Source organism: Ursus americanus, chromosome 11 (genome assembly GCF_024610735.1).
Source record: "Ursus americanus isolate L20-20 chromosome 11, mUrsAme1.1.p, whole genome shotgun sequence".
Classification (NCBI taxonomy): Eukaryota; Metazoa; Chordata; class Mammalia; order Carnivora; family Ursidae; genus Ursus; species Ursus americanus.
In genome coordinates, this window is record NC_142137.1 from 45678323 (window position 1) to 45815604 (window position 137282).

Consider the following 137282-nt stretch of genomic DNA (forward strand, 5'->3'; position numbering starts at 1 on the left):
CTCAATTTATCCAATTTGAAGGACTAACATTTATTCTTAATCCTTCCACTATTTATTTATTTATTTATTTATTTTTAAAGATTTTATTTATTTATTTATTTGACAGAGAGAGACAGCCAGTGAGAGAGGGAGCACAAGCAGGGGGAGTGGGAGAGGAAGAAGCAGGCTCCCAGCAGAGGAGCCTGATGTGGGGCCCAATCCCAGAATGCCCGGGATCATGCCCTGAGCCAAAGGCAGACGCTTAACGACTGCGCCACCCAGGCACCCCCCTTCCACTTTTTAAAGTGAAATGTTGGTGATAGATTTCAGGTGTCTCAGCCATGAGCTTCTTCACAAGACTAATTCTCCGTCATGGCAGAGATAATAGCAGTTTTTGCTCACAATTCTAAGGCCAACACTCCAGTGCACAGACTGGCTCCAAGGAGGATTCCAGTAAAATTTGTGAAATAAATAGTAGTTATCTTGGGGACCTGAATCACCTTAAGAAGGAAAGTAACTTACTAAATGAATCATATGCATTGAACTATTATGTAAGCATGAAATAAACCTTTTTTGTGTTAAACCACTCGTATTTTGGTATTTGTTGCAGAAGCTAGTGCAGGCTCACATCAGTGTATGGATTCACACAAATGTCCTTTCAGAGGCATATCCTAGAAGCAGATGTACCAAAAGGTTTAAAAGTGGTCTTCTCTAGGTAATAGGATTAATGGATTTTGTTATTTATTTTTTCAAAGTTATCATATTTTCTAGATTCCCTTCAGTGAATAGGCGTTACTACACATTAGGTTTATATAGGTATCTAATCAAGGGAAAAACACAAATGAAATATATGTATATGTATATATATATATATATATATATATATATATATATATACACACATTCAAATATATATACACATTCAAATATATATACACATTCAAATATATATATACATTCAAATATATATATATACATTCAAATATATATATACATTCAAATATATATATATTTAAATGATTTCAAACTCCAAGACCTCTTCTTATTTTGTTTTTGGGATCCTTCTCCTCTCCCTGGATTCTTGAAGCCCCTTGCTTGCTCTGGACCTCCAAACTGGGCATATGCCCATCTTTAGTCAGAACTGACAAACTGAAAAATAATCTTCCAGAGGCATATGAGGAATCATCACAAGCCAGCTTCCCTTTTTGCCTCTCCAAAACGGCGGGCTACTGCCTAGGGGAGAAAGACCACTTGGATTATCGTACTCTGAGTGGATCTTCATTATTTCATTCACATTTGTAGCTTTTTATTCTGAAATAATTTCAAACTTAAAAAGAATAGATTTTTAAAAACCTTTCACCCAGAGTCCTCTAGTGTTATCATTTTGCCATATCCATATTTAAATTATCATTCTTTCTCTGTAGGTGGATGATGGATGATAGATAGAGGATAGATAGATAGATAGATAGATAGATACAGTTAGATGGATAGAGAGATAGGTTGATAGAATTCTGAACCATCTGAAAATAATTTAAACAAAAAGTTGAAGACATCTGGCAATATTCATCAAAATTCAATTTATAATTATCAATTCAAAATTCTTGAAAAATATAATTATTAAGACTTTAATTTCACTTATAGTAATTTATTGTAAGGTAATATTTATAATCACAACAATGTTTATCGTACTGGAAATGGCTTATGTATCCAACAATAAGTTCAGGTGAGCAAATTGTGCAGTTACGTACGGCGCAGTTACGTACGGCGCAGTTACGTCCGGCGCAGTTACGTCCGGCGCAGTTACGTCCGGTGCAGTTACAGTGCTTCCCTACGTCCATCTGTTTGCCACACATCATTGGCCGCCACAGCCATTAAGATGAAGTTCAAAGCTCTGAATAGGTTTGCCTCTGTGGACTGCACCTCTCTTCTCATTACTAGGACTCTCTTGATCCTTCCTGAGACTCCTTCGGAGAAAGCGATCATCTTCAAGATACCCTCAACCTCACCCGGCTTTGATGAATATTGGCTTCATCACATGTTTTCCCCACCTTTCCTGAATTAAGGATCAAAGCAGGGACCATTAGACACGCAGACTGTGTCCTCCCTTGTCTCAGACAATCCTGCTAGCCTAGGAAACAGGTCATGCAACGTGACCAAGGGCAGGGTAAAAAGCCTGGACTATTCAGGAAGGTCTGCTCACTGTAAGAGCAAACTAACTTAGAATATAATCAGAATCCTACCAAATTTTCAACAGATAACCTATCCTAATTTCAAATAAAGAGTCAATGCCTCAAAATTATACATTCATGAGAATTCCTAAGAGAAGAATGTCAGCTTTATTCTTAGTAACATCCACTGGAAAAGTAGATTCCCTGAATCTACCATTGCAAACTTCCAAAAGCCATGTATCCCTTTCTAGCCTGTATATTCACCTTCCTCACTAAGAACAATGAAAACAAATATACTATTACATAATTTCCAAAGGAAATCACTTTACTTTGACATCTCAAATTCAGACATCCTGAAGTAAAAATAAACATGAAATTTCAAATAGGGAGTGTTTGGGATTATCGTGTTTCTTATACAAATATTTGGATGGAAAATCATAGAATTCGATATAGCACTTATGAAATAAAAACAAGTAAAGTTAACTATGAAATATGCCCCATAAATATTACAAACATTTCATTAAGTGGATAAATTCTGAAAACCAAGAAGGAAACACTCCAAAATACAATATTTATTTAAAAGACAATATAGTTTGTGTTGAAGACATTGCAGGAGAGAAAGGGCTTACAAATGGAATACAAAAATGCAACATTCTCAATCCGTTTGACGGGACACATCAATACCGAATCTCTTGCGTCCCTCAAGGAGTGTACAAGATACCACACAAACATTTAATTTTATTTAGTTTATTATTATAACCCAACAGACTTAGCTTAAGAAATGAGGAAAGGACACACAGCGAGAGTTGGCTAAACTACACAAAGGGAACCTAAAAAGTGACAAGATTTTCCATTGGTGATGATTTTACTAAGGGAAGTTAGTTCATTAACTAATATAAAAATAAATCTACCATAGCAACTGTGACTCAAATTGAGCCAGGATGCCACACACGTGACACCCAACTCAGTCAGTGAGGTGCAGCAAGGACCTCACACCTTCCTAGGCTGGCTCGTACCACCTGGCCTTTGACCCTGAACCTCATGAAGAACCCCTCACAGTGCAGGGTTTGCAGCCAGCTACATATTCTCCTCAGCCTACAATCCATTATGCACCATTTCTGTGTTTCCCTTAGCTTTTTTCTTTTTAGAAAGTGACAGAGCTCAGGGAAAACACTCACTTGGCCAGCACTGAGTAGGGAAGGAAAAAGAGAATACTTCACGATGGGCTTGGGGTAGTTTGGGAGTACCAGTAGACTCAGAGAAACAGGGAAGCTAGAATGGGCATCGCTGAAAAGCACTGAGGTAAGGGGCCCATCAGTTTTTCACAGAAAAGGGCAGAACTTGAATGAACACTACAGGACAGAAAGGACCATTGTCACACTGGGGAAGTCACACTCAAAGAACAATAAAGAGGAAGAAACGTGGAACAGAGAGTACTTTCTTTTACATTTTTAAGATGAAAGCATTTTAAGAAAGGAATCTGGAAGCCAAATCACCAATTAAAAAGTGAAATAACAATAATGAGTCTTTCAATAAAATGAAACATGGAAGGAAATAAAGAGCTCTTTTACTTCCACTTGACTTTGTCCAAATTGTTAAAAGAGGTTGTGTTAAGTCAGTCCAGTTCTGTGTATCGGCGATGGATACATGTTATCAGACGTATCAGAGCAAAAGAAGAGAACCCAGTGGACATTCTCAGGCAGACAGGGAAGGATGCACGTGGGGTGGAAGGGAGTGTGTGAGCCGACGATCTCCACAGCCTCACGCGCACTCTTCCTGCCCACAGCATCTTCAACCTGACACGTTCGGGTCACAGGAAGCATCGTTCCCAGGCACCGAATGACAACCACGGGCGTGTGCTGGGCAGCATGCCGCCGAGAACCAGGCAGCCCACGAGCAGCTCAAGGGAGCGACTTCTGTGCAGAGAAGAGGAAGAAGAGGCTCCACACACCAAAGGCTCTGCTTTGTACGGTCTTTCCACGTGGGGAGGTAACGCTGTCATCCCTTGAATCTGAAAACCAAAGATTGTGATTGAAGAGAAGGTCTTGCTTAGCTCCCCCACTTGGGCTGGGTAAAAAGGGGGTGGGTGGGAGGGGCGTGCCTGCTGAAGGAGTCAACTGTCAGGGGAGTCGGAGCCTTAGGGATTCAGAGGGAGGTGGAGAAGAGAGCCACGGGGGCCTTTGGGAAGAAGAGATAGACATTTGACTCTGTTGCTTTTTGAAGCGCTCATCCCACCTATTCCTGCTTCATTCTGACCTTAGTTGATCAGTCCATCTCCCCCTTCTCGGGGGGCAGACTCAGGAGTTTGCGGTCAACCCGAGCAGTTATTGAACAAATGAGTGATCAGACATCAGCAAAAGACAACTGAAACGTTGGGTTTGTGGCTATTTGTTCCCTAGATTTTGCCTGCTGGGGATTAGGTAGAATGTGACATCGGGTTTGTCCGAAGAGGAAAACAACGTAGGGCTTACCGACCACTCTGCACTGTCTGTCTTGGAGCATCTCACGTTCACGGGCAAGCTAAGGACAAGCTTGTTGAAGGAAAGACCTTCCTTTTTAGCCCATTTAAACTTATTCATTGCGTCCATGAAAGAAAGGTTTTTATACTGCTTGGGGCTTTTGATAATGAAGGGCCAGGTCCTGAGTTTAAAATAATCACAATTAGTCATATTCAGAACAAAAGCATTACATTCGCCATTACTTTCCAACATTCTAAAATAGACCTCATACTTGTCCATTTTTACACACGTAGAAAACCGAATGCAAAGGATTGATTGAGTCACCAGCAATTGCCTGAAGAAATACATATACTGAGTAAGGAGTCTTTTGAAAAAACTCCTTATTTTAGTAGCAGATGGGTACTACTCTCGACAAATAACTTGGACTCAGAAAGCTTCCCCCAGCCTCACAATTCCTCGCTAATTTTTTTGGCTCTCCTTAACGCTATAGCTGGTACGCGTTCAGCTCTGCGGAATTGAACGCTAATGCTGTAATGAAGAAATGTGTTACTGTAAGACATGGAAATTTCAGTTCCATAGAGTTGAAAAGCCTGACCCCTGCTGGCTGGCCTGTTCTGACTTGCCTAAGTGATAATAAATTTAAAAAATCTGAAACTGAACCAGTATTTTTCAATTTTACTGAGAAAAAAAAATCTGTGGAAGATATACTCTTGCTTCCACTTGCTGCTCTAAAGAAACACATTAATGTCCACGAAAGAAAGAAGAAATCACAGAAGAATGACACAATATGCTTGAAAAGATACTCCTCAAGTGATGTTTTTCATTAAATGTAAGTTTTATATTATTGATTCCTGAAAAAAGGAGAAGTGTAAGTAAGTGTTGGCAGACCACAAAGTTTTACATGAACTAAACCGTGGGTCTTCCCGGAGATTATCATGGGTAACCAGCAGGAATTTGTCTCCCATAACATCTCAAGAAGATATTCCAGGGGTTCCAGTAATTACCAACTATTTAACCTCCAATTGAGGAATTTACACTTTTAATATTTGATATTCACAATTTCCCTTTAAAAAACATTTATTCATTTATTTGAGAGAGAGAGAGAGCACTTGAGTAAGCAGGGGTGGGGCGGGGGTGGGAGCGGGGAAGAGGGACAAACAGACTCCTCACTGAATGGGGAGCCAAACGCAGGGCTCAAATCCACAACCCTGAGATCATGACCTAAGCCGAAACCAAGAGTCCACAGCTCAACTGACCGAACCACCCAGAGGCCCCTACACTGTCCTATTAAATACATGGAAAGCTACAACTAGGTTTTATTAAAAATAAAATAGTTTTAAAATCAAACATTAAAAATAAAATTTGCTTTTCAAAGACATAAGGTGTCCATCTTAAAAAAAAGAAAATCAATTTCATAACCAGTGAGAAATGCTGGAAGGAAATCATCAGCCTGTAATCCCATGAAACACCACAAGGTGGCATCAAAATCCGCACTAAAGCGTTCAGTGGGACTAAATTGGCCGCGTTTTCCCCAGCCTTGCACGTGAAAGTGAGTAGCGTATTGCACACAGATGAAATCTTTAAAAAGTTTTGCTGCTAGAATAAATCAGTAAGCTAGTATTTTCTTTTTGAGATTTCACACTATAAAGTAACAGAAGCGGTATAACCACACTTGATAATTTACGATAAGTGCATAGAGAAGGATGTAGAAAAGGTTCACATGTTCTGAGACAGCATGACCGGGGCGGTGACTGGGCACGTGGTCCTGAGCCTCTCTGAGATGGCAGCTTGACTCATATTATTGTCTCCTCTGCATTCCTGCTGACTTTGTTCAGGACTCTAGCTATAATGACGTCACACCAACAAGCCTCCTACCCCTTCCAGCCTATCCTATACCACACTTCCGGATTACCTGTGAGGAAAGGTAAGGAAGAGATAGAAAGAGGAGAAATCCTGAAAAAGTAAATATTTATCCTGAGTATTTTTCCTTAAAAGACTAAGCTTTAAACCAGAAACAGATAACCTTGAAGTAGCAAGTTCTGCTCTCATGGGGGCTCTTGGGAGTTGGTTAGGAATATTGGGAATGGTTTAGAAATTAAAACAATTTCATTTCTCTGTATATCTGAGCAGTGTGTAAATGTCTACCCAGATGCATATATAAACAAGAGGGTATTATTTATGTATCACTGTAGTTGGTAAAAACAAATTACATTAACATTATGATTTAATATTGGTGAGCAATTTTCCTTTGTAAATTTAATCTAACTGACAAGTTGATTACATATATATATATATGTAAATGAAATGAACTTAGACTACCCAAAATAATTTTGGGAAAAGAAACAAATGACAAAGTGTTGGGACTTACACAGTCTTATTTCAAGACTTACTATAAAACTATGATAACAGCGTGTGATATTAGAGTAAGGCTAAACATGAACATCAGTGAAACAGAATTCAGAGTCCAGAAATAGTATATGACCCAGCAATTTTCCACAAACATTCCGGGGTAACTCAATGGGAAAAAGGTTTTTTTTCATCGAATGGTTCTTGAATAACTTGATATCCATATGAAAAACTGTCAACCTCAGTATTTAGCTCACAACACACATAAAAATTTACTCAACATCGATCATCAATCTAACCGTAAAAGCTGAAAACTATAAACTTTTTAGGGGAAAGAAAAAACAAGAAAATATCTTCATAACCTTGGGTAGGCAAAGACTTCCTATACAGGATATCCAAAGCACAAAATAAATTTTAAAAAATAATAAAATGGGCTTAGAAAAAATACCGTTAAAAAACGAAAATGAGAATCTCCACAGACCAGGAGAAATTCATGGTAAAAATATATCTGACAAAAAGCATAAGTATAAAGAACTCTTTAAAAATATAAAGAACTCTTACAACTCAATAATAAGAAAACAAGTAACCCAATGAAACAATGGACAAAAATTGGAACAATTAAAAAGGAACATATATAAATGACCAATAAGCGTGTGAAAAGAGGGTCAACATTGTTAATCATAAGAGAAATGGAAAATAAAATCACAATAAGATACCATGACATCTGCTTAAAATAAATAAAATTTAGGAGTTCTTATACATTACTGGCAAGAATGTAAAAAGAAACATCATTTTGGAGAGTATTTTGAGAGTCTTATGAGGTAAACAAATCAGTGATTCCAGCACTCCGTGCTAGCCCAGAAAATGGAAAACAGGTCTATTCAGAGACGAATACAATACTGTTCATAGCAGCCTTCTTTGTAATAGCCAGAGACTGGACACAATCCAAATGTCCTTCAACTGGTGAATCAACAGCTGGATTTCGGTGTATCCACACGAGGGAATACTACTCAGTAATAAACAGGAGTGGGCTGCTGATACACGCACCAGCATAGACAAATGTCAAAAACATTGAGTCCAAGAAGCCAGGCACAAAAGAGTACATACTATCGGATCCCTAGAAAAGATTAAACTAATGTATGATAGACGCCAGATTTGCAGTTTCCCGAGGCTTCGTGCGGGAGGTGGGACTGTCTCCAGAGAACAGAAGAGAGCTTGGGGGGTGATGAAAACATTCTATATCTTGTCCGTGTTGGGGTTAACGAGGGTATGCACATCTGCGAATGGGTGCATTTTGTCATAGGTAAGTTCTACCTCAAGCAATTTGACTTTAAAATAAAATAGTAAAACAGAAATAAAAACATACCAGCAAGCCGATGAAAAAAAGACGATACCATGTCATGCGCTTGATAATCTAATTGTTAAAGAGGAAAGCCAGGAAATCTGACCTAACAAGTTATAACTCCTAATCCTTTGGACACTCCAAGAGTAGAGGAACGTTGGGAAGCCCACAGTAAAGTTGTCTCCCTGATAGAAGAGAAGCTTCTGGGCCACCACGGACTTGACCGCATGATGTAAGGCCTCGGACATTCCTCTATGGAAAGGGATTCAACCCCGGCCAGTTAGAAAACTTCTTCAGGGGGGCACCTGCCTGGCTCGGTCAGTGGAGCGTGTGACTCTTGATCTCCGGGTTGTGAGTTTGAGCCCCATGTTGGGTGTAGAGATTACTTAAAAACAAAAGCTTTAAAGGGGCACCTGGGTGACGCAGTCAGCTGAGTGTCCGACTCTTGGTTTTAGCTCTAGTCATGATCTCAGGGTCGTGAAATCAAGCCCCACGTCAGGCTCTGCGCTCAGTGCAGAGTCTGCTTAAGACTCTCTCTGTCTCTCTCCCACTGCCGCTACCCCCCCACCCACTCTCTAAGATGAATAAATCCTTTTTAAAAATTAAAAAGAAAGAAAGAAAGAAAACTTCATCAGAAGATTTTCTTAATAACATCTGAGGAAGGAATAACCCATCCACTGTAATCCAGAGTATACAGTCCCACCTCTATACCTCTATCCCCACAGCCCTTTCCCCTCAAAATATGGTAAAGTGTGTACATAAAATATGTCAGCCAAACCTCAAACTGTGGTGTGCAGAGACAGAGGGCTACTGTCAGGTTTGCTTAGAAGGTAGACAAGAATTCACCCACGTTTTATCAGAGCAAAGAGACATTTTAGACAGAATTAGCTCAGCACAAGCAAGAACTGACATAACAAGCCTGCAAACATAGGGAAAGAAGAAATTATTTCATGAAAAAAGGCAGAAAAAGCTGACTCTAGAAGAAAATACAAACCAATTATGTGGGAGAGAATTCCCACAAGTATTTCATGTACTAAGTTTATGTAATAAGAGCATGAATTTAATTAAACAAGAGCTCATGTACAGGAATTTAAAACAGCAGAATGAGATGAAAAGGGAGATAGCAGACCAATGGAAATAAATTTAGGATAAAACAAATTTAGCACCAAGTAAATTAGAAAAAGCAAGAAGCAGAAGAACCCTTCCAAAAAATTTTAAGAGAAAGCACTTGTGAAAAATTCCAAATAGATTAGAAGACACTTTGTAGATATAATATAAGAAAATTTCCTTGAAATGAAAAAAAAAATAAGTGAATATATGTAATGAAAGAGCATGTTGTGTTTCAGGAAAATTTACTACAGATGTTCGACACTGAAATATGGTCAGTTTAACTTACGAATTCTACAGGTAAGACGAAAAATATTACCATTCATCCAAGGAGAGCTCCCAAGGGGAAAAATGGTATGGCCCCAAAATATTACATCCAGCCAAATGCTGTCCAGATATAAATGCAGAAATTCTCAAATATTATAAAAAAAAAACCAACACAAAAACGCAGGGCATAAGCACTTGGAAACCCTTCTTAATGAACCAACTTGGAAATAACATTCTGATGAATCAAATGAAAAAGCTTAGAAATGTAGAAATCCTATAAAATTAGGGATTATCACTGAATCTATTAAACCCTTAAAGTTGCATTAAATATTGTGGGAATTTGATTTGAGAAATAAATGGGAGGAAAATTTAAAGTCTTGAAAATCCAAAAATGATAATCTCAGTAATAAATATTTGGAGGCATGGAAAAGGGCTGTGGGGGAAATGTGAAATTATGAATGTCCTCATCTTTTATGATCTGAAGTCAAAACATGTAGTGAGACATGTATGTGCAACATTTTCAAGTCTTTTACAATCTGTGTTCTCAACATTAGAGACCCTTTTATGAAATACTACCTCTTGCAGCTAAAAACAAGAGCAGCAACCATGTTTATCTGAAGTTCAACGAACGTTCAGGTTGAGCTTCATGTTTTTATATAAATCTTTTAAAGATTTATTTATTTATTTGACAGAGAGAGAGAAAGAGAGAGCACAAGCAGAGGGAGCCGGGGAGGGAGAAGCAGGCTCCCCGCCAAGCTGGGAGCCCGAAGCGGGACTCGATTCCAGGACCCTGGGATCATGACCTGAGCCAAAGGCAGATGCTTAAGCAACTGCGCCACCCAGATGCCCCGTGTTTTTATATAAACTAAACAAAATGAAGATTTAATGTGTTATTTGAAACAGTGCACAAATTATCACCTTTATAACAGCAATCTATTCATCTTTATTGCAACATCCCCACAGAAAGACGTCTGTAATAACATTCAATTAATGTTAGCATTGTTTATTTCCAACAGAATTGGAGGTGATGGCTTGTGCCTTCTTTTTGAAACATTTTTCTCCACATTCCTTAAAGCCTTTGTAACAAGCATGGGGGATTTTTACACATTAGAAACATAAAGGGATTTTTCTTACAAAGGAAAAATACATACACGTCCCTTGATTCTTTTTTAGCGACTGAACAAATTACATCGAACTTTCCATCACATCGGCCTCACTGGAGCTATGTAGACAAGGTCGACGTGTGGTACAGCAGAGAACACAGAATTGATCTAAAAGGGTGATCTCGTCTGTTATCTGACCTTTGTGAGTCTTTCTGTTTTTCCTTAAGCCTTGCCAGATCTGTAGGAGGCAGGGGAAATCACAACCCCTGGAACAGACAGATCCTGAGACAGGATGTAGTTGTCTCTACTTTTCTACCAGCTCTTCGTCCAATCCTAGGATTGTTACAGAATGTTTAAAATAAGACAGTGCACCTAACTAATCATCACATTAAAGGCATGGAGTAGGAGCGTAGGGGTTATATATTATAGGATGGTCCTCTTGAGTAGGGGATCCTGAAACCAAATTCGCAATATTCTCTTCGGTAAAACAGAAAAAAAAAAAAAAATCACCCTAGCCATTTCTCTTTCTGATCTTGTAGCCAGTACCTTCTTGGTCTGGCTTTCAAAAACGTCAGCGTCGGTGCGATGAACTCACTTGAAAGTCTGATTTAAAGAAGCCTGAACATCAATTTTATAACAGAGGCTCCTTTTCACTCGTATTTTTGAAGAATAAATAAATTTAACCATGTAGTTAGTGGTTTTATGTGGGCAATGACATCTCAAAACTGGCCTGGTTCTGGGAAGCAATCCTCCCTTTTTATATATATATATATTATGTTAGTCACCATACAGTACATCCCTGGTTTTTGATATAAAGTTCGATGATTCATTAGTTGCATATAACTCCCTGTCTTTTTAAGTAATGAAAAACCCAACTTCAGTATTTCTGGGGAGAGACCAAAGGTGTGGGCTCTAACAGAGCTCACTGGAACGGGGGAGTGGGGCATTTTCAGGGGATTTACACAGGTTGAACACCAAAGAAGATAATTAGGCCATAGAATACATTTTAAATCATCGCCTTATAAAACAAACAGCTTTGAATGTCCATTTGTTTTTAACATGCTCTCAGATTAACCCTTGAATGGGAGAAGTTTCTAGTCAATCTGTAAAAAAATATTCTAAAGGGGGAAAAAAGGCTACTAAGTCTTAGTTAGGAACAATACTGATGTTTTAAAAACAAAACTATAGGAGCACCTGGTTGACTCAGCTGGTTAAGCGTCTGCCTTCAGCTCAGGTCATGATCCCCGGGTCCCGGGATGGGGCCCCGTGTGGGGCGCCCTGCTCAGGGGGGAGTCTGATTCTCCCTCTCCTTCTGCCCCTGCCCCCTGCTTGTCCTCTCTCTCTAGTAAATAAATGAAATCGTTGGGGAAAAAAACGAAAACAAAACTAAATCCTAGTGTTTTTAGAATGACCTTTTATATACTGTTTTGATTTTCTTTATCACTTTATTTTTTGCATATGTAATTATTTATTTTGAATAAAAAGGCAGGTATCTATCTCCCTGTCTGTATCAGAGACACAGTGAACACCAGCTCCTCCTTTGATGATGAGCCATCTGATGTGGAGTAGTTTCTGAAACCCTCAGTTTCCATTTCCTCTTCTACAAAATTGGGATTATAAGTCCTATTCTACCTACTGGAATTGTGTGAAAACAAATTAATGGCAATTATACATGTGGAAACACTTTATGAACTACACACAAATTTACATAAGCCTTTTGTTGTTTGTATTTTAGTAGATACAGACTTCTGTTCTGGTGGTCATTGGGTTGTCTGGGTAGGAACTCACTAGAACATATTTACAAATAGTATAATTTAAAAAGAAGAGGGCTCTCAGCTCATCATTTACAATCTCTATAATATTTTGGAAAAAAAGTAGATCATAACTACATGCTACTTCAGTGAGTGCATTTGACCACATTCTCATGACATGTTTTTTAATTCTCTCCTTAACCATAGCCCCTCAAAAATCTATGTGTACCTTTCACCCCATTATATCAGTCTCTTTCATTTTGAAAAGTCTTTTTCTTTTTTTAAGATTTTATTTATTTATGTGACAGAGAGACAGCCAGCGAGAGAGGGAACACAAGCAGGGGGAGTGGGAAAGGAAGAAGCAGGCTCATAGCAGAGGAGCCCAATGTGGGGCTCGATCCCAGAACGCCGGGATCATGCCCTGAGCTGAAGGCAGACGCTTAACAACTGCGTTACCCAGGCGCCCCTCATTTTGAAAAGTCTTAATCAGTAGAAAATTCTTCCTTATATTAAAACAAAATCTATGCTCCAAAATTTCTACCAGCCACCCTAATTCTTCTCTGTGGTGTTGCTAAGATTGAATAAAATCCTTTTTTCTACGTTGACCTTAACATATTCAAAGCAGAACTTTCCATTTCTGCTTCAAATGTTTCCCTACAGCACTCACACATCACCATTTTTTCTTTCCTCCTCTTTTTCCCTCGTCACATTCCTGAGATGCCATCAACCAGTGGGTCCAGTGTGTGTTACTGTGAGAAGGCAACCTGCTTGTAATCATTTCTCATCAGCTCAACTGCCACCATCTTGGTCCCGGACGCGTTCACCTCGCAACTGGCCGATCACCAGTCTCCTGGTTGGTATTATTTTTCCAATCTGATCCTCCTAGAGTCCTTTCTCAATTCAGTAGCCAAATCAACTTTGTCTCTATCCTACGATGGTTTCTCTTTGCACTTAAAACCCGAAGTTTTTATGTCGCCTATAAAGTCCTACATGATCTTTATGTCCCCTGTAACATCCCTCTTGCTGTCAGACCTCTTCATTTACCCTCTCCCGTATTTCTCTCTGTTCCAGCCAAACTCGCCTTCTTGCTGTTACTCGAACACGCTACGATCATACCCACTGTAAGGTCATTACATTGGCTCTTCGCTCTGCAAAGAGTACACTTGATATCTTTCCATGGCTGGCTCCTCACCACAGAGGTCTCTGCTCAAACATCACCTCCTGCCATGGATTGAATGTTTGTGTCCTCCTCACCCCCAAATTCATATATTGAAATCCTAACATTCAAAGTGATGGTATTAGGAACTGGGGTCTTATGCCCTCGTGGGATTAGTGCCATCCCAAAAGCAGCTTGAGAAAGCTCCCTACCTCCCTCTGCCACGTGGGGTAACAGTTAGAAGATGGCCATCTATGAGAAAGAAAGTCCTCACCAGACACTGAATCTGCTGGCGCCTTGATCTTGGACTTCCCAGCCTCCTGAACTGTGAGCAATAAATTTCTGTTGTTTATAAGCTACTCTGTCTATGGTGCTACGTTACAGCGCCTGGACAGACTAAGACACCTTCCCAGAGAGGCATTTACCACCGTACTGACAACAGCTACATGCTTTCATTTTCATAACATCTACTGATACCTGAAATTTTATATTTATGTTATCACCCCTCCCCTCACTCTAGAATATAATCCCAAGAGGGCAAAAATAATATATACCTTGTTTATTATTTTATCATAAGTAGTTTCTATGAAGTGCAATTGTGCAGAGCGAGTGAACATAGTAGGCCTGAGAATTCCATCCTTAGAAATGCCTGTTTGGAAGGCTGACCTCTGGCTGGTGTCAGCGAACCTAAGTAGTAAACAATTTCCTATACTGGTATAAAACTGCCTCTAAATGAAGAGTGACTCATTCTGCCTCGACTATTTGTACAAACAATGCAATTTATGTTGACCATCTGCTTTCCTTCTAGGAGTCTAGATTTTAGTATTTACTAGGCAGAGGACACCTATGTAACCAGCCCTTAATAAAAACTCCCAGTACTGAGTCTCTCATGAGTATCTCTCGTTGACAACACGTCACGCATGTTGTCATTTTCCGATGCTAGGAGTGTTAAGTACATTCTGTGTGCGTGCACTTGGGAAGGTGCTTGGGTGCTTGCACTGGGTTTTCTCTGGACTTGGCCCATGTGCCTTTTCCTTTTCTTAATTTTTCTTCGTATTCTTTCCCTGTAATAAATATTAGCCATGAATACAATAATAGGCCGAATCCTTTAGGTCCTCTTAGAAAATCACTGAACCTGATGGGAGTCTTGGGGACCCTGGACATACCAACCAAGAAGCTCACGTTGTCACCCCAGCTAAAAATAAGTAAACAGAACAAGACTTCAGATAATTCCATAATGTGGTGATAAATCCAATACAAAAATGAATCTCATCCTTCTCTGAAGTATACTACCCCACTACGAAATTCATTTATACTTACGTGACTGGCCTATAGATCTCCTTAACGCCAATGAACTGAAGTTGTTCCATGATGTCTGGAATACTTGCACATCGAGTAAGATTAATTCTTGGGTAATAAAGAAGGTATGAGAGACACATTTCATTCCTGGTGCTTAATCCTCCCTGAAAATGAAGATATTTTATTTAGAAAAGTATACGTTCCACCAATTCCGACACTGAGAGCACACAAGCCACCAATGTCATACAGTTCCATCCAATACTGAAATGTAATAAATCTGAAAGCTGAGCAATAACATACCGACGATTTGGTTTTTAAGAAGGTAGAGACACATTGAAAAACCAATAGGATGATTTCCATCTCTTTAAAAGTTGCCTCTCTTAAACAACCTAATAATCTCTTTCAAGTTCTGTTCACATGATGTAAACTACCCTCCACAGTGAACATTTCAGAGGATTACGGGGAAGTTTGGTTAACGTGACACCAAACAGGTTGATGGAATCTTTGCCTGACTGCACTGAATTTTCTATAATCTCGTTGTCATGATATCAACATGATATAAACATCAGAAGACACCACAGAGAAGACAGATGTCACATTTTGAATCTAGGTAGTAAATTAGCTACTAAAAGTAAGAAGATCAAAGCTCCTCAGGAGAACAGAATCTAGAACTGTTACAACATATTATCTATAGTGTCACATTTTCAACCAAAAGTTATTAAACATAAAAAGAAATAGGAAACTATGATCTGCACTCAGAAAATAAAAAAAGTTACCAGGAGAAAGTGATTGTGAGAAGCTACGGATGCTGCATTTACCAAAACTTAAAAACAGTTAAAAATATGTTTAAATCCCTTGGGCTTCTGGGTGGCTCAGTCGTTAAGTGTCTGCCTTCAGCTCAGGGCGTGATCCCAGAGTCCTGGGATCGAGCCCCGCATCGGGCTCTCTGCTCTGCTGGGAGCCTGCTTCTTCCTCTCCCACTCCCCCTGCTTGTGTTCCCTCTCTCGCTGGCTGTCTCTCTCTCTGTCAAATAAATAAATAAAATCTTTTAAAAAAATGTTTAAAAAGTTAAAGAAAGATGCTCACGTAACTAAAGGCAAATATGTCAAAAATGAGTAAACAAATAGAGAATGACACCAGAGAGGAAAACATAAAAAAGAAGAAAATAGAAATTCTAGGGTTAAGCGTTACCATCATTGTATAAAAAATTCTCAGAATGTGTTTAACAGCAGATTTGAGATGGCAGAAGGATCAGTGACCTCAAAGATAGAATAGAAATTTTCCAATCCAAAGAACAGAGAAAGAAAAGGAAAAAGAAAAAAAAAGCCAAAGAAAGTGAAAATATACCAGAAAACAAGTCAAAATACGATATTAAGTGTTCCAACATATATGCAACCAGAGTTCCAGAATGAGAAAGAAGAAAGAAAAAGGTAGAAAAAATATTTGAAAAAATAATGGCCAAAATCTTCCCAAATTTAGTGAAAAAAAATTAACTTACAGACCCAAAAATCTCAACAAATGCCAAAGATAAATATGAAGAGAGCCATCTCTAGACACATCATAGTCATATAGTTGAAAGCCAAAGCCAAAGAGAAAATCTTGAAAGCAGCAAGAAAAAAATGACATGTCACATACAGGGGAACACTGATACAAATGACAGCTGACATTTCATCCTAAGTGATGGAAGTAACAAAAAGATATTGGGATTACATATTCAAGGGCTGCAGGGAAAAATAAATTAACCAAGAATTCTGTACCCAGCAAATCATCTGTTCTTCAAAAAATGAAGGTGAAAAACTTGGCAGTGTTGTTCATAGTTCTAAATTAATTCAGTGGCTAAAATGCAATGATTTTACAAGTTGCAAAACTATGTTTTGCACTTGATAAGCAAAGCACGATTGGGCAAAGGGAGAAGCTGAGGCTGCAAATGATGCCTCAGTAAAAATCATATTTAATTTATTCTTCAGCTGGGATGGCTATTTGGAGTGATACTAAATTGTAGGAAGGAAGCCGGGCATTTGTATCTTCCCATGAACCAGTCACCGGCTGCTTGCTGCCCCATTTCGGGGAGCATAACTTCAGGTGGGGCATTCCCTGATACCAAGGGCAATGCCCAGTGAATGACACGGTTGTGAGTTATCATCTGATATTTTCAGCGGCTGGGGTTTAGCTGTGCTGGCCAGTAGCCAGGCAGACCACCAGATATACACTAAAATAATAATGTATGACATCCGAGGTAAAATATTTCATGTGAACAAAATCCTACATAAGGCACGAGACAAATAAAATCAACACCAGTGGACTGACCGTACGCTGTGCTCATTTTTAATTCCCTCTTCCCCATCCTAACTGAAGATGAGGATTATCTTACTCTTTTATTTATCATTCTATTGCTTCTCAAACCCTTTCGTTCTGTTCATTGATGTATGTACCCATCCCTAAACAATATTTTCATTTTGTATGTTCTACAGCTTAGACGCATGACATCGTACCACCCACGGTCTGCTTAACTTGCCCTTTTTGTTCTTCTGATACATTCTTGTTAACATATGTGGCTTTAATGCATTAATTTTCACAGGTGTGTACTACATATATATTCTATGGACATATTATATTGTATTTATTTGTTCTCTTTTTGATAAATAGTTGAGCTGCCCCCAACTTTGTGTTCTCGTGTTGTTACATGTTACTGTGAATATTTTACATATTTCTCTCCTGGAACTCTTCCTGCAAAAGGAACCTTAAGATGAAATCCTCACAGGAATGGAAGTGGGTAGAGCATCTATGAATCTCCAGCTTTCAGATGATGTCATGCTTTTCCCCAAAGTGGTTTTATAAGTTTACACTTCGCGGTGTGTGAGGACGCCAGTTTTAGAACATTGGAATTGCAATTTTAAATATTGCCAAACTGATGGGTAAAAATATCTCATTCTGGTTTATATTTGCATGATCCTGATCTCAAATGAAATTGAACATCCTTTCCTATGTTTATTATCTATTTGGGCTTTTATTTCTGTGAAATGTTTGTGTCTGTTCCTGTTTTTCTATGGTCTGTTTGTCTTACATTACTGATTTATGGAATTTCTTTTATATGCTGGATACTAATGCGTTATTAATCCATGTATTGCATTTTTTTTCCAGTTTCAAACTTGTATTTTGCTTACTTAATAGTGCTTTTTGGTAACCAAAGGATTTCAAGTAGCCAAATTCATCCATCTTTTATAGTTCATGCTTTTTATAAGTTCTTACTACCCCAACATCATAAAAATATATTCATATATTTTGCTCCCAATAGTTTTAAGATTTTGCTTTTCACATTTAAATATGTAATCTACCGGGAATTGACTTGTTTGTGTATTGTATACCCAGTTGTGCTAGCATTCTTTAATGGAAAGTCCATTTTTTCCCACTTAAATGGATACCATGTCTATTCTAAACCAGGTTTCCTTATAGGGGGTTTGTAGGTCAGTTTCCAGGATTCCTATTATGTACCACTATTCTAATTCTGAACCCAAATACACTATTGATCGCCATAGCTTTAAAAGAAGCCTTCATATCCAATAGCTTGTCTCCATCTTTTACTTTTTAGTAGTGTCTGCCTATTATTAACCCTTTGCTCTTCTGTGTAGACTTCAGAATCAACTTGCTCCATATAAAAGCTAAAACTGTAAACTTTTTAGAAATATGAAAAAAATAAGAGAAAATCTTCACAGCTATGGCTGGGCAAAGATTTCTTAGTTAGGATACCAGAATCTCAAATCATAAAATCTCTCTTAATTTTTTTTACTGGAATTATATCAAATGTATAGGCCAATTTGAATAGAAGATTATCTTTATTTTATGGAGCCTTCTCTCCATGAACACAGTATCTCTTCATTTCTTTAGGTGTACTATAATGTTTTGCAAATAATGATTTATAATTTTTTTCCATGGAGATAAAACGCATCTAATGTTAGATTTTATTTCTATAGAACTTAGAGGTTTAAAGTGCATTTTCTTGAGATAGTTTTTTTTTTAAAGATTTTATTTATTTATTTATTTATTTGACAGAGAGAAAGAGCATAAGCAGAGGGAGGGGCAGAGAGAGAGGGAGAAGTAGACTCCCTGCTGAGCAGGGAGCCCATTGCCATGCAGGGCTCCAACCCAGGACCCTGGGATCATGACCTAAGCCAAAGACAGATGCTTAACCGACTGATTCACCCAGACGCCCCAAGATAGTTTCTTATATACTAAAATACAGTTAGTTTTAGATATCAATTTTGAGGAGGTTTTTTGATGTAGCAAATTATATCTACGAGTAATGTGTTTTGCTTCTTTGCTTCTTCCTTTCTGAGCCGTATGTCTCATTTTTTTCCTTTTCCAGTACAATGTTGAATGGAAATGATGATAATAAATATCTTTGTCTTCCTCCTCATATTAAAGCAATACTTCTAATATTTCAAGTTATTTGATATTTGCTACAGATTTTTCATAGCTAAGCTTTATCTGGTTAAGGCAATTCTCTCCTATTCCTGGTTTGTAAAATGTTCTTTTCTTATGACTGACTTAAATCTTATGAAGGCTTTTTTCTACCCCTATTGACCTGATCACATGTCTTTTTCCTTCAATCTCTTAATGTAGAGTGGTATTAATATATTTTCTGTTTGAAACCAATTTACATTCCCTAGCTAAGCCCAAATTGGTCCTAACATTACATTTTTATATAATGTAGAATTTGGTTTGCCAGTACTCCATCAAAGATATTTCCATCGGGTGCATGTTGTTGACCTCTTTCATACTGTCATTATCAATTTTTAGTATTAAGATTGTGCTAACTTTATAAAATGAGTTGGTGGGGCGGTATTCCCTGGGAGAAACCATGTACGGCACGAGTGGTCTATTTCTTGAGTGTTTGTCAGGACTCTTCAGGAAATCTGTTGGGACCAAATTTCTCTTTGGGTCAGAAGCTCTAAGGTCATACAATTCATTCTTCCTTTTGAAGTCTTGATTCATCGAAGTCCAGACTCAAGCAGATGGTCATTTGCGACCACAGGTATTTAATTAATATGATTTGGGGAGGAAAAACTAAAGGACTAGGATAGCTTTTCATGAAAGGGTCACTAAACTATAGTGTAAATATTGCTGTAGAATCATTAGTTAATCTGATAAAATGCGAAAATAGCTCTGATTTCACTTTTATGATGTTTCATGCTCATGACATTCAGGAATTTTGCCTCCAAATGGGAATGCTTTTTGCTTTTTCTCCTCTAAAATGAAAGTTTATTCCTCCTTCTCCACAAATGAATTTTAATAAAAATAAAGATTTTCTTACCCAAGTCATCCGGACTCTATCTTTTGTGTTGTAACGACACTCAGTAATTAGATTATCTCCCTAAAACATTAAAAAAAAAAAGCTTTCAGATTAGGGTTTTAGGCTGTCTTATGTATCTAATACATTTGTAGGCCAATAGTTTTATTTGCTGTGAGCAGATTCATTAAAAAAATTTGATCCAGGGGAACTGTGATCTACTTAATTCTAAGACTGCTAGTATAATAAACAAGCAAACAAACAAAAAGGTTCTCTCAGGCCAGACTCCACCACGTTCCAGCTGCATGACCTTAGGTAAGGAAAAGAATTATCTGGGCACAATTTATTTATTTAAAAAATAACTATATAAAATAGCTGTTATTTTGCACAGCTTTGTGAAGCAATTAAATGACATAACATGCATTTAGTTCTTAGTGCAGATTAAACACTTCGTACATGTTAGCCATAGATATGAGTTATCGTGATTCCCTCTTCATTTATATTATTTTCTTTAAAGGTCTTTAGTCACATCTTTATTTCTTCACAACAGAATTGTGAAGCAAAGTAATAGTTATTATTCCAATGTTTTCTAACCTTTGGAACAATTCAGCATACACAGAAAATCATGTTTTTTACAGCTCACCACTCAGGGAAGTGGACAGGCTATTCATGGGCCAGAGGCAGCTTGTGCTGGGTGCTGGTCCCTAGATTTGATCTCCCTGGCCCACTACTCAGAAGGCTCACGGATCAGTATCTCAACACACTGTCCTTCCACAACCCCAAGTATTGTTGCAAGCTGGATAATTAGCTCTGTTTGAAACCTTTGTCAAATGAAAGAATTATCCTTATTTTCATTTTTACTGAAATCAGACATCCCAAAACTCTCCTATGGTATAAAAAAAAATCTCTGATTTTTGCATCACCAGAATTGCAACCCAAAAGTTTACTGGAAATTCAAGTAAGAGTACTGTTTGGTACTCAGAATCCAAATTATTCTTTTCTTTTTAAATCAACAACTTGAGTTGCCCCTGGGAATGGTAAGAAAAGTGAGTTTTGATTTTGGAAATCAGATCCAACACATTCCGCCTGGGTTGCACACCACCCACGGTGGGTGGCTTCAAGAATGGCAGTACGATGAGCAACTCACTTTACTGGGAGAAAACCTCGCTAAATCGCAGTGGATAGATGCCTTGACTTTTCTAAGATTCAGTGAAAAAGAACAAAACAGGCATACTGGTAAGATTGTTTGTTCTTCCTTTAGATACTGAAACTCCTGGAAATTGAAGTCAAAGTCGTCATCATAAGCCAGTAATCTCATTTCCTCCCCTTTGCGAAAATGACGGAGCCTGATGCCCCTGCCAGCCAGGTGAGCATGGAGAAGAACAGCAAACACATGGATTCCACTTGGCTTTTCAGCTTCCAGAGCCTACAGGCGGGGCACGCAGAGGAAGACACGATTAGTCCAAACAAACACATGTTCAGACAGTTCACCATAAAAGAGACTTGGAGGGACAACTGAGAAGAAAATCTAAAGCAATTTAAGTAAATGCTTGAGCAGCCAAACATTTTGAATTTGGATTTTTCGTGACTTATTCCTAGCAGTGTTATCTTTGTGAAGTAACATTTGTGGGCTTAAAAGAAAGGGACCTAATGCTTACTGAGGACCTACCAGACCACTCCTAAATGTTATCTTTCTTTTTCCTTCTTTTAGGAGGTAAAGAGTCAATCAAAGCTCCTGGCAAAAAGATTCCAGTAACCTGTAAATAGAAACTTTTAAAAGGAGAAATGATTCCCACTTTCCGAGGTAAGAAAATCAGGTGGAAGAGTGGAATTACATCAATTGCCTGTGGTCCTACAGCTAGTAAATGATGTCATGGCAATTTGAATCATGGTCTAAATAACTCAAAGGGCATAATCTTTCCACTTCATCAGTCTGCCATCTGTCTACAATACAATAGCTTATAATTTATAAGGAATATGATCCATGTTGAAATATGTTTATTTAAGGAAAAGGATTGTAAACGGAAGTAGCCAATATTAAATACTTTCATGTGTTTTTTCTTATCCAATGTGCATTTTTATGTTAGGTACTCTTGCTCTTTGGTTTGAGTAGGAAGGAAACTCTAAAGCAGAGGAAAGGAGGAAAAAAACTTAAATGAATAATGGAAAAAACAAATATGGATAAAAGGTGAAGTCGAGAAATGAAAAAGAGACCACACAAACCAAGGTAGAAATTGTAAAAGATAACATAAAGTGTTGAATATGAAAAAAAAAAAAAACAACAACCCAGAGGAGGTAGGTCAGGAAGGAAAACATCCTGGAAGTTATTCTTGTCCAGAATTCTACTCTTACAGCCTTCAAGATTTAAAAAAGCAGTCAAAGTTCTTGCCACAATGATAAATAATGGCTTTACAGTGTGACTACAAGAAAAAGATTAATAATAACAAGCACAGGATTTTCCAAACATAGTTTTCCAAGAGCACTGATGAATCTATGACTAGCAGCTCACAGACCTGATACTCCACATACCTCTTCCAGGCATTCCAGAGTGCAGTGGCCCTCAGACCGGAATTCAGGCATCCCTGGAGGGATGGTGTGGAAGAGGCTTACCCAGAGGCCAGCCTCAATCACCCCAGCATCGTACTTCCTTATATCTGTCGTATGAAATAACCTCAGTCCAGAATTATCTATTAAGCCTGGAGTAAGAGCATATAATTAAAAGTGAGTTTGAGTTCTTAAAAAAAAAAAAAGTTCTCCATATTCGGTTGAAATGGATTTATTAATTTTCCTTAAAATCTCATAAGGGAAAGAATTACAAGTAAAGATTAATAGAAGACAACATTCAGTTTCACAAACAGCAATTAAAACATAAGTCTCCATATTGTCTGCAAGCAGTTTTGACTTATACAGTATACCATGGGAGAAACCGTATACTAGTGTATCAGTGTTGTCTAGCTGATATATTCCACACTGATCTAACATAAAGACAGACAGAAGGAAAATTCTAAAGTCATTCATTAGAATATAGAAGAACTCAACAAAAGCCTTATTTTATATTGTTTTCAGGTAAAGTTCAGTAACATTTCCATAGAGGTAGAAGCCCCTTGGTTTAGAAACCACCTGCTGATAGAATAAACTACTGATGATTAATTTTCTTTATAGTTTGCCACCATTCTTTTAATCACTCAGCGAACAGTCATTCAATCAACAAAAAATATTCGGAATCCATTATATGACTAGAAAGCACGACAATAGGCATGCAGGGATGAAAGGTGAGTAAGACACATTCCTTGCTGAGACGGTTATAGTAAGGAGGGAGAGAATGAGTCCCAACCCCTTCATAAATTTGTCCCACTGACTTTGAAACTAATTGACTCCTTTCTGCAGGGCTGACTTACCTACCTGTGATTACCAAATTGACAGTTGGGAACCACTGGCACATACATAATTTTATATTAATTGGTGTGATTATTTTTAGTTTCTCTTTCTCACTACACTATAATTTCCACCCGGTTTGGTGTGTTTTTCACTCACGTTATATCGTTAAGCACAGACCGGAGACATAGTCGGTGCTCAGTATTTGCTAAATAATTGCACAAATCAGTGTAAAAGAATAACTTTGAGTTACTTCTGTTGAGAACTTTGTATTGACTCTTTCAACTTTCTGGTTTTGGAATATTACATAAGTAGGTTTAGAAAAGTAGATTCAGGAATCAAATGTAAGTACAAAACCTCTTCATTTCAAAATCATATTACACAATGTCACTGCATAAATATTTCTGGAGCATATTTATGGTTTTCCTATTGCACAACAAGATATTAATATTTTCTAGTATGATGAATGATAGCTTTTCATATGTGCAGTTAGAAAATGTTTCATAAGCACCATGTTTTGGGAACTAATTTATATCACAAGGAGAAAAATCTATTATCCTGCTTCTTGGAAAGTAGGATGCAAATTGTTTTTTGAAGATCAGTGACCACAGGTGTCCATTTTCCCTGGTTCAGTGCTGATTAATCACTGTTGTTCCAGTGTAATTTTTAATAGTATCTTCTTTCACTCTAGAAGGTATCCTAATTCGGATGACAAATGTATAGGTTAATTATTTCTAACACTGAATGCTAGTTTATTTCAACCATGTTAAGAGAGGACTTACAAAACTTTAAAAAATCACAGATAAAACATACGAAGAATAAACTTACCCTCCTTGTATGTTGGATTGTCATAATGGACTTCCAGGAGCACATAACAAGGATCGAACGGAGTGCCAAGGGATAACCCAACATGAGGTGGATAGGAAAAACCCTGAATAAGGAAAATTCCATGAGACGTGCCCTATGAACATCCCCAAAAGTTCTATTCCACTCCCAAACCAACCATTCTCAAAGATATGTCAACATTCTGGAACTCCATAATCTAGAGTGGGTATAACAAAATGGCTTAAGGAGAGAATGGCTTCCAACGGGAAGAAAAATAAGCCACCCTCATATCAGAAATAATGTACAGAGCTTCACGTATAAGTATTAGAACCGTAGGGGAAAAAACATGATCCACGAATGGTGTCCCATCTCGGTCATCATTGGTCCCACCTCTCCACCAATGGCCCAGGCAAAAATAACGGTCTCGCAGGTGAGGAAGGCATCAGGCATGTTGGGGTGGTAGCACTCGTGGCCGTAGTCCAGAACGCTGTCGTTAAAGCTGCTGCTGCACTGATAGAGCAGGATGTGGTGGACCAGACTCTCGTGGCCTCTCTGTATCACTGGCTCCACCTGAACAAGCACACAGGAGAGAGGGTGCCATGAATCAAACCGCCCTACAGCCCCTGCGGTGAGCAGGAAACCAGCATAAACGACGATCAGGTTTTCAAAGGAATCGTGCTCTCAACTATGTAATGGTTATGATGTGATTCAAAAACAATTTGTTCTGGAGAAGATAACAATGATGATGACGGTAATGACGGCAACGGCAAAGATGAGATAACCATGGGGTGCCTGGGTGGCTCAGCCGGCTGAGTATCTGGCTCTTGGTTTCATCTCAGGTCATGATCTCAGGGTCTGGACATCAGGTCTCACGGTGGGATCCTGACTCAGTCGGGAGTCCGCTGGAGGTTCTTTCCCTCTGACCCTTCCCCCACTCATGCACACGCGCTCTCTCTCAAAGAAATAAGTAAATCTTAAAAAAAAAAAAAAGAGGACGAGATAATGCTTTCCTCCAAGAATCATAGGATTTATTGATCCGTTTGGGTTTTGAACTCACATTTGTTTTCCTTATTCTGTGTGGCAGCTGTTTCAAAGCCTGCTTTCTTCTAGGCGACTTTGCCCTTGGTTCCCTTCCCTCTTTTTTCTTTTCTTTTCTTTTTTTTTTCACCACATTAAAAAAAAAATCAAGGCTGTAAATAGACATAAACTCCTCCAGTCTCCCTCTTTTCCATCTTAAAATATTATCTTTATCCATCCTTATTGAAGGTGATAGATGTCTCATTCGTCTGTTATCTATCTACCAATCATCTATCATCTATCCATTATCTATCTATCTATCATCTATCTATCTATCTATCTATCTATCTATCTATCTATCTATCATCTATTTGTCTGGTGCTAAGTATAGTGCTGGACACAAAGTAGGGCTCAATAATGGATATTTTTATTTTAGTGATTAAAACTGAATTCTAATAAGAATCTTACTATTAGAATTTGGGAGAGAAAACAACTTTGTAGTGATGTGCTCCTGTGACACTGCTCAAATTAGGAGAGGAAAAGTAGAAACCAGTGAACAGAGAATGAGCGGTCAAGTTGGTTCTCATACTGACAGCACAATGCATGTGAACATGTTCCTTCCGTTGTCCCTCCTGTGAGTTCCCTTCATAATCCCTGCCCACCTTGGCCCGGGGAACTCAGAAGCAGCTAAGCGCATCCAGAGGTCCCCAAGTGCCTTACCTGCAGGGGAAGTGCAGGGTTCTTTGAAACCTCCATACATCTGCTAAAGAAGCCCTGGTGTGTCCCCAAATTTCCAAGACTTTACCTGCCTTAGAGCTCAACGCCTTTGCCTTTATCCCTAACTACTCAAAGGCAGGCAAATGCATTTTGAAACCCTTGCTTGTTCTCTGCTTTAGACATGCATATAAAGATAACATGCTTTTAGCTATTCTCTCACAAAACTTTCCATTTTGATTTTCTACATAGTTATTCTTTCTTTCTCCCTCTCTTTTTTTTAATCAGAAAATGGAAGCAGCCGCCCAGGGAAATGGTACGTAGTAGGCAGAGATCTGAATAGGCAGCCGGGGGTTCCACTTTATAATCCAGCTTGCCTTTGTGTTGCACTGTGAGTCATGCCACGGCTAACCCTCACGTGCATTTCTAACATCACATTCACAGACACGACATCGCACATGGCTTTGTTTGCACTTGTCTCATCTCTAAAGGACCGCGCACCCTGAAGGCAGAAACTATTTTCTGTTTTGCTTGAAAATGACAGTTATTGTTCGGGCAAGGTTGCGTAATACCTCGCACAGAAGGGTAACCCAGGGTTTCCATCAGACTGTAGCTCCACACCTCGCTGGAGCTCTCTCGGGAGATTTCACTGATTTGGGCAGCTCAGCACTCCAAGGGAGATGGGGCACCGCTAGGATGTCCACTGGAAAAGAGGGACAGGAGACATGTTTGCGAAGTGCCTTCTCAGTTGAGGCAGGACCTGCAGGCTGTGCTGAGCTCCACACGGGTCCAGAGAGGAGCCCTTAGGGCAAAGGAGAGCTGGCTGTTGCCCAGGCAGCTACAGAAGGCAATGGCCTTCATCGAGGCACAGCGAGAGAGAGCTGAGAGTGTGCATGTGGAATATATTTATTAAGCTGGGTGGTGCCTGCCTTTAAGGGGCTTCACGTCAACTTCTTGAAAGAACCTTTTAGGAGCAAGTGCTTTTTTTTTTTTTTTTTTTTTTTTTTTTAAATAGAGTAGGTGCTGAAACCAACACCAAGCTTCCAAGCTACCAATGCATTCTAGGACTATTACTATTCCCAGAATGTATTTTATTTAGCACCTACTCTACTATCTGCCAGCCACTGGATTCATCATTTCGTTTAATATTGACAACTATCTATCAGGTTAACGTTATTGACTCCATTTTACAGATGAGAAAACTGAGACTCAGAGGATTAGGCAACAAGCCCCAAGTACCACAGCTAGGAAACGGTAGATGGGGATTTGAGACTAGGCCGGACTGACCCCAAAGTCAGTACTCTCCCAGCTGCAACATGTCATTGCGGGAGATGCGTCAGGCCCTGGAAGCTTCTGCCAGGGAGAGGGAAGATGAAGCCTTATGTCTGGGGGGAGGGGGTAGTCTCCTGCCCTCCTTGCCACCCCACTCCAAGCGTCCCTTGGCCCTTAGGGAGACGAGACTGATGGTGGCCTTTTGATATGTTCTTTCCTAAGAAGAGCAAAGAACAAGATCTCTCTTCAAAACCTGGTGTGGTCTTCAAAGAGAATTAAATTGTAATCTGACCTCCAGATTACAAACTGAGGGGACAGCCTGCAAGTTTTTCCCAAGAAAAAAATACATTCATAAGATAACAAGGAAATTTTCTGCATGCAAAACTGAGCACTGTTCATAGGAGAAAATATGAAAGCTTGGAAGAAGCAAAGCTCTTGGCTAAACGGAAAGGATGTGAGAGATGAAAGTACAAACAAAGAAAGAGAAGTGAGAATAACTATTGAAAGAAGGCGCCGCGAATATCAGAGGAAAAAATGCAGGTTATCAAACTCCTGAAGAATAGAAGAATTTCTGGAGCAGGAATTTTAAGATGACCGTGTGGCATAGTTAAGTGAAACCCCAAGGATATTCCTAGGGGTAGGCATACCCTATTCAGGGCAGGGGACACGTTTCAAGGAGCGAGAAAGTCTTGACCAGAGTGGGGCTGGCTCTCTTGGTGCCCCACACGGAGTAGAATGCCCCACAAGCTTCCCGTCATGCTTACAGGGCAGAGTGACGCCAGTGCCCTGCTACCAATCCCAGAAAAAGACTGCTGCTCTTTATCCGCTGCTTCCTCCAGCCATTCTGCAAGCCTTGCAAGCGGTCACAGCACACGTGGTGCCCTGTTCCTTAGCCCAAGCACGGCTGAGGCTGAGAGGGGACAGCGCCGTGCGCAGATGGAGAGAGCAGTCCTCCGCGACACATCCTTCTTGTAGCTGGAAGGCAAGCATCACTCTTCCTTGTGTATTCGGGAATCGTCTGCGCAAGAAAGACTCCTCCTTTCGCATCATGGCATCGTTTGAAATAATCATCTAATTTTTAGATTAAAAATATTTCTGAGACAAATAAGGCTGTAGTGAATCGCTGCTTCTAAGGGGCAGCACTTAAACAGGGTGACTTATTTTGGTTCCTTCAGAGATGTCCCAATATTATCCCAAACGAGATGGGAATGCCAAAAGTTGCCTCTGTTCAAAAAAAAATACGAAGCTTATAAAAATTGTCAGAGAAGGTCATGGCAACATAAGGTATACAGATGTGGATAAATGGGTATTTCTGAGACTGGAACAAGCATTTAAGTTTACTTTTGTTTTAGGCTGGCTATATGACTGCAGAAGAAATAAATAAAAAGGAACAGAAAGTAGTGCATACGGAAGTGGGTGGCCATGGCACCAACAGCTGATGACGTATTAAACCGTGTTACTGATTCCTATGTTCTCGTACACAGGTGGGATTTACAGACCAGAACAGATGGGAGTTACTTACACCCACCTTCACATGCATTAGAAGCCAGGCAAGGATGGCCTGGCACCTGTGGATTATCTGTTAGCCCCCATGCACAGCAAAGGAACAGTCTAGAAAAGAAATCACAGATGGAATGGGGATGAGGGGGAAGTTTTCAACCTAAAGGATTTATAAGAGCAAAAGAGTCTCCAGTTAGTTCAAGTAACTGAAACTTTGGGTTACTCTTGAGAGGACTTAGCAGTATAAAAGAAAACAAGAAAAAAAGACAGCAGCTAAGCATAGCCAAGACCAAAGTGGAAATTAACATCGACTATAAAACGGAACCTGGGAATTGAAAAGCCCCAAATATTGCACTGTTCTCATGACTTGTTGTCTCCTCTTACCCTCTTTATCCAGATCGGTATATCTAGCATAATCCCTGCCACACACAGACTGCTTAATAACTATTTATTGAATGGAAATGAAGTCTTTCCATGAAGCTTTTCCATCAAAAAGACTGAGTCAAATTCATTGCCTCTGAATTTCTTGATTGTCTCAATGCCAGGGACCTACCCTGCATCTCACTTCTAGCAACCCAATCCCACTGTCCCACCCTGCACTGAAAACCACCCAGAACTGTGCTCCTTCTGAAACTCTGTTTCTGTCCCTCTTTCCTGCTCTGTTGGTTCTTTCACACTTGGCCAGTCTCTCAACCTCCTACTTCTTCCCAGGAGGCTCCCTGAAACGACTTGTGCACCAGCCCCTCACAATTGACCCTCACGACTGTGGTGATCGATTCTGTGATCTTCCCCTTCTGATCCTCCACTTGGGATACTGAAGATAATTTCACAACTATTCATATAAGAGCTCAAAGGTCATGATTCAAATTTGTGCCTCCATGCATCAGTCTTTCTTTATTTTGCTCCTTGTTCTGTTCCTTGGCTAAGGATGCAGGAGACAAGTTTCAGAAAATGAAAGCACTTTGCTCCCATGGTGAACCTTTTAAAATCTATGTATCGCCCCTAATCAGTCTTGGTAAATGACTCAATTGTTTTGGTAAGAGAGGTAAGAATTTCTCCTTACTTGGTAGCTGCATGAGGGCAGAGTTGGACACAAAAGGATTGGGGAAAAATTTTTTTAATTATATAAAATAATGAAATGATCCAGACTCTTACTTGGTGTGACCTTGTTCTATAGAATAGAAAGAGATGGGGGTAAGACAAAGAGCTTCTAAGTGTGTCCGAATTCCTTAGAACCTAGAACTAAGGCACTATTTCAGAATAGGAGGTAAAAAAAAAAAAAACCTCTTCATGGAAATGTTTATTATCCTTCTGTCATTAAATGTTTGGGGTCCTTGACAAAACTGTGCCTGCCTGATGGTCTTTCACCAACCCCTACTGGGAAGAGGATTCTGTTCCAAAACGACTTCTCCAAAAAGCCACTGAGCATTGGCAAACTTAAGAATCCACATGGTTTTGCAAACCTCAAATACCAATTGCCTCAACAATAACAACAAAGAAGCATATTTTTTGCTTTATTCCCTTGTCCTGGGTTGAAGAGTGTCCCTCCAAAATTCATGTCCACCTGGTACTTCAGAATGAGCCCTTATTTGGAAAGAGGGTCTTTCCAAATGTTATTAGTTAAGATGAAGCTTCACTGGCTTAGGATGGGTCCTAAATCCAATGACTTGTGTCTTTATAGAAGAGAAAGGAGGAGGAGATTCAGACTCAGACAAACAGACAGAGAAGATGACCATGTGAAGAGGGACACAGAGATTGGACTCAGGCTGCCACAAGTCTGGGAAAACCGGAGACCATCAGAAGCTGAAACAGCCAAGGAACAATTCTTCCCTAGAGCCTTCAGATGAAGCATGGATGGCCCTGCAGATCCCTTGACTTTGGACTTCCGGCCTCTAGAGCTGTGAGAGAACAAATTTCTGCTGTTTCAAGCTACCTGGCTTATGGTCACTCACCATAGCATCCCTAGGAAACTAATACATCCTCCACTCTCAATTTTTTATCATAGATCATCACAGATTTGTACGCTTACACCTAGGTCATGAATATCCCTGCATTTGTTTGAGACACAAACGTATTATAAGTATACATTGTTTCCTCTTGCATGATTGAGGTTAAATAATTCCATATAGTTACTTAGTCTAAAGGCTATTTTACTTGATGAATATGCAAGTGTCCTTGAGAGAGTTAAATAAGTTTTATTATCTATAGCTAACTATATGTGTATCTTACTTTAGTTTTTACTTTGGGAGGGTAAAAAAAGGAGCTGGGGTGGGGAAGAGTTCCCTTCTTAACTTGTCCAAGGATACTGAGCTCAGTGTGAGAAAAACAGGAGGTTATTAGAGCTCTTATGAGCAATTTTCCTATACTTATTCTTCCAAGTCTACCTATTTAAGATGTTGCTTGTTGAAACATGAGTAGGACACAACTCTCCAAAAACAACATGCAATTCAACAAATTAAAAATTAAAACAAAAGGAGAGAGGTGATGGGTGGAATGTGTAATGAGCTGGAAATCTGGTAAATCTCCAGCACTTTTCTTCCTGCCCATTCTTGTTCCTGGCACCGTGCTTTACATACCCACCCCAGGCACAGGCTGATGTCCACGGAAAAGCCAGTAAACCATCTCTGACAGAGGTTATCCAGAGGGCAGCTGGCTCCTCATGCAATGCTGCCTATGAAAACATTTCAGCCAGAACTGGCAGTGTAGACAGATGATTATAAAATCATGCTGATATGTTCATGGGACTATGGGAAGATAGTAGATAGTATCCACCTGTCTTATCTTCCTTATCCTCCTCCCTAATGGGGAGATCTCTTTTAGCATAACAATATATTCCACTTATAAGAGACAACCAAATTGAGCAAGAAAATGGTATCATTGTCTCACAAGTAATCCACTCTGAAAAAGGTCAGAGTTCAAAGCACAACTTGACTTGCTGATGTGGTGTCAAGGGGCCACAGCTTGAATGGACTTGGCAGCTAAAGCTCAGGAAGTGATAGTTAAGTGGAATAGAGATGAAGAGAAGGAATGAAGGGAAGAGCCGAGGGAGAGGAGACTTCTGGGAAATAATTTACCCCCTACCACAATCTTGATTTCTTATGGAAGCTACCATCTTCATGTGTGGCCATGCTCTGTCAGCCATAATGGATCAGTTCAGGAATGGGTGCCCAACCCATCAATCTTTCCTTGGGATTTTAAATTATGAAAAAGAACTTATCATCTTCTGGAAGCTGGACCTTGTGGAAGAAGTCAGTATGTGGTGAGATCCAATAAAGTTGGTGCACAAAAAAGTTCCCAAGACAAGATAGTCTCAGCAGGGCTTGAATACTTAAGTTGTTCCTGCAACCAGCTGTATCCCTGCCCTTCTCTGGCTTACTTGTTCAATCTATCCTCTTATTTCATGAGTCAGTTCCTTTCTATTTCCAAAACTAGTTAAGGTTGGGTTTCTGTTATTTGCACCCAAGAGTCTTGATTTAGAATCAAACACAAGTAAATATATATCATTAATTCATCAATTGTATTTATACATGTGGTGTCTGAAATTGTCTTTTTTTCCCCCTTAGGAACTTTTTTTTTTTATTATTAACTCCAATGTCCTTAATTCATAATAATCTCTTAGGAGCTTTTTGCCACATAAAACTATTTTATTTGTTTTCATTTTACTTCTTCATTTTATTTATAATTCTTAACTGGATCTGGGTACATTAATAACAAAGTTCCTTCAATCAATGCCCTTGAAAAGCAAGATGGGAAATATAATCACACCCTATAAACACACAAATGTCTCTCTCCCTTGCTTACTGATTCCTGATATATTCCGCATAGGTATTTAGTATTAAGGCTGGCTTACTTTGAGGTTTTATTTTTTAAGATTTGTTTGTGTGACAAGGAAAGTCCCAGGGAAGGGGGATAGTAATTCTCTAAGCCATAGCTTCAGTGTTAATGTTTTTTGATATTCTTCCAAGGAATATCACCTCTGTGACTTCCGGCCGTACAAACGAGTATGCTACCAGCACTGCGAAGCAGTCCACTACTCCATTTTCATCAGTCTCAAAGACTGGGACAGTCACTGTCTTGACACCCATAGCAACACCAGGGGTTTCTACAAAACTGACTTCCGTCACCTCAGTTTCACAAAACATACACCAGAAGCCATTGACAATGACCATGACCACAACCCTCAACAGTCAAGCGACATCTGCTGCTTCATCAGTAACAAGTATGTATCAGAATTGACCCGTGTTTCCTATGCTGAAAACAGTTGTGAAATGTTACCTGTATGTCACTGTGCCATTCTGCAAAAATAGAACTGTCGACAATGACGTCATATTAAATAAATTAGTGGCATAGATCTTCGTATTCTTGCTCCTGCAGAAAACGAGTCTCCCACTTAATAAAGCAGAATAATGACTGTGAACAAGGGAAGTGTCCTACCAGGGACTTGTATTTCAACATGGTTTGAAGACGTGCCATGCCTTTAACCCTGGGCCCTCATTAGGGAATAGAATTAGGCAGCATAGTCTCTATGATTTCTGAGCCAAACGGCTAACTTTGGTTTTCATTCATTTGGGCCATAAAGATATTTTCAAATGGTGTTGGATCCAATCACATGTATCGGTGTCATTGGTATTTGTTTAAAATATGATGCCTGTGAAACCATAAATTCAGAACCTTACCATTTCCTTTTTAGCGTATTCAAAGTGCAGTTCAACCTAAAAGCTAGTGATTACATTTATCAGAACAGCAGACCTTATGGTTTTTTTCTGTGTGTTTGTATATGTTTCTACTCCGTAGTTTTATTATTACAATGTTTGTTTTGAAATCAACTGTAATGTCTCAAGGGCTCTTGATGCGATAACACCAAAGTAGTTTCAATTCCCAATTTATTCAAAAGGAGAATTTGCAGTGAGAACTGTTTACTCAGATTGGATCTAGTTGCAAGGTGACAGCTGTGTTGCCCAGACTTATTGTGAAGCCACGAACTCTTCAGAGGCCTAAGGAAAGAAAAATTCCCCAAATCGCACTGCCCCTGAGGCTGTGGTAGAGGATCCAACTCCAGCACCACAAACACCTACAGACGCTCCGGTTGAAGCCCCAGGGCGAGGGGGCGGGGATCCACGGGGGAAGGAGAGCCCGGCACTCTCTGTACCCAAAGCAGGCGAGGGAGCGACTCTCTACCAGGACACGCTCTCTTCCTCCATTCAGTGTTCTTATGTAGCAATTCAGAGTGTTAGCTTATTATAATGTTATTTAAAAGCACTAAAGCATGTTTTGTTTTGTTTCGTTTTTGTCTAGTCACAGCAACTATTAAATCTCAAGAAAATATACAGTATCAAAATTTGATATTGGCAGCTTTGTTGGTGTTGCATTAATACTAGAAGTTTTGTCAATTCTTGACACTGGAGGCAAAATGGATTATTGAAGAAGAGGCATTCAGTATAGAACCATGAGAGTTTTGATTGGCCAGGACGTTATTATTTCTCTATTTCTATAAATGTCACAATAAAATACCAGAATGGGGCCGTGGATTTATGAACTACATTCCTATTAATCCTCTATGCCCGAAGTAAATCGTTGAAAAACGTGCAACGCTTCACAAATTTGCATGTCATCCTTGCGCGGGGGCCACGCTCGTCTGCTCTGTACGAGCCGATTTTGGTGTATGTGCTGCCCAAACGAGCACCATTAAGACTGTTTTACTTGATGAATATGCAAGGACCTTCGAGAGACTTAAAATATTATGATTTACAGTCATTTATTTCTGAATGTGAAGTAATTAGATTCTTTTGCCAAACCCCTCAAGAATATAAACACAAACAAAGCAGAAAATTGCCTTTGATTAAGTTTGTAACGGCATTCTTGTGTCTATTGTTCTTTGAATTTTTAATAGATTATTCATGAACCCTAAGGTAGCTTTTAGCCCTATATTAACAAATATTAACTTTCAGTTAACTGAGATAATCAATAAACTAGAGGTCACCTAGCTCCTTTAAGCAATGTTAAATTAATACCTAGATGGCCAGCAAGGAGTAGGGAAAGACCTGGAGGTCAGGAGACTGAGTTCGCTTCTTGGCTGTGCCACTGAACAGCTGTGTGACGTGACTGAGCAAGTCCCAGCACCCTAGCTGTCCTTCGATCAGACTGGAATGCTCTAGTCCATGTATAGACTAGCTGAATATAATAATGAATATAGGTCTATGGATATATAGATCTGTATGTGTATCTATTCATTTAATCCTCCAAACAACCTTATGAGCTTAGGCAATAGAATTATCACACATTTTATAAATGCAGAAGATAATGCCCACGTAAGTTAAGAAACCTGCCCAAGTGTCGGAGCCCGGATTTGACCACTGGTGACCCGGATCAGGCATCGGGGCTCTTAACCACCACCCTGATATATTCGTGTCTTTAATGGCAGGGGAGTAAATGAGACAGTGTCTGTGCTCTACCAAGGTCACTTCAGGCTCACTTAATCTTTTCTGTGTACCTGTCACCCAGGCTCTGGGGGGCCTGATTTCTCAACACTCGTACCTGTGACTTTCCTCAAAGGCCTGACCTTGGGCTCACTTTGCAGGGAGCAAGAAATGCCAGAAAATGTACATGACTCTGAGGAAGGTGAGAGGAAGGCGGTATGAATGTCCAGCAACTTTGGGTCAGATGGGACAGACTCTAAACAAAATTTTGCTTTCCATGGGTGCTATGGACTGAATATTTGTATCCTCCTCAAATTCATATACGGATACTCTAACCCCCAGGTGATAGTGTTGGGAGGTGGTGCCTTTGGAGCCCAATTACGTCATGAGGGCAGATCTCTCATAAGTGGGATCAGTGTCCTTATAAAAGAGACCCCATAGAGTTCCCTTGCCCCTCTCGTCATGTAAGGACCCAGTGAGAAGACAGTCATCTATGTGGAAGTAGATCTCATCAGACACCAAATCTGCTGGCACCTTGATCTTGGACTCTAGAGCTGTGAGAAATAAATATCTGTTGTTTATACGCCACTCAGTCTAATATTCTGGTACAGCACCCCATGTGCACTAAGACAATGGGATTAGGTTAAAGCTGGAAGTACAATGCAATAACGCCCTCGTTTGGCTGTTCCCCTTCCTTAGTCTTACTCTCCCACCTCGTGTTCTCTCCCGGCACTTCCTTAATCAGTCATATGCACATAAATCCGTGTCTCAAGGATCTGCGTCTGAGAGCCTAATGTAATACGTGCAGCATAATGGGAGATCATTTTTTGGACCACACTTTTGGGGGTTTGAATCCAATGTTGGGGGTTTAAATCTTGTTCCATTGCTTTCTTATTTATTTATTGACTTATTTATTTTTATTGAAGTATATCTGACATATAACATTGTGTAAATTTCAGGTGTACATGTGCATTTGATACATTTATATACTGTAATATGGCGGCCATTATTATGAAATGCTAAAAGACCAGGTCTTAATTATTCCCAGCCCAAAAAAAGAATTGATAATTACGTGACTTTCTATCTCTGTTTCCTAGTCATTCAACTTCCCTCTAGCTCAGTTTCCTTATAAGTAAGTCAGTGGTAATAAGGTTCACTTATAAGATTGCTGGAGAATCAAATAGCTGGCACTTCTGAAGCACGAGACACCTTGTAGTGCTCAGAGAATGATGTGAGTATTTTTATTGTACGTTGGATTCTGGGTTCTAAATACATGTTTAACATTGCATCCAAGTAAATAACAAACAAATCTATACAAGTAATCCATTCACAAACTCCAGTATTTTGAAATCTAACTTTAAGACTTTTATGTTACAAATACTCAGGCAAAAAAAAAAAATATTGCCATGGTCACATGTTTTATTACAAAGTATGTAATCATATGAAATATATATTTATGTGTACCATGTCAGTTTATTTAGGATTTGATTTTCAGATTTGTATGTGTAAGACAGTATTTTCTCTATAGAGTTCTTTTTCTGAAATGTGATCTCCCTCCTTTCTCCAAAAAAACTTAGCTACATTGACATTTCTTATATGTATTTATGCACAGTTTTGAATATAAATTTTCCTTATCATTTTGCTCTGAAAATCTTTTCTCTCAGAGATGTCCTCCATCCATTCATTCATTCATTCATTCACTCAACTAATTAACTGAAGACAGAAAGTACCCCACCTATTTGGCTCTTTCTCAGATGCCAAGAAGAAAGCGAAGATGCATCAAACAGGAATCTGACATTCATACAGTTTATATTCTAGAAAGAGAACAGAAGTTATATTCTAGAGAAGTTAAGAATTTGGTTGCCTTCCAGCATCAATTCCCCCAGAAGACTTTTTACCAGGGTCCTGAATTTTTTAGCCACACCATTTGGCTATGGATGATTCCCACTTCCCTTGAGTGGCCTAAACCCATCTATGTGATCCCATCCTTGAAATGAACTTAAGTTGGTCAAATCACAGGGACCTTTACATGGTGGCTGACAGAAGAGCTGTCCTCCCAAAATAGGAAACAGAAAGTGCTATTTCAGGAGTTCGGGCTGCTATTTTTCTACCATAAGGGAAAATAGCCTAAGGTTGAGGACCACACAATGTTAAAGGCAAAGTTCAAAAATGAAGCTGTAGCTCTTAAAACCTCATAAATCTCTGGGCTATGGGATTTGCTTGAAATAAACCCAAGCAACATTCAGTTGAAATAAAAATGAGTTTGATGCTGATCGTTATTATCAAGGACAATTATTTTCTTCGGCCACCTTTTGTCTTTCTCCTCTTTAGACCACGAACACTGAGAGGACTACCCAAATCTGGATGAAGTCAGGTTTGTTAATTCAGACTTCTGAAAAACACAAAAAGAAGTTCCCAAAGTAGTATTTGAGTTCTATACTGCGTTTGAAAACCACATTTTTTTCATGAGGACCCTCAATATTTAGAACATGCCAAAGCGGTATGACTCATCCTAATTTATCTTTCTCGTCTTCAAAATGTTTTTCACGTTACTGCCTAGGCACAGTGTCCACCCTGGTCCACAGGTCGTACAGCCCACCTGGACGACATCAGGAGCCGCCTGCTTGTCCTCTTGGATACTTAGGAGGCTGCTTTCTGGACAATGCTCCCTCTCCCAACTAATCTTCCCAAATCACTTTTCATCTTGTTAATCTAACTGATAATGGTCAAAGGCTCCACCCCACCCATCCTGCAGCCGATGAAGTCCACACTTCTATTTCTGACATTCAGGATCTTATGTGGTTTGCTGCCCGTGAACTGCACAGTCCCATATGTGTGAATGCCCAGCCACAGGAATCCCTGCCTACTCCACACCATGTCCTTCTTCCCGCCATGGTTTTGTTCAGTGTTTATTCCATCCAATATGTCCTCCTAGCCACTCTTGAAAGTCCAGGTTTTGGGACACCTGGATGGCTCAGTTGGTTAAGCGTCTGCCTTAGGCTCAGGTCATGATCCCCGGGTCTGGGGATGGAGCCCTGCATTGGGCTACTTCTCCTCTCCCCCTCCCCCTGCTTGTGCTGGTGCTCTCTCTCTCTCTAATAAACAAATAAAATTTTAAAAAAAAGATTCCAGGTTTTGTTTCCCCTGGATGCCATGTTTGATTATTTTGGCACACATTTGCCTTGTTTCTCTAAGCTTCTTTCAGGAGACATGGCTATGTGGTAACATAAGGCAAAGACTTGGTTTGGAATTCAACATCTGGCACTTACTAGCTGTATGACCTGAGACAGATTGCTTAACTTTACTGAAACTCAGTTTTCTTATTTACGAAACAAAAATACAAATCAACTTCTTTTAGTTCACTGTAAAAAGTAAAGGAGAAAATGTGTTTAGCATATTGTAATTTGTATCAAGCAGTTGAAAACTATACTCAGTTCTGTGCAACTTAGCACATGTATCTTTTTTTTTCTACTGGATGCAATCATTGCATGCATGAGAGTTCTTCTTCTTCCCTGGAGTAGCAATTCACTGTTTTGCCACTTGTTGACAATTCACCATGTGGAGGAGACTTCTTCAAGGCCTTTATTATTTATTGTAATTGTCTGTTGTAATTAAAATATAACATTAAGACTAAATCTTGCTAGCTATTTTTTAGTATGCTATTGCTTACATCTTTATAGGTAGGATCTGTTTTTAAATGGTAAATTGAATTGTTTTTCAGGTTAATCTGCATTTCAAACCCTGGCAATTCATGGAATTGAAAATTCATATAAAGTAGATATGATTTTACTGTTTCATACCACAGAATATGGTTCAGAAAACTTTCCCCCACAGTTTTATTAGTCAACACATGCCTTTCAATGCAGCAATTGTATATCGGTGGTGTGCGTATATATGGGTTTCTGCCAATCCAATGTAGAGCGGAGAGACACACATGGATCAACACGTTTTATGGTACATAAGATTGCAGGAAGGGGGTTACTTCTCATAGGAACATGGTTCGACATCCCAGAGCAACAAGGGAGACAGACTTATGCAGTAAAATACAGAGACACTACAACTTTATTTTATGTGACCCCTCTCTTATCCTGGAGAAATGAATTAAAGGGTAATAGAAGAAAGAACCAGAAGCAGCACTCAGCTGAGCGAAGATAAGTAAACATTAAATTACCAAAACGACGACGAAAATCCTTGCAACATTTATGTCAAGTAAAGGGCTAGATCCTTGAACGAAGTGAGAAGGCAGCCATGACTACTGAGTTAAGAGACGAGACGTCAGAATAAAACCTACCTTGCTGGCACCTTTATCTTAGACTTCTCAGCCTCCAGAACTATGAGACATAAACGTCTGTGGTTTAAGCCCGCTAGTCTACTGGTCTATGGTACTTTGTTATGGCCACAAAGCAGACTAGTACGAAGTGTTCGTAAGTGGCATAAGGCTGAAAATAATTTAAAGTTGCTCTTTATTAAATTATATTAAATTTAAACCATGGACTACCACACAGTCATAAAAGAATAAGAGAGTCTATACATACTGTAGCGGTACATCTCCAGGACATACCATGAAATGTAAAAAGCAAGTGTCAAATATATAAGGTAATCCCATTGAGGTCTAAAAATAAAAGCAAGAAAAACTACACACACACACACACATATATATATATATATATATATTTAGAAAGAGAGAGAGAGGGAGGGATGAAAATATACACAGAAGTAGACATAAAGGGGTATGACTGCATAAGTATAGAAAATTTCAGAAAAATACAAGAAAATATTAATTTGGTTTATAGGGAGTAGAATGTGAATGGTAGAAGTTAGAGCTTTTTGCTTTTCCTTTCATGTCCTTCTGTATTTGAATTTTTACAGTGAATAAATTTTAACTTTATAACATGTTTTTTAAAATTCTGGTTTTATCCCTTACTAGCTGAATGTCCCTGAGAAATTAATTAATATGTGAGTCTCTATCTCCTACCTCACAAGGTGATTGTGACAATTACATGAGATCTTGGGAAACCCCTCACAGTGCATGGTGTATACAAAGCATTCATTAAATGTTAGTTTTCATATTTCCTATGCATAATCTGTCTATGATATTACATATGTATTATATATACGCCATGCTATTATACTTAATCATACAATGCAAAGTCCCCAAAAGCCTTCAAAATTGTTTATTCCCTACACAATGCAAAATAATCTATTTCCTCTCATAGTGTTTTAAATTAAAATTTGTTATTTAGAGGGCACCTGGATGGCTCCATCGTTAAGTGTCTGCCTTCGGCTCAGGTCATGATCCCAGGGTCCTGGGATTGAGCCCCATGTTGAGCTCCCTGCTCAGCGGGGACCCCATTCTCCCTCTCCTCCCCCTTGTGCTCTCTCTCTCTCTCTCTCTCTCTCAAATACATAAAATCTTTAAAAAAAAATGTTATTTAGAGAAATAGTTGACCAAGATGTATTTGGGGCTAGATTTCTAGGACGACAGACATGTTGATCCTCTGAAAATTCAATGATATCCTCTGAGTTTTTAGGCTCTTAGAAAAACTAAAAGACTTTTCTACCCCAAACCTGTTGTCAAGACTTCCCAGCCCAATGGCAGATGTCAGACTGTGTGGCTCCCCCCTGAGCAGGCCCAGCTCCTGCTGGGAGGGTCCCAGCAAAGACACTGAGACCTTCCTTGGTTCTGCATCAAACGTTTTCTGTCTCTCTGGGTTGTTTTTTTTCCTTTTTGGTCTCCTTTGAAGTAACAGTTGCTAGTCTGCTTTTTGTTGTTGTGTTGTTGTTGTTGTGCATGTTTTTTCTTTTACAGTTTAAAGGCCTAATAATTCCATCCATGAAAGGACAGAATTCAATTACTAACAGATGACCCTCACGATAAAATGCCACAACCCCAAATTAGAAGAGAGAAAAACAACTTAGTTTTTCTTTTACTCCAATATAACTTACATATAAAAAGAATCAATGTAATGGTGTATATTTTAAAACTAACTTTCAAAAACTTATTTTCACATCCTGAAAGGTCTAGTACTTGTGTTTATATTGACCTTATCATAACAATGTTGGCAGTTTTAGATAAAGTATATTATTTTAGCATTTATTTATCATCATTTAGGGATTATATTTCCTGAAGAAATTTAATAAATGAGCCATCTTTTTTTTCTTCTAAGAGTAGGGAAATAATCATTGAATGACATTTTTTATTCCTTCAGGCACAGTTTAAAGATTAGATCTAACCGGAGGCAAAACAAATTAATAACACTGTCTCATGCAGAGTTCTATGTTGGCTTTTGTCCAGAGGTCTAGAATTCATTGCTCTTTAAAATTTAAGTGAAAATAATGTAAGGGATATTCTGTTTTATCTTATACTGGAAGGAGAAACTGATGTTAAGTGTTTTTCTCTAAGATATAAAGTAATGTTGCTTTAGAATGGACAATAAGTACAGGTCTTCAAATCACTATCGTATTGAGTTCGGCTCTCTCCAGGAAGTGTCTGCAAGCAGCACAGCAGAACTCTTCAGTTCGGTCCTTAAATTAGACACATAATCCACAGTGCCACACATTCAAAGTTCACGTCTCCAGGGGATAAGAGAGATTTTCTTTTTTTTTTTTTTTTTAAAGATTTTATTTATTTATTCGACAGAGACAGCCAGCGAGAGAGGGAACACAAGCAGGGGGAGTGGGAGAGGAAGAAGCAGGCTCATAGCAGAGGAGCCTGATGTGGGGCTCGATCCCATAACGCCAGGATCACGCCCTGAGCCGAAGGCAGACGATTAACCGCTGTGCCACCCAGGCGCCCCTAAGATAGATTTTCTGAGCATTGTTCACAACTCACCATCATTGATTTAAGTCTAGATTCCAGTCATTAATCCAACACTCACTCACTAGGCACCACCCTGAGGAACTGTGCCCCAGGCTGAAAATCCAAGGATGAGTATGGCCCAGCGGTGAAGGACTTATGTTCTCTGGTCAGGCAAAAAGACGAGTCCCATAGAAAACAGGTAGGTTCCATGGCATCAGTAATAGCCACCACGCGAGCATATTTATTTGTACCCGGCACACTGCACATATTATCACATAATATTATAAATATTATTATAATAATATTATTAATATTAATATATTATTATTATTTCATTGCATCTTCACACAATCTGGAGGTAGGTGTTACTGTCTAAATTTTACAGAGAAGGAAACTGAGGTACAGTTAAGTAAACTGAACAGAGGGGCACAGCTGCTGTGTACCAGGCTTGCTCTGCACCCAGAGCTGATCATTCAGTCCCATTCTCTGGGTGACTGTGCCTGCCTCTTTTCTGATCTGAACAGGCTGCAGTGGGGGTGTGAAACGGGAGTTAGGGTTAGAAAAGGAATTGAAATAGGCTCAAAATAATTTTGTACTTTAATGTTACAGGCTGTTTCAAAGAGCCATTTGATTATTTATTTGTTTGCTTTTTAAAGATTTATTTATTTATTTTAGAGAGAGAAAGCATGAGCAGTGGGGGTGCAGAAGGAGAGGGAGAGAGAGAATCCTCAAGCAAACTCCTGCTGAGCATGGAGCCCAAGGGCGGGGCGGGGGGGGGGGGGGCTCAATCCGAAGACGCTGAGATCATGATTTGAGCCAAAATCAAGAGTTGGGTGCTTAACCGACTAAGCCACCCAGATGTCCCAAAGAGCCATTTGATCTTTTAAATTAAGCTTTGCCCTCTGGTTATGAAAAGGGATGATAAAAAGAAATGAAAAAGGCTATCTATGCTGGACCTCACCCAATGCAATTAGCCATGACCACAAGTACGAAATAGTCTTTTGTACTTCAAGAAAGTTAAGCAAAGAAATGAATACCAGTGGATGGCTTTTGTAATTCCAGCTCCTCTCTCGTTTTCTACGTGTTTATATAATTTTTATTTTGTTATATTAGTCACCATACAGTACATCCCCAGTTTTTGATGCAACGTTCCATGATTCATTATTTGTATATAACACCCAGTGCACCATGCAATATGTGCCCTCCTTAATACCCATCACCGGCCTATCCCAATCCCCCACCCCCCTCCCCTCTGAAGCCCTCAGTTTGTTTCCCAGAGTCCACAGTCTCTCATGGTTATTCCCCCTTCTGATTACCCCCCCCTTCATTCTTCCCTTCCTTCTCCTACCGATCTTCCTATTTCTTATGTTCCATAAATGAGTGAAACCATATGATAATTGTCTACGTGTTTAAACATGAGATCTCTATAAAAAGAAATGTTCGTTTTTAGGGCTATTCCGTGAAAAGAGGACAACAAACTGAAGTGTGCTCACGCTAGGACTTGAGTTAAACACTGGGCTTCTGTGAGTGAATCTCCACTCTAGGACGATAACCCCTACTGCATAAAGCCTTTGCTTAGCTTTGTAAACAGTTTCATACTGAATTCACCTTCTCAAAGCTCTTAAGTCTCCTGCTGTCTTCTGCTATTTAAATAAATAGGTCTCTTCGAGATGTAGGTTTCTGGAAAGCAAAGCCACTGTTTCATTCATCTTTGAGGTTATTTGTTTGCTTGCTTACTTAAGAAATTTTATATATAGAGAAAATAATATAACATTATTTGTACAAATACCATCCAGAATTTGTTAACATCTTGTCGTTTCTACTTTGCTAGTCATCTTTGCACTTGATCCAGCACATATGTCCGTTCCTATTAGATACTCATGGTGACCTGAATTGCCAAAGTGACCAGCAAGGTAGATGCCAAGCACAAACTCAGGTTGTTAGTCTAAACAGGTCTGATGTGCCTTTTTTCCTAAATATGCTAGCCAACTCCTTTAAATAAAACCTAGAATAACTTTTGCAATCAATACTTTTTATCAGAGTTTAAATATTCTCAGGTCTGTAGTTACAGAAATCACATTAAAATGGATCTATTTATGAAGGAAACATAAAAAGCATGGGTGATTTATTCCACGTTTTTCTCAATCAGATAAAAGCCACACTCAATTTAAATGTCATAATTTACAATCAGCACAGATATTCAAAGAGAATTTTGCAAGTTTTAGAAATGTGGCCAACCTCCTTTTTCGGCAGTTGAAAGAATAAACCTAAAAAGGATCTGATAAATCGAGTTGTAATAATAGTTCCAAAAGAGAACTCATCATCTTCCCTCCCCCATGAACCATCACTTCTTTCAGATTTGTTTAAAAGTCCTAACCCCTAACATCAAAAAAGTTGGGAGGGTTTCAATTTCCACCTCCACAACAACCCTCGTGAACATTCTTTCCTTATTTCCAAGGCCACTTTCCCAATTGAGGCTGATTTTCCCTCTCACATACTTTGTCCCAACATGTCCAGGCTAAACGCCTGGCTCTAATCCTCTGCATTCTACAACAAATCATGCCATTTGTCCAATTGAAACCCAATAGTCCCTCTTTGTCTCAAGAGAAACCCCCTTCTTGGCTTACAATTCATGCTCTTTGTGGTCTTATCACGAGATCCCCGAACATTACCAGGAATACCTTTGGTCACGGAATCCAGCCTTCTCATTCTGAATCTGGCAAAACTGAATTGTATCCATTGGAACTTGAGATTCTAGTAGGAGAACTAAATGTTCAGAACACCTCTCAGTTGGAAGACATCTGGATTCCCAAAGCTTAAAACAAATGTGTCTTGAAATGTATTGATAAGCTCAGTAAGAAATTAAGGAAGATTTCCCAAAGGTAAAGGAAAAAGAATATAAAGTCAAAATCAGAGTGATAAAAACAGAAATTAAGGCTCCTGTGGGAATATATGGCATACGATGATCCTAGAGTCTCCAGGAATAATGGTCACAGGATAGACTAATCAAATGAGGCAGGACCGAACTTGACATAGACCTCTTTCTCCTGCACCCTGCATTTAAACATAGAACCTAACCCCTCTAAGCTCATACTAATCTAGTAAAATGGTGGACTAGAAAAAAATCTAACTACTAACAAAGGCAGCCAATGAAAAAGCTTGTCTGTCTCTGCTATAGTTCTGGATTATTATGGACCAGATGTTTTTGTATACCACGCCCCTCAAATTTATATGTTCAAGCCTTCACTTCTAATGAGATGGTACTTGAAGATGGGGTCCATGGAAGTGATTAGGGTTGGGTAAGGTCATGAGGGTGGGGCCCTCATGATGGGATTAATGCCCTCCTAAAAGACACCAGAGAGCATGTTGTCCTCCCCTTCCTCACCCCACACTTACACAAAGAAGAGGTCATATGGGCACACAGTGAAATGGCAGCTGTCTACATGCCAAGAAAGAGGCCTCAGAATGAAACCTACCTGCCAGTACCTTGATCTTGGCCTCCACAACTGTGAGAAATAAATTTCTGTTGTTGACTTGTCTATGGTATTTTGTTTGGTAGCCTGAGCTAACTAAGACATGGGTAGAAGAAAATAATAACAATATTCTCCCCTGGAGATGTGTAAACAGAGGTCCACCCTCATGGGACAGGAGGATTCAAATTTATAGTCCTGTATGGTTGGGGAAATTCCAAACCAAGAAAATAAAGGATCCCTCATGGGTTGCCATCCCCTGGCACCGGCAAAAGCAAATACAAATATAATACTTCCTGGAGGAGCATCCTCTCGTTCAGTTTTCCATGGATTACATTAACTCGGCAAAACTTAACAAACACTTGGGGAAACAGACTATACACAACATATTTAGATTCCCAAGGACTTGAGTCATTGGTATTATTAAGCATAAAGTAGAAAATTACTATGTATATTTCAGTTTTAAAGTGTTATTTAGTATACTTAAATGTTTTAAAAAATAAAAGATGGGCTTGGAAAGATGAGCAAGAAAGAGATTGAACCAGCATATTTGAAAAAGAACAAAACAAAATTTCTAGAAATAAACAAATAATTGAAATTTAAATCCCTATGGATGAGTTAAATAGCATATTAAAAAACAAAAAACAATTTAAGGAAGAATAACTGAATGTGAAAAATATCATTCTGACCTAAAACTTCTCGAAGACAACATTTCTTTCACTTTTATTAAAGTATAATTTGACATACACTAAGCTGCATACATTTAAAGTATAAAATTTGTTAAGTTTTGACATACAGACATACTCATGAAACCATCACCACAATTGAGATAATGCATATACACATTATCCCCCAAAGTTTCCGCATGCTCCTTGGCAATCCCTCACTGTCTTCCCTCTTTGCTTCATTCTCATCCCAGGAAACTGCTCGATGGTTTCATATCACTATAGATGACTTGCATTTTTTAGAATTTTATGAAAAATAGAATCTTATCATCTCTACTTATTTTTTTCTGGCTTCTTTCATTCAGTACAATTTTTTTCAGGTTAATCTATGTTGGTTTTATGTACCAGTGGCTCATTCTTTTTAATTGCAGAGTAGTGTTTCATTGTGTTTGTTTATCCGTTCACCTATTAATACACATTTAGACTGTTTCTACTTCTTGGTTGTTATAAAGAAAGTTGCTATGAACACTCTTTTACGTGTCTTTGTATGGCCATATACATTCACTACTCTTAGCTACTTAGAGTAGCTTAGCTAATACTTAGCTAATAGAATAGCCAGAATATATGATAATGTATGTTTGATGATTTAAGAAACTGCCAAATAGTTTTTCAAAGTGGTGGTACCACTTTCTATTCCCATCTGCAGTATATTAGAACTCCAGTTACTCCCCATCTTGCCAACTCTTTAATTTTCAGAGGGAGATTCATGTAGGTGGTATCCCGGTGTGGTTTTAATTTGCAGTTTCTTAATAAGGAATGAAGTTGAGCATTGTCTCAAGGCAGTGGACATCAGGCAGAGAAGGAGATCTCTGGGAAACAAGAAACAAATGAGGTCAGTCCTATGATTTCCTCAGATGACTGTCCAGAGGGAGTTTCTGGGCTGTTGCACAGAAAAGTGAAACCCAGGCATAACCTGGCACTCTCTCTCTCTCTGAGTTGAGGAGATCACATTGGGAGTCCAAGGAGGTAAAAATCACCCTAAAAAATCCTACCCAAGACCAGGTGAAAATTACTCTAAAGGATTAGATGAAACAATGACAGAAATATCACAATGCAGAGAACAGAGCCTTTCCCCAACAGAGTGGAAAATCTTGTCATTCACATAGCATTAGGTAAAGTACTCAGAAAGGTTTGCCTTTGCAGTGGGTAAAATGAGTATCTAACAAAGCTTAAAAAATAAGACTCAAAAGTCCTGATTTCAAGTAACTTAACTACATCCCAGAACAAAGCTCAAAAATATTTCTAGAAATACAGACATATCCAGCATCCAGTAAGGTAAATTTAAAATGTCTGGCATCCAACCAAACATTACTAGTCATACAAAGAATCAGAAAAATAAAACCCATATGACAAAATTCAAACCAAACCAACCAGAACACATGCAAATGATAGAAATAGTAGACAAGGACATTAAAACAGATATTATAACTGTACTTCATATGTTCTAGAAGATAGATTAAAGTCTGAATATGGTAAGTAAAGATATGCTAGAGAACATACTTTTCAGATACTCAAATCTAACTTTTAGAGATTAAAACTACAATGACTGAGGTGAGAAATACAGTGTATAGTATTAAGAGCAGAGTAGATAATAAAAAAGAAAAGATAGGCAAATTTGAAGACAGAGTAATATAACTATCCAAAATAAAAACAGACTAAGAAAATGAATTTTAAGTGAGCTATGGGACAACCAGAAACAGCCTGAGGGGAGTGACAGAGAAGTCTCTAACTAACAGCGTACTGAATGATAAAACACTGACTACTTTCACCCTAAGGGAAGGAACAAGCAAGGAATCCACTCCCACCATTCCTATTCGTCCTGACGGTGGAGGTTCTACACAGTGCACTACAGATGAAATTTTTATTTATTTATTTAAAAAAATTTTTTTTAAACATTTTATTTATTTGAGAGAGTGAGAGAGAGCTAGAGAGCATGAGCAGGGGGAGCAAGGGCAGAGGGAGAAGCAGACTCCCCTGCTGAAGGAGGAGCCAGATGCGGGGCTCAATCCCAGGACTCCAGGATCATGAGCTGAGCAGAAGGCAGACGCTTAACCGACTGAGCCACCCAGAAGCCCCCAGAATGAAATTTTTTTAAAAAAAGAAGAAAAGGCATCAGATCAGAATGGAAGAAATAAAACTGTCTTTGTTCTAAAAGGGCACGATGATCCATGCAGAAAATCCATCTGAATCCATAACAATTCAGCTAGAACTAGGAGGTGAGTTTAGCATGTTTAAGGGACACAAGATCCATGGATAAAAATCATTTGTACCCATTGGTAACAATCAGAAAATGAAATTTGGAGGTCAATGCCATCTAAAATAGCATAAAAAATATTAGCTAGTTAGGAATAAATTTGACAAAATTGTATAACACCTCTACACTAAAAACTAAACACACTGCTTAGAGAAATCAAATAAGAAAATATTCGTGACCTAGAGTTAGGCCAAAATTTCTTAGTTACAACACCAAAAGCATAATCATTAAAAAAAAAAAAAAAGACTAGGCTTTACCAAAATTAAGAACTTCTGTTCTTCAGAAACACTGTTAAGTGAGAAAGACAAACCACAGATTAAGACAAAGTATTTGCAAATCAAATGTGTGGTAAACAAATTGTATCCAGGATCTTAAAGCACACTCAAGTCTCAATAATAAGAAAAAGAACATCCAATTTTAAAAATGGACAAAGATTTGAAGAGGCAGCTCACCAAAGAAAATATACGAATAGCAAATCAGCACATGAAAAGGTGTTCAACATCCTTGGTTATTAAGGAAATGCAAATTTAAGCCACAATGAGATACAACTATTAGAACGGCTGAAATTCGAAGAGTGGCTATTCCAGGTGATGGTGAGGATGTGAAGCAGCAGAAACGTTCATACCTCGCTGCTGGGAATGGAAAACAGGGCAGCCCTTTGGAGAACAGTTTGATGGCTCTTAGGAGTAGTAAACGTATTGCATACCACATGACCCAGTCCTTCCACTCTTAGGTATACATCCAAGAGAAAAGAAAACATATTCATCCAAAGAGTTGTACACAAATGTTCATTGCAGCTTTGTCATAGTCCCCAAATGAAAACAACACAAATATCCATCAAGTGAATATGGATAAGCCAGTTGTGCTGTATCCATACAAAGGGATGCTATCCAACAAGAAAAAGAATGAACTATTAGGAAAAACTGTCTTGTAGCCAGGTGAGAACTGTTTCTTGGGGCAAGAGTAGTGGTGCGCCTGTCCTAAGACCAGGCCTCAATCAGCCTTAGAGTTTCTATTTTCTCACTGGGAATCTTGCCACCAGCATCTGAACAAGCTCCATCTAGACTTCTGGAGAAGATGATACATACTATGAAGGATAGCCTGCTTCCCATCTGAGGCCTCCTAGACCAGCCTGCGAGGAGCTGACTCCTCACCGCAGGAGAAAGCCCAGCCACCATTAACGTACCGCCTACCCCCCCCCACGCTGCTTACGGACTTAAGAGTAAGCAAAGTAATAAACAGAAGAACCCCCTGGTTGATTGTAAACTACAATAAGTGTTCGTTTACTTAATGCCTTGGCATTTTGGGGTGGTTTGGTGCATAGAACTAGCTAACTGATAGAAAATAAATAAAAAATTGTGGTATATTCAGATAATGAAACTCAATAAAAAGATGAAAATGAGCCCATTATTTTCTACACACAAAAGCATGGCTGACTCACACATCATACTGAGCAAAAGAAGCCAGACACGAAAAGAGTCTAAAGCTCATAATGTTCAAAACAGGCAAAAATGATCGAAGTCAGAATAGTGGTTTTGTCCGGAGAGAGGCAGTACGTGGAAGAGGTCTTGAGGGCCACTTTTGGTGGACCACTAGGCTTCTACTTCTTGATCTTCATTCTGACTCCATGGTTAGTTCACCTTATGAAAATCCAATGAGTTGTATACTAGTGTTTGTGAATTTATATGTATGTAATTCGATAAAAGGATTTTTATTATTATTTTTCTAAAGATTTTATTTATTTATTTGACAGAGAGTGAGACAGAGAGGGAACACAAGCAAGGGGAGTGGGAGAGGGAGAAGCAGGCTCCCCGCTGAGGAGGGAGCCCAAGGCAGGGCCCTGATCCCAGGACTCTGGGATCATAACCTGAGCCTAAGACAGACGTTTAACGACGGAACCATCCAGGTGCCCCCATAAAAGGATTTTTTAAAAACGAATTGGTTGAACAGCAAATTCACCGAAGAGGAAATATAAATAAAAAGAGCCTCAGTCTTACTGGTATTCTGAGAAAAGCAAGGTGAAATAATCATAAATATCAGTTTTCACCTATCAGTAGCCAATAAATTTAAAAGACTGCAATACTCAGTCTTGAGATGGAATGAGGAACTACGCACACATTGCCAGTATGTGAATTTTAGGAAGTGATCTGACAAATATATTAAAATTTGGAATGCCTACAACCTTAACTCAATGCATTTAGGAATCTATCCTATAAAAATGAAACTACTAAGGATATACATAAGAGAATATTTACTAAAACACTGCTTACAGCAGCAAAAAAAATAAGTCACCTTGAATGTAAATCAGCTGTAAATGGCAGCAAAAATTGTGGTTTATACATATGAGGGGATTTCATTACGCGAATATTTAAATAAATGTATTATTACATTTTGACCTGCAAAGACATGGGTGGTAACTTGAAAAAGCAAATTTCAAAGTAATATGTACAGCGGTCCTCTTTCCTTAAAAAAAGAAGGGTGATTAACTCAATAAAATCCTATGTAATTTTGTGTTTCCTTGAACGTAAAGTTACAGAAGGACACAAAAAAATGCGTTAACTTTCGTCACCTCCGAACTGGAATTTGGAGAAAGGAGGACATAACCCCTATTATACACTTGAGTTTTTTCCTTGTAACAAGTATATATTACATTAAAAATGGAACAAATACACATTAGATAATACTTTTTGTTTAATTCCCAGCATTTAAATTAAAAAACAATTAATTAAATGCAGTTTTCAAAGCTTACGTCAAGGTCAGTGCAGGTAGACACAGACTTCATACAAAATTGATTTTAAAAGGAGGAAAAAAAACCCTAAGCGTTCTCTCTCTCTTTTTTTAAAAAAAGATTTTATTTATTTATTTATTTATTTATTTATTTATTTATTTATTTATTTGACAGAGAGAAGGCACAAGCAGGGGGAGCAGCAGGCAGAGAGAGAGGGAGAATCAGGCTCCTCGCTGAGCAAGAAGCCTGACAAGGGGTTCAGTCCCAGGACCCTGGGATCATGACCCGAGCCAAAGGCAGATGCTTAACTGAGTCACCCAGGCGTCCCCTAAGAGTTCCCTTAAGAAACAGTGTGCAGTAAAAACTCCCTAAACTTTCAAACCATGAGGGATAAAAATTTGACATTTGTGATCTCTTTTCAGGATCATTAAGGAACACCTCATTTCACATATGAATTTCATATGATTATTAATTCAAGCTGAAGAACAAATAGATCATTCCATAAAATATCTTTTAGCAACTTGGAATAAATATACTTTGAAACAATGTGAACCAACAATCTGTTGGAAAATTTTATTTGCTATATGAGTGGAAAATATTACTCAGTACTGACATTTCCTGTTTATCATTAAAAAAAGAACTTAGCTCTCTAACCTTGCAAATTTAATTCAGTTGTAAATCTTACAACTTCTTGCAATAAGACCTTGTCTTACATAACAAATAAAATGTATCTGGCAGGCTCATTCTTAAAAGAACTAAGATTTATCTTGAAAGTGAATATAGAAATAAAAAGCAAAGATAGGGGCACCTGGGTGGCACAGCGGTTAGGCGTCTGCCTTCGGCTCAGGGCGTGATCCCGGCGATCTGGGATCAAGCCCCACATCAGGCTCCTCTGCTGTGAGCCTGCTTCTTCCTCTCCCACTCCCCCTGCTTGTGTTCCCTCTCTCGCTGGCTGTCTCTATCTCTGTCGAATAAATAAATAAAATCTTTAAAAAAAAATAAAAAGCAAAGATAATAGAACTAGAGAAAGCCAAGGGATAAAAAACTAACATACCATATGAAATCCAGTTGGATATAAACAAATCTATCTCAAGGCTTCCCTTTTTAATGCCTGAAAATAGTCAATGAAATCAAAATGAGTTTCACAACTGCTCTAAATTACTGGATAATTACATTTAAGTAATTTAAAGCTTTTCCAAAGCTCTAAAAATTATTTCAGTCTAGATTATTAAAAGATGACAGCAGAAAAGGATACAAATCTTGGGTGTATTTTTTTACCTTGAAATTGTTTTATATTTCATATGTTGAAAAGAAATGTAGCAATTTAGGATTTATGACCTAAATTTGAATTCCGGTTTCAATTAATTAACTCACTAGACTTCATTTTCTTGCAACCATGAAATAAAATGTTGCCCAAAGCAAACAGAATGTTTTGAGTGTCAGAGTAAACAAAAAGTGACATTAGAAGGACACTATTTCATATCCACCATGCTTGCTTCAAGTGCTTTATAAAGATCTTCAGATAATTTTCCCAACAATCTTGTGAACAGGTAGGATCTCCCTTTTGCCAATGAAGAAACTAAGTGTCATGAAGTACTGTTTAAATTACCCAAGATCATATAAGTGGTAAATGAGCCAGGATTTGAAACCAGCTCTAAGTGACTAGGAAGACAGGGACCTCCAAATTTAGACTTCTATAAATTAAATGCATTGTGCAAGTTCTCACTGTTAGACTAAGTGAATGATATCTTTTTTTTTAAGTTTTTATTTATTTATTTGACAGAGAGAGTGAGAGAGCCCAAGCAGGGGAGTGGCAGAGGCAGAAGGAGAAGCAGACTCCCTGCTGAGCAGGGAGCCTGATGTGGGGCTCGATCCCAGGACCCCGGGATCATGACCCGAGCCAAACGCAGATGCTTAACCAACTAAGCCACCCAGGTGCCCCTACATGATGTCTTATAATACTACTCCGTGACATTAGGCAGAACATCTATTTTTTTCTGAGCCTCAGTTTCATAATCTGCAAAATGGCATAAGAAACAAAGCACAGTGTCCGTTACATAATGAGTAATTGACAAATAATTTTTTTTTAAAGATTTTATTTATTTATTCGACAAATAATTTGTTATCTAAAATTCTATATTTTTTATAGATTTATTTATTTATTTTAGAGAGAGAGCACATGCATGAGTGGGAGGGGCAGAGGGAGAGGTAGAGAGAATCTCAAGCAGATTCCCCAGTGAGCGTGGAGCCCCATGTGGGGCTCAATCTCATGACGCTGAGATCATGACCTGAGCTGAAATGACGGGTCGGCCACTTAACTGACGGAAACACCCAGGAGCCCCTAAAATTCAATATTTTTAAAGGACTTTCAGAGTAATTTTGAGAAGATAGGAATTGTTATTTCTATTCTACGTATGGGTATGTAGTGTTACCAAGATCATAAAAGGTAAGAGAAAAGCCAAGGGGCATATTCAATAATAGGCCATGCTACTGATGGTGATGAAACACCGGTGTTCGGTTTCCATCCAAAAGGAGTAATTTTGCCTTGAAGTCATGAAGTTAAAATAGCTATTATGGAGAAAATACCCAATTTCATTTATAAAGATGATTTTAGAAAGTGGGAAATTTTAATAATTACAATAATGATAACCTAAATTTGAAACCTGGTTTCAGTTAACTAACTGGATGAGAAAAGCAGCTTTTTTCATCAGACTTCATTTTCTGCAAAATAAAATAAAATGTTTTCAAACAATAAGGGATAAAATTTAATGGTTGTGATCTTTTTTTCAAGGCATATCATATCACATATGAATTTCATGTGACTATTAATTCAAGCTGAAGAAGAAATAAATTATTCTGTAAAATGTCTTTTGGGTGCTTTTAAGGCAATATTTTTTCCAATCTTGGGCCATCCGTAAATTATCTCTGGAGATCTTTATTAGGCTCATGGTCCAATAAAATGCAAACCTTAATGCTACAAACTTCTATGAAGAAGCTCACATATATTACATACATTTCAACTATTAAGAACATGTAACTGACATTGACAAGGGAACGGACTTCCAGCAAACTCAACAGTCAAATCACTCTCCAGTGTCTGTAGCTCTAAGGAAGACCCCTCATTTCCACAAGAATTCAAAGGCCATCACCCTCTTCTGAGGAACTGCCTTCAGCCTTTCTTTAAAGAACTAAATGGTTATATGCATATCGTGCAATTAAGAGGTAGCCTTGGTTTCTATTTTGGAGAATATGACGCAACTTGCCAGAGTTTTAACATTAAGTAAAACTGGTAAGTTCATGTCTGGGGATAAAGCTACACAATGGTATCATTCAAGATAAAAATCAGTGACCCCATTTAGGTATTAAAGGCCACAGTCTGCAGTCCCTTTCAGCATTTCACACTAGGGGCTTTGGTATGATTAAGGCATTCTCTGATCAGAAAATGCAGTTACCCTGACAACAAGTAACGGCAGAGTTTCTGCATTCTAATCTGACATCACTATACGATGGATTTAAACTTCAGCCAGCAGCTGGGAGTTGGCTCTAGTACGAGCAGATGTTGATTGTAGCATCAAGTATTCTTTGCCACATGTGGGACCAGATGGGACTTCCGCACAGACAATTGTGTAATACTTGGGAACTCTAACACGGAAGCAAGAGTCTTACTTTTTAGCCAATGACTGCCGCCCTCTGCAAACCTAGAATTCATATTTTGAGGCTAAACTAGCAAAAGTGCTCACACATGTTTATTTTAAAAATACGCTGTCTCCCTGGCGGTAGGGGGATTATACAAACAGGAAACTTATCAACAATGGGCAAGTTACTTAACTTCTCCGGGCTCCAGTTTCCTGCTCTGTAAAACGAGGATAATAATACTACCTACTTTCTAGGTTTTTTCTGATGATTGATGATCCATGAAATGTACAGTGCTCTCAATAAGTGTTTTCTCATCATCTTATTTTATTTTGGTGCTTAAGCCAGTGAACAGAGAGGTTGTGTTCTAGCCATCCTCGCCACACGTCCCTACCCCGCTAAGATCCATTTAGTTGTACTTTCCCCAAATTATTCTTTCCATATAGCAGGAGATGGTGTCCAGACCGTCACTGCTTTCTTTCGCCTATACGATATACTTTGACAGCAACGTTCGCTTGCCAGTTTTAGGGGTTTCTCTGTTATTCAGGTGGCATCTCTTCTCCCCATCTGGACTGGGAGGTCCTTGAGGTGAAAGACTTTCTCTTATATTGCCTTGTATGGGCTAAAAGACATAGTCCTGAATGCTGGCCAAAGCAGGCGGTCATTAGACACTCATTGACTCTTCTTCGCAATTGGGAGGGTAGTGCAAAGGGATGTATCCAGCTGATTAAGATATATAGTGTATCAAGTACACTGATTTCTGAAACATACCACCAAGGGCCTCTCCTATATACTCTCAGGACTTCCTCAGGCCAAGCTGAAAGCCAGGAGGCTATGGGTAGTATTTACATGATCACTAATTGTTATTTACTTGGTCTTGCCTTTACTTACTATTTAAAGTTCCACATACAATTCAGTGAGATTGCAGTGATACAAAGATCTCTCTTTATTGGTAATGGAATGCATTAACAGTCAGCAAAGTCGCCGTCAGTATACAGTTTCTAAAGTGGGGCCATTACCTTATAAACATTAATGTATAGAGTTAACTTCAACGTATATATTTCACTAGGCCATAAATCTTTTCCCTTCATAGAAGAAAGTATCCCTTATATCTGAATTAGTTCATGTGGAAATTTTATAATGAAAGTCAGCTGTGGTTCCAGGAAACAGCTGGTGTTTTTGCGTGTCCGCATCTACGAGAAATATGCAATGCATCAGGGAATGACCTATCTCAAAACCATAAACTGCTTAAATCTTTTTCATGTGCAGACAACTAGTGGTGTATTTCGACAGTAGATGTGTGCTATGTGTTCAGTTTTTAGGACGTTTGTTGAAGAAAACAGCGTATTACTATAGAAATGGGTATAGATGCTACTTAGCGTGAAGCACATTTTAGGAAGTGCTATAAAATGGAACCTAGGTACGGTCTTCCCCAGGCTCCTGGGAGGTTTTAATAAATACGAAACAATGATCCTTAGTCAAGGAGTTCGTATCAAGATCGCTTGGGGAACTTTTCCAAATGACAGCTACAGCCACCCACCACCATAAGGGCCTGGACCCCATTCCTACAGATTCTAGTCAGATGACTCACCCTAGATTATGAATCCAGAAAAATACAATGACTCCGTGAAGCAAGATTCAACCATAATGTTTTTGATATGCGAGAGTAATATTTTTCCTTATAAAATAAATATATTATTAAACTTCTATGTGTAGAAACACATTCATTTTAAATATACCAAGAGAGGCTTGATATTTTAAAGAACACACTGTGCAGTCTTTTATAACTTGATTAGGACTATCCGAAGCTGACCTCTGATTTATGAGTTTTATAAACTCAAATAATAGATATCTCATTGATTTAAAGTGAGATCCTACCATGGATGTAATGTTTTCCTGCTCATTTCTCAAAGTCTCATTCATAAGAACTAGAAAAAAAATCATTACTGCATCAAAAAGGAAACAATGGATGTCATCCTGTTTTGATAAGGGTGTAATTTTTTACATTGAAAACAGACACCAAACTAAAATTGGCATATTACATCCTGTGGGGACACACACAAAAATTCTCTTCCTTTCTTTTACAACTTTTTAGGACAGTTTATTACAGTTTATTTTATAAACATTATTACATGTTTATTTTATAAATATTATATTACAGTTTTATTACAGTTTATTTTATTATAAATATTATACATGTATCAAATTTATAAATTTGTAAGTTTCCAGTTTTGTTAATTCCAATATTTAATCAAAGTCATAGAATTTTAAGGGCTAAAGATCGCTTAGAACAACCTCTCAGTTACACAGATTGATAGTCTTTGAATTGTGTTATTGACATGAATTAATCTCTTGAGAAGCATTGTAGTGCAGCTGCATTAACCTTCTGCTGACCAATGGTTAGTGTGGGATTAGAACCCATGCTCTTGGTCTGGCTCTTAGGCCATGCTGAGATGCCAGTACTTCTAGTTCTTTCTCCAACAACATAGTTCTTCTTGGTTTCAGGGAACTTTTCTGTGGGTGTTTTGCCATAAATTGAACTTCCAAATTAAAATATTATTTTTTCCCATAAGTCCCTTTTCATAGACTGTTACAGTGAAGGGGGATATAATAGGTCATTACCATTATTTTCACTTCACTCCAAAGAGGACTGCAACTCAGCTTAAACAGAAACTTATGGTCTTGTTCCCAATGATCCTTATGTTACAAGATGTGTGGCTACTCTCTTCGATGAAATTTTTTCCAATTCCTTTCTCCCTAACATTGTCTCTGAGATTTGACATTCTGTGCCTTTTTATAGCCATATGCATAATCTTTCACCTAATCATTTTAATTCTAGTCATTTAAATGATTTCTTAAATCACAAATGATACTTTATATGTGTCATTTCCTGTTAATGAATATTTTCAAACCCCAAGCATGAAAACAGCAGAGTTCTGTGTGCTCATATGCCACCCAACTAGGTCTAAGTCAGTTCCCAGGACTTTTGAACTGATATCTCTGGAAGGTTCTGGTGGAATTTACTCATATAACCTTTGGTCTCTGCACTGATCCTATAGGATCAAAAGTAGCCTTGGCTCTGAGAAACTGACTCAAAGGGCCTGTGACTGGATATAAGCTATTAGACATCTCTCACCCAAATCATTTTTCATTGCAGCATATATCAACTAGAAGGCTTGGGTTAGTAGAATTGTAAAGAGAAAGGTTCACTAATTTTGCTAGAAAGATCTGTGCTCGGTCTTGGCTCTGCATCACAGAATTTGTGTAATAGTGTTAAGCAAGTTACGTGTACAGCTATGCCTCGGTGTGTTCATCTGAAAAGTGGTGCTAATTCAACTTGCCTTGTGGGAGGTTGTGAGAAATCTAACAGGAAAATGTATTTAAAATAGTAAAAAATAGATAAGTATATTACCTACATACCTCCCTACATTTAAATAAAGGCATTCCTGTCTGCATATTACCATACTTCTTCTTACACCTATTTTGCCATCAACACCCAGAATCCAACATAAATATCCTAGTACGGATTTAGTCTTTTCGATAAAAGGGCTGTTCATTAATTTATTTACCAATTTTTATAGCCAACAATTATCAATACATGTGCTAATGCTTTTCAATTTTGTTGCCCAAACTTTTAGACTACTTTTTAAAAAAATGAACTAGATTAGGAGTAGAGTTGGGTGGTAGAAGAGCAACAAAGAAAAATAAATATCTTTTTCTGTCTGTTGAAAATGGTGTTATTTAAGGCCACAGAATGGAAGGCTGATGGGTGACCTAAGAATGTGAAAGAATATTTCCCAGAGCATAGTCACCAGCTGGCTTTTATCCTTACTTAGACAAGAACAGGAGGAAATTAGCTTAAATTTCATTTGGGTTAGAAAAATGGAAGCTAAGCTATGAAATCTAATTCCTAGGGAATCTTTTCTTCAAAATAAAATAGAAACTGACTTCCTACCGTGGTTTCAGTGCAGCCCTGATAAGTATGAGAAAGTACTGGATGAAGTTTGAGTCGTCCATCTCTATAATCCCCATCAAGAGAAGAAAACGAGCAATTATGAGCCTTTCATGCAACAGGTGTTTTCACTTGTATTCATTTCATCTTCCCTGGAAATTATTTTTCCTACTTTACAAGCGAAGATAGAAACTCTGAACGTTAAGTTTGCCCAAGGTCATCAAGCTAATGAAAAGCAGAGTTAGGATACGACCCCTCCCTATCTCCAGAGCCTCTACTATGCACTGTACCAACCCCTAAGCTCTGCTCACAATGGCACTTTTAATTTCTATCCTTATTTAAAACTGACATTATGTCCAAGATTTAGATTTATTTACTCATTTATTTAGATTTATTTCATTTAGGTTACTTCCAAGATTTAGAGGTATCTGAAATCCGATGTAAATTGGAAATATAGCTACTATTTATGAGCTATCTAATACATGCCAAAGATGAGAGAACTCCATGAATATTATTGCATTTGATAATGGTAGTTATCATTTGAGACAAGTACAATTATCTCCATTTACAGATGGGAATCTAGGTTTCAGAATACATTCTAGGAGAGCCCAGGCCCAAGGGACTAAAGAGAGGGACCTTTAAACTTCAAGGGAAGCAACAGGGTCCTAAGCATTCTTACCCCAGCAAGCCTTCACTTTTAGGTTTAGCAAGTCATAGATATTTAGAAGTAAAAAGAGCCATTTGAAATCATCGGGTCCAATCCCTTTATCTTTCAGACAAGGAATTTGAGGACCAGGGAGAGGTTAAGTACTTTCTCAAAGGTCGGAAAGCTAATTAGTGACAGAGTTAGCAATAAATCACTTCCATGAAAAGACATGCTTTCAAAGTGAATTCAATTACCCTGTACTCTCAAGTGGCTATTAAGAACACCCAAGTAGCTAGACAATCTCCAATGTTTCTGTCAAGTAGATGTAACTTAAGAAGATCTAGAAAGAACTTTGCAACGCTGAACAATCTAAGACAGCAATCTTTAAAATGCGCTAATTTGACTCAACTCATTGTTAGAAGCAGAATTCTACCCACTTTTTTATGTGAATGGCCAAATATTTTCATCTCTTCTAGTGGATAAGAGATATATAAAATTTCAGATACACTGAAATATACATACATGCATATATATAATTATATATATATATAATTATTTTGGTATTTATAAACTTTGGATGACAAATTCCTAAAGAAGAGGATTCTTATGATTTTACAGCATAATTTTTCTAGAAGATAAGGAATTTCCCATTTTGTCCATGGGTGACAAAATGCACAGTGCCAGGGGTAATGCATTGGTATTAAAAATTTAATAACCAAATTAAGTGTTGCCAAATATTTAAAAGGAATGGAAAGTATTTTCACAGAAGGCCTACTTTGAAAGTTAATTTCTTTCAACACACTAAATTGATCTAGCTAAATATCCCAAGATTTGCTTTAGGAGAAACGGTTAAATTGGTAAAAAGACAAAGGGAAACATCGGTAAGCCAAAAAAGTTCAAGAGAGTTGAATGTAAATGGGTGAAAATACAACCATTCAGTCAAAGGTCAATACCAAACACCTGCTAGTCTCCCACCTAATGAAGTGAAACTGAAGGTGAACACATGAAAAAAGAATGAGAACTAAAGCATATTTGGAAATGCATCCTGAAGACAAACCAAAATGCTATTTCCATCAGGGAAGAAAAATCACATCAATGAAAATACATTTTGGGATATCATTTCAGGGGGAAAAAGGAAGAAGATATACTGAAAAGAAGAAATCATTCTAATAGTTGTCAAGTCATGTAGTTTGACACTGAAAATTCTTACAATTTACTAAATTTAACCTGGAAGTCTTACACATTTTCGGAAATAGAAATCCTCCATCATACTTGACATTTCCGAATATGTTAATGCTGAAGTTTCCCATGTGATGGTGTCCTTTAATTTAGAAGAAGAAGGAGGAGGAGAGGAAGAGGAGGGAAGACGAGGAGGAGAGGAAGAAGCAGCAGCAGCAGGAGCAGGAAGGGGAGGAGGATGGTGAGGAGGATGGGAAGGAGGAAGGGAGGAGGAAAAGAGGAAGAGCCAGAGCCAAACCGGGAGAGAAGGAAGAAGGAGGACGAGGAGGAAGAGAAATAAACATAATAGGGAAACTGACCAGCAACATTTATTTAACATGGTACGTAAACCCTAATGTTCATGCCATGTGTCTAGGACAGGAAAATCAATTTTTGAATGACTATTTCATGGCTATACAGTACTCTGGCTTCAAGAACATTTCACAGTCATTCAGTATCAATTATTATTAGATGTTCTTGTCCTCGGAAACATTCCCCCAAATTAAATTATTCAGATTTATGAATGGCACCAATGGAAAAGAACAGCAGCATCTAGTATCATGTCAAGAAAGATGTTCTGTTCAGTAGCAAGTTCAGAGCATCTCTCTTCCTGCATCTATTGATGAAGAATGATGATAGCGTTTTGTTTATCCCAACTTCACATTTCTCTACAACAGAAGGTGGCCTCCCTAAATGGAATGAGGGACAATCTAGGTTTTATTTGGAATTCTGACTGTTGAGAAAGAGTTGACTGGTTCAGGATCCCTCAGCAACCCAGACACCAAGGAAGATGATTGATGGATTAGCGACGGTGTATTGCTAGTGATCTACGTAGTTTTGTTTCATTGCTTTATTTAACAAACACTATATGGCAGGCATTGTTCTAAATACATATGTTAAATTCCTTTGATTCACTTAATAGTCACTACAATCCTATTAGGTGAGAACTATTACGCCCATTTTCCAGATGAGAAAACTGAGGCACAAGGAAGTAAATGATTTGCTAGAGGTCACACAAGAAGTAAAGGTAATCCTCTCTTAACACCCAGCAATGGTCAACCTTTCAGCATAATGCTCTTTCCTTTTCTGGGTCTCCTCACTAAACAGCAGTTTTCAATGAAAAGTCATTCAGACAGCAACACTGGGGGAATAAAAAGGCCTGATAATAATAGTTGGGTTTATTAAGAGTTTTCTACATGTCAGATACTGTGCTAAGTGGTAATAAAAATTTTTTAACTGCTATGTAACCTTCAGTCCAACTAATCCCATAAGGAAGTTACCATTAGAATTTAAATGATAAAATGGAGCTGTGGGTGACAAATCAGTTTCCCACGGATAAACGACTAAAAATGGAAAGAAAGTGTCCAGATCTGGCCCATCAGAGCACAGAACCCGCCTATGAGACCACGAGGCTTACTGCCTCCCTATTGGAAAGGTGGGCCTTTAAGGCCAGATGGCTACGGGTTGATGAGTTAACCCGGCTGTTTTTCTTTTTTCTCCTCTTTAACATAATAGGCCATCAACAATTATTTATTAAATCAAGTAAGATAGATCATGTTTAAAGGGAGTTAGGAGTTCAGTTTATCTATGAGAGAATTCTCTGACAATAAAAGCTCCATTAAAAAAACCCACAAACCCAGTGTGTTAAACCGACTGATAACTCAGCTTCTAGCAGAGCATATCCAATTGTTACTATCGGGTGATAATGATATCACTACTATTGACTAAAGAGAGTGGAAAGACTCACTTTCTCCCAAAAATTTAAATTTAAGGTAAAGTTACTTATTTGGCAAAGCTTAAATAGGGTCATATTCAAATATGGAGGTTTGGGCTGGACAGTGGGTCTTGAGAGAGTCACTTCTCACTTGAGAAGTGTGGTTTTAGTATAAGTTACTAAGAGTTTTCTTTGTATAATCTCCATATCTGTTTTCTAGTGTGATCTGCTGTCATCTGAAAATACAAATATTTTCAAATCATAATTTTAAACATTTTTCACAAAAATCAAAATACAAATCAATAAATTAGAATCACAAGTGAATTCAAACCACCAATACTTTTTGTCACAATCCCATTAGCCCTGCAGATGAAATTATTGACCTTTGTTAGTTTATACTTTTAGAAATTATTTACCTTTGTTAGTTTGTAATTTTAGAAAATATTCACCTTATTTCATATTTTTGGTAGTAAATAATTTTTATCATTACATGATTAAAATTTAAATTAAAAATGTAATTAATCTTTTTAATTTTAGTCATTTGCATTGACTATATTCACAAACAGTCGCTGATATATTTTATTTATCTGCTTGGTTTTATAGTTATTACAACTACAAAATGTATATTGGGCAATACTATTAACATTTAGACTGCAAGTATACACTTTTCTTTGTTTGAAATAAGAGTCCAGACAAAATTGATTTCTCACAATATTACTATCATCAATATGTTCTTAAAACTCACTGCAAATGACTCAGAATATAATACAATATAAAAGCAATGTTCTTTTTTCTGAGAAAGTACTTTTTTTTTAATCAGAGAAGAACCGCAGCTTTTTGATCCAGTGATTTGTGGGACATAAAATAAGGAGCAAGGACAAGCACCTCACTGATGGCTTTTCCAAAACATAGGAGTCTTTGATTCTATGAAAAGAAGATATGTTTTTCTTAAATTACTAGAAATCATCTCTGCTAAGGGAAAGAGAATGGAAATTAGGTAATTTCTTAAGGTAAGTTTTAGATCTATGAATTCTACTGTAGAAACGTATTAAAATTCTATTGTAAACTGGCATAAGCCACAAATTAAAACTGTTTTTTTAAGACTGTCTCAAAACAAAAACAACCCGAATTATTTTTACAATCTCTATTTTTAAAGATTTATTTATTTATTTGAGAGAGAGAGAAAAGAAGTGAGGGGCGGCGCAGGGGGAGAGGGAGAGAGACGGTCCTCGAGCAGACGCCTGCTGAACAGGGAATCTGAGGCAGGGTTGGATCCCAGGAACCTGAGATCATGAGCGGAGCCGAAATCAGGAGCCAGTCACTTAACCGACTGAGCCACCCAGGCGCCCCTATTTTTACAATATAAATATTTTGAATTTATTTTCTAAGTAAAGCTTTCTCTTCCCTTTTTGGGTTTTTTTCTTTTTAAGACCTTATTTTTAAGGAATCTCTACATCGTGGGGCTTGAATTCACAACCCTGAGATCAAAAAGTCACGTGCTCCTCTGACTGAGCCAGGCAGGCGCCCCTTCTCTTTTTGTCTATTATCCTACTTAGGTTCATTTCTGAGTAAAATATTTCATAATACTTAACGACCTTAAACGCATTTTAGGGTTTAAGAGCAAACTCAGGAATCTATTCTATACGTGGTCTTCTTCTTTTTTTTTTTTTTTTAAGATTTTATTTATTTATTCGACAGAGATAGAGACAGCCAGCGAGAAAGGGAACACAAGCAGGGGGAGTGGGAGAGGAAGAAGCAGGCTCACAGCGGAGGAGCCCGATGTGGGGCTCGATCCCAGAATGCCGGGATCACACCCTGAGCCGAAGGCAGACGCTTAATGACTGAGCCACTCAGACGCCCCTCTATACGTGGTCTTCTTAAGAAATAATGGAAATTAAAATTCCAACCACTGACCCTCTGCCCCTGCAGCACCCAAATTTTGTATAACCACTCCTCTCTCCCTCAAATCCCCTCTTGCTAGGGGTAAAGAACTTTCATTATTTTATAGAACTCCAAATACTTAATACATGCCCACAGACCTGAGTACTACTATGATAAGCATGCAAAGGAAAATTCTTAGATGGGGTACCAAGTAAATGTCCTACATAGAGAGCTGGAATATAGACTGACTCCCCTTAAGAGCAGACAATTTTTTTTTCCATTCAACTTAATTATTAACATTAATAACGACTAGGAATAAAAATGCATGAATGTAAGTGGTTAAGGACTTCCTATCCTATCAATCAGCATTTGCTGAAAAATGATCAAGGGACCCATTTTGTGAAACATTTACTTTCATTTCTGACCCTGTAGTTTTTTACATTTGTCCCTGAAGCTGAGTTCCCATTAAATTGGCTGTAAATGACACACGACACACAGTACTATATGACACCTAGTATATATAAATAAATATACCATTCTCTTTTCTGAGAAAGGCTTTTATTTGGCATAAGGGAAGTGCTTAGGCATGGTATCGAGGCACATGCAAGAAACAGAAAATAACATTGCATAGAGATAAGTGGCTCATTTGAAGTCTCATTGTTGGTAAGTCTTCTGATTGCACAAATACTCCACAAATACTCAGGACTACTTAGTAATTCAGTAAACATTCCCTCAACCTACTCCTCTTGTCTCTGTAAGTAGTTAGAATCACATGTGTAAACAAAACACAGCTCTGTGTCACCAGAAAAATATATCAGAAATTAACAAATTTAAGACACTTTATAGAATGTACTCGGTGTTTCCATCTCTGCCAAAATGTTTCGATGATGGACCACCCTATACGGACAAGAAACCAGGGCATGACCCCAGAGCTACTTATCTGAGAGCGTGTAGTTAGTTCAAAAGACAACCTGAGAGTCAAATCTATGTACTTCCCTCTGGATTCTAGAATCTACAAGTTTGCTCCCTTCTCACAACCACTCTGCTTTGTTACATATGGGGGCTGACAAAAGCTGATGACGTCAGCCTTCTGAATGTTTAGAGTATTTGGGTGTCCGATTGAATTCTATCTTATTCTTTCCTGTGTCTAGGACACTTTTCCTACATGCCTACTATAGGCTCTTTGAGTGCAAGGATTACAGATTCAGCCTCTGTGGAACTACCAAAAGGTTCCTAGCGCAGAGCCAAGGACATGAAATTCCATAAAAATACTGTTCATTCACTAACCAGATGCAAAAGTTTTGGGAGACTATTCCTGGTAGAGGTGGGAGGGAATTACAGGCCACAGGCAAACTGGGCTTCTTTCTTACTCAATTCTGAATTTTTTAATTCTGTAGGAATCCACGAATTTTCCTGGTTTCCTATTTTCAAAAAATCACTATAAAAATTGTTTTTATGACAATATCCAACATTTACAATGAAGCAGACATTCTCAAACAATATTGGTGGGGAATGTAATCTTCTTGTATATAATTTATTAATATGCAAATATATCATTTAAATGGAAACTCCAGCAATTCCAACTGCACAGTGTTGCCTAAGAAATAACTAGTGTTGGGGCTTCTGGGTGGTTCAGTCAGTTAAGCTCCCGACTCTTGATTTTGGCTCAGGGCATGATCTCAAGGTCCTAAGACAGAGCCCTGCGTCAGGCTCCCCACTGAGCACGGAGCCTGCTTGAGCTTCTTCCCTTCTCCCTTCCCCTCCCCTTCTGCTCCTCCCTGCCCACCTTGTGCACAGATATGCATGTGCTTTCTCTCTCAAATAAATAAATAAATAAAATCTTTTCTAAAAAAGAAGAAAGAAACAACTAGTAGTGTTCAAATGCATCCCAAAACTTTTACCTTAAAATGTATAATTAGGAGACAAAAACCAAAATCTTGTCTACAATCCAAGATTTCTCTCTAAATTCAGTGACTCCTAAGACAGGGTGTGAGTCAGAGAAGCCAGTTCTTTGTTCTTGAAGTAACTTCCATATACTTGAAAATCATTTCTATTTTTTTAGTCATTTTCCCTTTAACAACAATTTCTCCTCCATTCACACACATTCAATTCAGCCTGTGAGTGAGTCACATACCTTTATTACATGATGCTTTTCCTGGAACACAGGGATCTTAAACATTTGACACCAGTAGGTCGTACCTTTGTTTGGGATGGGGACCTGTCTTAATAAAAAGGGGAGGGGGACACAAAGTCACACTATTAAACACAGCAGTGTAAGTAAACACTCTTACACGCTTTCAATAAGCCCACCCTTTCAATCAAAAAACCTGAAACAAACTTACGTCCTGATTCACCAGGTCAAAGTATGATATGGCTGTAGACAACACGTTGGTTTTCTCGGGATTCAACAGCCGTAGGCTCTTGGTGCCACGATTGGAGTCATGGTACTTGGGGCCGGCTTCGCCCGCATCTTCATGGTGGTAAGCCCAGATCACTCTCACCGTGCTCTCCTAGTGATCAGACAGGGGAATCATTAGGTCTCATGAGAGCACCTTCCCTACCACTGAGCTGAGTTTAGGGAACTCTAGTGAAAGCAGGATAGAGACGTGAAGAAAAGAGAATAATGACATTTAGAGCCCTCAGTATGGTCTCTAGCATTAATTGTGTCCATTTGATTAAATCAGTAAGTATCCAAATAGACAAGGTTCTTTTTGGATGAAACGGTCTCTCTCAGCACGCAAGATTATGTCTTCCAAGAGAGAGCTACGAGCAACTGACTCAGGGTTATGCTTTTATGCCCATGGCAACGGTCAATCATCATCACGCTAGGCCTGCAAACTAGCAACTCGTAGTTACCAAGCAAATATTCTTGTTAAGATGCAAGGATTCTAGAACATTAAAACCTGTTGTAATGCCATGCAACGTTTTAGGGAAAATCAATAAACAGAATGAAAGTTAAAATGACTTTCCAGGTCGGCATCTTTACGTTCATAATAGATTTTTCCCAGGCACTAGCCCAGTCACATGTATGAATTGACAGAAAGAGCAAACACAGGAGGAATTTCTGATTTGGGGTTTATTATCCTAGAATCTAGCTTTAGTCATTTATGAATCCTGGGAATTTCCAAGAGACTAGGGGATCCCAACTAGGGAAAGTACTGTCAGGTGAAATTGGTTTCCACTTAGCAAACAAGAAAGATTGCCCAAGGGATGCTGGGGCAGGGGGAGGGCTTGCTGAGGTATAAAGAAATTGTTCGGTCCTCCCACAGATAAAGGTGTCTTTGCCAGAACTTTGTAACAAGAACTTTGAAAATAAATAATAAAGCAAAAGCTATTTATTTTAAAAGCTATATTCTTTCTTAATAAGTCAAATGACTATAATTATTTTTCCAATTAAAATATAATTGCACTGTATATTACATAAAAAGTGATCCATGTTTTTGCATGTGTTTTTTTCCTCCTCTTTTACTCTTTATGCTGAATGTTAATCAAAACTGCTTCAGATTTTTACATTCCCATTTTTAAAGCATTGATTTATCAAATAAAAAAACATAATTTGATTGATCTATACAAAATGAAATCGATCCAAGAAATTCATGGAAACTTCCCAAATAACACATGAATTATATACTGTCTAAATATTTAATTTGCATATGCATAAAGATATTAATGTTTGTATGAAGTCAATAAGAAATCTTGTATAACATGTCGGTAGGCAATTTTAATCAATCTACTATTCATCTCGACTTTAGAAATTTATAAAAATGAACCAGTCACAAATCAGATGAATTAGACCCTGATATTCAGTATCATCATTCCCTCTTCTGTAATACATTTTTACCAACCTTCATCTACTGTGTATCCTCAAACTTTATACAGAAAAAGCTAGAAATCTTACAGATAAAATCATACTCACTTTAAATGGCCCTTGAAAGTTTGAGATTCACACAAAAATTGCCTTTCTTGAAATGTGTAGTTAGATTTTCTGTGGCTTCCAAAAAGATCTCAAAGATATTCTAAAACAGACTTGTGACTCTGTTTTCAAAGGTTACTTTTAAATATTTGTTCCTTTTATTCTACACAGTGTTTCACAACTGTAAGCATACAATATGTTCATGCCTGCGTTTTCTCGTAGACTCCTTACCGTTATACTCTTGTCGTTTATGTCACATGTGTGCAGTTCTCTGGTAAATTCAATTATTGTGTGGGTGCTATTTTCCATGGCATATTCCAGGTGGTAATCTTGCTGACCATCTTTTTTCAACTCTCTGTTTGCATTTGTAAAATAATCCTGTAGAAAATACGGGAAAGAAAAATTAGGACACCCCAGATTCAGAGTGAAAAGAATTTACATTAGGAATGGTTATAGGACTTTAAAAAACTGATTCTGGGTTTGCTTATTACAAAGTCCTGTATCTATAGTCATTTTTAAAGTCCTGGGAATTTTCAAGGAGCTAGGGTATCCAACTAGGAAATCAGTTCCCTATAAAAGTGGTCTGTGTTTGAACTTCCAGCCCTTCAGGAAAATGGGATATGGATTTACAATACCCTAGAGCATTGAAAGAGATGGAAAAGACAGACATTCAAGATCACCTAGTACTTTTCTTTCATTATACAAACAAAAAGAGGAACGTCAACACTGTGAAATGGCTGGCCCCAAAATGAACTGACTAGTTTGTGACAAAGATAGAACCAACCCCAAAGTAAGCACTTTTTCCAGTGTTATACCAGGTGCGGCTTCCCTGTACCTCTCCTAAAAGCAAAGAGACTGAGGTTATAGGTCATTTCAGCATGTGCTTTAATAGCAAAAGCTTATTAAAATGAAATACGGTGGAAAAGTATGGAAAGAAATGAGCCTCGTTGAATTACCGGATATCAAAAAACTGGGGAAATTTTGTTTTTATGAATCAGCTGTGATTTTTTTTTTAAAGATTTTATTTATTTATTCGACAGAGATAGAGACAGCCAGTGAGAGAGGGAACACAAGCAGGGGGAGTGGGAGAGGAAGAAGCAGGCTCATAGCGGAGGAGCCTGACGTGGGGTTTGATCCCATAACGCCGGGATCACGCCCTGAGCCAAAGGCAGACGCTTAACCGCTGTGCCACCCAGGCGCCCCCAGCTGTGATTTTTGTACTAAACTTGATCAGTGGTATACAGATCACTTCTGGGAGGTAGACAATGCAATAGAGAGGTCATGGACTTCGAAGTCAAATGGTGAGGACCTGACCCCTAGCTCTACCCCTAAATAGCCTTGGAGAATTGTCGAAGTCAAACTCTGTGAGCTTTTGTTCTACCATTAGTAAAATGGGGATAATACATACCTATTTTATGGATTTTGAAAGATGAAGAAATGAAACAGTGTGTGAGGGGAAACTGCCTACAATGGTTATTGCCCATTTAATGCTAATTTCCTTTCCCCTTTTGCAATGTTTCCCTGCACCATATACCACTTACTTGCTATATTTTATCATTTGCCTACTATCCTACCACTTGGCCCTTACTAACATATTACTATATTATAAAACTCACGGTGCTAATTTTCATCACTTACAGACACCAAATTTGCTAATTTTCATCACTTAAGACACCAGATTTGCCTTAATTGTACTGGCCTGTCCGTACATGATGATACTTTGTTTTTAAAAAGCCACAAATGGCTGATTTAGAAAATGCATGCTGAAATATAATCACAATTATTTTTATTAACACCAAAATTACATTTGAAGAAATGATTGCCATGCTTAGCAAAATAAATAAATAAATAAATAAATAAATAAATAAATAAATAAATTATATCAGAAAAAAACTTAAATGGTAAATGTACACTCAAATGGATGGCATTTGGCATTTTTATTCCTAGTATCTTTTTAAGGTAGCTATCAAGTATGTGTAAATTTGACACCCAGATATTTGCTCAAACCCATTACTGGTGATGCACAGAGCCCAACTAACCTTTTTTTTCCACCCTGGTGACAACTACAACTCACTGAGTACATCCCACCCACCAGGCGCAGTTTAAGCATGTATTAATACATGCACACGCATTAACTCATTTCCACCTTCACATCAGGTTATGAGATAAAACTATTTTCCTATTTCACAGATGAAGACACTAAAGCACAAGAAGGTTAAGCATCTTGGGCGCCTGGGTGGCTCAGTTGGGTAAGCGGCTGCCTTCTGCTCAGGTCACGATCCCAGGGTCCTAGGATCAAGTCCCATGTGGTTCTAGGATTGAGTCCCAAATCAGGCTCCCTGCTCAAGAGGGAGTCTGCTTCTCCCTCATTCCCTTCCCACCAACCCCCCCACTCGCCGCTTATGCTCTCTCTTTCTCTCTCTCTCAAAAATAAATTAATTAACTAAAAATATTTTTAAAAAGAAGGTTAAGCATCTTGTCCAGAATCAAACAGCTGGTAAGTAGAAAAGCCAGTATTTAAAACCAGTCTGACTCCAGTCTGTATCCTTCTTCACTGCTATACACCGTAGTGGCCACTGCAGGAAAAGTATGGGTTAGTTTGTATTTTTCTGTCTACAAATTAGCTACATTAAGGTTTTTTGTCTTGTTTATTTTATTTTTTACATAAAACGTTATTTTTTCTACCTCTCAAGTTGGGGGCTGTCAAAAAATTTATTCTGAGAACCGGTTGTAACTATGAAAACAATTCAAATGAAATATTCCTGTCATACTGTGATTTGCCCACTTTGGATCACACAGATTTTCAATATGTAGATGAAATAACAATGTCTATAGACAGCGAGGGATTCGGATAAACTGTGCCTTTATACTGAGTTCACATTTCACTACATGACTCAAGCAATCACAGTTTTTGCAAACAAAAAGAATACAACACAAAATGCAATCAGTTCGAAGAGTAGAATAATTAGCCTAGTCTTGCAAATATGTTTCCAAACCCATTAGTCCCACAGAATATCCAGCTGGCTCGCCAACTTTTCATTCCCTCTATTTGCACTCACCAGTAACCATTCCTTTCAGCTATTCTACCTTTTTCTGGTTTTTCAGATAACTTAGCTATGAGAAAATGGGAGAAACTTCACTCGGGTCTCCCTGAGGGTCCCTTGAGTGCGTCTACCCTACGCAAACCGCTGAGTGTTCAATACTGTGGGAAGACAGCTGCCAGTTAGGTCATAGCTCTAGACTCCTGGCAAAATGTGATTGTCTAAAAGATGCTGGTATCTTTAAACTTATGGAGGGAAACATGAATGGATTTTATTATAACTGAAATGTGAAATATCCTACGTACCACCGTAATTCCATTATATTTTCTCCACATTTTCCAGTTCTTAAGGCCTATTTTGACACGTCTTCAGATTTGAGCATAGCATAGCTTAGCTATCAAGATAGTATTATCAGTTACATGTTTCCTTGAGCTGGGCCCTTCCTAATGCTTAGAAATCCATGTGTTAATCCCTTACTGTTTTCTCAGGAGACCTCTCGAGACAAATATTCTAACCTTCTCCGCTTAAGATGCCAGCATTTCCCCACCTCAGCTTATGATCACGCATCTCACTTTAAGAGAATTTCAGTTATGATACATGATAGCTCACATCTTGCCCTCCTTCTATCTTAAATAATATTCACTTTTTGGAATCATTAAAAAAATACTAATCTAAAAGAAAGCAGGAGAAGAGAAATATAAAACAAAGACCAAATGGGACAAGTAGAAACCAAATAGATGTAAATGAAATAAAAGGGAAATATTACATTAGATCCTACAGACATTAAAAGGTTAATAATATTATGCACATCTAGATGTAAGAAACTTGGATAATTTAGATGAGAAACAGGCAAAGTTTGAAAGACACAAACCAGCAAAATTTATTAAGGAAAGCAGATACTCTGAATAGCCCTATAGTCTACTCGCGGGTGAAAACCTTCCTACAAAGAAAATTCTAAGTCAAGTTGCTTTCACTTGGAATTTTACCAAATATTTAAGGAAGAGGTAATATCAACCCTTTACAGTTCTTTTAGAAGATAAAGAACAAGGAACACTGCCCAACTCATTGCTTGTTGCCAGCATTACCCTGATACCAAAATCAAAGACATTACACAAATATGTATTAGCAAATAGAACTTAGTGATTTTTAAAAAAAGAATAATATATCATTATCATGCAGAGTTGGTTCAACATTACAAAGTCAATCAATGCAGTTCATCATATTGAAGTCTAAAAAAGAAAACCACGCAATCATCTTAATAAATGCAGAAAAACCATTTGAAACATTCATTCATGGTAAAATCCTCAGTAAACTAGCAGCAGAAGGGTACGTTCTTAACCTTATAAAAAGCACCTATAAAAAAATCCTACAATAAACATCATAGTTAATGATGAAAGACTAAAGTCTTCCCCTAAGTTTGGGAAGAAGTAAGTCTTGGGAATAAGGCAAGGATGTCCACACTCCCCACTTCTGGACAGCCCCACTATTGACTGCCTACTTCTGACAGTTTATCTCTATTATTCCCACTCTCTAAGCATAAACATCAAATTCTGAAGAACCCTTGACATTATCTCCTTTCTTCATATTTAATCCTTTGGGAATCTCATCTACTCCACGAGTTTCCAATCACCAGCTTCATTCAGTATCACATATCCAAAAGTCTATCGCATAATTCTACTCAAAAGTCTTAGTGTCGGGGCGCCTGGGTGGCTCAGTCGTTAAGCGGCTGCCTTCGGCTCAGGATGTGATCCCAGGGTCCTGGGATCAAGCCCCACATTGGGCTCCCTGCTCTGCTGGGTGCCTGCTTCTTCCTCTCCCATTCCCCCTGTTTGTGTTCCCTCTATCGCTGGCTGTCTCTGTCAAATAAATAAATAAAATATTTAAAAAAAAAGTCTTAGTGTCATTTCAGAGTGCAATATATCCAAAATTGTATTCACCCTTTGTCTGTAAGATTCGTTTTCCTGAATTTCTTTCAGTATCCTGCTATCTTCCCAAATTCAAAACTGCAGTCTTCTTTAACTTCTTCCTCTGTTACTCACACTTCCACAATCCTATCAGCTCGACCTTTGAAAATATATCCCATCTTTTACTTCTACTCTATTACAACTTCTTCTACCTCACTTCAGACTACCACCTGCATTATTTATGTCAAAATCACTCTCAATGTGTCACTGTGTTTTATTCAATGGTATATAGTACAAAGTTCTATAATTTAGATTCAAGTTTTTCTACCGTTTAGCCTAACCTGGTTTTTCAGAGTGTCTGTCATTAATCTTACCACATGATCTCTATTATCTATTATTCCCTTCAAATTCTGCTGTTTTCCATCTCTTCGCTTTTGTTCACACTCTTCTCTATACCCCCTACTCTCTTCACTCCACTGAGAAATCCTCTCCGCTAACTCCACCCATTGAAACTTAACTCCATTGAAACACTCCCTTCTTTCCAAGACTCATGACTTTATCTCCTCTATGAAGTTTTCTTTGATCATTCCAACTGGAAGTGATCATTCCTTCTTAGAATCCTTACTTCTCTTTTGCATTCCCATGTAGCCTGCAATATATTCTAGACATAGAATTATCTTCTCAACCATGTGGTAACTGCCTGGAAACAGAATGCTAATCTTATCAATCCCGTTATAAATTTGTACCTTTAATATAATTGTTTGCACTATAACTGGAACAAAAAGAGGGAGACAGATTATTTTCTCAATTGCTCTCAATTACATTTACATATGGTTAAGATCGGGGTGGAATGTGTTTAACCAGATGCTAGCATGAGTTTGAGTCGGCATGATCTGCCACGCAGACACATCTGGCACTTAAATCTGGGAACGCTGTTGTGACCTTCCAGCCCCTAAATGGACATGAATCTTATGAAACTGACATCAGCATTTAGAAGAAAAAAGTTTATGCATGCAACAGCTCTTTGAAATCCTTTCGCACTAAGAGGGCATTCCCTACCTATTTTAAAGAAATAAGGCAAAACAAAAAATAAATAAGCAAAAAAACAACGCAAAAAAAAAAAAGATCTAAGAGAGAGAAACTTTTTTTCAGAATGTTTTCTAATGTGAATTTATATCCTGAGTGACTTGCATATTGCAGATGCTTATTAAATATGTGTAATTTTAAAAGGAGCATCCTGCCTTTCCTTTTGCTAATTCTAACTAAGGGGATAATTTTGGAAATAAAAGATAAGAATTCAAGAACCATCATCCAATATTCACATCTTAGTAGTATGTAAACAGTTTAACTTGGGGGGTGCAAAATTATTCCCCAGCAGCATTTTCTTTCTTCCTTCAACCTATATAAAAAAAATACGTGAGTTAAACAAACATAGTCTTAATGGTGTCGATATTTTACAATTAAAAAAATGGCATATTGGCAAACCTTAAAAGTGCAATTAAGTGAGGCAGGAGGGGAGAAAAAAGAAAAAACAAATCTGGGTCCTAAATTTCCTATCCTTCAACTGTTCTTGCCAGGAGCAAGAAAAGAAGGATGAGAGGGAGGAAAGAAGAGATGAAAAGAAAGCAACTTATCTGAAGAACAGTCAATCTTGAAAATCCTTCATGCAGATCGGCTCAACCTAAAAAGTATGCTCAGTGAGTTTAGCGGTTTCCCAACAGACAAAGGGATGCACGTTATCTGAGTGAATAATTACACGGAATCGTTATTTTGTACTATTATCCTTTGGGAAAAAAATAAATAACCTGCAGAATGAAATTGACAGTAAAACATCGACCAATTAGGAGGCTGAATACCAAGAATATCACCTAGAAATTTATATTCACAAAACCATACTGTATAGTACTTATAAGATATTTATGACATTCTCCCAGATCACTTTTACAATCTGATTTTCACCTTTACCATTAGAACAGAATGGCACCCCTGTGCCCCCACTGCAGGTCCCATTTGGCAAATAGAGCCAGACACAGCACTACTGAGCAGCCGTGATAAAAGCCATTCCTCAGCCAGCTTCCTATAGTGCTTGGTATTCTAGCACTTTTACAATAAAAATAGGAATATTGATCACAATGCACTCTCACTGTCATGGTCAGATGTTACAGCCACTGTAAAAATCTAATTGTAGGATATGTACTGCACATATTATAAATTGACATAAAATGCTGATAAATAAAAGTAAGCTCCAATTAAGTATCATTTAAAAATGGACTTTATGAAGACAAGAGGGTTGAGGAGGATTCAGAGAATCATGATTCTGTAAAGATTTTGTAAAAGTTTAAAAATAAGATTTGAAGATGTTTTAATTATGTAAATTTGCAGAAGTCATTCTTTATGTTTTTCAGTTTTAATGTTCTATAAAGTGAAACATCAAGTTATGTTACTCTAGCTAAATGGCTGTTGTGGATTTTTCTCTAGATTTTCTTTCTTTATTTGACAGGTAGAGACAGCACAAGCAGGGGGAATGGCAGAGGGAGAGGGAGAAGCAGGCTCCCCACTGAGAAAGGAGCCCGATGTGGGGCTCGATCCCAGGACTCTGGGATCATCACCTGAGCCGAAGGCAGATGCTTTACTGACTGAGCCACCTAGGTGACCCTTTATGTGGATTTCAATCATATTCTAACTCAAATATCTACATCTATCTCAAATATCTAACTCAAAGACCAACCTCAGGCTTGTGGAGTGGCTCAGTCAGTTAAGCGTCTGCCTTCGGCTCAGGTCATGATCCCGGGGCCCTGGGATCGAGCCCCACAACGGGCTCCCTGCTCAGAGAGGAGACTGCTTCTCCCTCTCCCCCTGCCTCTGACCCCTGCTTGTGCTCACTCACTCTCTCTCTCTCTCTCAAATAAAGAAATAAATAAATAATCTTAAAAAAAATCAACTTCAATATGAACTGTCATTAAGGTATTATTTTTTGCTTTTATCGTGGATTATTATTTTAATCAGGTGTTTGGCTTGTTTTACCTTTTAAAGATAAAATATTACCTGTTACCCTTGAAAATCTGAGTTGATAACTAGACTCCAGCAATAAAGTTAATCCGCAGTCGTGTCATAAAAATGAAACATGTTCTCACAGGATATTTTGCCTTTTGAACGCTAGGCTTTGAAAAAAAGGATGAAATATATCATTGAGCTTTCAAAATGCTGTGCGGCGAGAGTAAAGTCAGTCAGCCTGAGCATCCGTTGGTTTATCACTTGGCGTGATAAGCAGGAGTCCTGACTGCCACTTTAAAACTAACATCCAAAAAGCCGGCTTTGAAAATCTGCACGATTGCTACGACCTCTTGTTAAAAAAACATGATTACACAGATGTTCAAATGGTTCTTACTCATTGTCAGTCTTTTTTCTCTCTCTTGAATAAAATCTCTGCAGCAGAAAAGCTTTGACTGGTACTGTGATAAGCAGGATGAAGTGAAAACTCTTCTGGGTGGAATAAAAGATATGAACAAACCCGGTTCAGCCTGGAAAACCGATTGTAAGCACACCTGCAGGGAACCTTGAGAAAAATGTTACCATCTGCCGTCACTGTCTTCAACAGGTGCTTGTAGCATTTCCTCTTCTTTCTGAATCTCAAAAGCCTTGTGACTTCAAACATTCCTCTTTGTGATATCGATTTCTATAATAAGTGTTACGGTGGTTTAATAATATCAGTAGTGTAATAATAAATATTTTTGTGTTAAAGGGAATCTTTGATCCTAAAAATATCATAAACTGTATAAACAAACTCTATAATCTTCAGATTTCAGCGTAAGCAGGTTTTAATCAGTCATTTCTTCACTAATCTTAGAAATCGGAGCAGAATGTCAAAACAGAAGGGGCCTTGCCTTCTAGAAACCACTTCAGGTGAAACTGAAACTCTTTAGGTCTACTAAGGGATCTGTTAAATAGCTGCTGGAATGCTAAAACAGGAGCCCTGTTAGCTTGCGTTCCAATAAGGGACCCCCCCCCCCAACAATCTGTTTGCTCTTCAAGCGCCACCTTCTGAAAATACACATCCTGGATTTTCTCAACAGCCAATGATCTCAGTTCAGTTTTCATGCAGAGTAATTTAATACTTTGCTATCATTATAGAATTAACAGAGATAGAATGTAAAATTAATATTTTGACTTTTTAGGTTAATGATGAACTTCAATGGAAAAAAACCCCCAGCAATTTCAGGTTTTATCATAGAAATAAGATGTTATTTTACCCTCATCCTATTCCACCATTTCAATTTTTTAAGATTTTAGATGACTTAACTACTCATGACCACTGTATGCAAGAAGTAAATTTTGAGACTAAAACTGGTTCCTTCCTCCCTCTCCCTCCCTCCTTTCTTTCCTTCCTCCCTTCCTTCTTTCCTTCCTTCCTTCCTTCCTTCCTTCCTTCCTTCCTTCCTTCCTTCCTTCCCCTTTCTTCCAACACATATTTCGTTGAGCAACTAGTATTTCTCAGCCTGCTGTAGGGCTGAGGCTACATGACTATACAGGGTAGCAAAGTCCCTACCCTGATCAAACTTGTAATTTAGTTGAGGGGAGGGGGAAGCAGACAATTTAAAAATTATTTTTAATAATAATATAACCAAAATGTTTAGATAATAAATACTTAAAGGAGAATAAAACAGATTATAGAGAATAATTGGAAAGCCTTAAGGCTGAGTGATCAGAAAAGCCATTACTGAGGCAATGATACTTAGTCTGAGAAATAAATTGCAATTAGGAGCCAGCCACAAGAGGTTATAGAGGAAGCAGATTCCAGAAAAGAGGGCAGTTATGAGAAAAGACCTGAGTGGGGGTGGGTATCCAGTTTGAGGAAGCAAATAAAAGCCAGGTGCTGAACTACAGAGTGCCCAGGAAAGAGGTCAACAGGGATCAAAGGAAGTCCCAGACCTTGTGATACCTTACAGGTTAGGGTAGGGAGTTGAAATTTAATACTAAGCTTATATAAAAGTCATCTGAGCTTTAAGCAGCAAGTGACATATTCTGATTGACATGAAAAAAGTGTGTGTGTGTGTGTGTGTGTGTGTGTGTGTGTGTGTGTGTGTATTACTGTGGCTACCATGTAGAGGATGACAAGAAGGAATAAGAGTGTTGGTCAGAAGTCAGGAGTCATGGGGTACCTGGGAGGCTCAGTCAGTTAAGCGACCGACTCTTGGTTTCAGCTCAGGTCATGGATCTCAGGGTCATGGGACTGAGCCCCACGTCAAGCTCTGTGCTCACAGGGGAGTCTGTTTGAAGATGCTCTTCCTCTGCCCCTCCCCACACTAGTGTGTGTTCTCTCTCTTTCTCAAATAAATAAATCTTAAAAAAAAAAAAAAGATACGGGAGTCATGTAGTGGTCTGGGTGGTCTGTGCTTGAGTGGTAATAGTAAAAGTGAAGGGAAGAGGGCAGGTTTTCGATTTAGCTTAGAGGAAGGGTCAACAGGACCTGAAGATGTGTTTCATATGTGGGGTGAAGGAAAGAGAAGACAAAATAAAGACTCCTCAGCTTTGACTGGAGCTACCAGGAGCTGCCATTTACTGAGACTGGGAAGGCTGGGAAAGAAACAGGGTGAATGAGGTTAATCTTGAGGTGCCTACCTAGACATCTTCCTGGGGTGGGGAGGTCAGAAGACAGAGAATATGCAGACTGGAAGGAGATAAATCAAAATAATGCCACCACCAAGTTTCAGAAACTCACCAACTTCACATTCAGCTTCCCCCTGGAAGCCCTCCACACTCTTCTTCTGAGTATATACAAGTCACAATGTAGTCTTTTTCTTTCTTTTTTTTTTTTTCCAGATTTCAAATACACATTCACTATACATAATTCAAATATACTGAAACACACAGTAGGGAGATGAAACAGTTTCACACCCACTCTCATGGGGCAGTGCATGCCTGTCCACAGAGACGGGACAACTTCTGAGGCAGGGTGAAAAACAACATAGACAGTTTCCAATGCAGTTGCTAATATCTTCTCTTCTATTGAGTTCTTGAATAACCTAAAAGCATGAATGTGGAATAAAGTTATTTTCAGCATCACCATAAAGCTGGAAGACAACCTGAAAGACACCTGATTCTAGCTCCCACCAAAGGAGGAATTCTCTCAAAAATATTTTTTTAAAAAGACTGATTTATTCATTTGAGAGACAGAGCATGAATATGGGAGGGGCAGAGGTAGAGAGAGACAGAATCTCATGCAAATTCCCTGCTGAGGGAGGAGCCCAATGCGGGGCTCGATCTCATGACCCTGAGGTCATGACCTGAGCCAAACCCGAGTCGGACGCTCAACCGACTGAGCCACCCAGGGGCCCCTCTCAAAAATATTTTTAAGGAGATGATTACATAGTATTTAATACCTCTAGTGAAAAGATCATGAATTTACAACTTCACAAAGCAATTCATTCCATTTTAAGAGCTTTCATTGTCAGAAATGCATTTGTTATACTGAACTAAATAAAATCTTCTGCCTTTTAATATATTAATTGGGCCTTTTTTCCGTCCTTCTGGAGCCTAACAGGGAGCATCTAATCCATAGTTCCTGAGGAAGATTGTCCACTATTTCAAAAACAATGATCACGTTTTTCTAATCTTTCTTTCTTCAGGCAAAACATTGACATCTGTTTCCCATTACGCAGGGAACCCCAACTTCCAGACATTTCAACCATGTTTGTAATCCTCTTAGAGATCTCTTAAAAATGTTATTCTAGAACTTATCTTCTGATGTGAGTAGCCTGGTACAGAGTATCTGTCGATATTACCTCCCTTGATGTAAACGGCAGAGTGTATAGGGTAATACTGCATCTGTGCGTTTAGCCAGCACATATTCTGAGTTTAAAATGACCTAATATTTAGAACTTTTCCATAGGAATTCTAATTAAGTTCAATTTTACATTTTATATATACACAACTCATTTTTTAACCAAGTGTTTAATTCTATGTGTATTCTCAGTGAATTTTTAACTTTTAGTTTCCTTTCATTATTTTAATATATCACCATCTTTGAGTCCTCATCCCTTAGTCTAATGTAGCCAGTCTGATATCAACATATTTTGGGTATGAATGTTTAAATATCTATGATTACGCCTAATTCGACTTTCTTAGTCCATCTCGTACAAGAAATGAGAGACCCTGCCAATTCCCTTACTGCCATTCAGATGTACCATTTATTTAATACTTCAACTACACGTCCAGCAAACCAAATGCAAAAGAAAATGCCATCTTGTCAGTTTAATCTGTGTTTATTTAAACCAGGCTGGTCTCTGGTCATTCATGATGGCAAAGTAGTCACAAACGAATTACAGGTTTTCCTCAAATTTTCTTACAAAACGCTATCAATATCCCCCATCTCTACATTGAGCAGAAGCCTCTTCCCCAAGTTGAAAAGCTGCCGTACTTGTCTCCATGTCATCTCCTGCTAATTCTGACATTTCTCTGATTGCTTGATCGATTATAGTAACATCTTGTATTCAAGTACTTTCAATGCGCCACATAATTTGCCGAACAGCTTTACACGCCTGTTTCATTTAATTCTCACCAAAACCCCATGCTTTAGATAGCAGGAGTCCCTTCTTCATAAAGGAAAGTGTCACTTAGAGAGGCTAAGGAGTTTGCCAGGGACCACCCATCCAATAAGCAGCAAGCAGTCCCGGGATTCACACCAAGAATTCCTGCTTTTAAGTGTTCAGCTGTTATTACGCAAGCATTTCTTGATGACCTGCCAAGCAAGCACATGGAATTGTCGTCCCTGGTACCTCAGGAAGATGTGGCAACACTGACAGTCACCAACTTGTAAATGTTCCATCCAGACCCTAATAAAATACTAATTATCTACCACTCCCACTACTACTCCCCTTCTCCCTTCCGCAGGGAATAGCTTCAGGGCATTTCACTGCTTATTAGGACCCTTGGAGAACAGAGGAAGGAAGGGAGAAGATATCTATTTACATAACTGCAAAGACACTTGAGAATTTTTCCAAATACAAAGGGAGTCCATTTTGTTACTGTGAATTCTAATAAAAGATTTTAAAGTAGAACATTCCTCTTGGCTTAAATACAGGCTGAGATTATCCAGAACTTTCATTTATTAATGTTCCTTTGATGCCCTGTAACCATATGTAACTTATGAATTTTAGACTCTGTGTGAGCAGATATTCCTGTTGCCTAGAAATACAGCAGCTAGAACCAACTGACAAAAGGTGTATAGAAATGATAGAAAGCTATGAGGAAGAGAGAGATTTCTGGTTCAGCATATGTTGAAATACACCACTACCCACAGTCCTTCCGTTGCTACTCTTGCTTCAGCATGTAAATCTGAAAAAATACTCAGAGTTATCAATAACTCTGTCAAGCTCATCTCAGAAGCCTTTCCCTTTTAGGAAAATCCACTTTATTTTTCTATTTTATAAAATAATTTTCAGTATCTACACATACGCCAGCCCTTGTTTCAAACATCAAACTTCAAATGCACTCTAAATGACTTGGTATGGAATTCTCCTTGGCATCCCCATGCCAGATGCCTGGAATCTTCCAAGCTTCTGTAGGTTGACCACAAAGGAGTCACCTGATTCTTATCAAAGAGCCTGAACACATAAGGTCAGTCAGTAGAGTTCCCAAACATGTCTGCCGGTCAGAATCACCTGGGAAACTAAAATTTATTCATGCCTATGTCCACCCCCTGAGATTGTATGAGATTTAATTGGTATGGGGGAGGGAGGGCAGTTACCTGGGCATTGGAATTTTTTAAAGACCCCCAAGTGGTGCTAATGTGCAGAGAAGTTTGGGGACTTCTGGCATAGGAAATATCTTTCTCAGTTTCTCAGCAATTTAGTTTTCTCTAACAAACCGAGATTTCCGTGTTTTCATTTTAAAATTGCCCAAAAGTTGGAAATCTGCCACAGTCACGTGTGTTTTGCTGATCTGGCTTCTCCAAGTTCTTTAGCTCTCTAATATTATGGCAGATGAGAAAGAACACAGAGTATAAGAGAAAAACATTCACACCTAGAATTAAGAAAGAAAGTTCTATAAAATCACGAAGTCTCTAGATCAAAGCCTGAAAGACTCTAGAGGAGCTTACACTTTCTGTGTAGCAATGCCACAGAAACAGAAAAGAGAGCTCATGTGGTTCAGACACATTTGTTAAAACATTAATTATATTTCTTCCAGGTAAGCAGTTTCCTATATTCAAGGTCTACTAACTTCTTTGATGCACATGCCAGATAATCTTCTTCATAGATATAATATTTTGAGTTGTAAACACTATGATTAATCTCCAAAGATAACCTTTAAGACTTGGGACACTTGTTTTCCTTCGGGTCTTGATTATAAGCACTCTAATCTGAAATAGTCACATGGTTTCCCCTTATCACATCACTCTATTTTAAACCTCAGCACTTTCCGATATTTTTCTTACGTATTTGTTTATCCCCCAACAAAATCTGAGCTCCATGACACCACTGGCTTCATCTCACTCAATGCTATGTCCCTAGGATTTGGAACTGGTCAACAAAATTCAGTCAATATTGATTAAACGAATGAATGAGCATTCCAACGTTCACTGCTCATAGGTAAGTGTTTTACTCACTCATGAGAGTCACAAATGATTCCCCTGCTGTGTGACCTGGAGCCTCAAGTTTGTACATCTACAAAATGGGAGAAATAAGACGTTGACCTCACAGGACTATTGTGGGAATTACATGAGAGTACACGCTTTAAGGACTTCTCATAATGTATGGCATATATTGAGAACTTAATGAATGAAAAATCATATCATTGAAATAAATGTCTATGACATTTGTAGTGGGAAAAAAGTAGTAAGAGAAGTACTATGATTTTATTTTACCAACACTTTTAGAATGTATTCTATTATACATATTCTTTAACTATTAAGGAAGAAAATTGGCATATGTTTTTATGTAAGTTACCGCTTACTTGCAGGAGAAGAAAGAACAGCAAACCGGAACCCAGAGGAAATGAATCCAGGCTGCTGATCTGCATGGTCTCCAACAAACCATTTAATAGGTACATAAGACTCTGTTTCTCACCTGTAAAATTGAGGGTGTGGGGAAATTTAGGAAACCTGAGGGGAATCAACTGAACTCTGAGCTCTTTTTTTTTAAGTTTGTCTATTTCTTAGCGATCTCTGCATCAACACGGGGCTCAAACTCATGACCCTGAGATCAAGAGTCACTGTTCTTCAGACTGAGCCAGCCAGGCGCCCCTGAACACTGAGCTCATAAGAGCAGCAAGTAAATACATAGAACAGCAACATTTCACCTGTAAGAGCAATAACTGTTTAAAGTTTTCTCATAATTTTTGGCTACATGAGATGAATAGGAAAAGCCTCACTAGCAAATTAAATCTGCTCTATACATTATTTGTATAGCACTCGATATATCATTCTAACTTTACAGTTAACAAAAATTACACATTTGAAGTTATTTTTCTAGAATTCTCTATATGCTATCCTTATGAGCAGCCCTTTTTTTTTTTTTTTTTTTTGGTCTACTCTAGAATGTAACAAACTTGAAAGACAGATTGGGAAGAAGTTTCCTGGGGAAACAACTGTCTATTTAAAATTCTGTACTGATTATTTTTTTAAAAGTTACAATAAACAGGGGCGCCTGGGTGGCACAGCGGTTAAAGCGTCTGCCTTCGGCTCAGGGCGTGATCCCGGCGTTCCGGGTTCGAGCCCCACGTCAGGCTCCTCCTCTGTGGGCCTGCTTCTTCCTCTCCCACTCCCCCTGCTTGTGGTCCCTCTCTCATTGGCTGTCTCTGTCTCTGTCAAATAAATAAATAAAAAATCTTAAAAAAAAAAAAAAAGTTACAATAAACAGCATTGTGAAGCAACCATATGCACGGTTTTGTCTTTTTTTTTTCATATGGATCAAACATTCTCAGAAACACGGGGGTGTATAATGAATTAATTCCTTTTGCCAGCAACTTTATTGTACTAGGACTCTATTACAAAAAATGAATCAATAAGCCACCATTCACTTTCTTTGAAGTGGACTCTGCCTTCCTTCCAAGAATCCAGAAATATGCCATTGGTTGTTTGAAGCCTTGAACTTGCTGGTCAGTTCAGGTGCATTATTCCCTTGGCTCTTAGGTCTGCCCTGTTTCCTCTGGCTGGCATTATGAAATCATCTGCTGTGCCAGGGAGAACCACACAGCTGAAGAGTCTCATCGTGTGTGGGGCATTGCACTGGCTCACGTGTCCTTATTACTAATGCACAAAGCACGAAGCTTGAGAGGTCCCTTCGTCATCTGGAAATTGGGGGGGGGCATAATCTGAAGACTTATAAATATCTCTTAACAAAGCCCCAGCTGAGCTGTGTCAGGGCTGTACACTCTCTTCATCGTTCCCTTACAGCTTTTTCAATTTGCTTTCCAAACATTTCTTTGTTGCCGTTGGCTGGGGTGCGCTTAAAAGCAGCACATCGTTAACCACAAAGAATGCTCCCTGTTTTCTGTGATTTCAAATCACAGCACAATTTCCAAGCACTTCCTCAGCGAACAGCCCAGCAGCAATTACCCTGCTGCTGAAGACTTACTTCTCATCACAGAAATGTTTCAGTTTTAGAGACAGCCCAGAAGCAAGGCAGTAACAAACGATGACATATGTTTCAGCCTCCATTCACTAGCCATTTCTACCCCCAAAGGAAGAGTGAATCAATTTTTGTGCAAATTCAACCGGCACATCCGACAATGCTGCCCTCTTCTCTAACTCACACAAACTAGGCATTCATCAACCCGGATTACTTGCCTCAAATGGGGACTCACAGTTGCTAAGTGGCTGGGGTGGGGGTGGGATTGCACTGTGTCAAAAAGGGGCAAAGTACAAGGAAAGGACATGAATCCATCAGGGAAGTGAGAGTTAATTCATTGAGACAAAATAGTGAGGTTTTCAAAAGCCAATGCAAGAGGAAAGACTGCTTCCCACCCCCGCCCCTGGCAATCCTGTGAAAGACAGTGCAGAAATGACCTCAGCAGCATCCCAGGGGTCATGTTACCCCAAGTGTGAGCCACTCCACAACAGTGTATCTGATAGATTATACTGAGACAGGCTTCACTTCCCAACCACAGTTCTCTTTTCTTTCCCATTTGATCAGACCTGGTTATACACCATTTGAGGAACTGTCTCCAGACTGGGTCAGTGGGTTACAAAATGGACATACAGCCTCTCCTCTGGGTATAGTTTTAACGGTAGCCAAGCCTATTGCCTTGAGGCAAGAAAATCGGAATTTGATTCTTCGCTCCACAAGCCTACAAGCAAATGTCACACTGCCCTCTGGAGGTATTCTCATTGGGCCCAACTCTGAATCTGTGACTGGCAACCACTGAAAAATATGGAGTTGTAGAGCTTCGGTAGTCTTTATTGGCGGGGGAGTGTGGAATAGAAGTAACTCTTCACTAACTCCTTGTGAGTCGTGTGAGAGAGTGTGTGTAAAACGAAAGAAGGTGAATAAGTGAATATTGCCTCCCAATCTCAGTAGCGTCAAGAGAGAGTGAAGCCATGTAGACACGTACTCAAAGGTGGTCATAGGAAGGAGACGGTGACAAGTCAGTGGGGATGGGTGTGGAAGCAAGTATTTTGCAAAGATGGCCACATGCATATATTTCATTCCGCTGTGAACCCCTTACGATGTGATCCTGAGGTGGAGTCTATGTTCCCTCATGAATCCAGCGAGATGTGACTACAGCGAAGATGATTCAAAGGCTAAGTTATAAAAGGCTGCTATCCAGTTTCTGCCTGGGCCTCTTGGGACCACGGGGACCCGGCCACTCAGCTGTGGGGAAACTGAGTGGCAACGTGGAGTGGCCACGCTCCCACCACTGAGATCCCCAGCCAAGAGCCAAGAGCAGCTGCCAGTCAGGCAAGTGACTGAGGGAGCCTTCCGATGATTCCAACTACTCACCCTAGAGGTGACATCAAGTGAAGTAGAGATATGTCCCCACTTAGTCTCTCCTCGAATTGCAGATTTGTGAGCAAACTGTCACTGTGTTAAGTGACTATGTTTTGGGGGTGTTGTGTTATATAATAGATTAAAAAAAAAAAGAAACGGGCAAGGTCCCCTCTGACACTGGACATTTCTTGGCACAGAATAAGCCAGGCTTGAAGAGATATGGGACCTGCCTCTCTGCCTTTCGTGGCTTGTCATAATTCGGGTTGATTCTTTACTAACCTTAGCCTTTTCCCTCTTGGCCCCAGATTAAGTTGTCCATGGGCTCTCATCTCCACTAAAATTTTGTGTATATATGTGCTCTACATGGTGCTTTGTACAAACTTGAAGTGTGGCCAGGATTTCGTAATCAGATTTTATTTACGCACATCTAAATTTCCATCTTTCTCAAAAAAAGCAAAAACAAAAACAAAAGATCTGCCAATACCCATTTGCATTCCCACAAAACAGTAACTCAGTCACAAAACCCGTTTTTCCTCCATCCTCTCTACTGTCTGTAGCATGGGATCAAGCTCGTCACTCTTTTATACTCGCTGTGTGACCTCTATAGGCATTTGGGTTTGTAGCACCTATTTTAACCAATAATTCTCTACTGGTTGGCTGGAATTTATTCTCACACAGTTATTCAGGAGTTGATATAAAAGTTTAAGATAACCAGAAAAATAGAAGTCAGAGCAATGACAGAAAAAATATCTGAAGTTCAAGTTTTTAAAAATTAAATAAGAAGAACATAAAATTTATGGGGAAAAAAAAAGCAGCAAGGGGAGGTGACCCCGGTGTCAATGTAGGGTATTATCAGGCAGCCTGATGCCATCTCCAACCATGAGCAGCTGCAAGTGCGTGGATGCCCCAGAAGCCAATGCTTTGTTTGGCAAAGTTCATTCTCGCTGGGAGTAAAATTACATCAAATCCAAAGTCTCCTACTTGAATCACATACACTGTTTAAGAACCCTATTCAACTTTTGGTATAGTTGCTTAGGATATCCTTATCACATCACTGTGTGAACACTCGCAAATTAATAGTTTCTAGAGAGAAGATTCGATTTCAAGTTTTGGAAAATCACCTAGCTTGGATGACCCAGATGGAACTGACACATTTCTTTTCATTTTTAGTGTTTGGTGTCTTTCATTTTATTAAAGAGGTTTTAGTCCATTTTCTTTCCATATAACTGATTAGCATAACTTTTAGTGTATTTTATATGTCCTAGAATGAATAAGATTAAGGAAAGGGAACAGTAAAGGATGTCAATCCGCTAAGAAAATAATTACCATTTATAGATGAAAATAAGGATCTTATTTCCTTAGGAATAAAAATGAGGGGAAAATCTTATTTCTTGCTCATTAAATATATTGGGAAAGTGACCATTTGTAAGGCTTATCTCATAGTGATAGGTATTCACTGATTACTTTGAGAAAATTTCTAGGTCTCAAAGTCAATCCAGAGAGCACTTAGTTAATTTTTATGCAATCTTTATAAAGAACCACCAGCAGTGTGAAAACACTCTGTAGTTTAACAAAGTCTGTTTTTGTGGTGGGCCAATTATGGCATGTTGAAACAGGACTCTACTCTTGGTCTTTCATTTGATATCAAATTGGATGGGCTTTCTAGAAATGCTACTCTTTGGGGGGAAACAATATCAAGTTATCTTTTAAAGTATACCCTGTCTTATATTGTCACAGAAAGATTCTCCATGTCCCTTTCAACAAAACCTGCAAGGATAGTTAAGGGGCACATTGCCTCTCCCACCATGAACAAACAAACAAAAAGACTTGGCTCAATTAGGTATTTAAATAAGGTATTTTCTTCTTCATTATCATTAGAGAGTTAAGTTATTCATCTAGTAAGGCCTGTGCCTGGAATCAAATTCTTGGTTTACAAATTTAATGCCTGAAATGCTGCCGCAGGAGGAAATTTATACATCAGTGACTTCAACAAAGCACAATCCTCATAAAACTTAATTTTACTGGAGTTGTAGAATACTTATTTTGGGAGAAAAAGATTAATTTATGAAAACAACAGACAACAGGATGGTTTTAAAGCTTTTATTACTGTCATTTTCTTTATTTCTAGCCAGAGTTAACAGCTCAGTGCCAGAATTAGAGTTAAAATTTGATAACATCTCAGCCAGAAAGTTGTGGAAATCAAACTTAGAAGTCAGGAATAAAATTACTGAGAAAGGCACTTTGGTATTCATCCGGTGCATTGATTTTAATATCATCAAAACCTTAACCCAATGCCAGAACAGCAAGGAGTTTTCATTTGGAAGGAGAGACTTTCAGCAAAGGGCAGTATTTCGGGATGAACTTTTATAAGTAACAGAGTATAAGCACCACGATGTTATGTAATTGTGGAAAAGTGTCCAAATGTTGTCAAGATCAAACAAAGATGTCCTGAAAATCCAACCACCTAATCATTGTGGTTTTCTTAAGTTCTTCCCCCCCCCCCCATTCATAAAGGTATCTATGAACAGGCAACGTATCGTATCTACTCCGACTCTTTCAAAGCAAATAGGCAGCCGTCAAATTAACTTTGTTAGCTATTAAAATTAGCTAAAAGTTTCCCCACTTCCTAGAGGATTTTGCCTGGGGATCTCTAAGTTTTGCGGGTCTCTGAATGGGCATCCTAACCGGCTCCCAGAATAGCAAAGGTCCTAAATGATTTTTGGGGACCTTGCATTCATCTCTCAGATGAGGCAGCTGACCTCAGCTCCGTGCCTGAGGACTCCAGAAGAGCTACGATTTGGTGAGTTCTGGGATCCTGGTCCTCGACAGCAAGACAGCAAAGTGCTAAAGCTCACAGGTCCCTCCAACCTTGACAGTCGTCCCGTTAGGTCCCCAAAGGGTCGTTCTCCTTTCCCCGGAGGGATGAACGGGGATGTGTGGCAGGTGTGTATGTGAGGGAATCTAGTAAGTGGGGCGCTGGGGACAGGAAAGTGTTCAGAGAAAGCTTCCCGAGGTCACCCGTGCTCGGCTTCCCCAGGCGAGGACTCGGGGCCGGGCGGCGGAGGCGCGAGGCCCAGCGGCGGGCGCCTTTGGCTCCGGGGGTGCGGGAGCCGACCTCCAAGGGGAGCGCGTGCGGGGTTCGGGCTGCAGGGCTCCGGGGAGCGACGGCTTCCAGCCCCGGCCGCGGAGGACACCGGGCGGCCGCGGGAGCGCCTGCACTCGCGCCTGCCCCGAGGGCGGGAGACTGGACGGAGCTCGGCGGGGCGGGCTCCGGGAGGGGACGCGCTTACCTGCAGATAGGGCCGCCCGTGGGCCACCCCGCCCACGACGATGTCCGCCGCGGCCATGGCCCCGGTGGGCGAGAAGCCGAAGCCCACGTAGCCAGCGGTGCGCACCTCGAGGCGGAAGGCGAGCCTGCCGCCCCGGGGGCCCCAGCTCAGCCAGTACTTGCCCTCGGAGTCGAGGAGGGTGCGGTGAGGGAGGGCCCGGTCCAAGCCCCCTGCCACCGCGCCGGGGAGCAGCCCCCAGAGGAGGAGCAGCAGCCAGCCGCACATCCTCGGGCGCCTCCTGCCCGCCGGCACCTGGGTCGCGCCGACTGGCGGAGCGAGGAGGCGGCTCGAGGGGCGGCGGCGGCGCGCGGGAGGCCTGGGCCCGCCCCCTCGGCCCGCCGCGCGCCCGCCCGCGGGGAGGGGCCCCACCCGCTCCGCTCCCCGCCGCCGGCTACCCTCCGCCCTTCTGACTTCCCGCCCAACCACCTGCGGCGCCGCAGCCGGGTCTCCGTCCCCGAGGTCTGGGCTCTATGGGGAGGCAAGAGGGGGGCGTCCTGGGTGGAGGAGGCAGAAGCCGGGAAAAGGGGGCTGGGGGCGAGGGTAAAGGAGTGAGCAGGCTAATTCTGGGAGAATGTGGGCTCTTGTTGGGGCGGGATGGGGGCGGGGTCCCGGGGAAAGGAGAAACTGATAAGAGAGGGCAAGTTCAGCCTAGCCGAGAGGGGGAGGAGTTGAGTGATCGAAAGGGATAATCCTGGGTTTCGGTGGAGGAACCCTAAAAGAAAGTCCCAGTTGGGGTAACCATTGCAGTTGGCTTTCTGCAGCCATTGTACCAAGAGATCTCCCTAACCCCCCCGAAAGCGACACCATCCAACCTCCTCCAGGACATTTCTCCCACCCTTTCACCCTGTGAGAGCCCCAAGACTGGGGAAGTCTCGCTCCTGATGGCAGGTGTCAGAGCCCTGGTGCGTGTCTTCCTCCTGGGTCAGTTTTGGTGTTTAGGGGACAAATGCTGCCAACTACTTTGCCATCGTAGGTCAAGGTTAAAGCATCACTTGGAAGTTAGATTATAATTTGAAATCCTCTTTCCTGCTGTGTCAAGTTCGGACCACAGTCGCGTTTAGCAAAAAGTGTTTTAGCAAAAAGTGTTTTTGACCACATCACTCCTGTCTTCAGAACGCTAGGTACTCAATGCAGTGACTATAAATTACCTTCTGTATTTATTTAGTCATGTATTTATATTCTGCCATGTTTCAAAAAAAGTTCTAAAGTGGCTTACAAACATACAAACAATACAAAATAGAAAAATAATAGAGGATTTCAGTTGAAAAAATAGAGGTAAAAAGAATACTACAAATATGTACACTTTACTCTGACTTTGGAGTCACCCATATGTACATCCTGTTCTCTCTCTTCAAGTCATAGTGCAGCCTGCTTTTTCTTCCTCCTATTTTCTCTTTCCATTTCTTTTCCTAGAACTTTTCCAAAGTCACCAGCCTGCATCAAAATGTTGTTCTCCCAAAGATTCAGGCACATGTCACCATATCTGGGAGGCGACCTTCAAGTGGATCTGCTGACTAGAGAGTTCCAGGGCGGCCTGAGAAGGAACCCATCCCAAGGAGAGAGGGGATGGAAGTCTACAGGGTTAGCCATGACAAGAGGCCAGCATCAGAGAAGAGGGCTGTTGAAACTGTGGGACAAGGCAAGAAAGAGTTGAGTGCCTACAAGTACCATGGTCTTGGCTATTGCCGCTGGCTCCAGCCATGAAAGAAGAGGCATGTGGAGAGAGAGGAACAACATGGTGGACGTGGAGGCCAAGAGGAATGGGTCTTGGCACCATGTGAGGCACACTCACCACGGTGGGCAGGATTTCAGGGGACCTCAGTTATTCCAGAGCAATCAAAGGCAAACTTCCTGCTTTGTGACCCTACTTTTATTCCTAGCATGGAGGAGCCTGGAACCCCCAGCTCTATCTGCTTCCTGAGGTTGGTTCTATGAGTCCTAAATTCACATCTAGAACCTGCCCCCCATTTAATGTTCTGGCGCCACCTTCCATCACTCTCACCTCACTCACCTCATGCCCTCTAGACATGAAAATTACCTCTAGAATTTTCAAAAGAGAGTCCTGCCGTTTCACATCACTCTGCCACATTTGCCTTTTCTCCCCTCTGAAATATTTTCTGATCCTTCCTCTGATACTTCTGCCAGATGACATTGGCCCCTCCATAGTGGTGTTCATGAAATATTCCATCCAGGCCTCATTGATATGCTTGTATTCCTCCATTAGCCTCTCTGATCAGGAACCCTTCTGGTTTCCAGTGGTAAATCCATTACCTGGGGTACGGACCAGCACGCAATAGGTGCTTACTAAATATTTATAGAAAAAGGAATAGATGCCTTTGCAGACCCTCCTGGAAGCATCCTCTTTAGGAAGTTGGATGGTGGGGAGAAAGCTTGGTCCCCAGATATGTTGAGTGTTCTGCTCTGCATTTGTATTGAAGCAAAAATAGAAAAGAAGACCACACATGGATACACAAAAGAGAAAGTCTTAAATGGTTTTTATTATTTCATTAAGTAGAATCATTGGATGTGGAGTTATTGTCTTTTGTTTGTCTGTAACTGACATTGTATCTAAAACACCCTGAGTGCTCAAGAAATATTAAAACTATTAAAATCATCTTGACATTAGGTCAATAAGCAGAACATTACCAGCATAATTCATATGCAAGAGACCCACTCTGCTTTGGCTTGAATTATCCCCATAAATGAAGACAAAAGAGAAAATTTTATGTAAGTGTAGTTCATTAGTTGCCTGAGCTCCCTAGACCAACACCGACTGCCTACTCAATGGCACAGAGGACTCACTTTCCCAATTTGGAAATGAATTACTGCATAACTGCTAGTCTTCAATTGGCAAGGAAAGCAAGAAGAAAGTAGAGGTCCTTTAGAAACTTGGGCAGAGAGAAGAATGAAATCAGTGGTAAGGGGTTTCAATTTTATTATTTTTCAAAACTATTTACAAAAAATATTGTTTTTGTAAAAATGATAACTTGCTCCTTATTTAGAAGGAAAAAAGTCAGGAAATGCGGGGAAGTATGAATAAGAAAGTAAACTAAAAAGATCACCTGAAAGTCCACCATCCAAAAATAACCCTTGTATGCATTCTGAGAACATCATTCTGGAACTTTGTCCCATTAAAATCTTGGAGGAACAGCCTGTGGGACAAGAATTTGCAAAGAAACAGGTGAATTAATTTTGGAAGACTCCACTTGAAACAAACAGACTCTAAACATGCCAGTTACAATCCCGTTTTTTTAGGGTTCTTCTCACCGTGTGTATCCAAAAAAGAAACAGAACAGACAAAACTAGAGATTCAGCAAGGTCTTACTCAAGTACAGAACATGCAACCAAATTACTCATTGTTAAAATGAATCATTTTCTCACACTTTTCAATCAGGAATTTAAAATCTAATGTTTAGTTTGAATCCTCACCCATTCTGATACACAGCTTGAGGTCGGCCAGTATGACTACTCCCACGCTGAGCTTCCTCACCTTCCTACCCTCTGCTGTGAAGGTTTATTTATATTTCCACATTCATCAGCTGCAAGGGGGGGAGGAGAAAGGAAAAAGGAAAGCCCAAGGGACACTAACAAACCAATGCAAAGTTGCTTGGCATGAACTGGAATTGTCCGAAATAGGCTGTTTCTTACGTAAATAGAGGAGTATCATAATTTTCCTGTCTACTCGTACCTAAGGTGCAACAATAATACTAAATATTTATAAAGTTCCTGTCTTCTAGGGAGCTCAAAGAAAAATATTTATGTAAGTGATCTCAGCAGTTGTCCCGCATTCAAACAGGGAAGCTGAAGCATTTTCTCACTGTTGTGTGGATGGGCTTAGTTAACAGACGAAAGTTGGTCACTGGTTCAAGTTAATACTATGAGTCAGGGGCAGAAAAGCCAAAAGTAGAACTTTGGTTTCTTTCTTCCTTACCTTTCTTTTCTCTTCTTTTCCTTTCTTTTCTTTCTTTCTTTCTTTCCTTCTTTCTTCCTTCCTTCCTTCCTTCCTTCCTTCCTTCCTTCCTTCCTTCCTTCCTTCCTTCTTTTTCTCCTTCCTCCCTCCCTTCCTTCTTTCCTGTTTTTCTTTTACTTCTATATTTTCTCTACTGTTTTCCTCCATTAGCCCTTTTAGACCAGGAACCACTTCTGGTTCCTGGTTGTAAATGCATTGTCTAAGAGGATGGGCCAACATGCAGTAGATGCTTAATAAATATTTGTAGAAAATATTTATTACCTCACCTTCAATAAAAAGTAATATTTTTCTTTTTTTAAAGATTTCATTTATTTATTTATTTATCAGAGAAAGAGAGAGTGCACGCGCACAAGCAGGGGGACCAGCAGGCAGAGGGAGAAGCAGACTCCCCGCTGGGCAGGGAGCCCAGTGTGGGGCTCAATCCTAGGACCCTGGGATCATGACCTGAGCCAAAGGCAGACGCTTAAGTGACTGAGCCACCCAAGTGTCCCTCTTTTTTGTTTTTTAAGATTCATTTATTTATTTGAGATACAGCACATACAGGAGTGAGTCAGGGGGAGGGGCAGAAGGAGAGGGAGAGAATCTCAAGCAGGCTCTATGCCCAGCTGGACTCAGGGCTTCATGTCATAACTCTGATCATGACCTCAGCTGAAATCAAGAGTTGGACACTTAACTGACTGAGCCACACAGGCACCCCCCCCAAAATAATAATTTTTAAAGCCACCAAATCCTCACCATGACACTTTCTTCCAACAAAGCTGATATTTTTCATATAAGCAAAATGCTATGACCCACTATTAGCCCAACGATATACTCCTCATTGTAAAAATGGGAGATAGTAATGATGACTGTGGGTGAATGGAGAAGGTGGGGCTGTAGTACATTTACTTTTATCTGAGATGGGCTTGACTGACTTCTTGAGGTTATTTTGCAATGGAGTGTCAGTTGGCATTGGAAATCACTCTTAGGCTCTTACATATGAAAATAAAAATAATAGCTGACAAACCATTTTCTCTGTCGCAAAACCTACACTTTGCATAATCTATAAACTATGCTCCAATTGTTTCAACTAAAAAAAGTTCGTGGAAGAAAAAAAAGTAGTATTCTTTTTTTATCACTAATGACCCTCTGTTAGAATTTCCCTTTACAGGGAACCATGATGTCTATCAATAATGTTGTAGGGAAGAAACTGATTTATACTAGTATTTAGTCTATATTGCTGTAAAGCCATGCATAAAAAGTTGTTTGGGTATTGATGAGAGCAATAGGCCCTGGATTTCTGCCATTCATCAGAATGATCTATAGCTTATTGAAAATACCCATGTCCTCATACTTTGGCAAACTGCCCTTCTCTGGGGATGAAGCGACATTAGATGTCGGTGATTACAGGAGGAGAAACGAGGGGTGATAAAATGTGCTGAGTTAATCCTAGAAATGTCAGTTTTGGAAGGAACCTGGTCAGTACTCTCATCCTGCAGCTGGAGAAATAAATCTTAAAGAGAAGCGAATTGTTCACAGTTACAAAGTCTTACTAGATACAAGCAGGTTGGTTGGGTGCCTGGCACCATTAATAACGATGTTGGGGTCTTTCCATATCCTTCTCTTCACAGTTACTTGTTTTAGATGTCTCATGCTCAACCTTGGTATTGGTTTCACCAAGTTCTAACCTCTGTAAACCTGTTTGGAGAAAGAATAGAGAAGAAAAAGGCAATGTGAACACAGTGTTCTTCTCCCCAAGCCTAGGGCCCCCAGATGTTATCCTCCTGGTTATGCAGTACATTTAGTAAGTATTTGTGCTTCTGTGTGCTTATACTTCTATGGCCATCAACTAGAACACAAGCCTGCGTCATCAGATGAAATGAGCAACCAGTATCCATTCAAAACTGAATACGAAGTTGGCTCCACACTGAGGATGAAATGATTCAGTACCACTTGATTCCAAAATTCCATACGTGGTTTTGGAAAAATTTAGAGAAATCTGTACTATAATGGGAAAAAAAAACCATAAAGACCAGATATAGAAGTATAAAAACATAACTATCCAAAAAGTTCATTGAAGTCATTACAGTCACAATAAGTTACAAAAAGAGTTTCCCTTAAGTAAAAAAGTGGAATAATTACCGATTATTTTTTCCATGTGGAAACTGGCAAGTATAAGACATATTCTGGGAATGAGTGTTAAATACAGCTCTGAATCTGTCTAATCAATACTTGGGTAAAGAAGAAGGATGCAGCGGTGGGGCTGGGGCAGGTGGGAAACCCCAGAGGGGAGGTGTCACGGTGCCAGTGTCCCCGGGAGCGTCCAAGCTGCGGCCGGAGGGGACAGGACCCTTCCCGGCCCTCCTGCACCCACAGCTCTGTCGGAGACAGTGAACAGGCGACAAGAAATGGGCCAACACCATTCCAGAGAGCAATAGGAGCCCAGAAGGGAATTAAAAAAAGGTAATGGGCCAAAGCTTGGGCACGGGAGAGTTGGGCAGCACAGGAAGGCACCTCTAAGGAGGCGACTTCTGAGCTGAGGTCTGGATGTTGCCTGGGAGATACTCAGGAAGATCCGCAGGAAACGTGCTCCAGAAGGAACAGCAAGTTCAAAGGCCCCGCCTCAAGGGGTTGACTGGAGCCAGAGGTTGAAAACACTGAATTGAAGACCAAGCCCCAAAGGGGAATGGAGCCAGATTTCCCCACAGGGAAATCCAGCCCAGTTCTGTGTGACCCACAGCCCTATGGTCTTCCTACTACGTCGCCTCTCAACACAAAACTTCTGGCCCCTGAGGATTTATCTTCTGGATTCAGTGGAGGTCAAGAGCTCTTTGGAGAAGGCTGCTGTGAGGGATTATTTATGATAGTGAAAGGCTGGAAAGCACCAGAGTCCAACCACAGAATAGCTGAGCCAATCATGGCCCACTTCACAAGGAATCTCTTGCTGTAGTTGAAAATGCTAATTATAAGGATGGAAACACAGGGAAAGGTCCATCATAATACGTTAGTAAGAAAAAACCCCATGCAAAGTAATCTGTATGCCATGATTACAGTCATGTCACAATGTGGCCATGTACAGGGACTGAGAGAATGTAAAGGGAATATACTCGTGTGTTTGGTTGGTGGGGTTGTTTTTGCCATGTTCAAAATTACACTTTACAATTGCTGTTAATTTGTTATTCTAAAGAGTCTGTGTGTCTAAATCCACCCTCCCCAACCCCCAAAAGCCTAGTTTAGGTGCACCTGCGTCTGTCCCCTGCATCGCATGCCTGCTTCATGGAGTTGTCGGGAGGATAATGTGTTATAGCTTCTCATAGCGCCCTGTACCTTTCCTTCATGGCGCTTGAGGCAGGACGAGTCATTGACATCCCAGTTCTGCTTGTTCTACCTCGAACCACCCCACCCCCTTGAAATATTTAATTCCTTCTGCAGAGATTTTAGCCTGGTCCTCAATGACCAAGAACCAAAAGCCTAAAGTCTACAGCTCCTCTCAGCTTTTGAAAAACTAAACTCATTGCAGAGATTGTACCTGGGGTGAGGGGCGAAGGAAGAGGGCCTGTGAGAATATGATAACCGCCATATAACAGGAAGGGACTGTGTGCCTGCCCTCGGAGAGACTGTAACTCAAAAGGATTAAAAAAATCATTATAGCAATGTAACTAACACAAAGTATTTATTATGAACCATATCATTTTCTTGGAAAAAATATATATACACATATGTATGTAAAAAAAAAAAGAAGAAGAAAAATGTGCGTATTTGTTTCCTATGCTGCTAGCTTTTATTTCCCCTCATTTGTAAATCGAAGCTCTCGTCTTTTTTTAAACACTTTATTTATTTATCAAAGTGAAAGAGAGAGAGAGAGAGCACAAACAAGGGAAGTGGCAGGCAGAGGGAGAAGAAGGCTCCCTGCTGAGCAAGGAGCCCGATACCAGACTCGATCCCAGGACCCTGGGATCATGACCTGAGCTGAAGGCAGATGCTTAACCGACTGAGCCACCCAGACGTCCCTTGAAGCTCTAGTCTTAATCCTTTGGAAATTTCTGCATTTAAAGATCCATATCAGAAGTTAAAGAAATTAAAGATTAATTAGCTTTGACATTAAAGGTAAATTAATTTAGCCTCACATGCATGCAATTTGGTCTTAAAAGTCATCTTTTCCCTCACCTAGATAACTTTTTTAAAAGCTATACATTTTAAACTAAATAATCAGATCGACTGTCACTGCTGTAATTGACCAGATAATTACTGTCACCTCACTTATAGTAGAGTTTACCAAAACAGAGTCTATCAAAACCCCAGGCCACCACAAAATTAGCCTTAGGAGTAAAAGTACTAGTAATAATGAGAAACAGGAGCACGACCAGAGGGTAATTTCTAAAGAGCCCCACCTTTGGGGAGAACACCACTGTATTCACAATACCTTCTTCTTCTCTACTTTTTCTCCTTCCATCATGTTTATGGAAATTAGTATTTGGTAAAAACAAATTCCAACAGTGAGTTTGAGACATTTAAAGACTAAAGAATAACTATTAAGGGGAGGTTATGGACAGAGCCAGGTATTGTAACTCTTGGGAGTAAAACCATAATAAGGATAATGATCATCACAATAATAATACTTTTATTGAGTTCTGCAAGTATGTTACATGAACTGTCTCATTTAAGCTTCAGAGTAACTTTATGAGGTCAGTAGTGTTGTCTATTTGGAGGAAATTGAGGAAGAAAATTGCTTTTCAACTTATATAAAAGCAAAGACAACAGGATCTTCTCTCAGTCGTGAAGGAAGAAATCCCTTATAATAGGGAATATTTTTTACTACCATAAACTGTTATGGGTCCTAGAAATTTTTTTTTATCTCTTATCAAACCATTCTATTGCTAGTATTTTATTGAGTAAAAGTAAAATAAACAAACAAAAAACCCCATAGAAAACCAATTTGCTACAGATGTTTGCACCTTTCCTTGACACAAATCTCTAAAACTTTACATGGTTACTGAGTTCCCAGAGGAATGGTTATATGCTGAAATTGATCGTACGGCAATGGAACATATGAAAATGTAACAGTGAGGGACACGATGTGAAGAGGTGAAGTAAGCTGGAGTGAAATTGAAGGAAGTGAGTCATCTTTTTATATTTTATTTCTCTGTCCCCCCCCACACACACACTTTAAGGTAATTCAATTATTTCTGTGAAGGGGAAAGGAAATTATCAATCCATTTTTCTCCTTTTTTTAGATGTTAGGAAAACGCAACTAGAGGTGTTGAAAACTCAAACTTCACACAACATAAAATGAGAGTTAATGTCTTCTAAGGAACAGCTTAGAAAAAAATAAATAATCTAGCTCTCTTTCTCAAGTACATAATTAGTCCTTAGAATTCACAGCAGCAAAAAGTTATGATCACATTTTTTTTCAAATTGTAGGTTTATTTTGTGACTGCTAGTGACATTAGAGAGTGGAAACATTTGGATAATTCTGACCGTGACTAAAAGCATTAACCAGTTAATGTGTATGAAATATTTTGAAAACTTGTCTTTTAAAGAAACTAACAAGGTTTTATTATTGCTACTTATATTGCAGGTCTGTAAGGTCAGAAAAAAAATCTAAGGAAGTAAAAAAATATCATGATTTGGGATATAAACCAGAGAAATCAAAATATTATTTCTGTTTCTCTCATATTGCTGAAAAGCTTTTTTCACTATCATAACCAGTGCTTTGATTTGAAAATATTTCCAAAATATCTACCCTTGGAGGGTAGGTTTATCCATGTAAAAAATATTTAAGAAGTCTAAGTATTCCAGGAAAGAGAATTGTCCTGACCCATGGGATCACTTTGACCTGCCTCCCACAAAGAGGAAACAATTCGAACAGCCAGAACAGACCATCCTCTGCTCCACTCTTCCTCTCTCTTTAAAAGTGACACCTTAATTCGGTCTTACAGAAATTCCGGGATCAATTCATTTCCCAAGGAAATAATAAGTAATGCCGAGTAAAGAACATTAATTGAAATCCTCTAATTCACTGGAAACAAAAGCAAACCCCATGTAATAAAAAGCACGTTATTTGAGAGTGGCGAAGTTAGGCTGATAAACCCAATGATAGTAATTTCTTAAAGCACATTTATCGTCAATTCTGAATTACCTAATGAAGCAAGTGACCCCTTTAATATGAAGAAATTACCTGAAAAGTGTTTGTCTAAGGGGGTATGAATTCCATATGTTTTTTTGGTGACCAAGAGTGGAAAAAGAGAGAACTAGAAAAAGCAGCGGACTGAATCCCACTGAATGAGGCAGAAGAGGCAGAAGTAAGGGATAGGGTCAAGGGGAATACCGGAGGCCTGTCAACACCAATCACGTGGCCGCAGCCTGCTCTGCGTCCACGTCCCTCAATATCCCATTTCAAGGTAACTCTCCGTCAATTATGGCCATTGCCCTGATTTAGCTAGTTTGTGGTTTTTCACAATAGAAATAGAAAGCTCTCCTTCCAGGGGCTCCTGGGTAGCTCCGTCAGTTAAGCGTCTGCCTTGGGCGCAGGTCATGATCCCCGGGTCCTGGGATCTAGTCCCACTTCGGGCTCCCTGCTCAGCGCAGAGTCTGCTTCTCCCTCTCGCTCTGCCCCTCCACCTCGCTCAAAAAAAAAAAAAAAAAAAAAGAGAAAAAGAAAAAGAAAGCTCTCCTTCTAAACCCAGAGAGTAGATGCTTGGGATGTGCTAACAGAAAGCAGAAACTTAATTAGATTATCCAAGACAGCTCTGTCCAGCTAACTACCCTGTTGATGGGAGGGGAAAACAAGTTAGTGCAGATGAAAGATAGTAAGAGTAGAGCTTATCTAAAAGAAAGTCAAGGATTCAAATAAAATTTAAAAGTATATATTAGATACGAGGTCAGATTTATGAGCAGGCTTTGATGCAGTTTGGTCAGTAGGGCAATCTCCATGTACAGGACAGACCTTAGGTTGGGGAACGCCAGACCTTTAAAATCAGAAAGTCTAAGCAAATTGTGATTTTTACAGAAAGAACAGTTGAAAATTAAGAACTACAATCCAATTGATAGAAAGAAATGTTCAGGGGCGCCTGGGTGGCTCAGTCGTTAAGCGTCTGCCTTCGGCTCAGGGCGTGATCCCGGGGTTCTGGGATCGAGCCCCACATCAGGCTCCTCCGCTGGGAGCCTGCTTCTTCCTCTCCCACTCCCCCTGCTTGTGTTCCCTCTCACTAGCTGTATCTCTGTCAAATGAATAAATAAAATCTTAAAAAGAAAAGAAAGAAATGTTCACAGTATACATTCTATATGTATATGATTCTATAATGAAGAAGTTAATTCAGCTTTCTGTAAATAGCTACCGGCATGTAGAAGATTTTGTATTTTTACCAATGTTTAAAATTTATAGATCAGCTGATTTTTGTGAGAACTTCTAAATAAGCAAACATAAAAAGAAAATTCACATATATTGTGAAGCCAAACCTTTCTAAGAAACCATCATGTTTACACAGCCCTATAAAAGGACACTTCCTTAATTCACCGGGATTAATCCCTTGAAATATTTTTTATTTGAAATTTGTGAGTTTTTAAATCTAAATTGCATCCCAGGGTGATAGTTTGTTTATTTATTCGCAAATACTTTTGAGAACCTGTGTGCCTGTAAGTCTAAACACTGGCAATATCTCGCTGAACAAAACTCATAAAAAACAAAAAAATCTGTCTCCTCATGGACCTTGCATTCTAGCGATTGAAGTTACTCAGGAAGCATTAGAAGATGAATCAAATTCTAGGTAGTCAAAAACCTGACAGGTTTTTCCCCCCCTTTTGAAGTGGATATGGAACACATTTTTCTTTAATATAAAACCATTTTTGAAGTACCATCACTTTCTTATTTTGAGCTCTACCAAATGAAAGAACAAAATTAGGGCCTCCATTTTCCTAAATAAATAAAGTGTTGAAATGTTTTGCTCCATGTGGTAAGAATTATCGGAACATGGAGACTAACGAAAACAAAGCAAAAATTTGGGGGAAGAGTATTTATATAAGAGAGAACTGCATCAAGATACTCTTCGTGGAGGCAAGACACAAAGTTTAAACGACCAGAAAGAAATAATGCATCTAAGCTCTAAAGAAACAAATGGAGATGTGCCGTTTCGAGCAGGACCAGGGTAACATCTTCTCAGAGGTCTGCAACGCTAATGCGTTTTGTTACGTGATACCCCAAAGCATAGCTGTCTAAATTATCACATTAATTCATTAGGAAGTAAATTCAGTCAACCAAGTGAGTGTTTGGGTACGACATTTTGAATGATTAGCTTTGTTACATAAACATTGTCATCTCTTCCTGTCTTCTATTTACCCAAATCGCTTCACACACAATTATTCTTTGGGTCCCAGGGTTCGGGCCTCACTTCCGCAATCTGATTTCTTCTGCATCAGGACCTTACCCTCCAGACCCCCTGCCTCCACCACACACACACACACACACACACACACACACACACACACACACGGTTACAATGTGTCTCTAATTTCACAATGCATTTCCTAACCACCCGTTTGAGAATCTGTACGTGTTATGGGATAGCTCTCTGTGCCTAGAAAACATACCTGCACTGACAGCATCTTTCGAATATCTATTTAACACATTTTTGCAAAAGTTTAAACTCAGTTATCAAGGCTACACTTGAAAACAGAATATAGTTTTTAGGAACATGGTAGAAATGGAATCCTTTCTTCAGACACACATTTTTTCCCTCAGCTTCTGCATATCCTGAAATATTCCCCCACAATCTTAGTCTACTCAGCAAATTCAAATGTCTGGTTTAAGCAGATTTGGATTTTAAGGCATTATTTCACTGTCTGCAAGTACAGGTATTTTGCAGCATAAATAGGATTATATTGGAAGCATTTTCAAATGATACATTCTCTAAATATGTGGTTTCCAATTAAATAAACCCAGCTGGTGATGATAGTGATGACAGTGACTCATCATTGTCATTTATGAGTCTCTTCCTCACCCGGTGCTTCTTCCTCATTCTCCCTCTTCCCTCCTTCCTTGTTTTTTTTTTTTTTTCCCCTCTCTTTCCCTGTCTTTCTTCCTTCTCTTTCTATAAGCAGAGTATACCTATAGCTAACACGGTATGGGTTCAGTTTTTTAGAAAATTAAGAGCATGGACTTTGGAGTAAGAGACCGCCTGGACTTGAATCTCAGCCCTGCCACTTGCCACCTGTGCAACCTTAGGGAAGTTAGTGCACTTCTCTGTGCCTCATTTTTTATCCCTTATAAAATGTGTGTAACATTAATAGTTATCTCATAGGACTGAGCTCATATTTACAAAGTCTTTGAAGACTGGCACTAGGAAGGACTGTATAAGTACAAGTTAAATAAAATAAATAAATAGGCCTAAAGACAAAACTGTTCTTGACTCCTAGAGATAATTTCTGTAGAATAAAACCGTGGCATGTCAGTCAAGCCACGCCGTCTTTTGTTTGCATCCGCCAGTGCACCTGGTCGTGCACAGCAAATATATTCCATTTCAAGAAATTGAAATGGATTCCTTTGTCCAGTGAATTCACACTCATAAGTAAGAACTCCAGAAGTTATCTATTGTTTCCACTGGTCCTTAATGAAAGGGAGGCTTCCCTCTGAATTAGATGTCCTTGGAGAAGGAGCGTGGAGATGGAGAAAAGTACAGCAGAAGTGACAGTAAAATACAGGAAAGCTGAAAAAAACCATTTAAAAACCCTGTAATTAAATGCATGCAAAGAGTTCTGTTGACCTCGGCTGACTCCAATAACACGGTTACAAGAGAAGTGGTCTACTCCAGCATGTCGTTAACAGTAAATACAGAGGTGAAGACTTCCAGAAAAAAAGAACATTAAAGGGAAAGAGTGAGAAGGCGAAGGGGCCCCACCCAACCTCCCAGGATGAGCTGGGCTTCACATAATTTTCCAGCAGACTAACCAAACCAGCAGCTTGGACCCGAAGGGTGAATTTTCACCGAAGCTGGCCGACGAGCCTGCAGAAGTTAGAGGCGGCTACCGGGATCCAGGCGCACGCTGAAATCCGAGATGCAACTTTCAGTCCCTTTTCTCTTGAGTGGTGACTGCTTGAGACCCTTGAGCCGGACTTGCATGAATAAAGCCCCTCGCAGACTTGCAGGCTTTCCTGAAGGCGTTTACATCACTTGCAAAACACTTGCTTTCCCATGAGATGCCTCGTGTTGCCCTCTGACCTGATGGAAAGATCTAGTTCCTGAGAGTTTTGAAATAGCAATTCATTTATAAGAAAGCCAAAACACAAGTCTGTGGACCTAGCAGGTCATTTTTGGAACTAATCATTAATTCTGGAAATTTAAAATGTGAATGCCTGGGTTCTTTTTTATTGCTTTTTAATTCCTAATTTACTAAATCACTATTCAATATTGACTCTCAAAAAAAATGGAGTTAAATATGTTAGTAAGAAAAAAGTTCAAAAAGTATTTTTATTTATTATCTATAATTTTATCAAGAAAAGGATAGGGATTTATTTATTTATTTATCTATTTTGCGATCAGGAGAAACGTTATTTCTCTGTGTGGCAGAGAATGGGGGCTCTGACAATACGGTGTCACTGTTGAGATACATAAATCCCCTGCCTTATGACCCACCACCAGTCTTGCCCTGAATGTCCTTATTTCTGAGCATGAAATCTTTCCAATTAATTAATTTAAGGTACAAAAACTTTCTGGCACACAAAATGACATAAAGAATAATAGAACGCAGTGAGCCTGGGTGGCTCAGTGGTTTAAGTGTCTGCCTTTGGCTTGGGTCACAATCCCAGGGTCCTGGGATCAAGTCCCTCGTCAGGCTCCCTGCTCAGCCGGGAGCCTGCTTCTCCCTCTGCCTGCTGCTCCCCCTGTTTGTCTTCTCTCTCTATCTCTCTCTGAAAGATAAATAAATGAAAATCTTAAAAAAAAAAAAAAAGAATACAACACATTTCCGAAAAAGATGGTCTACTGAACACTTGATTTGCCTGGACTCCCTTCTTCCTGAAACCCACTGACACAATTTTTCAAATTCCTACATCCACAAAGAAAAAGAGAATGTAAAGGGGGGAAAGAGCACCAAATTTCGAAAGCCATAAAGCTCCTGGATCGATGATTAATGACTTAGCAAATCTGAGGAAACTAAAGCCTAACCCGGCAGTAGAGAAAGACCAGGAAAAAGGTGACTTAAATCCCAGAATCTCCAAACGGCCTAGCCCTGAGGACTCAATATCCTTGCAAGTGGAGCGGATGGGTGAGGAAAACAGTGAAAACATGAAGGGTGTTTGGAAATTTAGGAAGCTGGGGTCATCCCCCCTCTCTTCCACTCAGCTGCGCCTCATGACCCCTCTTCTGTTCCAGCCCCACACTTAAGGTTTACTCTGCAGAAAGTGTTAACAGAGAAACTCTAAATGGAGATGGGGGTGAGGGGACTAGGCAGCGCTGAGGGCAGGAGTTCTGGAAGGAAAGAGGGAGAATAAGTGAAGTACAGAATGTCAGACTAGAGTCCTTCTTTCTCCTCTAGCTTCTAGAACCCTGAGCTCTCACTTACATCCTCTAGGCAGAAGGTTATTCACTGGAGAATCTACTCAGCCTAAAGATATTAATGTTGAGGACCTCCTAATAAAACTGCCCAGTCAGATCACCCCACCATGAGACCAAAGCGTACAAGTCCCACTAGCTTCTAGAACTTTTCCTTGAATTCCCCAGCTTTCAGTATGAGTGAGCTGCAAAGGATCATAGGGTATTTGAGGAAATCCTCTACTATTCTAAAATGAAAGTCGGAGACTAAAGGAAAAAAAAAACAAATTATCAAAACAATGCAACTATGCAACTTGAAGAATCTGAAACTATTCCTGAGAAAACAAAATACAACGAAAATCTATCATTAATATCCTCCGAGAGCTAAGAAATAATATAGCATCTGTGGAATAATAGCAGGATGCCATTAAGAAGGAATAATCACATAATAAAAGGAGTCTGGGAGATTAAAAATAAAATACCATAAAAGAAAAGCTCAAAAGAAGACTTGGAAGATAATGTTGAAAACAAAAACCTCGAAAAAAATAAAGCAAAAAAAAAAAAAAAAAAGAGAGAGAGAGAGAGATGAAAATAAGATGCCAAATAACAATTTTAATAACACTAAATCAGCAAAGAAGTTTCTGTCCAAATAATAGAAGTTCCAGTGTTAGAAAGCAGAGCAATTTGACTGCAGAGGAGAGGAGTTGTCAAGTCGGTCAAGAAAATCTCACAGGGGGCCCCTGGCTGGCTCAGTCAGGAGAGCATAGGACTCTTGATCTTGGGGTTGAGAGTTCGAGCTCCATGTTGGGTGTAGAGATTACTTAAAAATAAAATCTTAGGAAAAAAAAAAGGAAAGAAAAGAAAATATCCCAGAACTGTAGACGTGGGTTCACTTGACTGAGGATGAAAATAAAACTATACCAGAGAATATCTTCATGAAATTACTAAACATGGGGTGAAAACAATTTGAAAATTGCTAGAGAAGGGGGAAACATTGCGTAAAACCGTGAGAGCTGGGGGCGCCTGGGTGGCTCAGTCGGTTAAGTGTCCGCCTTCTGCTCATGTCATGAGTCAGGGGTCCTGGGATAGAGCCCTGCATTGGGCTCCTTGCTCAGAGAGTCTGCTTCTTCCTCTGCCTCTCACCTTGTTCATTCTCTCTCTGTCTTTTTCCCTCTCTCTCTCAAATAAATAAAAAAATAAACAAAATCTTAAAAAAAAAGTGAGAGTCAGATTGGCTCAAACTTTCTAATAGCTGATTGGAAACCTGAAGTCATTAGAGCAAAGCCATCAAATTTCTTATGGAAGATTATCTCCCACCTAAACATTTAGACCCAGTAAATGAACAGTTAAGGATGAGGGACCAATAAAGAATCTCCAGACTTGGAAAAACTCAGAAATTTGTCTCTTTTTTCCATCTTTTTGCAGAAATAACTCTTTAGGGAAGAAAGCAAGAGATTAGAGGGTTGTGGAACCATGAATCAGAGTCTCAGGCATGGGAGAGAAAAAGGAAGAAACCCCCCTCCCCCAAGAATTTGATGGAGAGATCCAGAGATGACAACTCTGTCATAGAAAGAAATCAGTCCACGTTGACACAAGACAGAAAGCTCCAGAAGAACTTCCAAAACTCTGAAATTGATGGGGTACTTGATGTGTTTGAAGCAGAGAGGGAATTTATACTTCTGGGAGAATTTAAGGTTAGATATGTGCCAAATACATAGAAAACTAAGCAAACAACACACGTGGGCAAAATTTTAAAATTTTGGCTTTTACATTTAGCTCTGTGATCCATTTAAATTAATTTTTGTGTATGGTGTGAGATAGGGTCTAGAGTCTCTTTTTGCATGAGATAGTCAGTTGTCGCAGCATTATTTTTTGAAAGGACTATCCTTTCTCCCCAAGGTATTATCTTTGCACTGTTGTTGAATGTCAATTCACCATAAATGGAAAGCTTTATTTTAGGACTTTACATTTTGTGTCATTGATTTATATAGGTCTATTATTATGCCAATACTACGTTGTCATTATTATAGTTTTCTATTAGTCTTTGAAATCAGGAATTCTAAGTTCTCCAACTTTTTTTTTTTTTCAAAACTGTTCTTGGTATTCTGGTCTTTTGCATTTTCAAATACGTTTTAAGATCAGGTTGTTGGTTTCTGAAATTCTTCTGCTAGGGAGAATTTGGAGAAAATTGTCATCTTAATATTGAATCTTCCAATCCATAAACATGGGATGTCTCTTCATTTATTTAGATCTTCCATATATTTTCTGAGCCAAGTTTTAGTTTTTTATCTACCTATCTTGCATTCTTTCATTAAATTTATTTCTAGGCTTTTAATTATTTTTAATAATATTATGAATGGAATTATTCTCTTAATTTTATTTTCAGATTGTTGATGGAATATAGAAATAAAAATGAATTTTGTGTACTGATCTTGTATTCAAGCTAGCCGAACTTGTGTATTAGTTCTAATGGAATCCCTGGGGCTTTCTGGATACAGGATCATGTTATCTGGATAAATACAATTTCACTTCTCCCTTCCAAACTGGATGTCTTTTATTTCTTGCAAGAACCTCCAATACAGTGTTGAATAGAAGTAATGAGAGTGCATATCCTGACCTTGTTCCTGGTCTTAGGGAAAAAACATTCAGTCTTTCATCCATTAAGTATGATGATAGCCACAGGTGTTTCACAGATGCCCTTTATCAAGTTGAGAAATTTTTTTTTCTATTTCTAAATTTTTGAGATATTTTTATCAAAAAGTGATATTAATTTTGTCAAATGCTTTTTCGGTGCTTCTTAAAATGATCATATGTTTTGCCCAACTTTATAACTGCTTTTTAAGGACAGGGTTTGTTTACCTCCTTACTCTGACATGTGACACATAGGAGGCCCCAATGAGGCTGTAATTTTGATTATTACTTATCCCTAGTTTATAGCTGTTACTGTTTTATTTCTTCTCAAATCTGAGTGATCATTTTTATATGTTTGCTTCATTTTAAAATTTCTTTTACTATTTTAAAAAGAGTTACATTGGATTTTTATTTTCATAATCCTTTAATCTGAAGTCCTGAGTGTTCAATTCTGTAGCTTGTTGTTTATTCGAGTCTCACCCATAGAGCCTTTGCTTCTTTGTGTGTTTTATAATTTTGTAACGGATGCTCACATCCAATAAGTATGTATTACATAGAAGTCATGGTTTGAAAATTTGTTTCTCTGGAGAGAATTTAATAATTGATTCTGCCTCACACTTCAAGGCTACCAATTCAGGACCACTTTTTGTAAACGTTCTTTAGTCTGGGGCTCCCGGTGCCTGCAGGAAGTGTAAGTCCACGCCTGAAGCTACGTGAGGGTCTGACTGTGGCTATTCATTCTTAGGGAACAGGTTTCTTTCCATTGCACTCAGCCCAATAAAAGTGGCCCTTCTTGTTTTCCTTTCTCCGTGGGCGGATTTTTCTAGTTCCCTTTTTGCTAAGTGTGTCACAGTTTCAGGGGTCCAACTCTAGTGTTAGATTCTTATTCCAAATCCTTATCTTTCTGAATGTAAGCCTTAGTGATTAATAACTGCTGTGGTTAGATTACGCCTCAGACCCAGGAAGATGGAGACTGGTAGGCAAATCCCTTCGGGGTAACTATTACTTTTGTGCTGTTCAACTCTAAGGTTTTTAGCTTCTTCTATCTGTTTTTCCTTATTTCTTGAGTGCACACCTATATACATATGCAGTAGTGTTGTATCTAGTTTCCAGGATGGCCTTCAGTGATCCTTTTTTCTGGTATTCACACTTTTGTGTAGTTCCTTCCCACATTGAATCATGGTTGTTAACACCATGTGCCCATTAGGGTAATGTGGAAATGACAATGTATGTCTTCTAAGGGTAGGTCATAAAAACATTGCAGCTGCCATCTTGGCCTCTCTCAAGGATCGTTTGCTCTAGGGGAAACCTGCTTCGTGTCATAGGGACATCCAAGCAGCCTGTGGAGAGGACCACATGGGGATGAACTGAGGCTTCCCACCAACAACGAGCATCAACTTTCCAACCATGTGAGGGAGCCACTTGGAAGCAGATGCCAGCAATGCTGCTCCTGGATTCTTGTTTACAAAAGCTGTAAGAAATAATGAAACGCTTACCGCTAAGCTCAGCCATTAGGTAATTTGTTACATAGATGTAGAAGTCTAATACAGGCGACATTTACTGTATCATATCCAGCATTTAAAGATATTTCTAAAGGAAGTGTTCACAGTTTTTTGGTCCATTATATTTCCAGGAACAGAAGTATTAGCTATGAAATAAATATGCAGGTAGCCTCCTGCTTCAAGACTTTTTCACTTGCTAGTCTCTTCCCTGGTCACCTTATCTAAAACTTCAGACCCTCTCTTATACTTCCTGTCCTCCTTCCTGCTTATTCTTTTTTCCTTTTCCTCCTTAACACTTACCATCATTGAACATGCTGATGATTTCATTTATTTTTTTTTAATTGTCTATATTCCAACTAGAACATATAGTCTATTGAGAGCAAGTATTTCGTTCTGATGCATTTGCTGTGTCACGTGATCCAAGAACAGTGCCTGGCAAATTAACAGTAAGTGTTCGATAACTATTTGTAGAGTTAGTAAAGGAGTAGATGAAATTTTAGCCTAAAACTTTAGTCACTTTCATCTTGATAAAACCTTCATCTGTTATCATCGGCTATCTCCCCAAAGCCTTTATATTTATTTAGTTTTTAAAGATTTTATTTATTTGACAGAGAGGGACACAGCAAGAAAGGGAACGCAAGCTGGGGGAGTGGGAGAGGGAGAAGCAGGCTTCCAGCTGAGCAGGGAGCCCAACTCGGGGCTCGATCCCAGGACCCTGGGATCACAACCTGAGCCGAAGGCAGGCGCTTAACGACTGAGCCACCCAGGTGCCCCTCCCCCAAGCCTTTATAATCCCCAATAGTATCAGCCATGAAATCTCATTTCTTCAGATCTGGAGCTGGAGTGTGCCACAGTGTCCCTCCCTTTCAGTTCTATTCCTCTTAATGCCTATGGCACTCATCTGGCTCTTAATCACTGAAATCACTTAATCATTGAAATCACTGAAAAGTTCCTGAGGCTCACATTTTTCTAGACTGGGTTTGCTTTGACCCAAGTTTGATTTCTCTTATCTACTTAAATCTTATTTAGGTAGCACAGACCTCCATGTTGAAACTAACCCTTTTCAGAGCTCTAAAATGGGAAGAGGCGTGTAAATTTCACAACTCCATCCATTCATCCACCTTCAGCATTTCCTCCAACCTCACTTAACTTTTTAACTTAGACATTGTGAACCCCGCTCCTCATAATATTAAACTTAAAAAAACAGACTCTTACACCAAGTAACATTAGAAAACCCCAGTAAGAAGATTGAGTGCAAAGTCTTTTAAGAATTTTATTCCTCCTTAGAGACTTAGCCAAAATGGCCTTTTTATGTTAGTTTAAATTCCACAAAAAGATGATGTTTATTTGGTTATTCTTCACTAAAAAAGGAGAAGTTGTGTTTGTTATTGTAAGTATTAAAGTGGAGAAGAATGCTAGAGTTTCTAAGTAACAAGAATGTGACCCAGTTAGATTTATTCCTTGCTTCCCTCTTATAGATTTTGTTGCGCCAGACCACGGATCAAAGCATACTCATTTATTGTATTAAAAAGAATACAAAAGAGCAGTTGGTTTTTTAACTGAAGCAATATTGTCCTGAGAAATGTTACTAGGAAATATTTACTTTGACTAGAGTATGAAGAAGAAGGTTATTTTTGTCCTTAGGACATATGGAGGTTTTCAATACGCCATGAGATTGTCATTTGGCTAACTAAAGTCGAATCTCCACATGGCAAATGAACCAAACCAATTACAATAGGAAAGGCTTGTTGGCTTTAGATTAATTCAGCTGTCAGGGTGGTGGAGTGATACAACAGAGAATCAAAAATCACTTGGAATCAATAGTCTACCAAAATAGAATACATTTTTAGTTCTCGAGGTTTTTTTTTTTAATGATAAGATAGAAAATTTAAAAAGAAAATATGGATCAATTTCCCATTGTATGTTCTAGTGATGAGGATATGATTACTGTTATTGTCTAAATGGACATTTAATTTAATGGAACAGTGAATACATGTTTGCAATTCAGCATTTCATATAAAATCTCAAATTCTCCTTTCTTTGAGATAGTTATATAATGTTTTACGGAGACCAGCTTGCGCTTTGTGACCAGTTTAGACTGTTTGCAATTCTCTAGAGAGAAGTGTTTTAAGGTATGCCCAGGGGCAAATGGAAGTAAGTATGTGAACCTGCAAGGAAGGATGGGGAGTAGGTCAGCACACCTTTCGTTTGTCATTCTACCTGCAGCCCTGAGACCAAGCTGTCAGGCTTGTGTCTTTTCAGGACATGGGACATCGTTTGCTGAGTTCATATAAAATCTTAATGTATGTCATTTTCCTGGAAAAAAGATCCCGCATGCACCTGTGCCTCATATGGCATATTCTAGTAGGTACCCAGGCTATTGTATTCCAGGGAATCTGAGCTAAATTAATTTTATATGAGCTAATGCAAGAATCTGTATACAGATATTAGAGCAATCAGTGGTGCTTTGGGGGGAACAGAGTCAATGGCCTCAGAGAAGACAAAGAGATTCAAGTCTCAGGGGGGTTGAGGAAGGAAAGACTGTGTTAACCTTTAGAGAATTCCTCACTTTGAATGAAGAAGATGAACTTGGGTTGATTCTCTATTCATATGTATATATAAATATATTATATATATATAATAAAATGGAATATGAAATGTATAAATACTAAAATATACCCTAAAATGCATATAATATATAAGTAAAGATAGCAAAGTTGTTGAAGGGATGGAGTATTGCAGCTGAAGAGGAGAAAGGCTGTAAGACAAAACCACAGGTATGGTACGACAGCAAGTGCTTAACATCAATACATCCTAGCTTTTAGGTCTTTGGGCCCCTGCTTCTACCAAGCTCAAGCCAGAGAGGAGCTCCAGATGTACGTTCTTAGGGCATCTTCAGAAATACAAGAGAAAGAAGTTGATTTTCTGACCCATGGAGTAGTAAGACTTGACCGCTGCTCATATTTGCATCCAACAAGAGCGAGTTACTCCTGCCTCTGTCCCCCCTTCCAAATTGAAAATCCTGGAACATGAGTGTTTGAGACCCTTCATTGACCAACTCACTCAGCTGCTCTCTCCAAACTGAAAATGATAAAATATGCATCAACTGACTACATACTAGTTACTCAATAAATGTTTTTTTTTTTTTCAGAAGATGAAGCGAAGAATAAAGGAGGAAGGGTATAAATGTAAACATGAAACTCAGTCTACAGCGGAACAACCTCATTCTGCTTTGAAGTTTTAAAGGTCCAAGTTCAGATTGGTCAAACATCTGTATCATAATGTGTTCTGTGGTGCACAAGATTTAATACCATGTTCTATATTAGAAAGTCAATAGGTTAACTGAGTAAGATACTTTTATGTGTTTCTTTTCTTTGTATCTTCTGATTATAAATTCACAACCATCTTTTTCTCCACTCCTAACTTGTTTCCTAAAGATGAACCTCCCAACTGCCTCACCTTTTGTTAGCTCTTCAAGTCCTTTGTAAATGGGGAAATGTTTTGAACTCAAGTATAACATAAAAGAATGGTGATCTATGCCTGCTCTGGAAATATGGCTTCATTTAGAGTGTTTACAGTTATTAAACTTTAGGAAAAATATAATTGAAAGGAGGTAATGTGAACAGAGAATACATTTTACTTGTTTATAAACAACCTATGGTGATTTTCTCCAATGTAAACAGTGTTGATTTTCAAATGTCAAAAGTTGCTCATTCAATCATGTTCCTTCTTCAAATGGAGCCAAATGGTGTAGTAATAATCATCATTGTGCAATATTATTTTAAACAAAATCTGAGGCTACAAACAGAAAATGTCTTATTATTTTTATTCTCTTTAAAGGTTAACCACTAGAAGTTTAGAAAGCAAATCTGATATTTTCTAATATTTTATCCTTTGTGCTTTTATTCTAGATATTTGAATCTCTGTTATTTATTGGTTTACCATGCATGTGCTTTTCAATATTTAGATAGGTTATTTCCTGGACTAGTTAATGGAATTGATTTTTTTTCTGTGAAATCTCTTCTTTATTTGAAACCACAATATGTATTAATTCTGTGTCAGGCTTATTCCATCCATCTTGAGTAAGCTTGATTCTTTAAACAGAGATATACTGAAGGGCTACAATGCCACACAAATATTCCCCAAACTATAAACCGGTTAAGACAAGTTTTCTGATCTTTCAATGCTAAGATTACAAATGCATCTCTGTAAGCATAGCCAGATGCATCCACGGTCACGTGCGTCTACCGGAGCCAAAAAGCACACCTGGAAGGGATTCAAAGGAAGGTGGGCCAACATGACACAGAAGCTATTGAACTGAGGTCATCAGGCGGGCCTTTGGATTGAAAGGAGAATTGCTCTGCTCCCCGAAGCTTTCCATTGAACCTGTAATCTGTTTGATTCCTGGGAGAACTCTATTGAAGCTAAGAAGAGAAAGTGACCTTTTCTCTGCAGAACGCACTGAGGAACTCGGCTGAATTCATATTCCATAGAAGAAATTCCTGTTTTAAGGTTTTGGTGTCAAATTCTCCATTCAAGTCAAAGTGTTTGATTTTTTTTATTCTGTGCTATCAGTTAGTATTGCTATTATTATTATTATTATTATTATTATTTGAGAGGTGATGGATTCACGAACCCTGTGAAGATTCAAACACAATCAAGCACCAACAAACAAGGAGGACAGCATAAAACAGCACACGTCCACACTTCAACGTTCACAGAATGTGCAGCAGGGGAGGGCGCCTGGCTGGCAACTCTTGATCTTGGGGTCATGAGTTCGAGCCCCATGTTGGGCATTGAGTTTACTTAAAAGAAAATGTGCAGCGGGGGAATGCTCAGGACAGAATTCGGGGCGAATCACCTCCCTTCCTCAGGCAGGGGAAGAGCAGCTGCTGCATATTCTGAGGCACTGCGACCACAAGGGACCCCCAGGAATACATGCGGGGGGTGGGGGAATCTCAAAGCAGCCTGTCTTGTTATCAAGTGAACTGCTTTCTATATGTATGAATAGATAGAGATAAGAGAATCTCATCTTTAATTAGTCACTGAGTTCTTTGGGTCAGGGCTACCTTTTGGCGAAGTGGACCAAGGACTACACTGGGATTTGGAAGTGGTACTTGTTAGCACATGCTGGCTAGCTAGTATGGGTTTCCTTGCCCAAGTATATCGTGTTATCTTGTTTTTTCACACTTTTATTTTTATTTTCTGAAAACGTGGAAGATAAATGTAGAACTCAAAATGAAGATTTTCTCTTTTTGTTTTTATAGAAAACATCATTAGTGATGTGGGGGGTTTTTTGTTTTTTGTTTTTTTTAGGGAGGCTTTAAATGCAAGGCCGATTTGGAATTTGTAAAACATTACTGGCATTCTCTTTTAAATAAATACTATTGTTGGATGGGAGATTCAGTAGAGAATCAGGAAAGACTTTCTTTTTGAGGGTTATATGATTCTTCCCAACATTTTTGGTAGGCTAAAATTTTAAAAAGATACCTTTAACATTAATTAATTTATTTGTCTGTTTTTGCTTTTCTATACCTGAAAAGGGTGGGGGAGCACCTGGGTGGCTTCCTTATGTAGGTTAAGCGTCTGCCTTCCACTCAGATCATGATCCCTGGATCGAGCCCCATGTCTGGGCTCCCTCCTCAGCGGGAAGTCTGCTTCTCCCTCACCCTCGGCCCCTCCCCCTGCTCATGCTCTCTCTCTCTCTATCAAATAAGTAAATAAAATCATCTATACCTGAAAGGGGTTGGGGAGAGGTGACATAGAATGACAGACATATTTCATAAGAGGAATATGACATAGACAATGGTGGTTTTTGGCAAGGAAAGAATTGCTGAGTGCTAAGGATCCTCCCCAAGTCCTTGTGCCTCTTCCAGGGGCCGGTGGCTGAGGATGAGAGTGAGAGTGTTAGGCAGAGAAGGGGATGAGCTGTAGAGTATAGCAGAATGCTTCCCAACAAACCCCACCTCTCCCCAGAAAGCCAAGTGGTGCTAGAAAGCATGCAGAAAAGCAGAAGTATAAAAAACAGAAGTTCAAGGTCTCCTAAGGATCGTGGGCTTCAGATAGCAGAGCTGAGGGGCAGAACCAGGGAACCCAGGGCCGGGGGTCAGAGGTCACCGGAATGCCAGTAACTCAGGAGTCCTAGAGGAGGTGAAGGGATGGCAGTGCGAGAAGAAGACGGTTTCATGCAGGGCAGTCCTGTGGAATTTCCTGGGGAGTCTGTTAAAATGCAGATTCCCAGGCCACACGGGGATGACTAGTGCTGTAGGCTTTGCATAGGCTCAGAAACCTGTATTTTAGCAAGTGTCAGAGGTTGTTCCAACCCAGGGTTTATCAACTACACTTCATGAAACCCTGGTGCAAGGGATCAGAGGTACAGTGCCTTCGTCTTTTGGGAACGAGGCATGGATTGGAACTTTCTTCAGGGTTTTCAGAGTGGGAATAAATTTCTGTCCTCGTCCTACTGTGTGGTCAATTTCTGTATCTTTTGAGACGTGCACGGGTCTACATGGCCCAGAAGTTGTGAAACTGATACCGTGGACAGTGAATGGTGGCTGTCACCATTCTTTAGTATTTGAGGTAAAACTCCTTGACTCAGGGCAGCGGGCCAAGGCAGGAAGAAGAATAGGAGTGAGAGAACGACCTTTCCAAGAAGGTCTATTCCTTCTTCCAGAACATAGACCTACAGAATGTACATTGTTGTAGGCAAAGGAAACATACAATTTCGTATCCTATTTTCTACTTTCATCACATTTTTAACATCATGCCGTACTTCGATAAAATCTTTATGTTCTGCATAATGTAAGATCAAGCCGGCTTTCAATAGTTTAGACAACTGCTCCACCGTGTAGGGTATAATATCGCGCTTCCAAGTTCTTGCTATCCCACGGCAATTAACATCTTTGCTGATACAGCATCTTTTCTTGTTTCTCAGGCTAACGTTCTCTAAGTCCCAGGATACAGGTTGGGATCCTGGTCACACAGCACATGCCTTTTTGTTCAGCTTTGATACCTACGACTAAATTGTGAGAGTTGTTTTAGAAAAAAATGCCGCATAACACTTGTTTTCAAGGAGATGCTTCCATTTTTGTCAAAAAGAAGTGTCAAAAAGCCTCTTTGGAAGATATCGGTTCAGAAGTCTCAGAATCGAATTTCAAAGCATCTGTGACATTACGATAGATTTCTCAAGATCTTCAAGTATCTGGGATACTATGGAGGAAAGCTAGTATCATTCCATCTGGATCCACACGTCTCTTGATTCACTCGGAGTTAGAAATGTTCCCTGTGCCCTATGAAAGAGATGGGAAAAACCCAGTAAGATTTGTCCGATCAGGCATATATCACACTAGACAACTGCGTCTCTGCGAACACTTTACGATAAATGTGTATTTGTGAAAACAAATGCCCTGCGACAAAGCTCTAAAGCATTCACGTCCAGAGTCTACAGTAAGCCAGTTCACTGCACACACACAACTCATCGTCAACGACACTGCCAAGGATGCCTAGCACGACAAACGTGAAGTCTTCCGTGTGGTTTTTCTGTGGCTTCTGGGGTTTTCTCATGCTTTGTACAGAGACTGATTTCTAGTGTCCTCCAGTGAGTTGCCCTTATAGAAACAGAAAGTTTTCAGCCTGGAAAACAAGAAAAAAGAGGTAACAGAGAAATCATAGAGCTGAGGGAGTTTAATATAGACATTGATGTGTCTTAATGCCAAGGTGAGTCTTAAAGGAAAACGAAGGTACACTCAGCTTCATTCAAGATTATTAAGATTGGAATGACCATTGAAGAAAGGGGGTATCGTTTTGGGGGGAGACTGTAAGAAGAAAACAAAACAAAACAAAAAAAAGGTTTTGAGAGATGAAGATGTAGACAAGAGGAGAGGCCAGAGCTGCCGGATAAGATATCCCAGTGACATCTCAGTGAAACTGATGTTTGCGAAAGACAGTAGTAATCACTAGGATGGGCAACGTTTCTGATAAGTACGAAGGCGTGGGGGCAGAACAGCACAGTGACGGAGAACATGGAACTCTAAGTCACACAGCCTGGATTCAAAACTTCTCCATATGTTAGTTAGCTGGGTGACCACAGAGACGCTACCTTCCTTCACCTCAGTTTTCTATCCTAAATAATGATGGTGATAATACCTGCTTCCCAGGGTTGTTGTGAAGATAAAATATGGTAATGCATCAACGGTTCTTAGCACAACGCGGGGCCCCTCGTAAGCACGCTATGAATTTAGCCTTTAAAGATGCTGTGTACCGTAATGACAATTATTCATAATTGCCCATAAATAGTGCAGGACCATGAACCAAGCAGAAGTTAAACGTAAAAGCATAACATGAACGAGGGTTAATTTCTGCATCTTCTCCAAAATCCCAAACGTTCAGTAAAATTTGATGCCACACAACAGTATCTATCTAACGAGGGTCTTGGAAAATGAGGTGAGACCATGTTCAGGTTTTGAAGAAAAAAAACCAGAGAGAAGCTGGAGCTGTGAGCAGCAGTAAAGAGGAGCCAATACAAATTGATTAGCAGTTAATTTCAGAACAGGATCCAGGGTAACAACCACCCACCGTATTAGCATCGTCCTCAGGAACGTCTGAAAGAATTAGAGAAAATGCCAGATCCCAAAGCTACTTAGGATGGGGACTGGAGCTATCTTATGTGATTATTCATGTAAAAGGTGACCCCATAGCCTGGAAAACTTAGAAAGATTTGAGTTACATACATATAGATGTGGAATGTCTATCTACATAAAAAAAATTCTGGAAGGATATAAATCACACAATATTTCATGGGAAGGGAGATAACTGGAAACCTTCTGTATTCTACTTTCTGTATTTTTATGTTGTTTAAAAGGAAGCATGGACTCTCTTTATAAACATGAAAATCAGTAAAGATATTTTCACAACCATTATTTTTATGTACCCAGTGGTAACTTACCTGACGGTGTTGTTTAGAAGGTATGAGCTTCACTATTCTCACTCTCTCGGCTGGCCAGCCAACAGGATGGCCACGGCATCCTTCACCCCTGCCACAGGTCTAGGAGACCCTTGTGGGAAACAGAACACTAGCATCTCCTCATTCATCACTAGAGGCTGTTGATTGCAGAATCGAGACCATATTGCTGGTCATTTCTTGATCTGGAAGGAACCAGGTGACTCTCCGCAGAGGTGCTTGTTCCTGGAGAATTCTTAGTGTAAAGGCGATTCAAAATATATCCCCTGATGTTCCTCTAAATCCCACTAACAGTAGTATCTTACTTGTATGGTTACTTACTTGTATGGTTACTTCTAGTCTTACATTTGATAGATGGATAGATAAATAGCTTCAATTTATCAAGTAACAAAATCTCAGTCTTTCCCCTCTTGTGTCTGTCTAGAATTTTCCAGGAAAGAGAAAAAAGTGTGTTGCATGCAGTTGGAGCCAAATCATAGCTGGCTTTGCACGAACTGATGTTCGGCCTTCAGGAAAGCCATCTGACCCTGGATGTCCAGCACCTTAAACACAGGCCCACAGGCATGCTGAGGGATTCTTCGGGTAATAAAGACTTCAGTGTGATCTCCTGGGTTCTCCCCATCCCTCCTTGCTGCCAGAGCTCTTTCTTCCTGCCTCTAGGTTCCTGGACTTGAAAGGATGCTGGCTACCTCAGCTAAGGTATGCCCACGGCCATGTTGATCAGGACCCGGCCTGTGCTATCCTGGGACCCCTCTGCTATCTGCTATCTCTTGTCCGAGACCCTCTCTGTCTGCAGTATGACTCCTGATCTCCGGTATTGACTGCCCTTTCTGCCAGTTAGGAAGCATGGTTTTCCCCCCGTGTCCAGCTCTTTCAAAGGAAGTTCTTACAGCAGAGAAGGAGGCTCTGTTGTAATCTGTTCTGTTCTCTGTGCAGCCTCCTGTTGTAAAATAAGCCACTCGAGCGATGGTCGATGAATCTAACTGCCAATTTTATTGCTACTGCGGGTTTTTTCCCAAAGGACCACTTGTCCCTGCCTGCTGTCTGTCTTCCTTCGATTCTCCGCTCACCACCCCTCTCACCCTGCTCAGTCTGTCCACTGGCCTATCTCCACTAAACTAAACCCGAGGTCTGCACTGATTCAACATCTTTTGTAGGGATGTACGCTAACAAGAGCAAATTGCTTCTAATTGCCTTCTAATCATCTGACAGAGAAGCTTTGAGGATCTGTTTGGCAAGGTACACAGATACCCTCCAGAAAGTTGTTAGCGTGGTCAGAAGTGGATTTATGGATTTACCGTACTGTTAACAAAGCTTAATCTTTAGAGTCCCTCGGTTGCACCTGCTCTAAGGCTTACTGTGTGCTCTGGGTAACGAAGGAAGAAGAAGTGGCCCTAGCCATGCGCAGGAGGCAGGAAGTGCTGCCCAGTCTGGTGGTCACCCTCTGCAATCTGGAAGTGGTTCTAAGACTGTAGTGGGTCTTGTAGGCTGCCAGGCATACCTCCTTGTCATCCTGTGCCTCCAGGTACAGCCACAGGCCCTATCTTTGACTCCAAGAGGAAGGGCCCAGGAGATGTCTCCCTATCTGCGGGGCACCATGACTTTTCAGGTGCTGCCCAGCAGGAAGAAGGGCAGCAAAGACCTAACCAAAGCAGACCGTCTTCTGTGGCCGGGGTCATCAGCATCCATGCTCAGTGATAGAACCAGGCTGGAGTTCTGCCATGGTTTTCCTGATCCCTGCCTGAGCAAGAACCTCAGATGTGGTATCGCCAGTAATGAATGATGAGGTTGCAAGCAAGCTTTCTCACCTCTTAGTTTCCATCAATCATGGAATTAGACTTTCAGTTTCTAGAGAAAATATTACAGAATTTTTCATATAAAGAGATCATCAAAGTGTGTGCTGCCCAAAAAGGTAGGAAAAAAATTGTCATAGTGGTGTCGGGCAGGTCATCGGCGACCTTACTACCATCGCCATCTGTTATTTTCTAGATTTTCTGGTGTTTGTACTATTTTTCAGCTTTTTAAAAACATTGTAATTTTTTTGAGATTCATTTTCTCATTCTAGATACTCACTTTTATAATTAGTTTTGTACTGGTAATTTTGTGGGTTTTTTAAAGAAAGCCCATCCATGGCGCCTGGGTGGCTCAGTTGGTTAAGTGTCTGCCTTTGGCTCAGGTCATGATCTCAGGGTCCTGGGACGGAGCCCTGCATCGGGCTATCTGCTCAGCGGGGAGCCTGCTTCTCCTCTCCCTCTGCCTGCCCCTCTGTCTGCAGCTCTGCCTACTTGTGCTCACTCTATCAAATAAATAAATAAAATCTTAAAAAAAAAAAAAGGAGGCCCACCCACCTGGCTCCAGTCTGTCCAACACTAGTTACTGTCTGGTTCCCATTCCGGCTGTGACTTAACAAAAACTGACCCTGCAGGGACAGATGCAGAAGACACAGAAGTTTTTAATTTTGATGAAGTTCAAATTAATTAAATCAGTTTACCACAGTGTAAGGATTTATATGTGGTTTCTCAAGTCTCTTCCATTGATCTGTATGCCTTTTCTGTGTGCCAATACCACTCTGTCTTGAGTACGCTTTGACAATAAGCTTTGAAATCAAGTTGCATAAATCTACCAATGTTATTTTCCTTTTTCAAAATTGTTTGGCTATTCTATGTCTTTTGTATTTCCACATAAATTTTAGGATTAGCTTGTCAATTTCTACAAAAATTCCTATTGGAATTTTGGTAGAGATTACATTGAATTTATAGATCCATTTAAAAATAATTGCCATCTTGCAATATTAAGATTTCTATCAATAAACACAAAGAACATCACCATTTATTAGCTATTTTTATTTTTTTCTCAGCAATATTTTCTAGTTTTCAGTGTCTAAGTCTTGCCCTTCTTTGTTAAATTGTTAAATTTATTCTTAAGTATTTTACTTTTTGATGCTAATGTGAATAAAATTATTTTCTTAATTTCATTTATAGAATGCTCATTGTTATTGTACAGAAATACAACTGATTTTTGTATATTGATGTTGCATCCTCCAACTTTGCAAAACTCACTTGTTAGTTCTAAGAGCTTTTTTGTAGATTCCATCTGATTTTCTACATAAATGGTTATGTTATCTGCAAGTAAAAAGTAATGACAGTTTTACTTCTTCAATTCCCATCTAGATGCTCTTTTTTTTTTCTTTTTTTCATCATTGCAACAGCTATAAACACCAGTACAAGGTGATATAGAAGTGATGAGAATGGACATCTTTCTCAGAGGCAAAGCATTTAGTCTTTCATCACTGTGGATGGTGTTAGCTTTGAGTTTTTTAAAGATGAAGGAGTTTTATCATGAATGGGGACTGGATTTTGTCAAATGCATTTTCTGAATCTATTAGGCTGATCATAGATTTTTTTGCTTTGTTCTATTAATATGGTATGTTACATTAATTGCTTTTTAGATGTTAAACCAACCTTGCACTCCAAGGTTACATTTTTAATGTCTGTCTTATTATACCTAATCTTTCCTCATCTTTGCCAATTAAGATCCGAGCAAATATAGAGCTAGAACAACTGGGGTTCCTCCAAAACTGAGACTAAGAAGCATATGTTATGGCATTTGTAGGCATACCCCAGGGTCCTGATGGTAAATATTGTGTTGTTGTAGTGATAAAGGGCTGTCATTCTTCCCAGGATGACTTGACAACAGCAAATGTTTTATTTATTTATTTTTAAAAGATTTTATTCATTTTAGAGATAGAGAGAGAGAGCATGTGCACAAGTGGGAGTAGGGGCAGAGACAGAGGGAGAGAGATAATTTCAAGCAGACTCTATGCTGAGTGCAGAGCCCGATGTGGGGCTTGATCTCACAACCCTGAGATCATGACCTGAACTAAAATCAAGAGTCAGATGCTGAACTGACTGAACTACCCAGGTGCTGCATAAGAGCAAATATTTTATAGGAAGTTTCTCTAGAAGTATTTGTTAATGATCGTAGGGCCCCTACCCTGAAGATTTAATAGAAATACAGATGAAGTGGGATGGTCTAGTGATGTGCAGTCTCTGTAGGCAGGGTTCCTAGGTTAAAATCCTGGCCGTGGCACCTACTTCCTGTGTGACTTTGGGCAAGTTACTTAAACTCTTTGAGCCTTAGATTCCTCATCTCTAAAATCCCTCATCTATAAAATGGGGCAACAATACCACTGACTCCAAAGGGTAAGGAGTAAGATTGGGAAGATTACCAGTACGTGTAAGTAGAACATGGAGCCCAATACCTGGCACACAGAACTCAACAAATGGTAGCAATTAGTGGCCAACGTGTTTAATAGTTCTCCTCAGCTTGACTAAACTGTAGACCAGTTTCTTCTTGACTGGGGGCCTCTGACATCCCTTGTCATAGAGCATCTACTTGAGAGAACTCATAACTATAGAGCACCGAGTAATGTATGTTGAATCATTATATTGTACACCTGAAACTAATATAACACTGTATGTTAATTATACTTCAATTTAAAAAATAATCAAAATAAGACTGATGAATCACTGACCTCTACCTCTGAAACTCATAATACATTATATGCTAATTAATTTAATTTAAATTAAAAAATAAAGATAAATAATCAAAATAAAGTTCATACTTGGAAAAAAAAAACAACAACTAGAAAGCAAGCAAGCAAGCAAACAAGCTTGCAATCCCAAATTCTTTCTCTGTGCCTTCTAAATATACATCTTTTAGAGCCTACAATTATCTTTCTCGAGGATCTGTGAGTCATAGCTTTGAAATGTAATCATAAAGAAATTTCCCTTATCTCCTAATCTCTGTGGGAAGATAGGAGCCTAACTTCAGTGGGCACAATTAGCAAACACAAGGGGCCTAATGATATTGACCAACAACCACCCCCACACCCCTCTCCGCCCAACCCCCCCAAACCCCCACTCAGCTACCCCCCACCCCCACCCCCCCACTTCGCCACCCTCCCACACCCCGCTGCTGATGCCCTCCACTGCTTTTCCACTAGCTCCCCTCAGTGCCTTTTGTTTCCTCAGAGTTGAGTTCAATTTCTCTCTCCTTTTGCAGTAGTTTTGAATAAAGTCCTCTGCCTATTTAACCCACCCAGCGCAATTTGTCTTACATTATAATGATTGTTACAAGAGAGGAGCATGCAGTTCTCCCTCTGATGGTTTCTGCTGTGGAACTAAAGTCAATACCCACTGAAAAGAGTCATAGTAACAGGAAATAACCTCTTTGCAGGTTAAGAGGAAGTGGCCTAGGGGATGGGTGATAGAATGCTAATGTAAGCCAAGAGGTATTGTGGCTCAATAATAGTGTTCTCATTCCTTTTGAGATTCTCTAGTTACATATTATAATTTAAATGGAGACAACAACTTAGCTTTACCCCCTTAAATATTGCCGTTGAAAGTCTGTCTGGCGCCTCAGTGGCTCAGTCCATTAAGCTAAGCATCTACCTTCTGCTCAGATCAAGTCCCGCATCGGGCACCCTGCTCAGCAGGGAGTCTGCTTCTCCCTCTACCCCTCCCCACTGCTCATGGTCTCTCCTTCTCATGTTCCCTCTCTCTCAAATAAATAAAAAGAAAATCTTAAAAAAGAAAGAAAGAAAGAAAATGTACTTGTCTTCTCCCTGTTAAATGCTTTCCCAACAGCCCTCAATAGTTTTAAAACACTTACAAGGGCAAAGACACTGCAAGTCTGAGACAACTTAGTATAACTGATGACCCCAAATAGAGTACCACATACTAAACCGTGACTTAAATGCTATTTAACAGATAAAATTATGCCACTGTCTCTCTCTGTGTTTGTTTCTCCTTAATAATTAGTTGTGTATGTTTCAATAAAAAAGAATAGTGTCTTCTAAGTAGTAGTATTGTTTTGTAAAAGACAATAACACCATTAAATTTTTATAATTTGGAAACAGTCAAGCAGAGAAACAAAAATTAAAAGTATTAAAAGAAAAGGTAAGGTATTAAATATGTATTGGGTAAGTATTGAAAGATTTTCTATTTCCTTCAGTAAGGGTAATATTTACTTATGCCTTAAGATCTTGATATGACAGATACTTTCCAGTTAATGATTCACCCAAAAAAAGAAAGTCAAAGTCAATTTCTCTTTGCTCTCTTCCACAGAGCCCACAGAAGTTTTTAGATTAAAAAAAAGAATACAAATGTCCTGTTGGAACCATTAAGTGGGAGCCATTGGCCTTTAAATTTGCTCTTAATACAATGATTAAAACAAAGGGTTAGCTCATACTACTTTATAAATCATAATAGCTTTGGAGATTAGGAAAGAGTGGACATTTAAGCATTCATTATTCAGTCAAAAATGACTGGCTAGACCTCACCTCGTTCTCTGAGGCATATAACTACCAGTCTTAGAAAAGCAAGTCAGAAAACACCTGACCCATGAATCTCAGTGATGTGTATGCATGTAAGTGTCTCTTCTGATCATGTTTAATATAAACTAAACATTGCACAGTCCACACTAAGACCGGCTTTGTCTTTCTGAAACTCATGTCAGCTTGTCATTGTGTAATATACTTGGGATTAAATGTTGTTCCTTATTAGACCTATGCAGAAAGAATGTCTGAAGGACCCAAATCAAAGAATTCTATTTGCTGTGAGTGATCAAATTCCTCTCTGATATAACATTCCTCTTCTCCATCTATATTTAAGAAATTATAGAAAGATTTGTAATGTCATCAGTGTTGAATTATGACTCAACAGGCTAAGTGCATTCTTAGGATACCAGCAAAGCAGACAATCCAGGAATGACTAAGAAAAATTTAACTGTGATGAATTTATACAGCACTTTAAAGTAAGAAAATCTAGAAGAAAGTAATTTTAATTTCAATATTTACATGAGTTTTATGACCTTATGAAAAAATTAATTTTCTTTTCAATTACATGTGGGGTTATCATCATAATCTTTTCTCTATTTAGAGCTTCTAAAATTCTCTATCTGGCTCTGGATACAAAAACTCTAAACACAGAGGGTTAAGGCATCAAAGATGAAAGCTAGTACACTTACAACTATTTATATTGCAAAAGCTTTGCCCTTCTTCAAGAACATGCAGTTTCCCAAACACTAACCTCTCTTTACAAGGTTATGCTTATTAGCTGGGATTTGTAACTCAATGGCAACACTGTTCATCCTTGGTTCAATTCAGATTGTAATTTCTTTTTAAACTACCTGACCCTTATAATCATATGGTGAGTAGGTCCGATCATTCATCTTCCCGAGGCCAAGTTTTTGGTTTGAACACAGAGTCACTTGTGTTTCTGAAGCCTCTCAGCATTATGATGATTGGGGTAAAAACTGTCAATTGAGAAAAGTTTAAAAGAAACCTTTCATACAATGTTTTCATTGTCTTGTTCTTTTTCTGGAATGAAAATTCCCGATTGAAACTACAAAAGTCTTCCTAGATACAAGGATGAAGTTTTAAGAGATGATCTTTGTTTCTAATTAAGTGTGGAAGTTATCAACTATTTCAACGCCCTCAGGGTGACAATATGCTGAATAAGATTTTACTCTTTCTCAAGGCTCAGCATTTATTAAGCACTTAGCAAGTTGTTATTGAATGAATGAATGAATGAATGAATGAATGAATGAATGAACCAAACTCCTGGCATCCCTCTTAGTATCAAAGCTGTATCATCCTGCGAAATATTAAAATATTGCATCGGTGTCCGGCTTCCCATCCGGAGTACCACATTCCAGGTGCTGTTCAAATTGGATTATAGGCTGAAGGAGAGGAAGTCCTGACCTGATTGTTTAGACTGGGTTTCTGCCCATTTCTGAACCCTTCACTGAAACAAAAGGAATGGCATCAGGCTGACTGATTTATCTAAAGTCGTGCCCACCATCTCTGGAGTTAGGATGGAGTCAGTTCCACCTGAAGCATATGGCTGTTACCGAATAGAGGAGAGCGAATATTCCAAAGTCTGGGTCATTAAGAACTGACAAGGGTAGCATGGATGATGGGCAGGCAACTAAGAAATACAGACAATGTAATTTCTGTTTTTAATGTGACTCAATAAAAAATTGATGAATGTAGCTTATGTGTTAGAAATAATTCCTTATCTTTTAAGATTTAAAGAAAATCTCCTTTAAATTGGTTTTAAAAAAAAAGAAAAGAAAAAAACCCTACAAGATATTTAGCACTGAACACCGTGCTCTCGTTTTTAGGGAAGAAAGGCTGAGATAGGATGCCACCTATTGTGTAGTGGAGTTTATAGAGTTTAACTAGACCTTGATTAGCTGATTGGTTTGAGTGTTTCTTAAACAGTTAACAATGTTATTTCCAGAAAGGTTTTAAATTAAAACTGGTTGACTTTATGTAGACTATGGTGGGGTTTTTTTTTTTTCATATTTTCTAAGCAATATTTCATTAGAGGTCACAAAAACATTCTTCTAACATTTTCCCTCTAAATCTTGTATGCACGCTCGAGGAAAATGTGCATTCTCTAGTTTTGGAGTGCATGATCCTTTTTGTATTTATTAAATAAATTTTGTTTATTGTGTTCTAAATATTTACTTTTGTGCTGCTTGAACTAAAAACTGAAGGAGGTATAATAGGGTTCTCCATTGTTTCTCTGTAGTTCTGTTAATTTTGGATTTTCCTATTTTGTTTAGAACTATTTAGATTCGTTAGCCCTGCCCCATTAATTAAAGCTTTTATTATTTTTAGACACTTTTTATCCCTATTAGGGCTTTTCACCTTAGTATTTATAAGGGCTGATGTTGATATAACTACCCTAATGTGGTATACTTACTTGTTAAATAATTTTTCTTAATCCTACTGTTTTTGTGTTTATCCTTGTGCTTTTTGCTTTTGTAAACTGCATATACTGGGAAATGTAGCCTTCCTTTCTCTGATGGAGTAGGCCATTTATATTTATTGCAACTATTGATCTACTGTGCTTTCCATTTCTTTGCTGTTTTGAATATGTTATCCTAGTCTCTTCTGGCCTGAAAAGTTTCTGCAGAGAAATCCACCAATAGTCTTATGGGAGTTCCCTTGCATGTAACTTCTCTCTCTTCTCTTGCTGCCCTTAAGTTCTTTGTCTTTGAACTTTGACAATTTAATCATAATGTGTGTCAGTGTAGCCCTATTCAGATTCAAGCTATTTGGGGTCCTTTGGCCCTTATGGATCTGGATGTCCATTTCTCTCCCTAAGCTTGGGAAGTTTTTGGCCATATTGCTTCAAATATATTTTCTGTCCCTTTTCTTTTCTTCTCCTTCTGGCATTCCCATAATGAGAATATTATTTCTATTCATTATATTCCCTAATTCCCAAGGGCTTTCTTCTCTCTTTTCGGTTGTTTTTCTTTTTGCTCCTCTGGGTAATTTCCCCAGCCCCAGGTTGCTGATTCTTTCTTCCGCATGGTTGAGTCCTCTTTGGAAACTCTCAGCTGAATTCCTCAGTTCAGTTACTGTGCTTCCCAACTGTAGGATTTTGTTTGGTTTTTTGTTTTTTGTTTGCTCCATCTTTGAGACTCCAGTTAGACATATATCAGATATTCTCATTCAGTCTTTCAGGTTTCATAATCTGTCATTTATATTTTCTCTGTCCTTGTCTGTCTTTGACAAAATATGTGTCATTTCCTCAGTTAACTAATGATTCCTTTAGCCATAACTAACATGCTCTTGAACTATTCATTGACTTATATATTTCAATAATGATATTTCATAGCTCCTTAAGGTTATTATCGGCCTTATCTTTTTTTTTTTTTTTTGAAGATTTTATTTATTTATCTGACAGAGAGAGAGAGTGAGCACAAGCAGGGGGAGCTGCAGAGGGAGAGAGAGAAGCAGGCTCCCCACGGTGCAGGAAGCCCAATGCCGGGCTCGATCCCAGGACCCTGGGATCATGACCTGAGCCCTAGGCAGACTCCTAAATGACTGAGCCACGCAGGCGCCCCCTGCCTTATCTTTTTACATATTTCTTATTATGTATCACTTTAATTCATAGTTATTTCTTTAAGCATTTCATAGCATTCGTTCCGTTCCCGCTAATTCTAATATCTGAAGTCCTTGAATATAAAATCAGTTTCTCAATCAAAATGGCTTATTTCCCCATGTGTTTGATTAATTAATCCAGAAGCATTAATTAGGAAGGATTTCCTCCAGAGAGGATTTTCACTCACTTCTTAGAGTAACCATCAGAATTTACTGACCTAGGGCTACTTTCATACATTAAAGACTCCTGGTTTTATGCAAGAGTCTTAGGTTCAGCTTCTTGACTTTATTTACCTGGAATCCATAACTTGTCTCAGAATCATAGCCTTTTCCTATTTTCCAACTACTGTGGGTTTAACTCACTTTCATTTGTAATGATTATCTTGTTTTCTAATGAGCCAAAAAATGAACCAAATATTATGTGTTTTACTTTATCCAATAACTTATATTAGTGGAAGGATCATTGAGCATATCTAGCCAACCATAACACCACCAGCAGAAATCACCTACTTCTTTCTTAGTCAATTTTAGCAATTTGCGTTTTTCGTATAAATTATTTACTTTATCTGTTTTGTAATGTATTGGTATAAAGTTGTTTATAGTGCCCTCTTATTTTTTAAATCTCTCTTGTGTTTATTTCTTGATCTCCATCTTTATTCCTAGTAATTGTGTCTCAATTTATTCTTAATCAATTTCACCAAAGCTATATATATATGTGTGTGTGTGCATATATGTGTGTGTGTGTGTGTGTGCATATACACACGCGCACACACACTTTTTTTTAAGAAACCAACTTTTGACTAAGTTTAAGTTGACCCTCTCTACTATATCAATTTTATACTCCAGAGGTCAGCAAACTTTTTTCTGTAAAGGGCCAGAAATTTTAAAACTGAAAAATATAGTAATCAGAATAAAACACTTAATTGATGGGCCCAATAACGGGATGGAATAAACAGAGGAAAGAATCAATAAACTTGAAGGTAAAACAATAGAAATTAACCAGTCTGAATAACTGAAAGGAAATTTTTATTTTTAAAGATTTTATTTATTTATTTGACAGAGAGAGAGAGAGACAGCCAGCGAGAGAGGGAACACAAGCAGGGGGAGTGGGAGAGGAAGAAGCAGGCTCATAGCGGAGGAGCCTGATGCAGGGCTCGATCCCAGGACTCTGGGATCACACCTTGAACCGAAGGCAGACGCTTAAGGACTAAGCCACCCAGGCGCCCCTGAAAGAAAATTTTTAAAAAGATAAACAGAACCTTAGGGACTTAAAAGACTTAAAACGAATTATCTAACATTTGTATCTTCAGAGTCCCAGAGGAAAGAACAAGGCAAGGCAGAAAAGAACTTGGAGAAATAATGGCTGAAAACTTCCTGTATTTGGCAAAAGATATAAGTACCTGGATTTAAGAAGCTGAACAAAACTTAAATAAGTTAAACTCCAAAAATCTACATGAAGACACATGTCAAACTGAAAACTAAAGGAAGGGAGAGAGGGAGGGAGGGATGAAGGGAGGAAGGAAGAGAAATAGAGAAATGACACCTTACTTATAATGGAAAAATAATTTAAAAAACTGAGTTTCTCATTAGAAAACACAGAGTTCAGAAGGAACTTTTGAAAAAAAAAAATCTCAAAATATCACCAGTTTGCTAGCATTGAAAGGAAAATAAAATCCTTTGTCTAGTGAAAACATCCTTCAAAAATGAAGGGAAAATCAAGAGAATTTCAGGTGAAGGAAAACTAAGAGACTTCACTGACAACTGACATACAGTAAGAACAATAAAAGCCTAACAAAATGTCCCTAAACAGAAAGGAAATGATACACAAAGGAATTTTAGAAAATCAAGGAGGAATGGGGCGCCTGGGTGGCTCAGTTGTTAAGCATCTGCCTTCGGCTCAGGGCGTGATCCCAGCGTTCTGGGATCGAGCCCCGCATCAGGCTCCTCCACTAGAAGCCTGCTTCTTCCTCTCCCACTCCTGCTGCTTGTGTTCCCTCTCTCTCTGTCAAATAAATAAATAAAATCTTTAAAAAAAAAAAAGAATATCAAGGAGGAATGAACATAGTAAAAATCTGGGTAAGTACAATAGACTTTCCTTCTCCTCTTGAGTTTTCAAAATTATGTTAGGTGGTTGAAGCAAAAATTACAATATGGATGTGGTTCTAAATATATGTAGAGGTACCATTTAAGACAATTATAAATCGGGAAGAGTAAAGAGACACAAAGCGGGGTAAGATTTCTACATTTCACTACAACTGGTAAAGAGATGACACAATACATGTTGAGAGCTATATATTTATAATGTAATACAGCAAACACTAAAATGGCTTATAAAAAGATACGTTAAAAACATCATCGAAAAATTAAAATGAAATTCTAAAATATATTCAACTTATCCCCAGGAAAGCAAGGGAAAAAAATAATGAAGACAGCAGAAATCAATAAAAATTGAAACCATTAAAACAATATAGAATACTAATGAAGCACAAAGCTGTTTTTTGAAAAGATCAATAAAATTGACAAACTTCTAGAAAAAGTTACAAAGAATAAGAGAGATATGATACAAATTAACAATATCTGGAATGAAATAGGGGAATATTACTACAGACATCAAAAGTATAACAAAGGAATACTACACAAAACTCTACATTCATAAACTTGACAAATGGAGATGAAAGAGACAAATTATTTGAAAAACACAAACTACCACAACTCAATAAGAATTATTGAGAATTATATAAGAATTAAATAGCCCCATAACTATTATGGAAATTTAATTTATAACTATATCTAATTTATAACTAAAAGCTCCCCCTCCAAAATTCCAACATCTAGATGCTTTCTTTAGAGAATTCTATCAAGCGTAAAAAGAATTAACATCAATTTTTAACAATCTCTTAGAAAATAGAAGAGGAAAGAACACTTCCCAATTCATTTTGAAGCTATTACCCTGACAGTAAAACCAGAAAAAACACCACAAAAAAAGAAAGCGATGATCACTATCCGTCATGAATACAATGCAAAAATCCTTAACAAAACATTAGTCAATATAACTCAGTAACATATAAAGAAACTTATACACCATGACCAAGTGGGGTTTATTTCAGGGGTGCAAGGCTGGTTCAATATTCAAAACCCAATCAGTGTATCTACCATATTAACAGGCTAAAGGAGAAAAATCAAATGATCATATCAATTGATGTAGAAAAAACATTTGACAAAATTTAACACCAATTCATGAAAAGAAAAACTCTTAGAAAAATAGGAATAAAGGGAATTTCCTTAACTTGATGAAGAGCATCTCCAAGAAACCTACAGCTAACATTATATTTAATGGTGAAACACTAAATCCTTCCCTGAGACTGGGAATAGGGCAAGGACATCTCTTCCCCACTCGTATTCAAATATAGTGCTGAAAGTTCTAAGCACTGCATTAAGAAAGGAAATAAAAGGCATACAGATCAAAAGGAAAGAAATAAAACTATTGCTATTTGCAGATCACATGATTTTCTATGTAAGACAATCCAAGGAATCTACACAAACCTCCCAGAACTAATAAGTGAGTTAAACATGACTGCAGCATACGAGATAAACATACAAAAAACAAGTGTATATATACTTATGGGAATTAAGAACACAGTATCATTTACAATCTCTCAAAAAAAATGAAATGCTTAGGTGTAAACCTAATAAAAACATATATAGAACTTAATATGCTAAAAACGACACAATACTAACTAAAGAAATCAAAGGAGATCTAAATAAATGAAGAGACATCTTGTGATCATGGATTGAAAGACTCAACATGGTAAAATGTCAAATTTCCCCAAACTGGTACACAGGTTTAACATAATTCTTTTTTTTTTTTTTAAAGATTTTATTTATTTATTTGACAGAGATAGAGACAGCCAGCGAGAGAGGGAACACAAGCAGGGGGAGTGGGAGAGGAAGAAGCAGGCTCATAGCAGAGGAGCCTGACGTGGGGCTCGATCCCGGGATTCCGGGATCACGCCCTGAGCCGAAGGCAGACACTTAACGACTGCGCCACCCAGGTGCCCCAGGTTTAACATAATTCTTATCAAAATCTCAGCAAGATATTTGTGTAAATATGGATAAGATTATTCTAACATGTATATGGAAAGACAATGGATTAAAGCACCTAATTTTGAAAAAGAAGAATAAAGTAAAACAAGCAGTCGATTTGATTTCCAGGCTTATTAAATAGAAAAATCAATACTGTCTGGTATTGGTGGAGGTATAGACACATAGATCAATGGAATATAACAACCCAGATATAGACCCATACAAATATGTCCAACTGATTTTTGTCCAGCTTGTTTTCGACAGAGGAGCAAAAAACCATTCGGTAGAGGAAAGATAGCCTTTCCAACAAATATGATATTGGAACAACTGAACATCATAGGCAAAAAAAACCAAAAACCAAAAAACGAAAAACAAAAACCTAGATGTAAGTCCCACATTTCATACAAAATTAACTCTAAATGGATCATGGACTTAAAATTTAAGACCACAGAAATTTTAGAAAAGAACACAAGATAAAAGTGAAAATCTTTGTGATCTAAGACTAGGCAAAGAGTCTGTGATACCAAAAGCATGATCCACAGAAAGGAAAAATTGATAAAATGGACTTCATCCATCAAAATGAAAAACTTTTGCTCTGTGAAAGACCCCATTAAGAGAAGACAAGCTACAGAGTGCGAAGAAATACTTACAAATCAATTTAGATATTGAACAAACGACTAGTATCTAGAATACATATTTAAAAAAAAACACTCAAAACTCAACAATGAAAAAATAAACAACCAAATTAGAAAAAGAGGAAAAGACATGAAGAAACACATCACTGAAGAAGAAATATAGGTGCCAAATAAGCACACGGAAAGATGTTTAACATCGCTAGTCACTGATGAAGTATAAAATAAAACCTATCACAATAACTAAAATAAAAATTTGTGACATCACCAAATGCCGATAAGAGAGTGAAGAAGCTGGATCATTCAAACATTGCTGGCGGGACTGTAAACTGGTACAGCCACTCTGGAAAAGTTTGGCAATTTCTTAAAAACTAAACATTCAACTGTCATATGACTCAGCAATTTCACTGCTGGGCATTTATCCCAGAGAAATGAAGTCTATGTTCAAACAAAAAACTTGTACACAAATGAACACAGCTTTATTCATAATAGCCCAAACTGACCGGATATCCTTCAGCAGGTAAAGGGTTAAACTGTGATATATCCAAACCATGGAACACTACTCAGCACTGAAAAAAGGAGGAACTACCAGATGCACTTGATACATGCAACAAGTGGTATGAATCTCCAGAGAATTATGCTGAATGCAAAGAGCTAATCCCAAAAGGTTACATACTGTATGATTCTGATTATATAACGTTATTGAAATAACAGCTTTAAAAATGGAGAACAGATTATGGTTGGAAGGAGGAGGTGGGGTCTGGAGCAAAGTCAGTGTGGTTATAAAAGGGCATCAGGAGGGGTCTTGGTGGGGCACCTGGGTGGCTCAGTTGTTAAGCGTCTCCCTTCGGCTCAGGTCATGATCCTAGTGTTCTGGGATCGAGCCAAGCATCGGGCTCCCTGCTCAGTGGGAGGCCTGCTTCTCCCTGTCCCACTCTCCCTCCTTGTGTTCCCTCTCTCGCTGCCTCTCTGTCAAATAAATAAATTAAATCTTAAAAAAAAAAAAGGAGGGGCTTGGTGTTTGAATGTTGTATGTGGAAATGTTCTGCATATTGACTTAGTCAATGTCATTATTATGGTGGTGATACTGTAATTTTGCAAGATGTTACCATTGGGATAAGCTGGGTGAAAAGTACGGGAGGGATCTCTGTATTGGTTTTTACAATTGCATGTGAATTTACTGTTACCTCAAAATCAAAGTTTAATTTAAAATTTTAGGATTTGGGGCTCAGTTGGTTAAGCATCTGCCTTTGGCTCAGGTCATGATTCCAGGGTCCTGGGATGAAAGCCCCACGTGGGGCTCTCTGCTCAGCTGGGAGCCTGCTTCTCTCGCTCTCTCAAATAAATAAAATCTGAAAAAAAGAAATAAATAAAATTTTAGCATTAAACATGTTTTACATTTTATAAAATAGGCTCTTTATTTTAAATGTCCGCACCATTCCAAAGGTAAGTATTGTTCTGTTGCTCCATTTCAGGCTTGAGAAGTTTAATGTAACATAGACAACTTCTAAATTACTAAGAAAAATGTGTGAGTGTAGATCAGGAAAAGACACAAGGGAAGTCCTAATTTAGAACAAGTAATATCCTTTTGCATGCAAGATAGAACTAATTTGAATGATATATGATGGTTACCTTACTGAACTGTGGTACATATCCCACCACAGAGTAATAATTAAATGTTAAAATTATGGTAACCTTTATGGAGATTAAAGCATTAAATCTGACACTGGAAGTAGTTCAGATGTGGCCAGGTACACTGGAAACGCCTTTACATGAACATAAAATAACCATAGCACCTGGGTTTGGGAGGATGAAATAACAATATTCTCCACTAAGTTATTTTTTTCCTAGCATGATCACTGACATTACTATCTGCTTTTTACGATACGTCTCCCACTATGCAAGCGACTAAAAGCTTGTATCCTTGTCTTGGGTTAGATCCTCTACTTTCTAGAGATGTAAACTTGGTTCCCTTTATCAGGTCTGACTTCAGTATTTCAATCCACCACGAAACAGTTGGTATGAAACTTTCGGAAGGCATTAGAAACTGAAATTAGTTTCGGGAAATCTTCACTGAGGCTAAATAGCTGTGTTTCTAAGTTTTCCACCGAGGCTAACAGGTTTTGGAGTTAGCAACTACTGTCTACAGTACTTACAGTAAACACTTAAAAATCTGTACTTTGGGTTTGCCAAAGTGGGCATTAGTGCCCTTTCAAGTTTATTTAAAGACTCAGTTCAGTTCTAGCAGACTCCCTCGAAAACAAGGAGGGGTGTTATGCATATAACGACGGCACAGGAAATCTGGTTTCGCCTTCCACCGCTTACATTTTAAGCAGAAATGCCATCACTACACAAAACCTACAGGAATCCCACTCTGAGTAATTAAGTGACCAACCTCTTAAAAACCTGCCAGAAGCAACAGTGTCTATAAAAATCTATTTAGTGTGTCAGTTCTTTAGTTCTATTTCTGCATTTAAAATTAGGATTATTTGGAGAAGAATAAGTGATCCCCTCATTTTCATGTTGACCAAATAACTGCCGAAACAAACGATTAAAATGGACGTCGTGACTCAGTGTTTCATCGATGAGCAAACGGGTTAACATGAGGTGGTGTCGTGCCTTGTGTCAGAGAAGTGGTGCAGTGTAGCCCTTTCAGGCTCCTGCTGGTGAAGTTTTGCTAAGTGTATTTCCTCGCTTGAGACATCAAGCTGTTCAAATCTTAGGGTGGACGGAACAGGTCTGGGACCCACAGGGCAATGTTTCATTTTTGTAAGTGAATCATGAAAATACACAAACAACTTTCCCTGTCGCCCCCCCGCCCAGGAAAGCAGGATGCCTGATGATGTTCTTTACCACTAATGAGCAATTTTCATCATATCTAAATGAACCAAAAATGCCATTTTAACTCATTTATTTTTATTCCAGCAACCTGGTCATCATGTGTAAACAGTAGTCAACTCTGACTTTAAAAACACAAACGCTGAGGGGCGCCTGGGTGGCACAGTCGTTAAATGTCTGCCTTCGACTCAGGGCGTGATCCTGGAGTACTGGGATCGAGCCCCACATCGGGCTCCTCTGCTGGGAGCCTGCTTCTTCCTCTCCCACTCCCCCTGCTGGTGTTCCCTCTCTCGCTGGCTGTCTCTGTGTCACATAAATAAAATCTTAAAAAAAAAAAACATAAATGCTGAATCCATTACCCTCGTAAATTGTTCTGGGCCATTAAGGTGGACAAGGACTTTTTTCTTTAGACAGGTTTTAACTTTTATTATGTTCTTGTTTTCTACACGAAGAAAAATTACACGAACTAGAAACACTATTCCAGCACTTTTCTTAAAGCACAGACTAATTTTGTGGAACAAAAATCTTCAAAAATCATTTTTCATTAGAAATTTGTTGAAAAACATTGATATTCAAAACACTGTTTTTCTGTGTGTACAAAATGTTACTTTTTTTTTTTTTTAAATCAGTGACGACAGTGAAGGAGTCAGCGGCAACTTCTTCGAAGACGCGGTGTAGTCAGACGACGACACGGACGCTGCTGGCCGTGCAGCGCTTGGACGCCTGACTCCAGCTGCTGCCTTCATGGTTTGCTGGCCTAGATCAGCTCACCTGTGCCCACACATACATTTTTCTAGAACTGATCCCATGCCTACTAACAAACAAGCTGCCTTCTGTTGAAATGGCACCTGTATTTTTTTTTACTATCAATCGTTGTGCAAAACCAAAACACTTCCGTATCTAATGAGCAGTACAAGAGTCACACACTTCATGCCACACCGTCATTCGATTTCTGCACAGAGGCTCAATCCGAGCTGTTCGAGAATGTCTTTGGAGCACACTGAAATGAACAACATGAGTCACCTGATGACGAAACTTCTTCAGTTTGCGACTCCGTTGCACTGACTCGAATATGCTGACCGTCATTAAAACACCTTCAATGGTATTTTCCGTAGTGTGAGCTTCACCTTTCAAAGCGATTCTACGACTAACCTAAAGGAAAACTTCGAGAACTTGAAAACCTTGGCTATTGTGCTATGTTTTTCCTTTTATTTTTTTCAAATCAAGACTACTGTGTTTCAAATATTTTGGGGTAAAATTTTCCCTCAAAAATCAATGTTTCTTAAAAGAATGCAAACCACTGAAGTTCCTGTTTTTAATGACTGATCTGTGTCCCAGGTAAAATAATTTATAAACTATTACACTTTAAATGAAGGTGCTAAAATCGTGCACAAAAGAATTAAGTGCTCTTCTATTCCTGGGAACTCATCCCTGAAGTGAATAGAGTAAGGGCATTTGGCTATATGAGAATAGACATTTTATCAAGTACGACCGTGGCAAAAAATTGAACTGATGTGTGGGAGTTTTTTGTTGGGAGTTTTATGCAGCCCTAGACACAGGTTTATCACACGCTTCTCTGTGGTCTTAGAGAAAGAACACGTTCAAACAGGCCCCGATAGGCTCGCACTGACCTCAGCACAGGTAGCATTCGTATAAATTCCTCTCCCCGCCTGGCCCGTCCTGTTC

At 39.0% G+C, this 137282-nt stretch overlaps 1 protein-coding gene and 1 non-coding gene across 2 annotated transcripts; both read right to left on the minus strand.

Annotated features, from left to right (window-relative positions):
* Window positions 1-2699: 2699 nt before the first annotated feature.
* On the minus strand, window positions 2700-89797 carry MOXD1 (monooxygenase DBH like 1). The gene is made up of 12 exons (XM_045805541.2): window positions 89478-89797; window positions 68548-68694; window positions 66746-66913; window positions 66538-66621; window positions 24855-25034; window positions 24468-24570; window positions 22794-22960; window positions 21499-21690; window positions 20289-20348; window positions 14999-15141; window positions 4619-4787; window positions 2700-4158 (listed from the first exon to the last, which is right to left on the minus strand). Exons 1-12 carry the CDS (start codon window positions 89739-89741, stop codon window positions 3958-3960), a joined length of 1878 nt encoding a protein of 625 aa, XP_045661497.2. The 5' UTR covers window positions 89742-89797; the 3' UTR covers window positions 2700-3957.
* Window positions 34545-34650, minus strand: LOC123797646 (U6 spliceosomal RNA). The gene has a single exon (XR_006781007.1). It is a non-coding gene; the product is annotated as a U6 spliceosomal RNA (small nuclear RNA).
* Window positions 89798-137282: the final 47485 nt, after the last annotated feature.

Excerpts from the sequence above, each read along its gene's own strand:
- MOXD1 (XM_045805541.2), bottom strand. The coding sequence starts at position 89,741 with ATGTGCGGCTGGCTGCTGCTCCTCCTCTGGGGGCTGCTCCCCGGCGCG. Across the intron at positions 20,349-21,498 it reads AAGAACAAACAATCTTACCA|GGAGATAATCTAATTACTGA; the intron begins GTATGCCTGTTT and ends TTAATGTTTTAG. Across the intron at positions 4,788-14,998 it reads GAGATCTATAGGCCAGTCAC|GACCTGGCCCTTCATTATCA; the intron begins GTAAGTATAAAT and ends TTTTAAACTCAG.